The 116476-nt window shown below is 45.0% G+C and overlaps 20 protein-coding genes across 23 annotated transcripts; 7 read left to right on the forward strand and 13 right to left on the reverse strand.

Moving 5' to 3' along the window:
- Positions 1-3178: 3178 nt before the first annotated feature.
- Positions 3179-6111, reverse strand: LOC131294323 (uncharacterized). Its single transcript, XM_058322370.1, has 2 exons — positions 6022-6111; positions 3179-3964 (listed from the first exon to the last, which is right to left on the reverse strand). The coding sequence occupies exons 1-2, from the start codon at positions 6109-6111 to the stop codon at positions 3179-3181; spliced, it is 876 nt and encodes a 291-aa protein (XP_058178353.1).
- Positions 6112-7808: 1697 nt separating this feature from the next.
- LOC131294986 (protein hu-li tai shao) lies at positions 7809-16266 on the reverse strand. 2 transcript variants are annotated; one of them, XM_058323044.1, is made up of 12 exons: positions 16193-16266; positions 14270-14850; positions 14012-14179; positions 13059-13372; positions 12777-12976; positions 12558-12681; positions 10968-11081; positions 10589-10874; positions 10342-10461; positions 10197-10268; positions 8833-8900; positions 7809-8744 (listed from the first exon to the last, which is right to left on the reverse strand). In XM_058323044.1, exons 2-12 carry the CDS (start codon positions 14847-14849, stop codon positions 8637-8639), a joined length of 2154 nt encoding a protein of 717 aa, XP_058179027.1. In that variant the 5' UTR covers position 14850; positions 16193-16266; the 3' UTR covers positions 7809-8636. The 2 variants fall into 2 exon arrangements, with proteins under 2 accessions (XP_058179027.1, XP_058179026.1); XM_058323043.1 differs by having other exon boundaries at positions 7809-8750.
- A 476-nt stretch (positions 16267-16742) lies between these two features.
- On the reverse strand, positions 16743-19593 carry LOC131293150 (ras-specific guanine nucleotide-releasing factor RalGPS1). Its single transcript, XM_058321232.1, has 7 exons — positions 19114-19593; positions 18672-19005; positions 18380-18605; positions 18080-18305; positions 17751-18002; positions 17298-17657; positions 16743-17230 (listed from the first exon to the last, which is right to left on the reverse strand). The coding sequence occupies exons 1-7, from the start codon at positions 19503-19505 to the stop codon at positions 16978-16980; spliced, it is 2043 nt and encodes a 680-aa protein (XP_058177215.1). The 5' UTR covers positions 19506-19593; the 3' UTR covers positions 16743-16977.
- A 2398-nt stretch (positions 19594-21991) lies between these two features.
- On the forward strand, positions 21992-29277 carry LOC131282223 (lysine-specific demethylase 5). Its single transcript, XM_058311633.1, has 4 exons — positions 21992-23257; positions 23551-25365; positions 25964-26854; positions 27635-29277. The coding sequence occupies exons 1-4, from the start codon at positions 22718-22720 to the stop codon at positions 29222-29224; spliced, it is 4836 nt and encodes a 1611-aa protein (XP_058167616.1). The 5' UTR covers positions 21992-22717; the 3' UTR covers positions 29225-29277.
- Positions 29278-32385: 3108 nt separating this feature from the next.
- On the forward strand, positions 32386-34605 carry LOC131293645 (serine protease grass-like). The gene is made up of 4 exons (XM_058321724.1): positions 32386-32591; positions 32738-33260; positions 33843-34042; positions 34112-34605. The coding sequence occupies exons 1-4, from the start codon at positions 32519-32521 to the stop codon at positions 34531-34533; spliced, it is 1218 nt and encodes a 405-aa protein (XP_058177707.1). The 5' UTR covers positions 32386-32518; the 3' UTR covers positions 34534-34605.
- Positions 34606-38949: 4344 nt separating this feature from the next.
- On the forward strand, positions 38950-41241 carry LOC131294324 (serine protease easter-like). Its single transcript, XM_058322371.1, has 5 exons — positions 38950-39013; positions 39096-39371; positions 39934-40159; positions 40552-40748; positions 40820-41241. The coding sequence occupies exons 1-5, from the start codon at positions 38950-38952 to the stop codon at positions 41239-41241; spliced, it is 1185 nt and encodes a 394-aa protein (XP_058178354.1).
- A 610-nt stretch (positions 41242-41851) lies between these two features.
- LOC131294849 (palmitoyltransferase ZDHHC16) lies at positions 41852-43600 on the forward strand. Its single transcript, XM_058322901.1, has 6 exons — positions 41852-41979; positions 42072-42219; positions 42289-42480; positions 42578-42695; positions 42769-42977; positions 43047-43600. The coding sequence occupies exons 1-6, from the start codon at positions 41933-41935 to the stop codon at positions 43473-43475; spliced, it is 1143 nt and encodes a 380-aa protein (XP_058178884.1). The 5' UTR covers positions 41852-41932; the 3' UTR covers positions 43476-43600.
- Positions 43601-43851: 251 nt separating this feature from the next.
- Positions 43852-47449, reverse strand: LOC131294325 (uncharacterized). The gene is made up of 8 exons (XM_058322372.1): positions 47278-47449; positions 46985-47189; positions 46225-46826; positions 45749-46151; positions 45541-45671; positions 45220-45335; positions 44242-45145; positions 43852-44171 (listed from the first exon to the last, which is right to left on the reverse strand). Exons 1-8 carry the CDS (start codon positions 47447-47449, stop codon positions 43852-43854), a joined length of 2853 nt encoding a protein of 950 aa, XP_058178355.1.
- A 1391-nt stretch (positions 47450-48840) lies between these two features.
- On the reverse strand, positions 48841-50079 carry LOC131294326 (serine protease snake-like). Its single transcript, XM_058322373.1, has 4 exons — positions 49963-50079; positions 49392-49886; positions 49124-49304; positions 48841-48860 (listed from the first exon to the last, which is right to left on the reverse strand). Exons 1-4 carry the CDS (start codon positions 50077-50079, stop codon positions 48841-48843), a joined length of 813 nt encoding a protein of 270 aa, XP_058178356.1.
- Positions 50080-51074: 995 nt separating this feature from the next.
- On the reverse strand, positions 51075-52445 carry LOC131281366 (beta-1,4-mannosyltransferase egh-like). Its single transcript, XM_058310692.1, has one exon. It carries the CDS (start codon positions 52443-52445, stop codon positions 51075-51077), a length of 1371 nt encoding a protein of 456 aa, XP_058166675.1.
- A 777-nt stretch (positions 52446-53222) lies between these two features.
- LOC131294327 (aminopeptidase N-like) lies at positions 53223-56280 on the reverse strand. The gene is made up of 5 exons (XM_058322374.1): positions 55778-56280; positions 55044-55695; positions 54727-54965; positions 53517-54656; positions 53223-53439 (listed from the first exon to the last, which is right to left on the reverse strand). The coding sequence occupies exons 1-5, from the start codon at positions 56278-56280 to the stop codon at positions 53223-53225; spliced, it is 2751 nt and encodes a 916-aa protein (XP_058178357.1).
- A 1513-nt stretch (positions 56281-57793) lies between these two features.
- On the reverse strand, positions 57794-64783 carry LOC131294330 (aminopeptidase N-like). Its single transcript, XM_058322375.1, has 12 exons — positions 64098-64783; positions 63102-63603; positions 62792-63030; positions 62056-62710; positions 61484-61983; positions 61336-61414; positions 61219-61238; positions 60317-60655; positions 59565-60210; positions 59254-59492; positions 58281-59173; positions 57794-57903 (listed from the first exon to the last, which is right to left on the reverse strand). The coding sequence occupies exons 1-12, from the start codon at positions 64781-64783 to the stop codon at positions 57794-57796; spliced, it is 4908 nt and encodes a 1635-aa protein (XP_058178358.1).
- Positions 64784-65294: 511 nt separating this feature from the next.
- On the reverse strand, positions 65295-69050 carry LOC131282356 (aminopeptidase N-like). Its single transcript, XM_058311793.1, has 5 exons — positions 68479-69050; positions 67954-68403; positions 67274-67614; positions 65868-67189; positions 65295-65753 (listed from the first exon to the last, which is right to left on the reverse strand). The coding sequence occupies exons 1-5, from the start codon at positions 69048-69050 to the stop codon at positions 65295-65297; spliced, it is 3144 nt and encodes a 1047-aa protein (XP_058167776.1).
- Positions 69051-70727: 1677 nt separating this feature from the next.
- On the reverse strand, positions 70728-71408 carry LOC131282357 (protein A16-like). The gene is made up of 3 exons (XM_058311795.1): positions 71285-71408; positions 70999-71205; positions 70728-70939 (listed from the first exon to the last, which is right to left on the reverse strand). The coding sequence occupies exons 1-3, from the start codon at positions 71406-71408 to the stop codon at positions 70728-70730; spliced, it is 543 nt and encodes a 180-aa protein (XP_058167778.1).
- Positions 71409-73044: 1636 nt separating this feature from the next.
- On the forward strand, positions 73045-73755 carry LOC131294331 (protein A16-like). The gene is made up of 3 exons (XM_058322376.1): positions 73045-73168; positions 73233-73409; positions 73496-73755. The coding sequence occupies exons 1-3, from the start codon at positions 73045-73047 to the stop codon at positions 73753-73755; spliced, it is 561 nt and encodes a 186-aa protein (XP_058178359.1).
- A 1960-nt stretch (positions 73756-75715) lies between these two features.
- LOC131282779 (85/88 kDa calcium-independent phospholipase A2) lies at positions 75716-81288 on the reverse strand. 3 transcript variants are annotated; one of them, XM_058312322.1, is made up of 11 exons: positions 79833-79895; positions 79414-79615; positions 79241-79331; positions 78984-79154; positions 78774-78908; positions 78527-78707; positions 77966-78141; positions 77273-77851; positions 76400-77182; positions 76199-76322; positions 75716-75999 (listed from the first exon to the last, which is right to left on the reverse strand). In XM_058312322.1, exons 1-11 carry the CDS (start codon positions 79876-79878, stop codon positions 75767-75769), a joined length of 2721 nt encoding a protein of 906 aa, XP_058168305.1. In that variant the 5' UTR covers positions 79879-79895; the 3' UTR covers positions 75716-75766. The 3 variants fall into 3 exon arrangements, with proteins under 3 accessions (XP_058168305.1, XP_058168304.1, XP_058168303.1); XM_058312321.1 differs by lacking the exon at positions 79833-79895 and adding an exon at positions 81190-81288 and having other exon boundaries at positions 76400-77851; XM_058312320.1 differs by having other exon boundaries at positions 76400-77851.
- A 7625-nt stretch (positions 81289-88913) lies between these two features.
- LOC131282080 (uncharacterized) lies at positions 88914-89168 on the forward strand. Its single transcript, XM_058311475.1, has 2 exons — positions 88914-88931; positions 88995-89168. Exons 1-2 carry the CDS (start codon positions 88914-88916, stop codon positions 89166-89168), a joined length of 192 nt encoding a protein of 63 aa, XP_058167458.1.
- Positions 89169-95363: 6195 nt separating this feature from the next.
- Positions 95364-96841, forward strand: LOC131282457 (uncharacterized). The gene is made up of 2 exons (XM_058311930.1): positions 95364-95381; positions 96668-96841. Exons 1-2 carry the CDS (start codon positions 95364-95366, stop codon positions 96839-96841), a joined length of 192 nt encoding a protein of 63 aa, XP_058167913.1.
- Positions 96842-104746: 7905 nt separating this feature from the next.
- Positions 104747-105528, reverse strand: LOC131294332 (phosphatidylinositol-glycan biosynthesis class F protein). Its single transcript, XM_058322377.1, has one exon. It carries the CDS (start codon positions 105488-105490, stop codon positions 104747-104749), a length of 744 nt encoding a protein of 247 aa, XP_058178360.1. The 5' UTR covers positions 105491-105528.
- A 939-nt stretch (positions 105529-106467) lies between these two features.
- LOC131282216 (protein lingerer) lies at positions 106468-115246 on the reverse strand. The gene is made up of 11 exons (XM_058311628.1): positions 113809-115246; positions 112393-113706; positions 112129-112307; positions 111500-111684; positions 111121-111258; positions 109953-110051; positions 109188-109291; positions 108670-109112; positions 108255-108518; positions 107993-108151; positions 106468-107914 (listed from the first exon to the last, which is right to left on the reverse strand). Exons 1-11 carry the CDS (start codon positions 115205-115207, stop codon positions 107813-107815), a joined length of 4386 nt encoding a protein of 1461 aa, XP_058167611.1. The 5' UTR covers positions 115208-115246; the 3' UTR covers positions 106468-107812.
- Between the last annotated feature and the right edge of the window lie 1230 nt (positions 115247-116476).

Below are 116476 nucleotides of genomic sequence, written 5' to 3' on the forward strand. Positions count from 1 at the left end.
TTCGATAATGGACTTAATTAAAAATAATGTTTCTTGGTAAAAATCAGTAGTAAATGGATCAATCTAATTAGGCAACTCGGTTATTGCTTTCAAACAAGTATCGAAAATTTTTCTAAAAATATTTGCCATCTCATTATTTACATTACAATAATACATATAATAATGCTTTTATACATTCTTTTAGTTGAAAAAATCCTTTCATCCCCATTAGTGGGAACATGAAAATCAACTTTTCAAAATCACATTTTTACTCGGAAAAACAACCAATTTCAAAACAAAGGAGAAACATTAAACTATTAAAATTAAAATACCCGAGTCACACTTCAAAAGTGCAACAGAAGATACAGTTTCATGTTTAATATTCCAAAGTCACATATGGACAACATAAATAATTGTTGGCATAACAATTAATTTGAATTACAAAAGTGGGCACACTTTGAATCATATAATTATTACATAGCAAATCGTTGAAGGGAACTATACAAATAAATAAAAATAAATTAAAGATACATGAGTAAATCATTGCAAAATCCTTTGTTTTAGCTAAAACATCGCCCAGGCGTGTTATAAGTTGCTACAAAAGTTTTTCTTGTTGGAACAACATTGTATTAGCAGACAGTTTAAATTTTTACTATCAATTATTCGACTTCTCAGATAAGGCACAGCTTCTCACTCTTGACATAGCTGTAATGTAAATTTTTCTTCTTAGTAATGTTACTGTAAATATGTAACACCGATGTTTCATTATTCAAAAATTTGGCAAAAACAAATGGTAGAACTTTCAATTTGATAAGCAGTTTGTTATACTGAAGCATAAAAAACGTGCAAACGTGTCTTAATTTCATCCACGTATGAATTTTTCCGATCGAGTTTTCAGGTGAGCAATGGGGGAGAAAAAAAAACTAATCTTCATTATCATAGCGTTTCCCGTTCAGCTCGACCGGCCTACATTCTTCTCGCCACGCGCTACCGAGCTAAGAAATGTTTATCTCAAACAGGTTTTCCACTCAATCCAAGCATCCCTAGCGAAGAGCATGCTGCTGCGGTTGCTGCTGGGGAGGAAAAATATGCTTGCGTAAGCAAAATCTCACACAAGAACGGCACACACGCATGATGCTTAGCAGAGAGTTGTGGAGGAAGAAACGGGAGGTGATCGCGAACAGGAGCCATCAAGGAGAGAGTTGCATGTGCTGCAGAGCCCACCATGGAGCCCGCCGCCGTTAGATGATGATAGCAACATATACTCTCTCAAGCTCCCCTAGATGCTGCTCCCCATCCAGCATTAGTAGGAGAGGGGGGTTTCTGGCCGGAACGCGTTTAATAGCGCAACATACTCAATCTAGCGGTAAACTGTCAATGACCGTCCAGTGTTTCCCTTGTACACCCCTGGTCAAGGTGTGCGCGCGACTTCTTTGCCGGATTTTGCTTTGCGGGCCACAACAACTGGCTAGGGCAAAAAAGGTGGAAAGTCGTCTATTACCGCTAGCACCACATCTACACCTTTCACACGTGTCTAACATGGTCACGACCGTACGGCGTGTGTCTTGTTTTTTTCGATTAATTCGCGTCTACAGTTTCCACATTTGTTCGACATCATTCTTTGTTCTGCCCGGTTCACACATAAATTGTTTCACTTTTTACCGAGGCTTAACGCCCATGGCAGACGCATCGTACGTTTAAAACGGAAATGGAAGTTTAAATCACTGACAATTATTCAATTTCGATTCGTTTCCTTTGTGCACCTCTTTTCACGGAACTTCTCAATCACCCAGCCGCAAACCAAAACTTCACCAAAATACACTTGAGAAATAAGGACGCGGCACACGTTTTGCCGACAAGTGCAGCGCCAAATGCACCGAAACCTGCGGCTTGCGGTTGGGCCCATTCAAAACCAGTGCAGCAGGAAGCACACGCATTCTTGCGTTTTCTCTCTTTTTTTCCCTTCTGCCTTTCTTCTCATCTTCATCTTGAAGCGCCACCGCCGCGATGTTGTATTCCGCGCACTCCAGTTTCATGTTTGTTTCGCTTTTAGACGCTTCACCCGCCGTTTCACCCCTTCGCCGTATTCGGCCACCACCTGTAATACAACATGCAGCACCTTCTCCGGGAACAACACACGCACACCACTGCAATCGGCAACATTTTAACGAAGTTTTTGGGCTTTACGATTAACCCGAACACAACCCAATTAAATGGTGGAATAATTTAAGACTTGCTTAGCATTGCCCTACGATAAATTCAAATTTCACTTTGTTATTTACCCAAAGCAGCAACAAAACATTCAAACAACTTAGGGAGAAATAGAAAAAACGCAAATATCCATTCACCGCTACACGAACACACCCACAAAACTGGATCAGGATTTCTACAGCATTCGCGTTGCCGTTTGTAAATGAGCTAAAATATCGTTGAAACTTACTTCGTTGTTCCTATCTATTGTCACTTCTTGTACCGCACACCAATGAGAACAATTTAGAACTGATTTCGAGTACCAGAAGTTAGAATTTCATTCAAATAAACTACGTTTAAAGGCTACACTACGCAAACTGAACTGCCTCGACGAACCGACGAACTGCAACTGTTTAGTGTTGGCAGAATCGGGATTCGCGAGACCCGAAGACTCGCTCCCTTGCCTGATTCAATCGGATTCGATCCCATTTCACGGATTCGAATCACATTTGATTCGTTTGGGACTCGATTTGATCTAAATCTAGTTGAAGTCGGTTTCAGTTTAGAGGGAACGAAAAACATGGACCAGTTTTTAATTGACTAACACATCAATTATAAGATGCTAAGAGTTGAGAAGGAATATCAATAGTTGTTACTTTGCAATGAATAGCCCGACTTAATTTACACGGTTCCCACTGTAACCTAGGTTTACGAGAAGCTTTTCAAACTAGTTTCAAATCAAATAACCGTTACAGAGATTTGCAATAGACCTTACAACCGCTGCTCAATTTTTCATAACCACAGCAATTGAAATGCAATTTTTATATACCATCTAGCGGTTTTTGGATCCATCGAAAATAAAATATCGAATCAAATATTGGAATATATGCTAATCAAATAATGAATTCATTTATTGGATTATCTCGCAAGTACGGTCAAGTTCTCTATTGAACGAAGATTATTATTCTTTCTTTCAGAAATTATTCTATCGCGTTTATCGAACATGCAGTTAGCACACACCCAGTACACAGGTTAGTAGATTCGACTCGAAATAAGTGCCGTCTGGGCATTGCAAGTGCTCGCCAACGAGATCGGTGTTGCAGCTGTAATAGTACCGACAATTGGAGGGATCCGCAAATAGTCCCGGACGTTGGCATTCGTACGGCACAATCGTGCCCGGTGGCATGTTGGACACGTCGCGCTGCACACACTGGCCATCCTGGAACACTTGATTAGCCGGACACCGGTACATACGCGGCCGGAATATGCGATTACCATTGATCGTGTCCGCGGCGCAGATATAGTAGATGTTGCTGTTTCCGGGCCACGCCGCCATCTGGCCGGCAAAGTTGCAGGTGAACTGCGGTGACAGACAAATAGTGTCGTTCGCTAGCAGCGAGCAGTCACCGGTCGTCGGAGAAAAGGCACCCGCACCGCAGTCCATGCTGATCGCTACCGGACTGTTACCGTTCATGAAGCACATATGGTACAGGCGGCAGTTATGCGGATCAGGAAACACGCCCGGTGTGTTGCACTCGAAGATTCCACTGCCACCGGGATTGCAGGAACCCGGGCTTGTGGAGCATCCGCCTTCGAACTCGTTGCAGAACAGTCCCTCGTCCGGATTACACTGTTCGACCCAGATCATCTCCCAAAGGGAGCCGACTTTCACACAGACGGCCACCGTGTTGCAGCTCGAACAAATCATGCCCGGGGCCTGACGATCGGCGCACGTTGAGGTCTGAAATTGGGTCACCGAAACCACCTGACTGGCAGCAGTGACGCTGACAAGGCACTGAAAAGGATCAGGAAAATCACACCAATTATTGAAATCACTAAGGAAAGCAAATGATGTGCTAGCTCAATCCAACAAGTGAATAAAAGAATATTTCGTTTTCTAAACTGCATCCCTTCGCCTTAGAGGACCCGAAACTTTCTAAATTTAGGTTAGTTTGCTTTACAAACTAAAAGTAGCACTCTCATTTGAACATACGCTTCTGATTGGTACTCTTTTCGATGAAAGAATGTTTTATCTTCCGCTCAGGTGTTGTTCCAATCGCAGATAGTGCTATGACCATGTCCCAAATCAAACGTTTAAATTTAACATTGCGCAAACTTCTAGGCAGCACTATGAGAGAATTCAGGGTTTCGGGTCCAGAAGAAGAATAATTTCTATCACAATTTTTCAAATGTACTGCGTACCGTCACTAACAACAACTCCAATATCTTCGGACTCCACATATTCTTGCGGTGGCTTATTGAGCGATGCCCTCAAAAACGTGGAAGTACACCCACCGATGCGTACCAGACGACTGAAACTCAAAATCAATCTATTCCGACGACCGTCTTTTATATCGAAAAACAACGAACAATTTTTGAGACTGATAAAAACTGTGCTTGTAGAGAACGTTTCGTAGGTATCACCCGAAGGAAACCGCGGTACACCGAGGAAGTCAATACTTATCGGAAATCATGATCGTGGAGGTAGACAACGGGAACTTGGACAAAAAAATGGCATCAACTCGTAGAGTATTTGATTTTTTTTAACACCGATTCAAAAAAGTTTGCGGGGAAATTTTGGAGTTTTCTGGGGATTTTACTTCGGGTGGAAACCCCATTCCAATTAGCCAGTTTTGGCGTGGTTTCGTGACCCCCACAAAGTTAAGTTCAAATAATGAAACCTTCCACAATCGTAATGGTTATTACTCCCACCACAGTAAACTTAAAAGTAACTGTAAAATAATTTACAGTATATACAATAATAAGGAAAAATTTTACCTATACCTTAAACTTGTGAAAACTTCCAAAATCTATCAAACAAAAGGTAAAAACCAACCGAATGGGTCAAACTTACCTAAAACGTTTACGACCATTGAAGAGTAATAGAAACTGTTTGAACGCTAGTGTTAACAGCAAATTTCCGGCGAGCGGAAACTTTCGTTTTGCTATCAGCTTGTTTGAGATCTAGATCAAGTTCTGCACAATGAGGACAGTCACTTATCGTTAGTTTGTTTTGTATCCGTTATCGATTAGAAGGAGGTACACAATGGAATATATTTAGTATAGGTACACAGCATCGGAAATGTGTTACTTACCTCCAAAATTTTTAATGTAAACGATGCGCTACCACAGCCCGATCCGAAGTAGAAAAGCCGAAGTTTTTATTCACTTAAAGGTAAGGATTTATTTATTCATCCGGTTGCAGTTTTTTTTTATTTGCTTCACTAACGGCTAAATTTGTGCCAGCAATGGATTACAACAAACGAAAGGAAAATAATCTTTAAAGTAGGGGTCGAAAAAAAACACCTCGAACGGTTGGGAGCGAAATTTAACACATTTGCTGCGAGTGAAAGAGCGTGTGGGGTGTTTTCTATTTCTCGTTTAATTGATTCATTATTAGCAAAATTTTAATTTTGATTTTGATTCTTCCGTCCTTTCCTACCACCTTCAGCCCGCACGTGCTCACCCGCGATCCTCCTAGAAATCTCCCGTTCCCTCCCTCTTCATTAACATCCAAAATCTGTCGTAACACTAGGATAATAAATATATATGCTGGCCAATTCGCACGATTTTTTGTTTTGCTGTCCACACGTTGATCGAACCGAACGATCGAATTTCTTACGAATCTCTCTCACGAAATGAAAATGCATAATGTAAAGGGTTCCCTTCTGTTTTCTTCTGCCTCTCCTATCCAATGTATATCCTTCTGCCGGTCGGGATGTGGTATTATTCAATAAAAAGCGTACGGAAGATGAATATATGTATATATTCTCGCTTACAAAAAAGCAGTCATTATTTTTTGTTTTCTTTTTTATCTTCTTTTAAATACACACGCACACACCGCACACGTACACACTCATCATAGTATTTGCCCTTGTTGTGCCCGATTTGCTCGGTTTGCTCGTTTCTTCTAATACGATCGATCACCGGGGGCGTTATCATAACGTAAAGGAGCTAGGCGCGCGCGCGCAACACAAATGCCCACGCGGAAACAAATGCTTTCTTCAAGTCTGTTACGAGTTTTCTTTCGGTTGTAAATATCCCTTTGATACTGGTGTGTATTCGTACGAAAAGCGCAACGGAAAGGCGCATTATGAACGTAGCCGGCGCTGGCATTGCTTTTCGTTGAGAAGTAATTAACTGTTACACTAAACTGACCAACCATTCACATTCGGTACTGTTCGCTACTCGCTTGGCGTTTTCCTTTGCTTAAGGCTCGCTTTTCACCAGCGTGTCTATATTTTATCCCACGAATTATATCTTTTCCTTCTCGCGCTACCGGATTTAATCCGTTTTGTCTTGCTACATAAAAGAACAAACAGAAAAGTTACAGTATTGGGTCAAGCGATCCGTAACGAGCTGGAGAGGAAACACTCATGCATCCAAAAGAAAAGGAACAATGGCGCAAATTGCAGCGATTTCAAGGATCGACCTACGGATGGAGGCGCACGAAACGAACCCTCCCGATCACTGTCCCCGACGTTTGTTTTGAGAGGGAAAAAGATTTCCTTCGACATCGAGCACACCCGCACGAACGTGGCAAGATAATTCGAGATCGAGACAGCACTCCGGGGAGGGTACGCGTACGACTGTGAGCATACTATATTATTTATATATTATCGCATCCCTACATAATGATAATAGCACGCAATAAGGATACCTTTAACATGTACGAACAAAGAAAGGAAAGGCCATTAATCGTCAGCAGTAAAAAGCCACTTTATATGCAATATTTAATGCTTGTATGCAACGCCGATATATTCACCACACCAGATCCCTTCCTGGTAATCATTTTTTCTCAACAACACGCAGTTTAAATGTGTTGGGTTTCTTCCTTTTTAAATCTTTCTTTTTTTTCTAGTACAGAATACCTCGCATCTCCTCCATATCACTGCACTACTATCCGCTATCATCTTTTTTTTTCATTATCTTTCACAACGTTGGGCAATGTGTGGTCACGCGACTTTCGCAAAAGTTTAGGAGGCAAACAGTAAAGAGAAGCAAATAGGTAGGTTCATAGTAAAAGCTTAGGGTGTGTGCTCTGCGGGGGTGGGGCATTCGGTCCCGTAATTTCGGGGTTCCCTTCTGCTCGCCTTCCCGCATGATTTGTCAGTTTTCTCCACGACGGATCGTTCATCTAATCCTTATCAGTTATATTTACGCGCGTGTGTGGCCTGTGTATCTCGTCTTCCCCTGTTTGCACGAATAAAACCAGCCCGCAGTGTGTAGCTTTGAGTTTTTCTCTCTTCCATTTGATGCTGGTTGGGGGGTTCGTTGATTTTGCCATACTGTATTAAACTCTTCGTTCTACCTCATCATCATCATTATCATTTTCATCTTCTCTCGCATACATTCTCTCTATCCGATCTTCACAAAATATCATTGGATTCGTTTTGTCAGCTTCAGTCGTAAGCTGTGTAAAGTGATTACATTTCGTATCTGGTTTTTCCTTCTTTTTCCTAGTATAATATAATCGTTTTTTTAAATAAAAAATAGAAAGCAAAAAATAAAACATCATATCATTTAGCGATTGCTTTTCCGCGTTTACATTTACGACAATCTGGGCCGGCAGCGGCGGTGGTCGATCGGAAGCATTTAAAGGCAGTACAACAACAGACAGGCAGTACAACAACAGGTGGTGTGAGTGCACATCATAAATCGATGATGGACCGAGTTGGCATCGCTGCCTGTTGTGCAGCGAGCACTGTGTCCTCCTATCTTCCTATGCTCATCATATGGTGATGCTGAAATTTGCCTGCCCACCGCGCCAAACCGCGAAAAACGTAATTATTCTTCCTCTTCATTTATAAATAGCATACATGCGTTCTGCCTCCATTTCATAAACCGTAGCCTGAGGTGTGGCTTTCGTGTCTTCCTAGCATTTGTCTCTCGCACAAACATGCGCTACGGCTTTGCGTTATATTGTAAAATGGTCTCTTATCGATGCACTACCGCGGGGATCGTCGATGTGATCTGTCTTCGCGGAGGACGATACGATCGCGATTTGTGATTGAAGAGAAGAGTCGCGACGTTAACAAAGAGAAAAATAATAATAAACTGAACATTTTAAAAGAAAATAACGAACAAAAGAAAACAAGATATCAGTTGTTCTCTCTGGACAAACTTATAGAACTACATGGGTTTTTTTTAATGATGTCGTCGATGAACGCGGGGTGCTATGCGCGCGCGTTTTGTTTCGTTCTTTTCGTTGCTCTTATCCAGCTGTCGTCCACTTTACTCGCTCTTGCCTTACGGTGAATGATCGTTGATCCCTCCCCATCCATTCGCGGTTATCCACCGTCATTACACGCGCTCAACACCCCAACATTCCACCGACACACATCGTGTCAATGCTCTATTAGATCGGAGCCCAAACGCCAAAGCGTTCCAAACTAGGTGGCTTGAAACGACCATGGCACCCACGGCTACGATTGGCTGCTTCTGCTAGGGTTAGGCGTTTACGCAGCTTAGGATTCGACGCGCTTCTTGTCCTTTCGTTTCTTCAGGAACGACGGCGTTCGCAGGCCCTTCTTTTTCTTCTTGTCCTTCTTCGGCGATCCGTCGGTCGAAATGTCCTGCAGCTCGGGGGGAAGAAAGAAAGCGGAAATTATCATCAGAATTAATCGTCGGCTCTGTAGGGTGTACCCCTTTAGCGCCGCTTACCTCTTTGCTGCTGTGTGAAAATGTGCTCATGTGTGCATCGGATTGTTCGCCATTTTGTACTTGCTCGCCTGAGATTCACGCATAAAGAGTAGAAAAAGAAGGGAAACGAAGCAAATGGGGGTGGAAGAAAAATGCAGGAAGAAAATTTTGGGGTAGGGGGTAGGCGGGAAGCGGGATTATATGCAGTTCGAATTAATTCTGTTTTATTTCTATAGTTATCAAAAAACAAATGAGGAAAAATTAAAGTTTTAGCACAAAGGACAATATTATAATCCATCTGAAAAGTCGCTATTGAATCCCTCGCTAGTCATAATCTCATTTCGGTCGCATAAATTTCCAACGATCGACGACAACGAGTCGAACAGTTCGTTCATATCATGTTCCATCAAGGAAAACACCGTGTACATTCTGCCCATGAGATTGTCGTACACTTTGTCGGCGACACAACCGTTGCCGTTATTGTTTTCATCGACCCAAACACGACCGTCGAACGTTTGATTGTCGGTCAGGAAAAACGCAATATCAGACATTTGATGCGACGGTGGGGAGGGACGATGGTAGAGTAGCTTCCCGCTACCGTAGGCTTTTGCCGCAGCCGGTGCTAAAAACAAACCCCGATGACGCATGCGCCAATCGAAGGCACCACCGCCGTCGGCGAGCCTCCAAATCGGCACCGAAAGTGCATGAGACTGAAGGGACCAAAAGTCGCTGGTTTCGTTGATGCAGTGGAAATGGCGAACGTCCTCCACCGTGGTGGTGGTGGCCACGCGGAATCCATTGTAATTGCTCGTTCGATACGTCGGGTAAGCAGCGCCGTAATCTACCGTGTAGAGGAGAGGGAAGTAAAAGGTGTGCATCGTGTTTTGCAGTCAAACAGATGGCGGCACCCGTTATTAGGAGAAAAGTAAGATGTTATTTATACATATATGGTATCAGTTAAACACATATGTACCATACGCAATGTATAGTCGCTATGAAAAATAATAGTTTACATTGTCAACAGCTGACAGTGCTATCCGGACAATTTAAAATATGGACACAAGATGATCAACACCCGCCGACCCAAGAGGTGACTTCAATTGAAGCGGTCGATCCACACATGATCGACACCTCTGGGAATCGGGGTTGATCAGCTAAAACTAACCTCTGAGCTGTACTCACTCTGTGCATGGGAAGACGCTTTCTTTGGCGATTGCTAAATTCCTGAAACTAAACCAATCTGGCAACATTCGATTCTTTTCGTAACCAAGTTCAAGTTACAACATAAAAAACACATATACACAAAACACAGATATGTTCGTCCGATGCGGCAATAAAATGCTTCGCCGGCATCAAACAGTAGGCATTGATCGAGCCGAACTTACCGTCACTTAGCACAACCTCTGGCTGGCTTGGTTTAGGCGCTTGCTTAGTTTCTATTCTTAGGACGTGATGTTCTAAAAAAAAAAAAAATGAAGAGAAAAGTGCGTCAGAAGAAAAGGGCACAGAGCGTGTTGAAATTCAAATTACCTGCTCCGGCGTCTTCCTGTTCCGATTGGCTGGGCGGGCTTACGAGCGAAGCGCCCTTGGGTGGGCCGCTGATCTGAAGCGAGCTCAGTGCTTCCGATTCGGAGAAATCTGTGTCAGTGCCTGCAATAGAGGATAGAAAGCATTCCTTTAATTCTCTTCCCCATTTTTGGGATTTAGGACTTTCGGTGGGTCACAGTGAAAATCGAACGGTGGTGATATTCATTCACACACACACAAACACACTTACCATCGCCATGTCGCTTCTTCTCCACCGTCTTTTTGTACTCGTTCAACTCGTCGTCGGTGACGGAATCGAACGGGTTCTTGGCGTACGGGGCCTTGTAGACGGTGGCGTTGTGCTGGTAGCCACGCTGGATGATGCCCTTCGAGGCGGCACCCATCAGTACCACGTGGTCGCCTGCCGCCGATACGTTGGCGTCCTTCATGCGATTTGCCTCGTCCCACGATACGCCCTCGAGGATGTGCGATTGCGGCCCGGCGGAAATTTTATCCGCACGACGATTATCTTTAATCTAACGCGAACGCATTTAAACCAACCGAGAAAATTCACAGATCAGTCAAGGCAATCAAACCTTGGGATGGGGCATACCGGACTTCCCACCTACCTGTTGCTGAATTCGTTTGAATTCCCTCGGATTGGTGTTGGTCGGGACAAACTGATGAGCATGTTCAATCTTCACTGGCGTCGACGAGTGCGTTGGAGACGGTTCGGCGACCCACTGTTCGAAAGGAGGATCAGTAAGATGAGAAGAGTGAGATGATAAATGTGCAGGAAGGGCAGCACCTTAACCTGTTATATATATATTTTTTCATTTCAAAAACTACGCTACACTACCCAAGGACAACGTCACTATATCCTGAACCACGGATCGATAAATTTGAAATAATTGCCTGTTACCGACGGCACGGAAAACAACCTCCCTGGCGAAAGAAATGTGTGCTGGTTAATGTGCAAAAGAAGGAGAAAATCATGGCCACCATCCATTCGAAAAGCAAAGGGCAAAACGGAAACAGTTCAAACACAAAACACCAACTCTAGTTTAAGATAAACCCACCGGCAAATGATTCACTGTGGCTAGTGGCTTCTGTTTATTATTAATATAATTGTTAATACGCTTGCATAGTAAAACTAACAACGCATTAGTATTCTCTGTTGGTTCTGTGTCCCATATGTTATCGTCTAATTTTTGATCGATTTACTTCTACGGTACTTGTGCTTTGCTAACAACAATTCGTGCTAAATAGAATGCGCTCGCAAAAGGGAGATTAAAATATATAATATGTTTCCTGCTCCTCGCTTTGTTTTCTACGTGTTCGACCTTCTGCTGGAGTCGATTTTCACTGTCTCTGCCCGTTATTGGAATTAGCCATAAAGCAATTTTCTAAGCTGCGCACACCAACACACACACACACCAAAACGTTAGAATTCTGTTAAAAAAAATACTTTAACCGATCGTCCAAAAAATCTAGACATTCTTTGCTCCTCTTTTTTCGTTGGAATGTAAATTATAACAAAATTAGCTGCTGTTAAATATTTAAATTGGATTTGGATAAACCAGGAATGGAGTAATTTGGTCTAGAAAAGTATTTCATCGATATCGATATGATCAATAAATAAAACAAATATCATTGGCAAATGACTAGAAACGCATGAAATCTCGTCCTTACCAATAAAGAACCAACTTATTCATTTCTTACAAAAAGAGAAATGCAATGATAACTAAAACGAACGTGTTTTGCGTCATTTTTGTACAAAATGATCGTTGATTTTTAAAAACTTAGATTTAACAATTTCAGGACAATAATCTTTTCTGTCCAATAAAATAAAAACTGGTGTTAGTAGTGATATGTGCAAATGATTAAAAACCAAAACAGGATTGTTACATTCAAGCCACTGACTGGTAAAAGCACGCCCAACTACAGAAACTGCTGGTGGTTAGTTCTCACGTTGCTCATAAGGATTTCACGCGAGGACGAAAGAGGAGTAAAGAAAGACCGATCATAGAGGAAGATCGAGTGGCCCTTGCAAAAGTCCTTTCTTCCGTTGCCTACTGCGTAAAGCTATCGCCTGCTATGATGGCGTAGTAGTGGGTGGAGGAATTGCAAAGGAAATTATGTCTCGCGTAGTATTTTTTTTATATAGTGATTGATTAGCTGCATTAGTTTAGATTTCCTTCAATAGTGACAATCTCTACCTTTGTAATCTTCTTCGGATCGGGTGTGCCTGTTTCGAGCACCTCCACCTTTTGGTACACGTTCGGCGAGTTCAGCCAACGGGTACGATCGCCAACCTTGCGTGGATCTCCCTTGCGCCAGATGCTAAAATTAAACGAAAAAACGAAACGAATGAATCACCAATTAATAACACATTCCATTTGCCTCGGTTTCGTCGCGTTCCGACTTCCGATACGTACCCTTGTTTGAACAATTCTTCCTCCTCAATTAGATAGCCTAGTGACGAAACAGCTGGTGGTACCTCGATGTCGTTGCGTGGCTTTGGAATGTCGCCCTTGATCAACGGATTGCGGAAGATGTAACCGGTGCGGAACCCGGCGTTGTCCAGCATGCGCATAAGGGCTTCAAATTCGGAACCACCGACACGCCATTTCGGAGCCTTTGGAGAAAAACATAAACATACAGGATTGTTAAAAGGACAGTAAAAGCGCAAAACAAAAATAGCCCAAACGTGAACGTACTTTAGAAACATGACCGCCTTCCTTATTATCTGCGGTTTGAGCTGTGGCCGCCTCCTGGGCCTCTCCGGACGGTTTGCGTGCCGCATCGTAGATCGCTTTGCGGGTTTCCTCCGGAATCAAGATCAAGTTCTCAAGCCCAACGGGCAGCAGCTTCAGCTGTGCCTCACAGGCATTTACCATGTTACTAACGTTGTAGAACGCTTCCTCGATGGTTTCACCGCAGCACAGTGCTCCGTGGTTAGACAGCAGCAACACCTTCGACACGGGACCCAAGCTACGCAACAGTTTATCCTTCTCCTCCGGTTCGTTCAATGCTGGCGACGAAAAATAGAATTAATTTAATATGATGCATTTTTCTATTTAAAATCAAAATATTTGTTCACATTTAATTGAATTCAGCCTAGTATTGTAAAATGGAGATTCAATTACTTTTAATATTTTTTTCAAAGAACAGTATTTTGTCCAGCAAGTTAGGAGGAACGATTCGAATGGGTAGGCTGCTCAAGTCATGCAAATACTACCAACCAATCGGCCCAACCCGTAAAGCATGTAGAATATCCCAAAAGACAGAGAAGCCACCACGTCAGCCCTAATTTTAGACGGCATTGACGAAGCCGGCTGTAACGTTGGAAGGAATATGACGAATTGGCCCAGGTTAGATCTGAGGGGAACAGAATTTAAAAAATTACACAATGCTAGTCCACATATTGGAGTACCAAAATAAAATCATTTCACTCTAAGAAAAATCACCACCGATTAGATAAGATTTTTCCCCCGATTACGTGTTATCAAAGTTGCTTCATAGGACTTTCAACGAAGAGACGAAAAAAAGAGCGCCATTGTTTAATGAGACTTGAAAGAAATACAAGACACTACATACGATGAAAAGGGTCGATAAAGTTCCCTCGACTGCCTGAAATTCATTCAAAATCATTATCAATCTACTTTCTTACCTCCAGCATACGTGTGGAACGCTATTTCTCCCAGGAGAGCGGCGTGCTTCGTAAGCGGCTGCAGTCCCTGCTTCAGTGCCGAGACGGCCATTACGGCGTTGTAGGCCACAAATATTGCACAACGGATATCCGGTCTGGCGGCGTGAATTACGGAGTGGAGGGTGAACTCTGAAAGAGGGAAAGAATGTGTGCATGTGTGTTTGGGCGTTGTTGGGATAAGCGTATTGTGTACAAGCAAAGAAAAGCTCGATCACTTACGACTAGTGTTGATGCCATAGTTGGTCGTGCCCTGCTCAACGATCTGTCCCTGCATGTTCACCTTGTTCAGCGAGGAGGCGGTTACCTCGTGGAACAGCATACCGTTCGGGTTCACGAGGAACAGCTCCTGGTCGGCGTTGAGTCGGGCCGTTATCTGGCACGCGATGCCCTGCGCCCAGCCGAACAGATCCATCAGCCGGAAGGAGGCGGCCAGCTTGCAGCGCAGGATCTTCTCGCCCTTCTCGTAGCTCATCGACTCCACGCCCCGGATGTCGTTGATAGGTACGACGCAGTTCGAGCTCTTGAACACGCTGCCGATGCGGGCCGCCGGCATGCCCATGATGTCCGACAGGTGCTGCAGGATGGTGGAGGAACCCTCTCGCATCTGCCCGTCCACGATCCGCTCCAGCTCCTCGCGGAACAGGCGCGAGTTCATGATCGCCTCCACCCGCTTACGCCGTTCCATTTCGCGCATGTCGGCCTCGATGTCGGCCGGGCGCGGTTTGGTGCCCTCCTCCTCGGACACCGTTTCCAGGCCGCCATTTGTGTGAATTGCTGCTGTCTCGGTTTCGGTAGCCATCCTGCAATGAGGCAATGTGTGTTTTCTTTTCAATATCTACATGCGATAACATTTTGTTAGCTAGAAATTGACTTCAATTATCTTTTTTTCTATATATTTTTCTATATATCTTTTTTTCTATGTATCGTGTGATTAAATATTGACATTTGCGATCGCCTACTTGATTGAAACCAGCACTTGAAACCTGTGATGTGTGTTTTGTGGCCCTGCCCTTTAAATAAATAAAATTGTGCACTGTCCGCTTGCTTTAAACTTTTAGTTTTTTTCTTCTTTTTGGTTGGTTTTTTAGTTACTGATCAGATATGATTATCTCACTCGAAGCCGCACTCGGTCACAATTTCAACCATCCCGTAGAGCCCGACACGCTCAATGGAGTGTCCCAATCTTTTGCCTCCGAACAGAACGAACAACAAGTGCAAGCGACGAACGAATACCACACCATCAACAGCGCGTCCGTGCAGTCACGGCTCCAACGCTAAACTTGGTAAATATATAGAAATGATGTCATCTCTATCAATCTATGAGTTCTTCAGGTCATATTATGCTCCCGCGCGTTCCCCCCTTTCCCCTTCTCTGTTTGTTGCTGCATCTTTTTTTATGTTCCATTCAATCTCGTCACTGCCACCGCCTTAACGGGCGGCACACACATACACACTTCCGCTCGCACACATGCACGCGTGCACTCACACATATACACACACTCCACAGCACATTATGACCGCATTCGCTTTATGTGCAACGCGCCTGGTACTCTTATCGAGAGAAGTATGTATAGCGTGTGACATATATATTGTGCATACATAAATCTATACGCCCGCCATGCTTGCGTATGCGTGCGCAATAGGGAATTTGGGAGTCCATCATACAATGCACACACAACTGCAAACGCACGCACATCGCACGGTACAGTTGCATCTGTTCCGAGTGCTCCTTTGAAATTTGGTTTTGGAGCGCTTTTTTCAACCAAAAATGAATGGTTTTAAGCGTTTTTCCCTAATAATCATCTTTTTTGTAATTGCCGCACACAGAACATTCATGCACAAACATACACACACAGTCATACATGCCGATCTCACATGTCCATGTCCAATTTCAAATCTTGATATCGCACACGTCCGTAGGACTACCGGGCACGGCACGCCCATCTCGACCGCGCGAGGGTCCGAGGCAATCGTCCGACGATTTCGATTAACTTGCCCGACCTGAGGGCGCCCCCTCTGTTTGACCCAGCAGCAAACGCAATTTTTCGGCAATTTTGCGTGCCCCACACTCGCCACACACGCCAACTGCGTCGTGAAAGCAGTTCCCTGCGGTAGGGGCTTTCTCTTTGTGCGCCTATTCACCTGTATGCTAGATGTCCGTTTCCCAAATTTCGTTCAATTTCGCTTCGGCGTCTAGCACGGCACTGTCGAAAATTTTTCACACCGACAAAGTGACGAAAATGAAGGAACTGTTCAACTCAAAAATGATGCGCACTGAAGACCGCCGCCCAGTTTACAAGCGTCGGTTCACTTCTACCCACTTTCCCAACATGTCAGAGAAATTCATCACAAACGGTTTGCGTTTGAAGTGTCCGTTGAGCATCTGACGAGTGATGCTTGGAAAGACGAAAAAACTGAAATGTTTTCATTCTGTGAACGAGCAGAATATATTTTAATTATTTTTTTGGGTATTGCATTTTCAATATTTCATCAATTTATTAAGAAATATGACCGTTCTGGTGTAGAAGCGTCGATTGAACAAACGAATAAATTAAACTCACGCAATTGTATCATCACTGGCATTCCTGCATGATTGTTTTATTAACACCGTTATTGTTACTTTTAAGCATGTGTTGCCCCACGACTTCGCATCACGCTCAAGGACACACGATTTCGTTGACACTGTTTACGATCTCCGGTAGACGACGATCATGCTTTTGCATTATTATTATAAACGAGGAAAGCGCACTATAAAATGCCACAAAGCAGAGCAAAACAATACAACATCTATTTATGCCCCACCCCGTATTTGTACACTACGGAGAGTGCATAGATAATTTTGTTTTTAGTGGAGCTTTCTACTATAGCCATGGTTGAATGTCACTGCCTTCATCAAACTAATCGTTGGATGTGAAGAAAAATAAAGCCTATTCAAATGAAATCAGATTCAAGGAGATCGACAAGGGTTCGGCTGGTTTTGGTGTGGTGACTTGTTTCAGCGCCGCAAGCCATCGGTTGGCGGAAGCGTTCGAGCCGGACTTAAAACGATACGCGTGGCCATGGTTGTAGTTCACCAGCTGGAAGAACTCGTCCTGAAGCGGCAGATCGGACTCCTCGGCCGTCCATCCTTCCAGAGGAAAAATTTTCGATGGTTCTTTTTTGAAATTGCTTCGTTCGTTGCTAAAATAATACAATACAAACGGTAGTAATGGTTCAAGGTCCGCCAAGCACCAAAATAAATATATACCCCTTGAAAGTTTTTGGAGGAAAGTAGATCATCTTGTTGGACCAAATCAGTACCCAGTATCGCTGCCAGGATGCCACGGTCGGTTTGCGGCCGTACTTGAGAACCGTTTTGCGCTTGAGGTAACCTTCGACGAGGTTGCCGCTTGTTATCGGTTCTAGCTCTACTAACTGCAGGGGCATGTGACTTTCATGCTCGTGGTCGCTCCCGTGCTCCCCGGGGGCACCTATACTATGGGCCCGCCGTGCCTCCACATAAGAATCGTCCAACAAGTGACGCATTTTACTGGACCCTTCACCGGCGTTTGCATGCCGTGTTCCTGGCGTCGAAGTTGACGGTTCGGAAGCCCTAGGATAAAATATGCTACAAGAAAAGAACAAGAAACGCATGTAAATTATACATCTGTGGTGTGGTGTACGGTAAAGGGCATCTAATAAGGTGGCATCCCGAACGTACTTTGTCCCTAGACTGTAGCATTTCCTATGCCCGGGTATAAACTGTCTCCCCCTCGACAAATGTTGAGTTGGATGACTGGTGCAATGCACCGAATCCATTGAATCTCCCCCTTCCGTCACGGTCGAGGTCACGGTGGCACTTCGACGTGCAATATCATTATGGTCGGTTTTTGGTTTTTGCAGTCGCAGGGTGCATACTGACGCCGCCGCTGAGGCAGATGCATTACCGGCAGGCTCGAGGTTTAGAGATTTCCTGTAAAAGAAAAGAACGGCAGTTACTCACCAGATTATTTATACATTCTCGCGATGGGGGTCGGCCCCATTGCTTACTTGTATTGATCTTCTTCAAATATATTTTGCAACTCGTCGATGTACCGGCGAGACTGCAGGTAGCGTAGCGTAGGAGGTACCGGACTAATGAACGAGTAGTTCGAACTTTGGTAGCTAGACAACACACGCAGGACGTTGTTCATTTTGGTTTCGCGTGCATGACACTCTTCCCCTGATTTGCTAGGATGCAGTAGGTCGATGTAGATAATATCGGTAAGAAATATGCCTGCAATTACAAGACGCAAATGTAAGCGGTTGCGTAGAATGACTAATGTGTATCACGCAACGCAAAGTGCATACCTAGATATGGTATACCAGGAAGCTTGAATTGATTTATACATTTTCGCAGGGCCGCCCAGTTATCGCTCTCGTCAAACAGTTGACTCAGCCGATCCAGCTGCTGTTGATCTTTTCGGGACACTAGAAGCCAGCTTTCCTTCAGTCGATGCACGCTGGCACTCTTGAGGGCCGAAATGACGGCAAACAGCGAATGGAGGTTGTTGATATCGTGCAACTTTTTGGCCACCTGTAAACATTATTTGCCATTAATGTGTAAACAGATAACCCAGGCCCTAAGAAAACCATTACCTACCTTAATAAAATGGCCAATGATCTCGGCACGATCCTTCGGACTGACACCGTTGAGTATTTCCTGAACAGTCCAAAACGTCGTGTGATTGAAACGTTTCGTAAACGCCACCACGTTCGGTGCGAGAGTATGTTTGTTTTTCTTTGTCCAGCCACAGCTGGTCAGCTCCTCCGGCTGTATTGCGTTGAAGATGGGGAAGTCTAGCAGCGTTATCTGACTGGCCAGTTCGACCGGCGACACTTGCTGGCAGCTGAACACGATCGAGCCGACATCGCTTATCGTTGTGTTGGGCGGTAGACTGTATGATTTCTTGGAATAGCTATAGCTATGCCACGGTCTGTCGAAGAAGAAGATATGGGGATGAGACGGAGGAAGGTTTCACTCGCGACCATGCATCGCGGTGATCGTTTGAGGTCATGGTTCAACGCGCACTCGTTATGATTACCTAAATGACGACGTCGCCGTGCATCCATCGTTGAGACTTTCGATCGAGCCAGAAGTGGTCGCTTTATGGCACAAGTGTTTCTCATCCAACAGGTGACGATCCCGCTGCTGTCGATCCGCCCCCCTACCGCCGCGTCTACCGTCGTCGATCAGTGGCGCATCGATGCCACCGTCCAGCGCTTTATCCGCGAGCGGTAGAGGTTGCCGATCTGCTGCTGTGCCATTGGAGCTGGAGAAACGGCCGTAGCCGTCACCATCTTCGTCGCCATCGTACGATTCGTTGTGGCCGCCAGCTGACGGCGGTTTGCGAGCTGGCTTGCCTTCTCTACCTACCTTGCCCTTGCACGTATGTCGTTCGTTTAGATCACGCGGAATTTCGGAATAGCGCATCATTCGGCACCGTACCCGTAACACTCAGAATATTGCATCGTACACACCACCGAGGGTTTACTACGAGCTACAATTTTTCTTTTGATGTTCACCTGGGGGGCAACGAGAAGTGGATGTGTGTTGTTGTTTTTCGACACTGGCAATGAAATGTCATTCACGATCGAATCTGACTTGAATCCATCGGCATACGATGCATCTAGTGTATTTCCATTAACCACATTTACTCCAAAGCAAAGGCGTTGCATGTGATGGAAGCTTGTGCACCATATATGCAAGATGAGATTGTTAAACAAACTATCGTAGAGCATATTTGATCCCGTAATATTTCGAACTATTTCCCAAGGATCTTTCAAACCTGATATTCTAAACGATATCCACCAACCCAAGGTAGCTATAGGCAGTTTGTAATCAATTTCAACTACTCATCAATTTCTCGTGGTCATTTTTTCTTGCACTACAATTTTAATGGAAGTGATCTACTAGCGGGGTGATAATGTTTTATGAAATGAATTCAATTGATCCCAAAGAGAACACTCCACGACACATCGCAAATATGCCAACCTTGGGAAGCGAACAAATTTTCTTCTTTATGTTGGCAGAACCGTATCGATTCCCGGTTGGGATTCCAATCTTTCGATTCAAATTTATTTGGAGATCTGGATCTCCGAGTCCGAATCCCAATCCGTCATATCATACATGCACATCTAACTTGCCAATATGATTTGTTTAATTCATTCAGGCTAACTGATCTACCCGAGTATTCCGAGAAGAGTGGCATTCATTTTGTTTCAAGAACAAATATGACAGCGTTATCATCCAAATTGAATCCGTCGTGGGTCCTGAAACAGTGAAGCAAGTCCTGTTGATGTTTTTTGCGCACTTCCCTGGCAGGGGCTTTATCGCGTAACGAATATGTTTGATGGTATGATAGCATTTTTTAAAAAAAGCGCCTCGCACTTATGGCTATGATGGCTGAAATAATGTATTGTATCTTACGAATTTGAGCCATTCCTAAAGCCCACTGAGCCATGACCCCATGAGAGCTGTTTTATTCACAGGTTCAGGTTTGCATGACCCGCCACTAGCTCGTCCTTTTCGCCGCTCGTTTTTGGCGAATTCTCTCCCAAAATCCGGGCGAAATATGCTCTTTCCCCGACGTGACCTTGGCGCTTGGCTTTATGACCTTTCAGCGTCTGAACCGGTAAACTGAACCGGGAAAGCACATGTCTGTATACGGATGCGCATGTGTTGGTGCGCAAAATGTAAATGGGTTCGTGACCCGGTTCGTTCTCGCGGAGAGGAAATTGTCCTCTCTTCGCTTGGCGAGAGCTGGTAGAAAAACTAGAAAAGATGGTCAAAATGTAATATGCTACTTGAGACAAAGTTACGTGTCTTGAAAACAACTTTCGTTTGAGGGGTCATTTGTGAAAATCTGTCAAGGAAATAAAAAGTTATGCGAGAATTGGCTTTTGTAACCTAAATTGGAAATCAACCTGATTCACCTTTTCGCCCCCTCGGGCGAACACGTTCGCACCTGTGGTTTTTAACAAAAACAAGAAAAACCTTTTGCAGCACTAAGTTGTGTGTCCCAAAAATACTTTTCTTTTGAGGGGTCACATGTTCAAATCGGTTAAGCGATCATGAAATTATCAACAAATTTATTATTTCAGCAGAAATACCGACCAAGGTATCTGTATCTAAATCCCATTCAAATGTTTATTTCATAAACTAAGAATCGAGATAGAACATCTGTTGTACCAAGTTATTTGCCTTCAAAAAAACCTTTCGTTTGAGGGGTCTGTTGCTGAAATTGACTGAGGCACTATAAAGTTATTAACAAATTAGCTAGTTCAGTCATTATTTCAAGCTGTGACAAAGGTTTTTGAAGCTTGTTAGCGTGCTGCTGCTTCGTTCTAGTGGTGGGTACATAGCATCCCCAAATCCGAATCCAAACCCATCAAACAGTCGCGAGACGATGTAACCAATCAATCAATGCTGGTCTGGAAATCGTTTATTCTAATTTCGATTATTTTCGAACCTAAGTTAAATCATACAAAAACCTTTATCTATGTCCTATCCATTCTAACCAGCGCCCGAGTCGAGTAAACTGAAATCAATCACATTGTCTCTAGATCAACTCGTTACGTGACTAATTCGGTTCACCTCGTGTGCGGATCGAGTAACATCAAATTTAAATAGATTGGGATCAATTCAGAACTGAATAAAATCGAGCCCCAACAAATCAAATCTGATTCCAATCCCAATCTAATAAATTTTTTTTGATTCCGTCAGATGGGATTCGAATCTTTGGAATCAATCCGATGGGATTCAAATCTTTGGAATCCGTCTAGGGATCGAATCTTCAAGTCTTCAAAATCCCGATTCTGCCAACACTAATGTCGTCGCTTCCTCCTCATCAGCTCTGTGAGTAATAACTCTCCCTTTGGCAAAATAATTTTCTTCTTGCAATCAAACCGTGCAGTGTGTTCTCAGTGCAAAGCGGTACCCTACCAGGCGAGAATTCTCCCTTGCGTATGCTGCCGAAAAACGTACCACCAAGCTCTACACCATCGGTTCGGCCGCACGTACGCCACATATTGGACGAGAAAAAACACGCTCAGCAACACTGACCGAGAATAGTCGGTCGGTTCGTGCCCGAGAAGAAGTGCTTTACCCACACGGGGCCATTCGGTGCAAGACTTTTTCAGACTGGCCGAAAAAGGGTTCTTCAGTGAAAATTTTCGTTCCGTAAGGGTGGAGAAAAAGTGCGACGAGGATCTAGAGGCGATCTGTTATCACGAATGCATTCGCTCGCCGTTGTTCAAAGTGTGTCCAATCAGGCATCGCTGTGATACGACGAATTACGCCAAAGTGCAAACAAATGGTCAGCAAAGCAACCACCAGCCGACGGCCCGTCTGCTAGAGTTGTCGCCATCCCGAAAACTACCCTCAAATATGTTACCTATGTGTACAGTTTGCTTGTGAAGTGGTTTTACTGCGAGGAACACTTTGTGAGTGAATCAGTGGCAAACATTTAGAATTGGTGCGTATGCTGTGTCCTTGGGTGCACCAAAAAAAGGGCAAAATCCCTTAAGCTTGCATCAGCCCATCTGTGAGGCCAATTAATTGCATTATCCATCAACTTTCCGTCGTCCTAGCGCTCGTACGGCGAAAAAAGGGAAGGAAAAAATGCGATGGTAACAAGCGTATGAACAATGAAAAGCAAATCTAGAACTTCTTTAACGAACGGCAGTGGTAGTAGTAGTGGCAGTGGCAGCGATAATTACACCAACGGTAGCAACTATGCGACCGTGGCGACCGCAGGATCATCGAGCACAACAGTGGCCGGATCCGGTGGTGGGACCATGAACGGTGGAACGGGCAAATCTCAAACCGGAAGCCCCGGTTCGGGAGGGGCGTTGAATCATGGCAGTATGCAGAGCAGCTCACCTGGCGGTCTGTCGGAAGTAGCGCCGGACAGTATGGATCCGCTACAGCCGAATAACCACCATCACAGTAATCATCTGCACAATCGCAACCATCTGTATCAGCAGCAGCAGCAATACCATCAGAAACAAAGTGGAATCAAACCGCATATCTCGCTGGACAAGTGCGATGAGTTTCAGTTCAAAGTTCCACCGGAGGCCCCGGTGTTCGAGCCGTCGGAGGAGGATTTCAAAAACCCCCTCGTGTACATCAACAAAATACGACCGATGGCAGAAAAGTATGGCATCTGCAAGATTCGACCGCCGAGCGTGAGTGTCTCTGATTATGAAACTTCGTTTAGTACCGTTTGTTTTATTCTCTTTGCCCCATTGTTTCGTTGTTTGTTTAATCTATAAAAATGTATCGCACGCCTATATCCATATCCCTTATCCGCGTGTGGAAAAGGATAATGTTAGCCTACTGATTGACTTTCCGAGTGGTTGCTACGCGACGCTACTCGGGATAGCTAATGGGGGAAAGAAAATGTTGGAAAAATGCCTGTAACAATAATAAACTCTTTTTTTGTTTCTGTGTTTCTCGATTCGGGTTTTTCTAAAAACAGTCCTGGCAGCCCCCATTCACTGTGAACGTCGAGAAGCTTACTTTCACCCCGCGCATCCAGCGGCTGAACGAGCTGGAAGCGGAAACGCGCATTAAGTTGAACTTTCTCGACCAGATCGCCAAGTTCTGCGAGCTGCAGGGTACGAGCCTCAAGATCCCGATGGTGGAACGGAAACCGCTCGATCTCTACACACTACACAAGATAGTGAACCAGGAGGGTGGCCTGGAGGTGGTTACGAAGGAGCGCAAATGGTCGAAGGTGGCCTGTCGGATGGGTTATCAGCAGGGGAAAAGTGTTGGCTCGAACCTGCGCTCTCACTACGATCGGCTGCTGTATCCGTTCGATGTGTACCGCTCGGGAAAGGTGGTCGATTTGGCGAGCATCGATCCGGAACCGAACGAAGATTGCGAGTACGAACCGCACTGCATTGAGTCGCGCCAGCAGGTGCAACCCCCGATGACAACGGCTCGTCGTTCGCAGCGTTTTGCCCAGCAGCAGAGCAACAGCAAACAGTCGACCTCCGGTGGCAGCAGTGCCGGGGGAAGCATTCGCGGTTCGTCGGAGGAAATGTCGCCCGGGAAGAAGGAACTGCGCCACCGGAGTATGCTGGAGTTTGCCAGCAAATTGGCGGCCGCCGCTCGGGAACAGGCGGCAACGAACGGAGCGAAGGATGAGAAGGCGGCTGGCCCTGGTGGGGCCGGCCCCAGCAACTACGACCCGATGGCCAAGTACATCTGTCACATGTGTAACCGTGGCGACGTGGAAGAATCGATGCTGCTGTGCGATGGTTGTGACGCATCGTACCATACGTTTTGTCTGATGCCACCGTTGCAGGACATTCCGAAGGGCGACTGGCGCTGCCCGAAGTGTATCGTGGAGGAGAACTCGAAGCCAGTGGAAGCGTTCGGCTTCGAGCAGGCACAGCGTGAGTACACACTGCAGCAGTTTGGCGAGATGGCCGATCAATTCAAGCTGAACTACTTCAACATGCCCGTGCACCTCGTACCGACCGAGCTGGTGGAGAAGGAGTTCTGGCGCATCGTGTCGTCGATCGATGAGGATGTCACGGTGGAGTATGGGGCCGATCTGCACACGATGGATCATGGCAGCGGGTTCCCGACGAAGTCGCTACCCTACCTGACGCAGAGCGATCAAGAGTACGCCGAGTCGAGCTGGAACTTGAACAATCTGCCCGTGCTGGATGAGTCGATATTGGGGCACATCAATGCAGACATCAGCGGCATGAAGGTACCCTGGATGTACGTCGGTATGTGCTTCGCGACGTTTTGCTGGCACAACGAGGACCACTGGAGCTACTCGATCAACTACCTGCACTGGGGCGAGCCGAAGACGTGGTACGGTGTACCGGGCAGCAGAGCGGAAGAATTCGAGCTGGCCATGAAATCGGCCGCCCCGGAGCTCTTCCAATCGCAGCCCGATCTGCTCCACCAGCTGGTGACGATAATGAACCCGAACATTCTCATGAACGCCAACGTGCCCGTCTACCGGACGGATCAGCATGCCGGCGAATTCGTTGTGACATTCCCACGGGCGTACCATGCCGGTTTCAACCAGGGGTACAACTTTGCCGAGGCGGTCAACTTTGCGCCGGCCGACTGGATGAAGATGGGCCGGGAGTGTGTCAATCACTACTCGAAGCTGCGCCGGTACTGTGTGTTTTCGCACGACGAGCTCGTGTGCAAAATGGCGCTCGAGCCGGATCGGTTGAATCTTGGAATTGCGACCGCGTGTTACATCGACATGGCAGAGATGGTGGACACGGAGAAAAAGCTGCGCAAAAATCTGCTGGAATGGGTAGGAATGAAACCTATTTTAAGATTCATTTGAAAGGCAATTAGATTTCACTTTAAGTGTACATAAATTTACAGCTAGTGGATCTGATTTGCCACAAACTGCTTATTAAAAATGCGCTTGAAAGTGTCTTTTTTATCAAACCCGTTGGTACAAAAATTAACAAGACAAAATGTATCAGAATTACTTTTAAGCGGACAAAAAGGAGGTTTCTTGAATGGCATTTTCTCTATTAACACGTTAAGCGCTACGTGGGCCCCATGGGGCCGACAGTGTCCTTCCCCGTAAGCCGGCGTCGGTCTGTTCGAACCGACAGAGCCCGTTGGGTAGGCCGGCGTTTCTACGAATCGCTGGCAGAACGGAAAGCAGTGCAATTTGGGCATAGCGCTTAACGTGTTAATACGTAATATTTCGTGTTCGTTTAAGAATAAGAAATGATTAATTGATTACGAAGTCTCAACCATAAAGTGTTTTGTTAATTGTTTAAATTTTTTAAATTTGAAAATGCTAGGAAGTATTTAGGAGGACGAAAAGTTGCTTTTTTGGTGTATGTTTATGTTTGCATTGCGTGTTCATCGTTCTTGATACTTCTCGTCCGCAGGGTGTATCAAATGCTGAGCGGGAGGCATTCGAACTGCTCGCCGACGACGCTAGGCAGTGCGAAATCTGTAAAACGACCTGCTTCCTGTCCGCGGTTAACTGCAAGTGCAGCAAGAACCTTGCCTGCCTGCGCCACTTTGCCGAGCTGTGCGAGTGTCCACCCGACAACCACACACTTAAGTATCGCTACACGCTCGACGAGCTGCCACTGATGGTACAGAAGCTGAAGGTGAAGGCCGAATCGTTCGAAAAGTGGCTGTTTCGGGTGCGCGACGTGCTCGATCCGTCGGTCGCGAGCAGTATCACGCTGGAGGAACTGCAAAGTATCGCCCACGAGGCGGAATGCCAGAAGTTCCCGAACAGTGTCATCCTGGAGCGGCTGAACCTGTCGATACTGGAGGCTCAGAAGTGTATCACGGTCATCCAGCAGCTGGACATCAACAAGATTCGCACGCGCACCCGTAACTCGCTCGAGTGTGCCAAGTACAAGCTAACGATGGACGAGCTGGAGCTGTTCATCAACGAGATCAACAATCTGCGCTGTGTCATCCGCGAGGGTGACAGCGTGCGGGAACTGCAGCGGATCGGTCTCGAGTGGTTGCGGCAGGCGGACAAGGTGTTGAAGCTACGCTTCAAGGACACGAACGTGCAGCAACTGAATCAGCTGATCGAGGAAGGCAACGCGCTGTGCATCGAGCTGCCGCAGATCGCGGAACTCAAGGATCGGCTAACGCAGTACAAGTGGTACCGGCAGGTGCGCACGCTCCGGGAGAATACGATCGACCGGCTGTCACTGGAGGAGATCAAGAAGCTCGTCAACGAGGGGATGCGAATACTACCGCATACAGTATTAGAGAAGGAGTTGTCTCAGTTGCACGGCATCATGCTACAGGTAGGTGCTAATTACTTCTACACCAGATTTCCAACTGGTGCCGTATCATTGGTTAAGCTAACACCACGTTAATATGTAGTTTTTGCTCGGGAGAAATGAAACGTGTACATTTGTACATTAACAATGACAGGTTTCGGTTGTGAAAGCGTAGGCTAGCAGTAGATCGTGAGCCTACGATTGAATAGTTTATTTAAATGCACGTGATACGGGTTCCGAAACCCTTAAGCATAAGAAAGTGAACTTTTTCAGATTACAGGACAAATAGGCTTGCGCTTTTGAAGAGAGATCATATTCACCCTCTCACAATCTGGGCTTTTGCAGAAAATGTATCAAAATATGGTCATAATATTTTATTTGATTTTTCTGATGTTAATGTTCTAAAACATATGAAAAACAATGTTTACTAAACATATTCTCTATTTGAAACCAGAATGGCCAAAACGTGAAAAAATCAGTGCCAGTTTGAGCCATTTTTATTTTAAAGCTACTTTCAATATGCATGAAAGATTACCTTGCAAATACCAAATTTAACTTGTGCCGCTGTATCGGTGAACATTCAGTGCCGCTGTAAGTATTTAGCTGTCAGTGTGCAAGCGGGCTTTTATTGTTGAGAAAAGTATTCGATCTGAAATTTGAAAAAGTATTCGAATTATTGTTTGCACCTGTTTTCCTTGCCATGGGTAAGAATTTTTTTTTACAATTCTGCTCTGTACACACTTTGCTGAATTTTTAAGCTAGAGCGGTTATTAAGATTCTTGTTTACTCATCCCTTCCGTACAGGTTGTCGATTGGGAGCAGTCCGCCAATCAGTGCTTCAAGACGGAAACGCAACACAAGATCAGTGAAATTGACAGCCTGCTCGAGCGGGCACACAATATCGAAGCATTTCTTCCCCTGGCCAGTCAGCTGAAGGACGCACTGCACAAGTCCAAGGAGTGGCTGCACGCGATTGAAACGCTCGAGAGCAGCAAAAACTACAACTTTTTCCACACCCTGCAAAACCTGGCGAACCGCGCGAAGCTGCTACCATTGGAGATGGAAAGCAAACTGCTGTGTGAGACGATTCTCGGCACGACAACCGCGGGCGGCGGCTGCTACAATCGGAACGGGGGTCAGCTGTTGCTGTTCAACTCGAAGGGTTTCATCGGCCCGAGTGGTGAAGATCGGCGAACAAAGTCACCCACGTCATCATCCGTCGCGGTTCCGTCTTCGTCCTCGTCGTCGGCCTCCAAGAGGAAGCGTTACGGTTCGATCTCGAACCTGGACGATCCCCCACTAGCGGACAGCATGGAGACGATTATGAAAAAGATCAAAGAAGAAAGTAACATCGGCGAGCACGATAAGCGTTTGCTGAGGGCTCAGTTGCTTCGGAATTGGAGCGATTCGGTGGGCACCCCTAATGGGGTTCTAATGCCGGGAAGTTTTGATGGTTCTGCGCAGATCCGGGACCATTCCCGTCAACCTGCGAGCAACGGTGTGATCTACCATTGCGCCAAATGCCACGAGATGGTGGCGAAGGCGAACGTTCTACGGAAGTACCATCATCACCGGCAGCACCACCACCACTGTCGTCACCATGAGCGGCACCACCGAACGACGACTGCCCGGCAAGGACAACGGTCGCAGGAGCAGAATGGAGGTGAAAGTACTGTCGGTAGTCTCGATCAGCTGCTCGCGATCAAAACGCTAAGTGAAGAGGATTTCCATTCCGATGTACGAGCCGCCGGTGGTAGTACGGCCGTGGGAAGCAGTTTCGACGATTTCGTGCTGAAGCATGGCGACCAGTTCGAGGAAGAGATGGACGATGAGGAGGAAGCGGACGTAGCCGATGAGGTGAAGGCAGAAGAGGATGATGATGACGATGACGATGATGACGACGACGATGGCGACGATAACGTTGACAATGCTCGCGGGGGCGCTGCCGGTAATAAGCTTTCTGGGCAGAATGGATGCCACAGTTGCAAACCACCGGACGACGATAAGCCTGGGAGTGAGTTGCGCAAGTCCTTACTAAACGCCGCCGGTCCTTACGAGGGTAAAATTAAGACGGAACCTATCGACGGGGACGAGGTCACTGTAAAGGTGGAGGATGATCCGATGTGCGACGTACGTACGGTGAAGGAGAAAGAGGAGGCTAAATCGCGGAACGGTTCGCGAGCATCAACACTTCAGTGTCCCGAGAGTACTAGTCAATCGTTTGAAAATGTGCCCTCTAGCGGCAGCAGGAATACTAATAGTAATAGTAGTAGTAGTGGTAGCGGTAATAGTAGTAGTAGTAGCAACAACAGCAACAGCAATGCGAACCGTCAACCGAACGATCGAGTAAAGCAGGAGCCCCAACCGAACCAGCATCATTCGACGGACTTATGATGGAACAAACGTCGGCTTGTCGATGGCAACAACTGAGACTGCCGGCTGGCTGTGTATGTTAGTATGAGCATCCGGTGAAGAAGGGGAAGAAGGGAAGAGGGCAAAGCTGGACCCAGCAACGGTAAACTTTCGGTGTAAATGGTCTCCGGTAGAAGACATGGCCCACCTTATACCTTATCCATCTCTTTCGCAAGGAGTAGAACAAAAAAGGCAGAAAGGCGGGATAGTGGAGAAAACATTTTCGGTTAAATTATTAGATCATAGGATTTTTTTTGCGTTAGTCAATAAGTTTTTGAACAAGTCAATCCGTGGACCTCCGGCTAGAATGTTGGTGGTAGAACGGCAGAATCAAGCAAGACCCAGCGCAAACGTGCAGCAGGGGCTAACATTGTTGGCACCGATGTATTTGTTTGCGTGTGTGAATGTGTGCGTGTGTGTTTGTTTGTGTTTGTGTTGCTCCCCATTAGGACACGCCATGCTCGGAGGGTAGCAGCGAACCGTAGTGCTAGACAGGAAGTACATAGTATTTGAACACCGGTAGCTTCGTTCGTTTAGCTATCAGAAGAGATATTTTCATACTCTAAGAAGGTCGCATGAAGCTGCCCCAAAGGAAGGAGTACAGCCAGAAAAGGAGCAATTTGGTCAGCTTTTATGATGTATGATGTTTTTTTTCCACTTGCAAGATATAATGACGCGGCTACTGCTGCAGTGCTCTAGTGCTCCCAGCCTATCTTCTGCTTCCTCGCCGTGCATGGAAGAATTTTATGTGATTATGCGTGTTTCCAATAGAACCATTTCGATGCCCCAATATACACGACATTTGTATTAGTGTGCGAAAGTAGTGAGTGAGTGTTTCTAAGTGTGGCTGTATGTGCGTATGCGCGTTCAGTTAGTAAAACGAGCGAGGGCTGCTGAGGTTTTGCTCGATTTGTATACAGCAGAAGGTAAGGGAGAAAAAAAAAAGATTTGTAATTTAAAAGAAGAAAAAAAAACACAAGAAATCATCGATCGATCGATTCTCCGTTGAGAAGGATAGACACTCGATGCTCGTTAACATTTTGCCCCTTACACTTGCGCATACGCACTTAGTACACCGCGACTCCGTGTCCGCTCGAGTACACCCACGCGCACCGCTGTGCACATTTGGACCAGATGTGAGAGTTTAGAATATTTTGTGAACGACGACGACAGCAACTACGAGCAGCAAAATTCTATTGCTCTGTTTCGTTCTAGTAATAAAACAGATACATAAAAAAATTAGTATTCGAATCGTGTATACTTTTTATTTGAATTATTTCTAATATTTTAATTTAACTCGAGAGTATTAGTTTGGTAAACGTAGATTCTAGGTGTCTGATGACCTATTCCTTATTAAATATAGGTTCTTCAAACACGCAAAACGGATACATATTTTTTTTTTAATTTATACACTTTACCAGAGCCTCTTGTTTGGAAATAAAACATTCAATTCTCTGGGGGTATCTGAATGTGCATTCACAAACTGCCTTCCACTTCCTGAGAGAGATCTAAACATAAAGATTGCAGTTGGCTAGAGCTTCAGGTATTGTCATTTGGCCGGAAACTAAAGCTGAAATACATCGTTAAAAAACGGATGATTATTGACCCAACATTGACCGGATACCTAACATTGAGCTTTGAATCTAGCAAGCATAAAAAATATGGAAATTTATTCGTTTTTCCATTAACTTTTTATCCGTTGAGGGCAAAAAAAGCCGACACGGAATGTTAACGAAATGCATAAAATTCCAAACTTACGATTTCTCAGTTTTCTTTTTCTTTTTTTTTGGCGAACCGGATTTTTCTGAGAGGCTTGAAACTCTTCGCATTATTTTTAGCAAATTCTCTTCGAAAGGATGATGTGTTTCTTCCATTAACCCCGTGGGATCCAAAGTGTGGTTCATTATCATAAAGTGAAAGGTCGCATCACCAATCCAAAACGAAAGTGTCCTGGAAAAACACTTTAGAACATTCTGAGGTGCACTGAATAAATGTAAGCTAATGAAGATGATCCCCTTTTATCCAACATTGCGTGCTGTAGCTTTTATCGTACCCTCCGTTGCACTTATGAACGTTTAATTGGAACTTTGTTCTCGGTACGCGTGCATCTCAGTTTCCTAAAAGACTGGTGTATCGAAATATTAAAGAGAAATAGGATTTTCCTTATTAATTGTGTTCTAAACAGCATCGCTCTTCTGCCCACGATGCGCACCACTGGCGGCAGGACCGGTTCTGATTAAAACCAATGTTATGGCTTGTGTGCCGTCCGATGTCTTACATTATTACGTAGGAACGGAAGAGCCCAATGGGAATTCCCCTCGAAGCAAAAAATCCCTGATAATATTGCACACGATCTTCAGCGTGGCATTGGGTAGATCTGTGGTTGTGCCATCGACCGGTCGTAGGACCGATCTTCCATCATCACAGCGATGGCCAACCGGTTTCGTGAATCTTTGTGTGCTCGAAAGCTTGACTTCCCAGTTCAAGTTTGAAGAGGTCATCTATGGACGCGCCTTGATAATTGATAGGCCGCTGGGATCGAGCGGCAAGGAAATCCAAGCCGACCGTGGCTCAGAGATTGTAATCAAGTTTTTGTTGTTGCACTATGGACTGCATCATATGATTGATATTTGGTACGGTGCAAAATAACAAAAATAATATTTAATTTTTTCCACGTATTTTATTTTCTTCGAAGCGTGAGAGATTTGCTTTTTAAACTGCAAAAGAAAATTTGTTGATCATTTTAATTAAATCCAAGTCTTCCAAGTAAATCCAAGTCGAACTCGGTTGAATCTGATTGGAATGATTAATGAAAACTGTAGGTACGTTAATACGCTATTTAAATTATAGAGATTTGCCTGTGGGTTTTGTAAAACGCGGATAAAAATCAATTTGCCGGCTATAATCAATGAAAATTTAAAAAAAGTACGCTAATCATAAAATCGACGTTAAATTTATCTCGGTTATTTAAGAAAAAAGCAAACTGTTTCTGATAAATGAAACATTTTTAATTGTGAAATCTCACTGTGCCACTCCACGTGTATGTGTGTAAGAAGCCACAGGAGGCATCTTCCCATGAAACACGATCGAGTGGATCGAGGCGGCCGTAGCTGCCTCGATCTGATCAGTCGGTGTCTGGGCATTGCGCAAGTGGGAACCCTTGGAGCCATTGTTCAAGCTACTCCGGTGTCAAGGTTGGGCCGGGTCAAGTTGTAAAAGTGTTGAAAGTGGGGCTCACGTATTGACGGAAGTGTACTGGAGGTATTTTTCAGTGACATGAGAAAAATGCGTCTACGGCCAGCGCTAGCAGCGCTATTGATAGTCACAAATGCTTGGAGTGTATTCGCACGTGAGTGTTCTCGGAGAAGATCCCCTGTTTTTGGGGAGTAACCAACTGATTTTGTTTTCGGAAACCAATTGAACTTTTCAGATTACACAAATTCAAGTGTATTTGTGAACCCGGTTCAAATCGCTAATCGATGCACACTTTTACAGAGTTAGATCCGGCGTGCACAACACCAGCCAACAAAAATGGCTTCTGCGTGGCGATCGAGCGCTGCCGGAACATTTACAACCTGCTCAACGGTGGCAATCCAACCCGCGGTCACCTGAACTACATAAAAAGAGCTGCCTGTACGCTACCGAACGTAGAGCGCAGTATTTGCTGCCAGCCAGAAGAAGTAAACCAATTGGTAACCACCACCACCACCACCACCACGACGGCTGCCCCTCCCGGCACAATGCTTTCACTGAATACCCCACCTATCAAGAGCGTCCCTTTGGCCGCTGACGACACGGTGGTCAACTGGGACCTGTTCCAGATGGACCTGTGTGGCCTCAGTACGTACGACCGGATAGCGCATGGGAATAAGACACGTCCTTTCGAGTTTCCGTGGATGGTGGTGCTGCGGTACCAAACAAGCAATGGACTTGAAGACAAGTGTGGCGGTTCGCTGATCAACAACCGTTACGTGCTGACCGCGGCCCATTGCGTCAGGACTCCAAGCAGCTCCAAACTGTAAGTAATGTTGTACTCTTTTTTGCGAAGTGCTCGTATGATTTAGGAATCCGATCAAATTAAACATTTGCGAATAGACACCCTGGCTGTTGGACATTGATTCGTCTATTTTTGCTAACTATCTTCCTGGGTTATGTATGCACATAACGGATGTACGTACTCAAGTACACGGGTTGCTTGAGGAATGTGTAGATCAACTCTACCTTTCTAATTGGGCCTTGCTAAGAGTCGAACAATTTTCTTTCACTTAGAAGTTGAAAAATTTTTTTTTAAATAAAAATATGTTCCATTCCTTTCCGTTATTGAGTCAATATAGTTTACGCAGAATATATAGCACTCATTCATTTCTAAGTGCAAACAATAAAATAATATCAATATATGCGATCAGTGATCACATGCCTTGAACATACAGTTTGAAAAGGAGCAAGGATTTATAGCAAATGCATAGTCAACTGATGGAAGCTTTGAAATAAACGTCTTACATATCCAAATCAATCAAACCTGACCATATCTCCAACATAAATTTACATTTGATCGAATTCGTGTGAATATTAACACTGTTTGTTTTGTCTTTTCAAACAGAGTTAAAGTGCGTTTGGGTGAACACGATAAAACTGCACCCGAAGATTGCATCACGTATCAAGACGGTGAGGTTGAATGTGCTCCACCAGCTTATGACGTCGACATCGAGGAGATGATTATTCCTAAAGATTACAACCGTCCGATTAGGTTCCGGCACGATATAGCACTGATCAGGATGGCTGAACAAATTACGTACTCCGGTAAGAATATTGTCAAAAAGATATAAACAAAACTCATCATTTCAATATTCGTTATTTTCTTTTTTTTAGACTCGGTCAAACCGATTTGCTTGCCGGTGGACGAAGGTGTGCAAAAACAGCTACCACCTAAGTACATCATCACCGGCTGGGGTACGACGGAGGAACAAGCCGTTTCCCAGCTGCTACTGCAAGCTTTCGTACACCATGTAGCAATACCCGAGTGCCAGCAGAAGATGAACGATAACTTCCTTGCCGTCACACTGGCAGACCCGTGGCAACTGTGTGCAAGAGGGGGAAATTTGACCGACTCTTGCCAAGGTGACTCGGGGGGTCCGCTTGCGTTTACCGTGTCCATTGGAGGGAGTGCGAAAATGGTGCAATTCGGAGTTGTTTCCGCCGGAGTTCGATCTTGCGGCAAGGAAAGCGTGCCCGGAATTTACACGAGCGTGCCCGCCTACATGAAATGGATAGTGGCAAACATGAGACCTTGAGGGAAGTCAACGAATGACGATCGAATGAATATGACGTACTGACGAACGATGATAAGAATAAAGATAAGTATTTTCAACTTAACTCTAAGTAGTTTGCTTTCATTTCGGCAGGGGCATTTACAGAAGATGCCTGTAGCTTTTGCATTTTAATCAGAGGGTAAGTTTTGGGAGAGATTATTTATTTTGTATTCTATGTAATAACGTCCAATGGAACAAGTTTGTTGGTGCTCAAATGTATGACAGATTTGTCTATTTATGCGGAAGTTTACAAGCGTAAAAGTAGGGCACCTTCGTACCACTAACTATACCAAAAAATCTGCAGATTTAATGAGTATTCAAGGGAGCTCCAATGTTATCAGAGAGATTTGTTGGTTTGGCGATGGAGGCGCCCGGTCGGCGACAAACAGTAAATCCGCGAAACATACTTTTCTGCAACATGAGTTTTTGCGTTTACTAACAGCAGTTCTATTAAGCAAGATTTCATAAAATATTATAATTTAACTAAATTAGTACAAGACTAAAGCTAAATGAACGAATTTTATCGTTAGGATTAAATCGTAAAAAAACAATACATACATTATTGATACGAACAAAGTAGGTCGAGGTTGGTTTTAATTTTTTTTTGTATAATTATTTGCCTATGAATTTTACTGCTGGTAATGGCATAGGACTTCGAGAGATTAAATGTAATCGCAGCACTGGTATTAATAACATTAATTGAATGAGAGGAATTTGGGACATTTTTTCTTTAATAATTCTCTTCCATTGGAATTTCAATTGTAAGAGAGCTAAACCCTAAAAGCAGTACTTATCTCTCATTTTCGTTGGCATGGATCGTTGTAGGAAGCACGATCGTGTGGTTTAAATCAACTGAAATAATTACTATCTGATCAGTCATTGTACGAACTTTGCAAAAAAAGAACTCAGTCAATTTACATTATTAGTGTAGATTTAAGTCTAGTTCAAGTTGTAAATTTGCCATTGAAATGATGGGTCTGCGTGATGCTGCGCGTGCGACTAGTACTTGTACGTACTGGCAGCTTTGATGCTGATAACAAACGGTTGCAGTGTTTTAGTAAGTGAGTACTTTAATCGCAGACCTAATGCGGTATAGGTGATTTATGATGTTATTTATTGTTTTGTTTCTTCTTGGCGTAACGACCACTTGGTCATGCCTGCCCGTAAAGGGCTTACGAGACTATTTACCCAATGTTTACGTGGATAGTCAGTCCTCTCGTACAGGGGTCCGGTCTCGGTTGGGATTCGAACCCACGCCGTCGAGGTGGTGAGGAGCCTCGGCGCTCATGGGTCGATTTTCTAACCGGCGCTACCGCTCGGCTGTCGCGGACCCCCCCTTGATTTTACATACAATGAATGTTCCGGAGAACGAAGGGCATATAACTAATTCTAAAAAATTTCAACAGATTCAAAACAAACCCTTTTTCTTCGCACAACCACTAGCGTGCCTAAACTGAACAAACGGCCAATCGTGAACGGTTCCGAGCCTGTTCAGGACGCATAGCTCATCTGGAACCTTTCGCCGACGGAGAGTTGTGGTCAGATTGCAAACAACCGAACAGTTGCTGGAAATAAGACGCATCCTTTTGAGTTTCCGTGGATGGTTCTGCTTCGGTATCAAACAAACGATGGATTAATCGATGGATGTAGCGGTTCACTGATCAACAACCGTTACGTGCTGACTGCGGCACAATGCGTTAAGACCTGGAGTGGTGGCATACTGTGAGTAAAGTACACTGTGTGGTAGATGGCGGAGGTGGTGAACTTGATGCGTCGCGGACTTTAAACGTTTAGAACTTTTTCGCGCACATGAGTCGCGGGCGGACTCTGCTGACTGGACAGCATGGAAACACTTAAGGTGTTTCCCAAATACACGGTACGGCACGTTGGGAAGCGTCGGGCCTTACCTCGGGTAGGGGGACTTCGACGTTCCGGGAGAAATCAATAAATAGACACGAGGTTTAATTTATCATTATCTCCGATGAACTGGCCCCTTTGTCCAACAATCGGTTCTTTATTTATACCAACTTTTTGAACGATTTTACACGGTTTTTAGGAAAGTGTTTTTGACGGTTGCCGAAATAGCTGACTCGGCTAGATGATGTCAACTTGTGTTATAGTTGGTCAAAGTGGTAAAGGGTGGCTTTCCGGTGCGAGCTAGTACATAGCCTACGCTGCACTTTGAGTGCGTTTACCTCTTCTTTACCAGCTAGCTTGTTGGTAAACCCTTCGTATGCTAACCAATTGGTTAGCCCCTGTTGTTTATGCAATAATATGTATAGGTGGAGTGATTCTATCACAACTGCATTCAAATAGTCTTCTTCTTCTTGGCGTAACGACCTCTGGGTCATGCCTGGCCGTTAAGGGCTTACGAGACTTGTTTCCCTGTTGTACGTGGATAGTCAGTCCTCTCGTACAGGGGAGGGTCCGATCTCGGTTGGGATTCGAACCCACGCCGTCGAGGTGGTGAGCCCCGGCGCTCATGGGCCGATTTTCAAACCGGCGCTACGCATTCAAATAGTACCTTGAGTAATTTAACCGTAAATGCTCTCAATGCAAAGTTGATCAATGATACTTCACCGCTGTTAAAATGACCTACGCTGTTAGTTTTACAATCGCCAAATTGTCTGGTCAAGGCAGATCAGATCTCAAGCCAATTACGCTCGGCTCCTCTAAATGGTCGTTTTTTGACAACCGGTATGTTACACTATTAAAAAACATCTCATCGATATTTTTTGCCATTGTTTGCATGGAAATAAAAGAAATTAGCGTACTTTTCATCATACTTTGCACCGAAGGTTACCACCTACTAGGCGCCTCCACCATGCAACGTGCACATGCAATGTGGTCAGCTCACTAAAATAAACAAAAAGATAGAGTTACTGTAGTGAAAGTGTGCAGGTTTGTTTAGTAGTCTTCTAGTGGAGCACTTCTTTTACATCCTGATATACAAATATAAATTTATTTAAATGTATGCGGACACTGTTCGCGCAAATCATGCAACAACCTTTTTATTCGAGCTGGTTAATGAACAGAAGATCAGGTATTAGAGAATATGTAAATAGAAACATTTATCTTCCTTATTTTTCTTAGGTTTGCAGTGCGCCTGGGGAAGCACGATACAAGTTCAACCGAGGATTGTATTCCCTATCCTGATGGTGAGAAGGAATGTGCCGGAGAAAATATCGACATGTCAATGTGATCGAAGAAATGATCCTTCACCAGGGTTTTATCGATCCACTGAATAGATTTTTTCATGATATAGCTCTGACAAGAATGGCTAAACTTGTCGAGTGCTCCAGTAAGGACCCTACTGCACGTTGCAAAGAACTGAAATATTATAGTTATTTTTCCTACAGATTCAATCCATCCGATCTGTTTGCCAATGGATTACAACGAGCGACAGCAAGAGCCTTTTAGATATACAACTACCGGATGGAGCAATTCGGAGGATTTGAAAGAAAACAGTTAACCATGTATCGCTTATTCATTGCCAGCGGACGATGAATGCGTTCTATCTTCGTGTAAAACTGATACCTCAGACGCATATTTGTGCAATTGGGGAAGATTTGCAAAGTTTCTGCACTGCGGAGTCCGGCGGTCTCCTAGGGGCCAGCATTATCGTTGATGGCAGAATGAAATACGTGCAGTTAGGAGTTTATTCCTCCGGTTCGGCAACATGTCGTATGCAATATTTACCTGGAGTTTACATGCGCGTGTCCGTTTATATGGACTGGATAGTAGCAAACATGAAAGCTTAACAGAAGCCAACCGTCGTGAATAGAGTAAGTTAACACACAACTTAACGATGTCACGCGTTACTTGTTCATAGAAAAAATATTAACGGAAAGAGGATTTGATTAAATACCTATTTCGTAAAATATGTGCATTCTGCAATCCTATAATTTCACGGACCACAAACAGGATTTTTCTATCTAACTATTTCCGAGACCATTCATGAACACTTTGCTGGGGTTCATTAAACGGATTGTTTTAAAAAAAATTAATTTCCTTATTTTTGAAGCCGATTGTATTGTTTTTTCGCATAAAATTTTGAAGTTTAGATCAACGCTACAAAAATACCTTTTTTAATTCAGTTCCTCTTTATTGAAATTGTGATTCTGTTAAAATATATTCACTCCCAATGGTGCACATAGACCCAGTTTGCCCTATCAGTGTATGACGAAAGACAGCAGCATCTTTCCATGAGCCAAATTTTGGTTCAAAGAGACCGAAATTGCTTCTGCTTATTAGTAGGATTCTAAACGTTGTGCGAATCGGAAGCAAGCGAAGCACAGATTATCAGTGTCAAGGTTCATTCAGTTAACTTATGAAGTAATTAGAAAACAAGTGCAGCAGCAGTGTTTTCTTCCAAAAGGTCTCTAACACCATTAGATAATGGGCGTCCGACAAGTGCTCACGGCATTGCTATCGATAACGTATGGATGTGCGGTAATATCACGTGAGTGAGTTTAATTGGTTACTTCGGAAAGATTTCTTCTGTTTTTCACGTTTTTATTACTTATACTGCCATACTTTCATAGAATTAGATCCAACATGTCTAACACCGGCCATGGAAAATGGCTTTTGCGTGCCGATCGAGCGCTGTCGGAATATTTACAACGCTTTAAATGGTGGAAATCTAACCCGCAGTAACTGGGTTTACATAACTAAAGCTACCTGCAAATATTTGAGCACTAAGCGCAGCGTTTGCTGCCAACCGGTAGAAATCCTTCCTAGTTTCACCACTAGTGCTACAACTACCACTACGACCACTACTACCACCACCAAGCCAACAACTGAAGCTCTCAGGATCGACCGTAAGTATTTCCTAGAGGGCCGTGTTTTGGTGAATTTGAAGAAAAAATGGTTCGGTAGAACGGAGATAAGACTTTCCACCAGAATTGTAAAAACCCACATGTGTTGGCATGATCGAAGGCGACCGTTCTGCCAAAGCCGATTGTATAGAATGAATAGTAAACTGTGGAACTGTATGGGTATCTTGAACTGCGAAAAGATAATGAATGGTATCAAATGATATAAAGTTGTATCATAAGTTCATGTTTACTTTCCGTACTGCACATGTCAGGATGCAATTTCAATATATCGAATCTTTATTTTGTCGCAATTTTACAGAGTTTGATCCAGTATGTACAACACCAACGAATAAAACTGGCTTCTGCGTGGTGATCTGGCGCTGTCGAAATATTCACCACATTGATTATATGTCCATGGAAGTTGTACGACCTTCCATACGAAACTATATAAAACAAGCAGCTTGCACTCTGCCCGATGATTGGCGCAGCGTTTGCTGTCAACCAGAAGAAGTCCTTCCGCGTCCCATCGACCACAGACTCACAGTTGGGAACGACTCCACTTCAGACGCTGCGCTCAACCGGAAGTTATTCCCAGCGGATATCTGTGGTACGGTTTCGTTTGATAAAATACACAACGGTCATGCGACGAGTCCTTTCGAGTTTCCGTGGATGGTGGTGTTGCGGTACAAAACCGATGCTGGACTTGTCGACCAGTGTGGTGGAACCCTTATCAACGACCGTTATATCCTGACCGCGGCACACTGTGTAAACACCAAGCATAAGTATGAATTGTAAGTAAACTTATATTTAGCTAAATACCACGTTGAAAATTATTATTATTATTATTAAGTTTTAGTTTGCACGGCCAGGCCGTATTAATGCTTCTTCGGCATTCTTGCTTGTCTTGCTCGGTTTGTCAGTGCCTGATACTTGGCCTGGCAACCGCCCTACCGATCAAGACGTATAACATTTACTACATATACTAATTGCGTTGAAAACTATTCTGTTATACGAAATTCTCCTGAATTTTATAAAAGAATTGTGGTAGCGAAACATTTCTATTGATTTCGTTTTCAGGGTGTTCCTGCTTAAGTATTACCAAACTTAGAACAAGATAAATGAATACTTTATCTCTGTAGGCATGTACATTTTTTAAACTATGATTGATTTTTTTTTTCTGCAGATCAAAAGTGCGCCTAGGTGAACATAATAAAACTACAGCCACAGATTGCATCGTTTATATCAGTGGTGAGACGCTATGCGCAGAAGCTTTTGATGTTGACATCGAGAAAATGATCATACATAAAGATTATAATCGACCGACCAAGTTCCTACACGACATTGCACTTATAAGAATGGCTGAAAAGATCAATTTCACTGGTATTATCAAAACTATTTTAAATGTTCTTTCAAGTTACCATCCTAATCTTCATGTCTCATCTTGTTTTCAGATTCAATCAAACCAATTTGCTTGCCAGTGGATGAAAGTGTGAGGCAAGCTCATGTGCCTAAATATGAAATCGCCGGTTGGGGCACGACGGAGGCAAATTACGCTTCCCAAGTGCTGTTAAAGGCCACTGTTGAACCCGAGCCAACCGAAACGTGTGTAATGAAAATGGAACAGATATACAAAACGAATGTTCAAATAAGTGATAGTTGGCAAATGTGTGCGCTTGGCAACAATACTGACTCGTGCGCTGGTGATTCAGGAGGTCCCCTCGGGAGCATCGTTTCTGTTAATGACGCACCGAAATTTGTTCAGTTCGGTATAATTTCTGCCGGATTGAATGTATGCGGCCACGTAAGTTCACCTGGAATTTACACGCGTGTTACTTCGTATATGGACTGGATCCTAGCAAACGTGGAACCGTAAAAGGAGCATATCGACAATGTTGATGATGATATGTATACAAATAGACAAACAACATTTATTTACTGATTTGTACCATTTATTTAAGGCACCGAACCTATGACACGATATGTATGATTTTTTTTATATGTATGATTGAGCGCACACCACTTCGACGGCGTGCTTCGCACTTCTATAATAAACGGCAGAAAGAAGAGTGATTTTACTCGTTTCAGCATTTTCTCGCTTAGTTCCAAAATCAGTTTCCGATAATAATATTAATCCAGCGAATCAATAAAGTAAAGAGTTGAATTTTTATAGTACATTATAAGAAAACTATATAGATAAATTGAAAGTGCCTGCTGCTTCCGAATGTGTAGTCGTTAGCTTCAACATAGCACCGATCGATGGACTTCTGGATAGGATTTCCAATTAAATTTGAAGTTATGTGCAGTATGAGTAGCTCATCCCACGCCCAAATGGGAATTGAAGAGATTAACTCTCTGCAGGGATCTGACCAATCCATAAGATCCAGCTCCATCCTTACAACTCTAGCATAAGCAAAATATTTGTATTAAATGTCAAAATGACAGCTGCGTTCGTCAATAATATCAACAATCCTTATTCTCGTCGAAAAGCGTACTTATTCTAGACAATTTTTCGCATTTATATCCTAGTTTGTAATGTTTTTGCTTCCAAAACTTGGTTTTCCAGCATGAGTCGTATTCAGTGGCGTTTACGCGAGCTTCCTAAAACGATCAGGTATGTGTTGGTCGCCAGTTTCATTCATCATTTTCCTTTGGTGATGTATACCGGTCGTTCGGTATGCATTTAATAATTCTTTCGTCTTTCAGTCAAACCATACGGTTTCGCTGGCAATATGGGAAACAGTGCATTCGGTCGCTCACCTACAATCACCACATGAACCAATCGTATGCATCCGATGTGTGCATGGAGCCGATATTTTGGTTCGTTGACAATTTCACCCATCTCCTAGGGCCGGTAAACGATAAATCTATCTTCTTTTATAACAAAATAAGAACTAACTTGTAATTCACTTCATCGTCACAGTTCTTTGTATTTGCCGTCATTTGCCTGACGACTGCCGTGGTTGTGATATGCTACTGGATCGGACTACCGTATTGGTGGAACAGGAATCGCTACATGACCGTTTTCCTCATGACGGTGGGACACTGGCTGCTACTGAACGTGGCATACAATTTTTATATGGCAGCTTCCACTTCACCGGGATATCCGCCAGAGGTACAGTTAAAGGGCTACGTTACAGTATGAACATTCATGTTAACAAAAATCTCCTCATTCCTGTTTCATACGAATGTGCTTGATTTCGGAATGGTAGAAGGAACTGATCGCAGAAGCTGTTAGCATATGTAAGAAATGCATTTCTCCAAAACCTCCACGAACGCACCATTGCTCGGTGTGCAATCGCTGCGTGCTTAAAATGGACCACCATTGTCGTAAGGCATCGAACACCAATGGATTTAATTTCCTGTTCATCACGACCGTAATTCGCTATCCATTTATTTACAGCATGGCTGAACAACTGTGTTGGGTACAACAATCACCGATATTTTTTCCTCTACATGCTGTACACGTCGATCGGAACGCTCTTCATCATAGCCTTCGGGTTCGAGCTAGGTTATGGTGTATTGTTCCTCGACGAAGGTGGTTGGAAGGAGGTGGAACCATTGCAGGGTCATCCGGTGCGGTTCAATCTCTCGGGGCACATCATTCCAGTGGTGAGTAGAGAATGGGTTTTATAAAAATGCTCCATCGCTGTCATTGATACTGAACACATTTCCATCTAGACTGAAATGAACGACTACGAAAATGATGGCATGGCACCGGCCAAACACGACCTGCCGGTGCCGCAGGCGCACCCTCGTCCAGAAACCCTTCGCGGTGTCATACTGTTTATGGCGCTCATCAACGTAGCGACACTGTTTGCCCTCGGTGCGCTGACGTCATGGCACAGCACGCTGATAACGCGCGGCGAAACCAGCATCGAGGCGCACATCAACAAGTCCGAAACGAAGCGTCTGGCCGCGTTGGACAAAGTGTACCGAAACCCGTACGATTTCGGACCACGCCAGAACTGGCAGCTATTCCTTGGGCTGACCCGTAAGCGAACCTGGTGGCGTCACGTGCTACTGCCATCGTCGCACAAACCGGAGGGGAACGGACTGACATGGTTCACCTATGAACAGACGGTCGACGCAGGTGACGAGTGGCCGTAATGTGGCAGCTGTTTCGAAACGACCGACGAACTAGTCATTTTCAATCGAAATGAAATGCTCAGTACTCAAAGTAAGTAGCTGCATTATTTTATTTCAATAAACCTCATTACTACATTCCGTCAACTTAATAACTGGTGTTGGGTTTTTGTATACTTTAGTATCTTGTGTGAACATATCGCCAAGTCGGTCCCATAGGATCGCTTTTATACGAAATCAAAAGAAAACAAATTAGTTATGTCATGTGTTAGAAAACATGTCTTAGTTGCAGCGAGGGATTTTAAAAATATTCATTTTTAAGCGATCCTTTCTACGCAACGTCAATGTCTGTTACAAACTGTTAAGAGCAGAAAATGTATTTGCTTCGAACCATTGTTAGTTATCGTTCGACAACCCCCTTAATCCATGTTAAATGTTCGGCCAGACGGGACAGCACCGTTACCGTTTGTGGTACCGGTGATGAGGTGGCGGGGCAGCCAACAGTGTAGGACGTTAAGCCGACCACTAACGGAATGCGTGTGCCATTGTGCTCGATCACACCCTCGACCGGATTCCCTGGCACGTCCGGGCAAACCGTGTCGGTCGCATAGTAGTTCTCTACGCAAACGTTTTCCGCGTCCCTAATCGTTCCTCGCACGTTCGGTAGACTGCGACAATCGGCGTTATACATGGCACTGCGTGGATAGACGATGATTTGTCCTACGGGTGGCGATAGTGGATATGGTGGAGTTTTATGTACGTTTTTGAAAGAGGGGTATATGAGACTTACCTTGTTGAGTGCTGCTGCTTCCTAGTGAGTACAGCTTCAAGGGAACCATGTCGGATTTTACCCACAGGCAGGCGGGGATGATGGTGCTAGAAAACTGCACTCGCCGGTCCAAACGCGTCAGAAGGAGATCGTAAGGATCTCCCTGTCTACCGCTGTACGATGGATAGTTGATGATTTCGGACACACCGTAGACGGTGGCGGAGTTTTGTCCCAACCGTACCGAACGCATGCCACGTATCGATAGCAGGCAACTGGCGGCGCTTATCACGTACAGGTCACTCACCAACACGCCCGTGCATGGCCACAAGTTTTTCTGCACGTTGCCGATGGCAACGATATGCGGATACTCGTCCGCTCCCGCCGGTCGCCCTTCCGAGGGAATGTACTCATACTCTTCCGTAGGCACTCGGCGATACTGTCTCCAGTATGACACGCAGCTGTTCAACGTGTATCCGGTATTGGGACGGTTGGGTCCCATTGTTTGCGCCATGGATCCTGACAGACGTGTCGGTCGGGTCAGTGTGTTTGGGGTTGGGCAGCAAACGATCGGTTCGGTACTGTGCCGGCAGATTGAAACCACTGGCCCCATTAGCTGCTTGGAACAACTGCTGTACGGTATGCAAACGCCTCTTCTTGCATCCGGTAGCTCACACGATTGCTGCTGCACGACATCATCTTCTTCCGACTGTGGGAACCAAATTTGTCGACGCGACCTACTCTGCGCCCTTTGGTTACGTTCGCCCAGAACTATTCCCTCGATCCAGTCGATATGGGACGCTATCTTGACGTAGTACGCTTCCGACCCGAAGCCACAGTCGTCGCCGGCAACGGTCAAGCCAAACACGTACGAAAAGTAACGATCGTGATGCCAGATTTCCCGCTCCAGAGGGCCGCCGTGTTCGATCTAGAAATTGGATTGGTCTCTTCGTGAGCAATGAAACGAAAAAGGCACAAACCTCACCGCGATAAGTAACTTACCCGACACGTTCCCGGAACAAGGGACTGATTGTTTCTGGTGCACATGACCTTGTTACTACTTTGTAGCTCACAGGAACTGCTATCGGCTCGCATTCGCGTCAAGACCAAGGTGTTGTCTGTGGTAAACATATTCCAAGATCGTTTATGAAAGGATTGGTGAAGTGAAAATGACGATTTGATGACGATGAAATAGTTTTAAATTGTACAGGATAATTGGTTATACCTGTCACTAAACAGGTTGATTTTGTTAGTAGTCTAAAAGGTTCCTTTTTTTTTTGTAAAAAATATTACGTAGTCTATCAGTTAGTTTGATCTACTTACTGCTGGAATTCGGTGCATCTTCCATGACAAAGTTGTTCATATTATAAGGACCCAGTCCGGCCATTTCATAGAACGGTAGCTCCACCGATTCCGTGTTCATAATACAGGCTGGCAATGCGTTTGGTTGAATACTGGGAGTAGAAAAAGAAAATAACGGAATTAGACTGGGTCACTTAATGGCCGATCGGTAGAATGTTTTTCTACTTACTTAACGTTCGTCTGCAACTTCACAAGTGCAATGTCGTTCTCTACCACGGCATCGTTTCGGTAGTTCGGGTGTTTGATAAACCGTTCAATTTTGATAACCTGCGCATGCGGATGATCCTGAAAGATGTCCAAATCGCCTACCTTGACGTAGTCTGGCGTTTTGTTCAGAACGAAACGATCGCAGTGCGCCACCGTGAGCACGTAGTTTTCGTTGATCAGCACCCCGCCGCAGTTCCACTGTATCCGCCCGTTAGCGGTGCTGTAGCCCAGGTAGACGCGATGCTTCGCCACCGTTTCCAGGTCCATGTAGCTTTTCTCCGGCTCGACGAACAGCTTGTCACCGAGGCGGTTCGCGATCATTGCCGTCTCGATCTCGCGCTGGTTGAGGTGGCGTGCAGAACAGGCTGTTTGTTTTTCGAGTACAATCGTCAGTGGCAGTTAGCTACATAGTTACCAGCTCGCATCAAGTTCACTCACCTCTGGAGTCGTACGAGTTGCCCGTTTCCGTTTGTATCCAGCTAATGTAGGACGATACCCGAGTGTAGACGGCCGGCGTACCGGTGCCACAGAATCGCCCGAACGAGGTAACGCCCACGATGAACGGCACCAGTCGGTTGTTGGCCATCAGCTTGATCTGGAGTGGCCCACCGGAATCGCCGTAGCACGTGTCCATCCTGGGATCCGATGCACACATCTGCTGCTCGATTAGTCCCTGGCGACGACGGCGGGCGGCTGGGTAGAATTGAGTGCACGCGGCGTTAGTGACCGGCGAGAGCTCTACCTTCAAGAGGATCGGTGTACGTTCACCGGCGAATCGGGTTAAGCCGAACCCAGCCGCTTCCATCCGACGGAACGGTATACGCGACCCGGTCCAGAGGCAGCCGGGTAGTACGGCACTGGTTAGTGTGGCGGCGCGGTCGAGCGTAACGAGCGCTATGTCGTGGTATTCGGCACGGAACTCGTGCTCCGGATGGCGCTTGAAGCTCTCGATACCGAACTCTTGCGCAAACTGGTTTTCTGGATCGTACAGTCTAGCCGTAATGTCAATCACTCCTAAACGAACGATGGTTGGCGGTATGCTGCAAGTTGAAGGACATATACGATAATAATAGAATCTCAGAAATGATAATACGCCATCGCAGGTTAAACCGGGTACGTCACTCTGTGACATTTATGCAATTTCCTTCCGTATTTTTCGTGGCTTGCTAGGGTTCATGGGCTTAAACGCATCACTTACCCGTCGTCATTAACCGCACAATGGGCAGCGGTAAGGACGTGGCGTGGAGTGATTAGGGATCCACCGCAATCGAAGCTAATCGAGCCATTGGCCAGCGGCCAACCGATCGCGGCCATATGTGCGAATTCACCCTGTCTGACCGGAACGCCGTAGATCGGATACACGAGATAGTAATCACCATACTTGTGGTAGCGCAGGTGACAATCTGGAACAGCAGGCGGTGAGCGATAAATCCCTCTAATTAGATAGACCCAGACGCGCTCCGATCGATAGAACGACGACTACAAACTCACCATTCAGTGTCTGGCGTACCGTCGGCATAAACGCTTTGTTGATATCCGTCGGGAATATCTGTTCCGCCGGTTGAATCCGACAATGGGCAACGTGAAGGAAACCGAATAGCACAGCCAGCAACAACCTGCGATTGCTTTCCGGCTTGCGGATGGATTTATTAATCCCCGCCATCACTACTGCGCCTGACAGAAGCACCGTCTTCTAAGGAAGCGACCGGTCGTGCTCACAGTTAGCTCGATACTGGATCCGTCCAAAACGGTTTCCCCCCGTCGAGAGTATAAACATCCGCATCTCTACACGCACACAATAACTTTACCCGGACGACGAAGATCAACACCTTCTCGCGGGGCGACGATCGACGATTTGATCGTGATGCATTTTTATGTCGGTCGTTTCAGGGAACTTTTTGGACCGAATGATGACCGAGGGGTAGTGGTGGTGGTATTGTTGACTAGTTTTTAAATTTTTTCTGAATGATAGCCATTGATTCACACAGAAACCCATGTGTAATTAGTGTGGCGACGTTGTGTGAAACCACATTAGCCGAGACATCTTGCTCCAAAGACTGGTAATTAACTTCAAACCGATGTGTGTAGGGAATTACATTCACGCTGCAAAATATTATATTGTTTTTTTGTGATTTCATGTGATTTTTTCTTTTATGTGATAGAAAAACAATTAAAATTTAAATTATTCTAATGGAGTGTGCTGATGTAATAACAAAAAGCCCTCGGATACCAAATAGAAAACATGAACCCGATGAAACCGAACAATCAAATTATTACCTCATCTTTTCATGCATATTGTGAAAACAATAAAGCATAGCCAACTAATCCTAATTATTATTCGTTTCGCAAATTTTATGCATATCTATTTTTTGATCTAACTATTTTTAATTTTCGGGCAATTTTAAACTCACAGCCCGAGTAAGCTGATGCGTTGAAAATATGATAAAATTGAACTGTGAATGTGGAGTTGTTAGCTCTCTACTTGTATGGTCTGTCCCACTTAAGAAATAAAATGATGATAGAAATTCAGCGAGCTAAGAAGTAGGCCGGGGATTTCCAACTACGACAACGAACTGACATCATTTCAGCTGGAAATCAAACATCTTTATTTGCTTAAATTTTGAATCGTCGCAAAAGCTTCGAAAAACATCGTTCAATTTCAATGATGACAGCTTATTACATTCTTTATTAAGTACATTGAAGCCAGAAATTCGGTTTTATCATTTATTTTAAGTATTTAAATCAATCACCGATCCAAAAATCATACATTTAGTTGTGATCTTGTCTTAATATTTAAATCAAATCCTCTGTCATGTTAATAAACATTTCCGAATCATGTAAAACGTGTGAGGTTAACCTTGAGCTGCCACCGAACATTCGCCACTGCCCTCTGGGTGGTTTCATATTAGGCAAAACCATCTAACTGGTTTTTGGTCGGGAAGAACGAACGAATACTCTGGGAATTTTGGTCGTTTCCACGTGCTCACGATCAGTGACGTCGGTTCCGCGGTGGGAAGGTTCAACGCAATTGATCTTGCTCGACGTCTTCTCCAGTTAGTAGCGGCTAAAACAACCTGTAAAATGAAAGGACATAAAAATGCGAGCAACAGGAAAACACATCCATGTGTGTTTAACACGTTAAGCGCTACGCGCAAATTGTACTACTTCCCGTTCTGCCAGCGATTCGTAGAAACGCCGGCCTAATCAACGGGCTCTGTCGGCCTGAGCAGACCGACGCCGGCTTACGGGGAAGAACACTGTCGGCCCCACGGGGCCGACGTAGCGCTTAACGTGTTAACGAATGGTCGTAAAACGGATTCGTTTTATTTTGGCTTACCAGCAGCATCTAGCGGAAGATTGGTGACCGTTTCCAGCCACTCGTAGTAGGAACCGTAGCGTGTGTAAACGGCCGGACTTTTGACACCACACGCCTTCCCAATCGATCGGTGGCCAATCAGGAAGGGTACTCTTTTCCCGTTTTGCGTGACCGTGTACTGCAGCGGTGAGCTGTGCAGGGTCTAAATAAAGATGCAAATCATCTCATGTGGTTAGCAGACAAGCGGGAAGGAAGAAACTTGCTAAATAACACCAATTGCTACACTTACCGAGCATTCCTTCGTGTTTGGGTTCATCGCACAGAAACAACATAGCAGCACGCCAAAGCGTAGCTTCGGAATGGGATTGTAGTATTCGTGGCACTTGTCGGATGCCACCACGTCCAGGTCCGTCGTTTGCAGTGATAGCCCGCGACCATTCGAACCATCCCCTACCAGCTGCACCGTGCCCCGCTGGATGTGCGGTCGTAGAACGCAAGCCGGTTTGAACGTGCCGGGATTGACGCTGTCGGGGTTTCTATCCAGGAAAAAGATGGCCATATTGTGGTACTCGAACTGCGGTTTGTAGCGATAGTGCAGCGTGTGGTTGGCGATGCGAAGGTTCAGGGCGTTGTTTGTGCCCGCCCCGAAGCGTGCCGTGTCGAGCGGTGGTTGATTCTTTCCCGTGGCACAGTGTGCCCCGGCCACCACGATGTTCCGGCCGAGGTACGACCCACCGCATCGGAACTCGCGCGTTCCATCTGCACGGGTAGAACCAAGAAGCACCTGCGTTCATACCGATATCATAATTTTAAAAGGGGTTTTGAATGTTTGCCCTCTTGACTTGATTTTATGAACTTACAATGTGCGACGTTTCGTCGTTGCTTTGAGATGCCGCTCTTTGACCAACAGTGGCCTGAGGATGTAATGTGAGAAACACGTAAAGCAACGAAAACAGCAACAACGCGAACGACCTCATCTTGCCACCACGATCGAAACACGAAGACTGCGTGCAACGGACGCGACAGAACGTACCTGGAACCTGTCGGATCTGGTTGTTCAGAGGTATTGGTGATGGGACATCCCCCGCCGGGGGTTGGTTCAACACTCGTGCATAGTATCATGTGTTGCTGAACCGGAATTGTCAGCCAGACTAGTTTACTACGTTCAATCCGTGCCAAGTAAATGGGATGGGGTCAAATGGTTTACAAGATTGGCAACCATTCTGAGATAAGTACCGCGAAAAAAGAGAAGCATTGTTCACATCCTCAATGAATGAGAAATTTGTGCTTGCGAAAAGCGGTTCTAGCGTCAACATTATAATATAAAAAATCAAATTAATGCATAAATCCAAGTGCAGAGCTTTATTGTTTTTAGTGCGATTTATAAAGATGTACGGAAAAACCAAAGCGTTTGTTTCGTTTTTAATTAGTTCGAATTACGTTAATTTGAGAGTTTATTATATTTATTTTAAAGTAGCCATAAATAGAAACTCGAAATTCATCAATATGTTGAGATAATTTATGCCTTCTTTTATGAATTTATGAAACACCACACCACAGGTGTGGGATCGAATCTCGAGTCTGGCACCCTCCAGTATTACGAACGGCTGACCACCGATCTATAATATACCGTCTTTCGGTCACACAAACTCTCTTCGGAGGGAGGCCTTGTCCCACTAGGGGATGTCGTGCCACTTAAATAAAAAAAAATAAACAAATAAAATTTGTTCGTATGTTTTTATAATTTTTACCATTTGTTCAATAAATATGTTTTGGGCCATAGGATATTTTTATGTTTTGCTTAATGCAACATCAATTAAAGCTAGTGTTTAACAAATTCATTCATTCATAACAAGTTAAGTATATAACGGAAATTAAATATTGCATAGGTTATACTTTTTATAAGTATTCAAGTAAAACTCCGAAAATCCATTGACATTTTATTTTCATTGATAATTATAATTACGGTTCTTTAAACGGTAATAAGTGTAGGAATATCCTTTTGAACTACATAGAATGTTCGTTTCTCTCCAAGAAGACCCCAGATTACTGCAATATTCTCGATCACAAAATTGACCGGAATGGTGCAGATTACACCTACTGCACATAGTAGAAAGTATCGTAGCTTAAACCGTAACAGTGAGAACGACTTGATCATACCGAATAAGTACATGTAAATTGTAACGCTGGTGATAAACGCACAAACCATATCGAGCAGTTTGGAAGATGGTATGGGGTAGATGGTAGCAAGCACTAAGTTTAACGACGACAGGGGCAGCGTGATCCAGGAGCACAGGTTGATGCCGAGCAGGAACTTGTTGTACAGCGGGATCGCCGATGAACAGACCACGAGCAGAATGCCCTGAAGCCAGCGTTTCCTCTGCCGGAGCAAATCTTGCAGGGTGAAAGGGGACTTTTCGTGCATTTCTCCTTCGATGAAGTTAAAAGTGTAGCCGCGGGCGAAGGCTCGCATCGCGAAATAGCAATCCTCCGCTACGGATCCCTCAGGACCGTGATCGAATGAGACATCCTTTTCGGCAACCAGCTGCGTCACCACGTACGATCCTTTCCAGCCGAACAACGGCCTATGGAACAGCTTGAACTGCAACCGCAGCTTCCCCATATCATCCGACACTCGGTAGCTATCCGCTAGCGTTGTCAGCCAGTTGACTATGGGTTCGTTTGCGTAGGTAATCATCCCCTGCCCAAACGGGTGCTTCCCGTCCAGCACAAAGTTTATAATGCCCCGCACGCTATCCTTCGTCAGCAGGGTTTCTTCGTCCAGGTGCACTACCCAGTGTTCGTCATGTAACACATTGACTTCATCCTCGAGGCAGTACTGCAGTGCACGCGCTTTGAACAACGCACCAGTTTTCGTGTGATAACGAGGTGGCACTATGATCTCGCGAATCCATCGATCGCGCCCGAGCCCAATCGGCCTGTCGGTGATGACTTCGATGTGGAACTTTTCCAGACCCGTTTCGAGACAAGTGTTCAAGTTCCGAAGGACGTTTCTCCTTACCAGGTTCGGATAATCACCGCGCGTCACGACTCGCACACAGATCGGCGGGCAATACAATGGAGAACCGTTGAGGATAACCTGATCCGGAAAAGCATTATAAAGCACCAGCCCGAATAAATTGAACAGCGTCTGCGGCAGGGCTAGGATGATTGGTAGTCGCAGAAGATATAGTATCCACGTGCCCAACACTCCGTAGCTAACCCATGGATCAAAGGAGTCAAAAGTGCTGTCGTCCTTACTTCCGGAATACAGCATAAACATCACAACTATCGAAAATAGCAGCAGACAATGTAGGACATGCTTCATGATGGAATTCAACATGTTGCAACAGCATTCTGTCCGGTTTCGATCATCCTCACACAGATACTTCTCTTCTTCAATCTTTCTTTTTTCGTAGGGTTCGTCTCTTGTTTGACTTTTGCTACATTTGAACGTTCTGTTGATTTTTAGATTTGAGTAACTTTGAAAAAATATTATGGTTGCTTTGATGTAACTGATGCATAGCGAGGCGTACGTAGATAATATTGTAAAAATGATTTAAAAAGGAGGCACATAACTCCGCAAAGGGTCCCAAAGGTCTACAAACTGTTGGGTTCCGAATTGAAGTAATCTGCCTGTGACCCGTTACAATGCTTGTAAGTAGGTCGAAATTTGAGATAAATCATTTTATCTTGCATTGTTTTGCTAACCTATAACTTGTTATCAATAGCTAATGCCCTGCACTATCATTAAACTTATGCTATATAACAAAAGATATGTTCGATTCAATTTGTGATAAGCTTACGATTGCATGAATGTCCAGATATAGCTCTATCACAAGATAAGCCAAAAAGTGAAGATCATCTCAACAAGCTATTTGTCTGATAAGAACAATAAGTGCAACTTAGGCGTGTGGGAGCTTAACGATTCGTTCGATTGTCATTTTTATTGACAAGTTTTTTAATCTTATCGCTACAAAATAACCCTAGCCCTGGGGGAATGTAAGCTATTTTGATCATTTGTTTGGTTTTCAGAAGGACTGACTTTATTTTCTTTTTCTTCCGTAATAACCTCGTCCATCAGATTAAGGTAGTGAACTTTGGGCAATCATTGCTTGCGTCAGACGGCGACGATTTGGCTCAGTGCATCAGTAAGTGGTTGGACGTTCCTCTCAATCCACCGTTGGTTGGCCATCAGCTGGTAATCGATCTCCGATGCAGCTGATGGAGCGAACTGTGATACTGCCGACGACAGCAGACTAATGTCGGACGGGTCCGTTACGTAATGGGATACCTCCAGGAGGAATTTGGAAATCGTAGTGGGATTTAAATTGGAGCTGGAAAAGAGAAGAAATTGGGATTGAACATAAGATAATTTTGGTTCGATTCATCTCGAGTCTAACGAGTAACTTACCTCTGACGTCGGGAGAGGTCCGAGGTGAGTGATTGAATCAAATCCCCAGGAGCAACCTTGGATCCCACGATCAAACGGTACAGAGCGTTTGTACGTTCTGCTTCGTCGAGATCAAACAGGTATCGGACACCTTGAACATTTTTACCCGTGCAGTCTACCGTTTCCCGAATGTATTTCCTCGCGAACGGATCATCTGCTTGGCTTTCCATCTCATAAGACATTTGTTCCGCAAACTCTTTTCGTTCGTCGGCTCTGGCCAAGCGGAGTCCACTGCACACCAAGGCACGATCGTTGGCGTTGTAGAAGTTTTCGACACTTCTTGCTTTAACATTGACACTGGCCATGGCGGCGCTCTTGCAGGATTCGCTAGCACTGCAAGCCAGCTCGATCGCAATCGATCTGAGCTCTTCATCGTTGGCCGACTCGTGTGATCGTTTGGCAAAGCTGTACTTTTCGAGCAGTGGTGCAGCCAGTTGTTCGGCGAAAGTCTCCAACATCTCCGAAGCCTTTGCATTGCCGCGCAGCATTGTCTTTAGATACCGCAGGTTCTCGTACGCCACCATCCATGGGACGTAATCGGTTTCGTCGCGGAGATAGCTCATCAGCTTCAAGGCTGCACTATAGTCTCCTCCATCACGATATGCGATGTTCAACGTGTCGTCGATCAGGCGAGCACGAGCCGCCGGTTGTATTGAACCATGATCGGTAGTCAAACGCTGGATGAGCTCGTCCAGCAGTGGTTCTTCGTACGAGATGCGGTAGTAACCGGTCGAGTGAGGATTGAATGTCACAGTTTCTCCCTCGGCAAGTGGGATACTGTACGAAACCTCCGAGATGTGCGGTGGCATCCAGAATGCGGGCAACTTCTCGTACGCCGTGTTGGATTGCGTCGAGAAGGAGATCGGAATCCACCAGGAGCTATTAAGGGGATCCTCCTGAGGTTCAGCATAGTAGCGCGACTGTGTGAAGAAGAACTCGTCTCCATCACGACGGACGGACACAATCGGGACGCCGGCCTGATTGGACCAGGAACCGAAAATTTCATGCATGGAGAAAGTCACTGGCAGCACCGCATCTTCTTTAGCGGCTTGATCGAGACTATCGAAAAGATTAGACTCTTCAACAACGCCACGGGCCTTACTGTTAATAAATTGAAAAAAATGGATGAGCTAAAGTGTGAACTACGCGTGAAGGTTATATTTTCACTTACTTTTGCTGCACATAGTAGCGTAATCCCTTCTGGAACGTACCCTCTCCGAGGGCGTAGCTCATCATGCGCAGAACGCTGGCCGATTTATCGTAGGCAATTCGGTCGAAAAGACGCGAAATTCCAGCCCGTGTGTCAATGTAGTACGTCATCGGACGAATGGTCGGCGTTCCATCGGAAGAGAAGGCATTCTGCATGGGGCCCGTAATAAACCGCTCGCGTAGTCCGTGCTCCGGGTGGCTCTACAAAAATAAGCCGCAAGAACGTAGAGAACTAGGTCAAATAAAAAATGAATGAAAATGCTATGGCATGTGACTTACAATAGATCCAACGTAGTACTGATAGAGCCGCGCAAACCCTTCGTTCAGCCAAAGATAGCTCCACCATTTCGGTGCCAGCAGGTTACCGAAGAACTGGTGCGTAAACTCATGACCTACAATCGTTACCACTCCGATCTGCTGTGATTGGGTTTGCGTTTCCGGGTTGAAGAATATGGACGACTCCCGGTAGGTAACGAGGCCCCAGTTCTCCATGGCGCCAGCCGCGTAGTCACCGTCCTTGATGGCAACATTGTCGATTTTCGACATGGTGTACTGTTCGCCAAAGTATTCCTCCATGGCGCGCATGAACTTAACGGAGGCCTCAACCGAGTAGGTGAGCACATTCGCCGACGTTGGCTTGGCCCAGGTTGCGACAGCAAGCTGGGGCTGCTTTAACACTTCGCGCTCGGAAATAAAGTCGGACACCAACCAGGCCACCAGATAGGTTTGCATGCGGGGGGTCGTAGCGAAAGTGGAAAGCTTTTTGCCCCCGGAGAGCAGTCTAATGCCAAGCATTGGGGCATTCGAGCGTGCATGATAGGAGTTTCCGCAGGTGATACTGATGTCGTAGGTCGTTTTTATTCCGGGCTCATCGTAGCACGGGAACGAAGTTCTGGCATCGACCGACTCGAACTGAGTCAAACCATGATACCTGCGGCAGATGGGCATGTTAACAATTTGTGTACTGTTTTCCCCAACGTTAGTTCTAGAATAGAAAAGCGACTTATCCTTACCGAGTGACACCTTGTTCGTCTACATAGGACGATCGGTAGAAGCCTGCCTGATCGTTGCGGTCGATACTGTTGGTAAAATCGATGTCCAGGGTATGGGTTCCACTGCTAGGGTACAACACTGTGCCCAAGTTGATCACCAAGAACTCTTTCTCCTCGTCAAACTCGTACCCCTTGACTGGGACTTCCAACTGAGCACTGTTTCGCACATGCAAACTGGTGATCACATTGCGCAAACTGTGCAGCACAATCTGATCGGTCGTCTCGAGCACATTGATGCGGATCTGCACCTTACCGGTGTACTCGAAAATGCCTTGGTCAATGTCCGTATCCAAGTGCAGCGTGTAGTGTGTTGGCACGGTACTGTTTGGCAGACGGAACGAATCGAAAGCACGAGCAGATGGGGCGGCACGTCCCTGCACGGCATTCGGCACGGCGGCAAACAGCGCCAACAGCAGCAGCAGCGCCGGTGCGCCACGGCTACCTTTGCTTGTAGAAAGTTTCATCCTTTCACTCAACACAACCCTAGCGGTTGTAAGGAGGTGAGTACACTAAACGACTATATCACGGGTTCGAGCTCTACCCTCGCAGGAGGGAGTATTTATATAGTCCGGCCACTTCGGGTGTATGACAATAGGCGTTTGCGTATCTTATCAGCAAGGGGAAACAGATGTGGGCTTACAGATGATACTGGGTTTTGGGACAAACCGCTACCTGAAAACTGTATCGACAGTTGGAATTCGAAACATGCTACCTGAGAGAGGGACCATTACATTACATTTTTATGACCGGTGCCAGAGGGAAAGGCACACATCTATCAAAGCCACCCCAAAGTGTGGCACTTAAGTAGCTAATCCACAATGACAATGGAGTATAGTATTTCTTGTTATCATTGGGATTGTACGTTATGGCGCTTATTATTTTTCTTTTTTTGAATGCTCATTCAGTATTTTCAGTTATCGATTCCGGATTACTATCAGTTGTGATCAAATAAAATTTTGATAAGCCAGATGCAGTAGTAAACAGCTACTACTAACAAGAAAATGGTCATTTAAAAGTTAAAACTCAATACTTTTCACTTTGTTTCTAATCAAAATTAAATTGATTTATACATTGATTTCGACACAGGATTTTACAGTCCCGTTCATTGAAGAGGATCATGTTTACAATTTTCAAAACACTTGAACATTTCCACAACACTTGAACTTTAGAAACTGGATATTTCACACTAGGGAGTAACTTGCGCAGGAATGAAATCTTATCTGAAAAGCTTTATAATCTAGTGCTACTAGCAGAACCACAGAAGTTTGAATTATTTTTATCATGCTATAAATGCGTTCACATGATTGAAAAAAAGAAATCACAATGGCATTTCGACACACGGGTGCACTAGATAGTAATATGACGTATTGCTATCTACTTTACCCGTTAGCATAATGGCAAAGTGTGCTACATTCTTATCTATTAGGATGCTGCATTCATATATAAACTTGTGAAATAGCCGACTGTTAAAGCATTATGGAGTTTCATGGAGGATATGCCAACCTTCTATCGGGGAACCTGAAACATTTTTGAATCTACTTGCTCAGAAAGGTTTTATATCGTTTTTCGTGAGAAATTTCATTCATTTGGCATATTAATTACATTTGAACTGTATAGTTTTAGCGGTTTTGGGCCTTGTAGTAATATGTTGCACTAAATGTTCTATTTATTTGTTGTGATTGGCTTTGAATGTGTGAGTTCTGAAAATAACGAAAATCTATTATATGCAGTAATTTTTAACCTTTTATTTGAATATAGAATATTGATAAATAGAAATGATATAAATATGCATAAACAAGTGTGAGAGAAACCTGTAGCGACAGTAAAAAAGGCTGGAACATGCGTACGTTGTATTCAATACGTGCATGATGCGCCGATTCTTGCACCAGAAGCAAAAAAGCACTGACCAGAGCACGTTCTTATATGTGATTGAATTGGTTTCAATACATAAAAAACTTCTTGTTTGAATCTTCTTATTCACTGGGCCAAGATTTGACTTAATGCAGCGGTTAAGGGTTTCACGTTCCTGTCAATCCATTTGCGGTTGGCTTGCAGCTTGTAATCGATCGCCGAGACAACGGATGGGGCTGTGTTTGATACAGCAGAGCGGAATAGATCAATTTCAGACGGGTCCGTTACGTAATGGGATAGCTCCAGTAGGAATTGGGCGATCGTAGCAGGTTTGAAGTCACTGGTAGGATGAAAATAAACGTGTTATGAAATTTTGTAATAACATTTGAATACATATCATACCTCTGCCGCTGAGAGATTTCCGCGTGGAGTGTGTGTATGACACTGCTAGGAGTAACTTTCATTCCCACGATCAAATGATACAAACTTTTGCTACGCACAGATTCTTCAAGTTCAAAAAGGTATTGGACACCCTGAACATTATGTCCCGTGCAGTCTACAACTTCCTCGATGTATGTTCTCGCCGAAAGATCATTTGACTGGCTTTCCATACCACGAGACATTTTTTCTGCAATCTCGTTTCGTTCGTCGGCTCTGGCCAAGCGGAGTCCACTGCACACCAAGGCACGATCGTTGGCGTTGTAAAAGTTTTCGGCGCTCTTGCAGGATTCGCTAGCACTGCAAGCCAGCTCGATCGCAATCGATCTGAGCTCTTCATCGTTGGCCGACTCGTGTGATCGTTTGGCAAAGCTGTACTTTTCGAGCAGTGGTGCAGCCAGTTGTTCGGTGAAAGTCTGCAGCATCTCCGAAGCCTTTGCATCGCCGCGCAGCATTGTCTTAAGATACCGCAGGTTCTCGTACGCCACCACCCATGGGACGTAGTCGGTTTCGTCGCGGAGATAGCTCATCAGCTTCAGGGCCGCACTATAGTCTCCTCCATCACGATATGCGATGTTCAACGTGTCGTCGATCAGGCGAGCACGAGCTGCCGGTTGTATTGAACCATGATCGGTAGTCAAACGCTGGATGAGCTCGTCCAGCAGTGGTTCTTCGTATGAGATGCGGTAGTAACCGGTCGAGTGAGGATTGAATGTCACCGTTTCTCCCTCAGCAAGTGGAATACTGTACGAAACCTCCGAGATGTGCGGTGGCATCCAGAATGCGGGCAACTTCTCGTACGCCGTGTTGGATTGCGTCGAGAAGGAGATCGGAATCCACCAGGAGCTATTAAGGGGATCCTCCTGAGGTTCAGCATAGTAGCGCGTCTGTGTGAAGTAGAACTCACTTCGATTACGTCGTACCGACACAATCGGAACGCCGGCCTGATTAGACCAGGAACCGAAAATTTCATGCATGGACAGGTTCGCTGGCAGTGCTTTGTCTTCTTTAGCGGCTTGATCTAGACTATCGAAAAGATTAGACTCTTCAACAACCCCGCGGGGCTTGCTGTTCATGAAGGAAGAGAACAACAGACATGGAATTAAAAAAATAGAAACAAAATTATTGTAGTGAAATTGTGCACTTACTTTTGCTGCAAATAGTAGCGTAATCCCTTCTGGAAGGTACGCTCTCCGAGGGCGTAGTGCATCATGCGCAGAACGCTGGCCGCTTTGTCATAAACAACATTATTAAAGCGATGCTTAATTCCGTGGCGCGTTTCATCGTAATGTGTCATCGGAATAACATTTGGCCATTTGTCTACGTTGAAGGCTTTTTGCATGGTGTCCGCAACAAATAGTTCTCGATGGATGAGGTCTGGATGGCTCTAGATAGTTTAAGGTTAGATGAGATTCGTTAGAAAAATCATGCAGGGAAGTAAGCCCAACTTGCGTCGTACCAAAGATCCTATGTAACATTCATAAAAGCGAGCTAAGCCTTCATTCAACCACAAGAAGCTCCACCATTTCGGTGCCAGCAGGTTGCCAAAGAACTGATGTATGTACTCATGAGCAATTGTCTCCACCACGACTACCTGCCGGCTAAACCCATGCTTTAGTGGATCAAAGAGAACCATTGATTCCCTGTAGGTTACTAGGCCCCAGTTTTCCATGGCCCCATTTGCGTAGTCACTGTCCGGGATGGCAACATTGTCGATTTTGGACAGAGAATACCGCTCGTTGAAGTAGCGCTCCATTACAGGGATAAACCGCTTCGAAGCATTGACAGAGAACGTAAGAAGGTTTGCCGACTGAGGCTTAGCCCAGGTCGCTACCGTTAGCATTGTTTGTGGTAATGTTGCTTCTTCACCCACGAAATCGGATACGAGCCAGGCAACCAGGTAAGTCTGCATAGGGGGAGTTTTTTCGAACTTAAATATCTTACGGTCGCCATCAACCGTTGACTTGCCCGGTGTGTTCGAGCGCACGTGATACTCCAGGCCGCACGTGACGACGATTTCGAAGGTTGCTTTTATTCCTGGTTCATCGTAGCACGGGAATGCAGTTCTTGCATCAATGGGTTCGAACTGCGTCAACCCTAGGTGGCTAGTAATTAAATTTGATTGTGGAGTAATAAATGGGTTATTCTGTTAGTATCAACAATAATAAGTACTCAACACTAGAAAAACTTAAAACATTCAAAATAACTCACCGTGTAGTACCATTAGCGCTGACATAAGATGAACGGTAAAACCCTGCTCGATCGTATCGGTCGATAGTGTTGGTGAACGCGATGTCAAGCATGTAGGTTCCGCTGGTCGGTTGTACCACCTCTCCCACATTAATTACCAGAAACTCCTTCTCCTTGTCGAACACGTATCCTTTGATCGGTATTTGATTTTGTACACTATTAAGTAACTTCAGACTTTTGATCACACTGCGCACACTGTGCAGCACAATCTGATCAGTTGGTTTGACTACTTTGATTTCAATCTGTAACGTTCCGGTGTACTCGAAAATGCCCCGGTCAATATAGGTTTCTAGCTGAAGACTGTAGTGTATAGGGACGGTGTTGTTTGGAAGGCGGAAACTGAAAAAACCACGCCGTGGTCTAGAGTTCTGTCCTCTTACATTGTTGCTTCCGAGCAAAACGAAGGCTACTACCAACAGTGTTCGACAGTTCATCTTTCCAGAAGAGACACCAAACTACGAGTACCTTAAACCACTTCCAGCAAACGGGTATTTATTTGAAATGGACTATTCGTTTTTCCATCTGCAACGAAGTGTGGTAAATTGTAAACGACGTTGGTTCGTGAACCTATTAGTTTTCATATCTGCGTCTCGTGGTAAAATCTAGCCAAGGACACTGGGAGGGAAAGCTGGCATTGTAAAGCTGCAGCATAAGCAAAGATAATAAAACTTTATTGGCAGTTATTTGACCTTTCATTTCATCAACGTTGCAAGCATGCATAACTCAAAAGAATAACTGTTAAAAACTGTTACCGAGTAGTTTATTTGTGATAATTTAAAATACAATATTTGTTCCGTACACTCATATATATGTTATTTGTTTGAACTGGTTTAGCTGCAGTGGTTGTAATACTCTGCTAAAACAGTTTCAGAAGTTGGATCAACTGCAAATAAGAAACAATAATCATCAAATAAAATATTAAAAATCACTCCATTAACAAAATCGAGATTCAAGTGAACTAATTCGTTGGTTGTACGTACCTCATAGTATCGGCCAATATTATCCGCTCGTCGCTCGATATCGGCAAGGATATCCAAAAACGCTGGTTCGCTTGCAATGCTGTAATCCGAAGTTAAAGTCAAATGAAATCAATTGACCGATACGTTCTATAGGACTTCCGAGACATACCTTTGTAATATATCGAGGAAATTGCGAGACAACCAGTGATCGACCGCATCATAGCCGATGGCCGACTGCTGGTATACAGCCGTTAAAACCATCTCCCATTCCCCAGAGAGATACATCGTCGGCCGTTCCAGGATGGACAAGAGCAACGCGTCCAGAAATGTAGCATCCTCTGCACAGGCCAGCGTGTCGATGATGAACGCTCGCTCCCGATAATCGGTGACCGTCTCTAATCGCAGCCATAGGGCCTCGAGTTGCTCTAGACTGGCGATCGTAGCGCCACCACAGTATACACTTCTCTTCAGATAGGCCGGTATAGAAACGGCACCGGTAAAGTCATCCAGCATCCTGGATAGGGCTACCGTGCGACAAGCAGCTAGTCCCATGCGGCAACTCCACTCGATCACGGTACTACGTAGTTGTTGAAGTTCGTGTGCATCATCGGGCCCTGCGTCGAAGCGCACCAGGTTGAAGACATTCGTAATTTGTGCTGCAACGAAGGTCTATATGATGGGAATGTTTAGTGACGCGTGATCTCCAATTAAGAATCCTAGTTAAATGATCATAGCACATACCGCAAATGCTTCGTACGCAGAACGATCAGGGATTAGTGCGCCTTGTAAAACTCCCAGATTGTCTGCAGCCAGTGCCACGGTCCACGGTATGGCGTCGACTTCCTGACCTATGTACTGTAGCAAGCTGAACAGTATCGTGGCATCGTTACGCTCTGTTTGGAAAAGCTTGAAGCAATCGTCGAGCAGTTGGCCCCGGGAAGCCGGTGGAATGCTCGTTGGATCCGAAATAAGATGCCGTATCAAACGCTCCCAGAGATTCACATCGTAGTTCACCCGATAGTAGGCGATCTGGTGTGGATTCAATAGAATTAGCGTATTCTCAGTGACAGCTGGTTCCGGCCACGTAACCTGGGAAGTGCCTTGTGGTATCCACAATTGTTTTCGCTGAGTGGTGCCCGCCGTCAACAGGTCGTAGGCGATAGGAATCCACCACGTACGGTCGGAGGAAGTAGTTATATCGGCGTTAAGATAGTGCTCTTGCCGGAAGACAAGCTCGTCACCGTGCAGTTCTACCGTGACCAGGGGATAGCCGGACTGGTAGATCCAGGGACGCATGAGGCTTGCGACGTCATATGACACCGGAAGCACAGCATCTTCCTGGGCGGCACTTTGGAGGCTTGCGAATAGATCATCCGGCGTAACAGATTTGTCTTTGCTGGAAAATATTGTACACGCAAAAGGAGATGTTTATGAAATCGAACAAATTTTCCAAAAACATTTCATCAGTATGCATTACTTTGTGTTTATGTATCTTCGCATGCCCTTCTGGAACGTTCTTTCGCCGAGTGCGTGATGGAACATGCGAAGAACACTGCCCGCCTTTTGGTACGAAATGATATCAAACATACGCTCGACATCACGCCGTGTATCCACCTCGTACGAAATTGGCCTAATGTTGATGTTACTGTCCACCAGCAAGGCCGTTTGAAGCGCCTCGATGGTAAAAGTTTCCCTAAATCGAATGCTTGGCTCGAGCTGTAGAAGGTGTAAAGGGGTTTGATAAATGTAAAAACAACAAACCTCATTATGTGACTCATTTACCGTACCTCGCTGGTAAGATAGTACTCATAAAGCGTGGCGAATCCCTCGCTCAGGAACAGATCGGACCACCAGTGCGGTGTGAGCAGGTTGCCCAAAAGCTGATGCACAAACTCGTGCACGATGGTGGCGATGACATTCTCCTTATCGCGGTTCGTACCGGTCGCTTCGTCGTACAGAAGGTACGGCTCGGCGTAGATGACTAAGCCCCAGTTTTCCATTGCGCCAAAGTACAGGGCCGGCACGGCAAGCTGGTCGAGCTTCGGAAGATCGTACGTTTGATTGAAGTACTGCTCGACTGCCCGAATGGCGGCGGCCCCTGAAGTAAGACCGTATGCTTGCGCACTGGCGGTCGTTCCCGGTGGCGCTAGAACCTCCATGTTGATGGTGGATGGGGGAGACCTCAAGGTGGTTCGCGTACTAAGAAACCCATCGGTTATCGCAAACGCGACCAGGTACGTCGGCATTCGTGGGGTCGTTTGGAAGCGCGTCTGTTTAATACCGTTGCCACTAATGATAAATAAATTGATGATCGATAATTATCAACAGGAACGAGGCGCAAAGCATTAGTCATCCATTTATCAAAGACCTAAGCAAACCATCAATTCAATAAATACCACTCATAAAACGATAAAGATGATATTTCGCAACATTGTACACTATTTCCCAAATCATGCATAAAAAAGAGGGGGATTTTGGTCAAATTAAAAAAAAAACTTCCATAAAACCATTTGTCTAATAAAAGAAGGAATGCTGGAGCTTAAAAAGTAAGGATACATAATGCCTAACATTGGAACCAAGAATGACATTTTTCAATCTTTAGAACGACATCACAGAAAGGAGGTACACAATCTAATTTGTACGAATTTCAGTTATAATCGATCAATGTTAGTAGTCTTTACTATAAAATGTTGGAAATATATCTACGCTTGTAACTCCGGCAAATGGACATTACTACACCACCATCGCATAGCATTCGCAAATCAAACAAAAGGTATACTTACATTATCTTCACCGAAGCTACTGGCATATTGGAGTGAACTTTCATATCAACGCCACTGTTGATGATGATTGTAAACGTTGCCCGAATGCCCGGTTCGTCGTAGCACGGGAACGCGGTACGAGCGTCGACCGGCTGGAACTGGGTGATTGCGGCAAAACGCTCCACACCCTCCGCGTAGTACGAGGCCCGGAAGAACCCGGACACGTCGTCACGGAGGACATTCTCGAAGCGAATCGTCAGCTGTAACCGAGCGCCCTGGGCGAACTCGACGTTGGTTCGAATCGTCAGCAGTTCCCGTTCGGGATCGACGTCGATGGCTTCGATGGGAACCACGTTCTGGTTGGCATTGTGTACCGATACACTCACGATGCCAACTCCGCGGGAATTCAGGACGATCGATCGAGTTGCCTGTAGCACGAGAATCTGCACCGTCACCGTTCCGGTGTAGGTGAAATCCCGCTGGTGTATGTTGGAGTGCAACTCCAGAACGTAACTCTCCGGTGTGGTCTCGTTCGGCAGACGGTACTGTGACGAAACCCTCGGAACTCGCACTTCCTTGAGCCCTGAGTACTCCTCCTGCAGGTTCAGTTTGCTACGATCTAGGCGTCTTGGGTGCGAAAGTCCTTCGAGAGATACCGCAAAGGTGCACAGTACCAACAGCGCCAGGCTGCTCCGTCCGAACAGCATCGTGTCGGATCCTTAAACCAGTGCTCTGAAGCAAATGAAGTGTTAGCTTGCAATCGCGCGGATGGAACTAAATTGCTCCCGGCTAGTGGAGGGACTTTTTATTCCCAGCCAATTCAAACAATACTTATCGATGATCTAATCTTAGTCGGCTCTGGGAACGAAATTTGGATTTACTGATGGATTACCAGGAAGTTCTTCGACCGAGGAACACAATGCCAGGAGATGGTCGGGAATGAATCATTCCACCCTATCAAACATGATTGCGAAAGAGATCGTTACGCAGCAAGTCTGCTGTTGGATAATTGCTCGTGGACAATTGAAAAGTCGGGGTGTGATGTAAGGATCGTAGACGCAATTCTCGTTTATTTAAGATACTGTATCGTTTATCTTACTCTAATCATCGCTATGACGTTACACTGTATTTCCTGGTGATGGTTGGGAACAATGGCCTTGTCATACGCGAACCATCTTATCATCATCGACATCGTCATGACAATCTTCGTCGTCGTTATTATCCTAGTAGCTGTACTGTGACCACAACCAGGAGCGCGGCCAATGAGACACTGATTGTAGCAGCACCACCGTCATCATCGTCCTCGGTCGTCGTCTCTACCGTCGTAGTGGTCACGGTTGTGACTGGCGCGACGGTAGTGGTCACGGTTGTAGCTGGTGCGACGGTAGTGGTCACTTCTGGAACGGTGGTCGTCGTGGTCACCCCCGGAGCAGCGGTCGTCGTGGTCACCCCCGGAGCGGTCGTCGTAACTACTGTTGTCGTAGCAGCTGTCGTAGTGGTCGTGGGAGCCTCCGTCGTGGTGGTCTCCAACTCGACCAGGAACTCGGTCAAGAAGCTGGTCAACATCAGACCCTCGAATCCTTCCGTCCAGGCGATGTTAGTTTGAACCGAGTTGCGCAGGTTGGTCGCCGTCTGTGCGGTAACCCTGTCACCGAGTGCCGTGATAAGCGTGTTGAGCTGTAAATGGGATGGGAAAATAAAAATCTCTGTTAGACCTGGTCCTCGAATGTTACTCTGGTTCTCATGAATATCGATCTATCGGACGGTAGAGGCTGAACGCGCCATTATTACCTTGTTCAGTTCCTCTACATTGTTGGAACGGGACGCGATGCCGGACAGTGCCGAGGTGAGCGTTGACGAACCAAGCTGGCTGACAAAATCGTTGGTGTACGTGCCCTCCATGAGGAACTCGATCAATGCGTCTACGCCGACACGGCTTCCCGAGTAGACGGCCTGCACGACACGGCGACGTTCCGTGAGGCTATAGTTAATCTCGTTGCCATTACCCAGAGCGGTCAGGAGGAACGCCTGTAGGTATTCCTTGTTGGAGGAGCAACCCAACGAGTCGATCAGTGCCGTACGCTCGGCCAAGTTCTTCGAGTTCATCATCTTGCGGTACATGTACTGGTACACGGCTTCGTCGGCATTGCGCATACCGTAGCAGTACGTGACGGTTGAAATGTCCGCCGGGACTGCCGGTCCTGTACCAAGTGCTTCCCTGTTAAGGAGCGCACCGGTCCGTGTCAGACAGTCAGTGTAGCCGATCGTGCACGCCCAGGTGGAGATCGTCTGCTTGAGATACTTGTGCAGTAGTGTTTCGTCGGCTGCGACAGCGTCGATCGTTAGCGTACTATAGACGTTCTCGATCAGCGCATCCACGAACTGCAAGAAATCGTGGTATTGGGCCGTGCCTCGCAGGCGGCTGTTGAAGTACGACAACACCACATTGGCTGCCGTCCACGGGGCGTACTCTTGCTCGTTCCGCAGGTAGGTCAACAGGCGCAGGGTGATGCGCATATCGAGCCGACCGGACCGAGCGAGCCAATACGCGTCATCGATCAGCTGCGCCCTGTTCAGTCGGTGCACGCTGGCCCAGTTCGCGATCAGCGCGTTGGTGATCAACTCCCAGTTACGTTCGTCATAGTTCACCCGGTAGTAGCCAACCTGTTGCTTGTTGAAAATGATCCACTCGGTCGCGGGCACGGTCGTCTGGATACGGGCGGCCTTACTGGCCAACCACTGGAAGTCATCGAACTCGTTAAAGTCTGCCCGAGCCTGGTTCACCATGTTGTACGGGATCATCCAGATGTTCTCGTTCGGCACCTTGCGGTCGGAGTAGAAACGCTCCTGCGAGATAATGACATCGCCCGTATCGTACGATCGGCGCACGTTCAGCACCGGATAGCCGGCCTCCGTCGTCCAGGTACGCATGATCTGCGCCACAGTCACTCCAGCGGGCAGTACATTCTTGCCTTCGATGGCATCCTGCAGACCACTGTATAGCTGTTCATCATTCGCTTCCTTTAACGCACGGGCTTCGAGGTAGATCTTCAAACCGGCCCGCCAGTTGTCATCACCCAAAACGACACGCATCATGTTCAGTACGCTTCCCGCTGGAAAGGTAAAGGAAAACAGTCATACATCTGCGGACACCCCCTTCCTTCGCCACCACATGCAATTTCTCTTCCACAACTTACACTTCGGGTAGGCAACGCGATCAAACAGGGCCGAAATTTCGCCCGGAGTCGCCGCATTCCAGTTCATCGGTCGGGTAGATGCCTGACCGTCGGGGACCATGGCGGCCTGAATGACCTGCGTGTTGAACAGCTCCCAGTACTCCTCACCCGGGTAGGCGAGATCCGTCGCATAGTACTCGTACAGCGTGGCAAAGCCTTCATTCAACCAGATGTACTCCCACCATTCAGGACTGACCAAGTCGCCGAACCACTGGTGCGCATACTCGTGCGCAATGGTGGTCGCGATGCCGGTTTTGGTGCGATAAGTGCTCACGGCTGGGTTGAACAATAATAATTGTTCTCTGCCATAAACCGAAGAAGAAAACAACAGTACACAGAACAATGTTAATGGGAATCCAATCGGTTTCGATAAGAGCGCGGTTTGCGATAGTGATCGTACTATATTGCTCTCGTCTTCTTCGCATTTTTTCCCATTCCGATCGAAGACAATCTAGTCCCCGAATGGCTTATCGAGCGGTCTCTCATGATTTTACGATCGATATGCCCCAGCGGTACCGATATTTGAAGATTTATATGACGTATGGTTAATGAGGAAGGGAGGACGGGGGAAAAAAAAGGAGAGGGTACTATAAACGCACAATCATCGACACCTGCCCGGGGACGGCCCCACCCTTTTTTACCTGTACGTCACCAAGCCCCAGTTCTCCATGGCACCTGCCGCAAAGTCGGGCACGGCGATTTGGTCCATCTTCGGCATAACGCTGGCGTACTCGATGCCAAGGTAGTCGTCCAGAGCTTTCAGGATTTTGACACCCGCCTCCAGGGCGAAGGGGATCTCGTTGAATACATTCGGACGAGCGTAGACGCGCTGCGTTCCGGACTGGCGGTACAGGAAGTCGGACACAACGAATGCCAGCAGGTAGCTGGACATGGCGGGCGTCGGATTGAACTGGGTGGTTCGCATATCCGTCTCTACGTCGGTGGTGGTAGCGACCGGCATGTTCGAGATGGCGAAGTAAGTCCGGGAGTGGGTGATCGACACGGTGAATGTGGCCTTTAGTGCCGGTTCGTCGTAGCACGGGAACGCCATGCGGGCACTGGTCGACTCGAACTGTGTAGTCGCCAGATATCTGTGCAGGGGGTGACGGAAATCGAGAATGTGACGTGACAAGAACCACCATGAATGTCAATCGATCGCTGCTTACCTGCGCTCACCAGCGTCGTTCACGTACGATGACACATAGAACCCGTCATCGTTGGTGGTTAGGCGTCCCTCGAACGTAACCTCCAGCAGATAGAACCCGGTCTGCAGGATAGTCGGGCTGGTAAACGTCAGATGTTCCACACGCGTATCCAGGCTGAAGGTGGCGTCTCCGATCAGCGTGGGCGCTCCTTCGACACCGTTCGGTAGGGACGAAACCTTGGCCGTCAAGATGCTAAGGCCGCGGTTGTGCAACACCAGCTTATCGGTAGTCTCCAACACCTGCAGCTTGATAGCGACGGATCCCGTGAACGTTCGCTCGTTGCGGTGAATGTCCGTGCGCAGATGCAAGTCATAGTGCAGCGGGACTGAGGTCTTCGGTAGGCGGTAGGTTTCGTCCACAGCCTGAACCGGGGCCACACCGGTGATCACTTCACTGGCCGCGTCTAGATCCACCGGCTGCCCTAGCAGCTCATCGTCCCCATTTATTCCAACGTTCCTGAATGGAGGCCGCTCGGCTCCGGCCAGCAGCAGCCAGCACAAGCCTATCGAAACTACGCTCAACGTACGCACCATTGCTTACTCTCGGTACCGGGTTTTCCGGTGTACCCTTCTTCTGGCAGCCTTTGCGGTGCACTGGTAGGTCCAGTTCGCACACGGTAACCTTTAATAGCCGGTGTCACATCTAACATCTAACAATCGATTCCCCGGCTAAGCCGAAACAGCAAGGGCTGACGTCTATTGACACCGGTTAGATCGGTCTATCAGCGGCTTACGATAAGATAATCGGACTATAGCCATCACGGCCATTTTATTGAGGTGCAGATATGTTTGTTGTTGGCCCTCTATATGACAGGACACCATCTATTGATAGCAGTTGCCTGTTAACTATCTTACCTCAAACCCGTTTCCCCATATTACAGCGAATGAATTACATGGGCTTCCCAAAAAAAAACATGATTTATGATTGTTCTATTCAGTAGCTTCTTTTGAATCGCATGATGATAAGATAGAATTCATCTTCTTTTAGATTTGACTAGAAGAACTCACCTGCATATTGTTGCGTTAGCAAGGTTCTTGCTATACTAAAGAATTTTTCAAATCTAATCACTATTACAAAAAAATTTGCTGTTTCCTAACAAAATAAAACCTTTATTTATAAAGACAAATTCGTTGAAGTTTGTTTTGGGTAGGATTCAAATCGGTTCTTGAATGTTTTCTTGTAAAATGACTTTACTTAAAGTTAGATAGTTTACAAAAAAAACTCTCAGAATAGACTAAACAATTAGACACCTGTGTACAAAAAATCTCTAGGTGCTATTTTTATATGTATAACAATGCAATACAATGCTAAATTTAATGTTTATCTTTATTCTCTTTAATATCCTACCGATCGAACTAATTCAATACCAATTCAAAATGGACAAACAAACAATAATCATAAGGAATACTGTATGAGTCTGCTAATTTGACCCTTGCTAACTCATTCATTCATTCCAACTTCTACACAACTTTTCTCGCTAGCGTCATCTTGATCATAAAATGGCGTTTGGATCGCTCGAGGTACGGGTTAGATAAGCATTATCGGTCTTATCTAATCCCTAAGGCACGTGATAATCGCAATAGGTGGCATTCAATTGTATAGTTGTAATTTGCCCAGTACTTATAATATGCAATTTCCGGACAGTTTGTTGGTATTGGCTGAACTTGTTAGTCGTTGTATTGCAAAATGGAGTTAAATTTCCGCTTCATATCAACAAGCGAAAAGGCCACAATGGTAAATGTGTTAAGGTAACAAAAATTTTCATCTCCGAAAAGCGAATACATGCTGTTTAACATTGCGTAAGTGAAAAGAAACTTTTTAGGCATAGTGGTACGATGTATGGTGAATTTTTAGATCCTGAACCGAAATTTAGGTCAACATGTTAGATAGGACCACATTTTTGAAACACGGATATTACAAGACCAAAAACCAAATGTTTGTAATAAAAAAGGTTGAGAACTTTCATTAAAATTAAAATTTCAATTAAAGTGCTTTTATGAGGACTATTTATAATTCGGCATATTTTATATTCCCCATGAAAAAGCAACTGAACATGGCATGGTTCTGATATTTTATTTATCAATACCATAATCATAAGCATTTGATAAAATACTCCTCGGAGTGATATTCTTCAATTTTAAAATGTATTTATAAAATAAAACTAAACTCCATTAGCTCCATTGCGTCGAATTTAAATCATTCTAAGGACATTAAAAGTATTCCTCACACAGATACGGCAGCACTATCGATGTGTTGTAGCAATCATTGTTCTTCCACACACCGTCGGGATCAACGCTAATACACGTGGCTTCGATTTGTTCGAAGTAGCTGGGTGCTGTCTTTACGATCAAATCTGTTGTGATCCAAGTGAGCTCAGGAACCGGTGAACCAATATTCGTCGCTGCAATCCAGTACTCGGAGTCTTGTCGGGCTGCGAAAAGTTCCCCGTAGCAAGCAAGTCAATGCGTTAACGATCTCGACTGTCAAAAAATTTGCCATAGCACTTACCGACCAACCGTTCGATCGCTCGTTGTTCTTCCTCCGAATCGGTAGTTGCCAGCGATTTGTCCTCGTCGATGCAGTTGCGCCAGGCGCGGAAGAATGTCCCGATGCCGCCGGTACCGATGGTGAACTTCTTCTTGCGCACGCCATAGTTGGCCGGCTCCAGGAAGCGAGCCTGCGGTGCCGCTGCTGTAATCAAAGTAACCAATGGTCAGCGATGATGCAGAAGGTGTAGGTTCACCATCCTTCACTAGGCACAGCTTACCATTCGAAACAGTTTCCTTTACATGTACCGCCTGTTCCTCCCGGACAACGTTTATCGCTAGCGCTAAACCGATGCACGCCAGCATCAGGACTACCGCCAGAACACTTCCATTCTTGATGAACATCTTATCCGCTTTAGTTGATGCCGTGTGGTGTTTGCTGGCAGCGAGTGCAGCGACTGTCAACTGCAACCGCTGGCGCACCTCCTTATATAAGCAAGCAATTTCTGGTCGAATTCGGCAAATTGAAACCAGTTATTTTATGTTGCATTTTCGTTCTCGATATGAGTGTACTGCACTCTCGTGTGCTTGACCTGCACTGGCTGTGGAAGAGGGATGCTGGAGGAACAATGATAAATATACTACCTACGAACCGCGAAGATCTGAAAGCAAATCGCATAATTGTTAATTCGTTTGATTTAAACTTCAAACATGCTATTAATATGCTACACATGATATGTGCTATTTCTTTTAACTTTCAGTTTAATCATTTGGTTTAATATTTGTTTGTTATTCGTAGAACTTTAATTGTTTTCAAAAGTTTTATACTTTTCCTATTCATTATTTCTTTTTTTCTGTGTGAGATACCTTTACAAAATTCAGTAATTTTCCACTGGAATTGTAGAAAATAGGTGAACTTGTTTGATTTGCTGAATGAAAATTGGTAAATAAATGTAAAGCCATCTACAAGAACTTCAAAGTATCCAAATGATTTTTGGAGGCTGGCACCTTTTCGAAAAAAAAATGAAAATCAATAGATTGTGCACTATTTTCAGGGCGACTGTGACCTGTTTACATTTTTATACGTTTTCATTATTTTATAGAAGAACAATTTAATTTAAATATTGGTAGAACATTTAAAACAGAGCAGATTTTTTTAAATTCAGCGACTAACGAGCTGGGCGGTTACCTTGTTCCCAATATATTATGGTATTTGTTAGAATATGTGTGACTAGTGAAAGCGATATATTGATTTTTTAAGTGTTTAGTGGTCACACCTTTTACAATCTTCTGGTATGGCCAAATGTCCAACTGAAATTCAAAATGGAATCAGCCTTAGCTTACAGTTGAACTATTTTAAATTTAGTTGATTACTGTATCTTTTGGTTGGTTTGAATGTTTCTGTTGCCAAAAAAAAACAAAATTTATATCGACGAATTCAACATAACGGTTGTTGGTTTCAACCACATGTCAAGAAACTCCAGCAGAATAAAATATAATAAATAAAAATCAATGAAACCAGTTTACGTTACCCAGATTCAGGGTCAACGTTCCTTTTGCATTTGTGATTATTCTTAGGTTGCACAACCGTCTTCTTTGTCCACCCATCCTGATGCGTTTTCTTTTCGCCAAATTTGAATACTTTGGCGAATAACTGCAGTTTCTGCATTTCCGCATGCGAGAACTCGTTTCGCGAAATCAAGTTTAAGCAGAGAAAACAAGGGACCAAAAAAAGCTGTCCGTACAGTGAACCGCCCAAAATCCCTTGGCGGAGACTTACCACCGGGTCCTTGTTGCTCGTTTTTCGTTCCGATGTTATTTTTTATTTTACATTTCTGTTGTTTGGAGCCCGTTCACCGGTCGGAAAAGGTTATCAAATTGTGCTGGGAGAAAAAAAGAAGAAAAAGAAATACTATAAAAAATGCGGACGACGCATTCCCGGTTCCATTTCTGGCCAACCGTCTGCAACGAAAGATCGTTCCGTTTTTCGACGCTTAGGGTGGATATAGTGGAAACGATTGCATTCAAACGATCTGTCAGGATGAGATCTCTTCAGGTTTACGTACTTCCGATCGTGGGAATGCTCGCCGTTTGCTCCCTGGTGGCCAGTGTCCCATCGAGTAGTAGCGACAAAAAGGCTTACGCTCCGGAAGCTGCAGACACTGGTAAGAAGTGCAAACAGTGCAACGCCAATCAAATCGGTTAAACTTAGGCTCATCCACTTCACAGCTCACCGATCTTTTCCCGTCAATCAGTTGCCGCCGTTGACGTACAGCAGCAAGAACTACACGGCCTACCTGGAAGTGGCAAACTTTTTCCAAGCCTGGCAGCTGTGCAGAGATAAGGGCCAGCGTTTGGCCACGGTCGAAAACTACCAAGACCATAAAGCCGTCCGTGAGGCAATTTGTAAGTGATCGCCTTCGTTACAACCGTCCATTACATGGCGTTGGAATATGTTCTTATTTCAATCTGTTTGTCTTCCGGCGCCTTAGTGCCGGTTGCTGGGTTCGAGGCAGCGTTCTGGATCGCCGGTACCAATGTTGGGGCGAAGCCGGCCGAAACCGGCACGTACTACTGGATCACCAACGACCGTCCGGTCGGCTATCTGAGTGGATTCGAGAACTGGCTCACTGGTGAAACAATTACCGATCCGGACCAATGTATTGCGCTCTACCTTGGCAGTGCCATGTGGATTGCTGGAACGTGCGATTCGGATGCTTTCTTCGTATGCGAGGAATCGCAGGACGTCTGATGCCGCTTTCAACTTCCACACCACGCGATTATGTTAGCTCTATTTAGTTCAATAATGCCCATCCCGAAACTGTGCTGTAAGATTCAAGTAAATAAATCGGAAGGCCCGCTGGAGAAAGCCAAGAATAATACGTCAGTGTTAGGCATTTTTTGTCTTGATAGTTTTATAGTTTTAAAGGAGAGTATTACCACCTGTTAAATCACCCTTCCCGATTTACTGTTTCATTGTATTGTGAATTTTCAAAAACCGAAAAACAGATGATATTAAACCGAAATTACGATAAGCTTCATTTTGATCGGTTAACAGTTTTGAATGAAAGTAAATGTGAAAACAAGAATACTACTAGGTATAAAACCAATTTTTTTATTTCACAAAGCCACGCTTTATTTAACACAATTCGTACTGAATGGTTACAATAATATTTTGCCATGTCATATATATTTTCTGACCATTAAGATCCGTTTGTTACTTTCCATTACCGGGTCGTCATCTGCAATTCCAGAGAGGTTTAAAAAAAGTAATATGTACAAAATCGGTGCATTTGATTAATGTATTTTCTTAATTTTTCTTCTAACATATTGTTCCAAAATATATTGTACCCATTGCAATACTGGAAGTAATGATTAAATGTGACTCTTTATTCGAATTCTTTCACCCAATTTTGTAATTTGTTATTCGACATACTTTATCCATCGTGAACATTAGGGAAGATTTATAAAATGTGTCCTCAACGATGCCAATTAAGCTTTTACCTTGAGGTTTTTTCTTCTGAGGTCTACAACACATTTATTTAACCGGAGTACGTTTGTCACAGCAAAAAACAAAAACATAAGCAACCAACGTAGTTAATCGAGTTTCTTGAAATGCACAGACCAATTATTTAACCATTTTCTGCCTATTACGCTTATAACTTTCAACTATGTTGAAAGAACAATTATTCAGAGAACGAACCACCGTCAATAATTAACTAATTATAGGTGCGAGCGGGGCAAAAGTTTAACTTCTTTATTGCCGCTAGATAAATAAATCACAACAATTGTTATTTGGTGAATGAAAAATATTTGTTTCCTGTGCCACTGTCCAAAACAGGATGTTTATAAAAGTGTACCATTTGTGGTCAATTAACGAAACGGTCTAGACCCGGATGATTGAATCCATATAGTTTTTTGTACTGCTCTCTCTGTCTCTCTTTTGCTTTGCCTCATTGACCACAAAATCTCCAACACACTGGCCATTTGTTGTCTATTCAAAGCTGATCCTTCAAATTTTACATCAAACACTCATGACTCACGGTATAACGATAGGAAAAAGCCGTCTACGGTATCGGTCTACCAATATCTTACATGCTAATGACAACAAGACAACGAAACGACAACTCCCTCCACTGGAACTAAGACGGCGGCCGAAAGACGGTATTCATTGGAACACTTTGTCGCTGGACCACGTTCAACTATACTATACTCAATCGAATGTTTTACCGATCAAAGGTATTTGTGGTTCATGTTTCATGACATACTTCTCAGGATCCTTTCCTGCTTTCCGCGATGGCACAGGCTCAGCTAAAATATTAAATAAACCCCCTTCCTGCGTATAGCCGGACTGCGCAGCTAGCCTCATTCCATCATTCCGTGCAAACCCGAACGATGGCTGTACCTAGACGCCATAGGTTCCGTTCCTTCGCTACCAACGATTAATTTCGCGCGTTTTCTAAGGATATTGTCAATGACGTCAGTACTCATCGGTTTGTAGCCTCAACCGTATGTATGCTACGAAAATTCGTACTCGAACTCGCATTGCGTTCGCTGAAAACTAGTTCTATCGACTCACAGAAAAAAGGAGGTAAGTAGCATTGTTTCCAACTTTCTAATTCGCATTCTAATGCTCCTCGGGTGTGGGTGGGTTCGCGTGTTCTATGTGGTGGGTGGGTGGGTGGTTGGGTGGTGGGTGGTACGGATAGCTATAGCGCTGTGGTTTACTGTAAGATTTACTACGGTACTGCCAGCCCTTACTGCTATTTGAGCAGATTGATCAACTCGATGACCTGCTTTCGATTGCTGTGCATGTACGCTTTCACCTCCCAGAGCATGTTGATCAGCGGCTCGTCGATCTTCTCGTCCATCGCAATATCTACCGATAGCTGTGGATTGAACCGGAAATACGGTACGCCAATCATGCTGCACCACGCCCGGGCACGATCGATCACGCGTCCATCGGATGCCGTTGCCTGGTCGACAAGCAGTGTAGCTGCGGGGAAAGAGAGAAATAAAATATTTCAATCATGCCGATAACAAGCATGTCTAAACCGGCAGGCACACATTTGCGTTAAAACAATCAAGCCTGGACAACGTACTTCTGTGAAGCTCTTCAGAATTATTACACTAAGATAAATAAAATTCTCTTTCAAATAAGAAACAAACACTGAATGAAGCAGTTTTATACTTACTGATGGTAGAAATACCATAGGCCAGTTTGGCCGTGTCCCATATACCACCAGGACGGAACACATCGATTTCCTTCAAATCCACCACCGGGGCTAGACCGGTACCGAGCGAAACTACCACCGATACCTGCAAGTAAAAGATGTCATCAACATCTCCCGATCAGAATAGTCATATCTCAGCTAAGCCAGATCGCCGCAACCTACCGGAACTACCTCGGCCGATCGGCCAGTATAGTGAAGGGCGGCATTCAGCTCATGAATTTCCGTCATGGCGTCCAGGGTGGGATTGTTGGCGATTAGCCCACCGTCCAGGAAGCGTCCGTAGGCGCGGAAATAGGAAGGAGCGGCACCGGTAGCCCGTGCCGCCCGCCACACAAGCTGTTCGCAGGGTGGTGGTGGCGGCTCCCGCCGATTACTCGAGGGTGTCACGATGCCCATGATGTCGCTCGCACACTCATAGTTGCGGAAGAGATGCAAATCGACCGGTTTCCGATCGGCCATCACACCCGTTACCATCAGCCGCGGGTGCTTGATGTCCGTCATCACGGTAAACTCGCCTAGCTGATCCTTCAGCACCGACTCGAGCAGATCGCTCGGGTACGGCCGCATGCCGACGAACGCCTGGTCCTTCATGCGTAAGTACAAGCACATGCACTGTTTCATCGTTTTGCCGACACCCAACGCGAGTGCCAGTATGCCGCCGGTGCTGGTGCCTGCGACCCAATCGAACAGATGCACGATGGGCGTCCCGGAGAGGTTCTCTATCTCGAGCAGCATCTGTGCCAGCACGAGCCCACGAATGCCTCCACCGTCGAGGCACAGAAGTCGTCCCCGGCCGGCGTAAGTGTGCTGTCCTGCACCAATCGAACCGGCATCGCTCGACGAGCGTTGCTGTTGATGGTGGTGTTTGCTCGATTCAGCGCCGTCTGGCGTTTTAGCCGGTTCGCCAGCAACACTGGAAGCGCTTGCATCGTCCGTCAGCATCGGCTCGTCACCGATATCGAAGTCGCCCAGCAAGTTCGCCACGCCACCTTTCAGCGATGAGTACGATGCACTAGGTGATGTCGGCTTCGAGACAGCTTCCACTTTGTTCGTGAACATTGACAGCAGCGCATCCATCATGCTCGCCCCCTTCCGCTCCTGGCTGACGTCGACCGTTTTCGGCTGGCTACGCTCTCGCTCCTCTGGGATGGAAGCTCGGATCGTGTTCGAGATCAGGCTGGGCACGCTGTTACGGTGCGACTTGCTGTTGCTCGTGCATGCCAGTACCTGCTGGATGTGTTCGCGCTGTTCACTCGTTTCCGGCTGGGCCGGCGGTATACCGTTATACGAGCCGTTGGCCGCGCAACCTGGTGGACACCTGCCGCTACCACTGCCCTTTTCCGGACATCGTTTCGCACCGACCGAGTGCAGAATGTACAGTATCATCGCCTCCTTCGATCCGTTGTCGTCCTTGCCGACCATGTGGCGGGGCGTTTTCCCGTCCTTGTTCGGCTTGTTGAGGTCCGCTCCGAACACCACCAGACACTGCACAATCGGGATGAGTTTCTTCTCGACGGCGATGTGCAGCGGAGTGTTGCCGGAATTGTCCACCACGTCTATCTCCGCCTCGTGAGCGAGCAGTGCAACAACGCATTCCAAACGGTCTCTGGCCACCTGTAATTATAAACCAATTGGCATTATTATTTTAGTTTCAACTACACAACGGGCAACAGATTTTCTCGCAACATGAGTGAAAACTTAAGCAAAAACGTTGAACCTCCAACTCACCATCACATGAAGTGGTGTTTGGCCATTAAAATTCACCAAATTCACGTCGCATCCACGCTCGATCAAAGAATTCAGTACCTCCCGACTGGAGCTCCAGTGCAACGGTGTGCCACCGTGCTTCATGTCCTGTGTGAACAATTTGTTCGGATTGCTAACGAGAAAGTCGGCCACATTACCTGTAGAAGAAGGTTCTAATGTTGATTATACCGGTCGGGATGGAACAACCACGGGGAAGGGTCGGGAAGGCAGCGAGTTGTCAGTATTTAAGCACCCCGATTTTGGCAACGGAACGGGGGTAAATTGAAAAGAAAAGAATATTGAAGCAAAAAATAAAAAGAACACGAAAGTACTGTAAGTAACGATTGAATTATTAAAGCATGTGTTTGCTATTAAGAATAAACAAATAAATTCGTTAGTTCCACAAACTTGCCATCAGTGCAGGCTTCAGAAAGGAAGGAAAAAAATTAAAGCGAAACATTATAAAACAACGGAAGCAAATGACGAAAAGAAATCGAATATTGTTTAGCCACATTCATAAGGTCCATTCGTTGGTGTACGTACTTGTTGGTATCGCTTTGTTGTAGGCGTTACCGGCGCTACGGGCCATTTTGTTAGTGTCTGCCCCGGCCAGCAGCAACGCCTTCACGCAGTCCGGTTTATCGGCCAAACAGGCCAGATGAAGTGGCGTGTAGCCATCGGTGTTGCAATGGTTTAAGTTGGAGATACTTTTGGCGGTCAGAAGCTAGAAGCAAACAAAAGGCAATTAAAATTAGCGCACTAGAACCGATGAGGTTTCACATTCGCATACATTGATCATTTCTTTGGTTGTGCTAGCCGCATAGTGGAACACGGAGTTGCTATTCTTATCCAAGTGATCCAGGTTGCAGTAGTTGGATACCACCAACGCTTTAGCGAATTCAATATTATTCGCCTTCACCGCCACCTTTGAAAAGAATAAAAATCGAACATAAGGTTTTCATTTCTGAAAAAGTGAACCGCAATTCGCATGGATTCTTACCTGCAGTGGCGTCAACATGTCGGAGTATTCTGCATAGTCGAGAAAATCAATTATACTAGGATTCGAAATGTAGTCGGTAAGATTGTAAAAAGCCACCACGTGCGCCAGCGACCAGGAAGGATTTTCGATCAGCGTATCGCACAGCTTCTGCAAGCCATTAATGTTGTACATCTGCACAAGGAAACGGGTGTATAAAAGGGAAAACAATCAATTAATAAATAGCTCGTACTCTCGGATAAAATCTGCTCTTGAGTTACCTCTCGAACGATTTTCACCAACTCCGGCAGACGCTGGTGGAATGCTTCGAACTTTTCTTCCGCTGCCGCCTGCGTCGGTGCGCGATACAAGCTGTCCAAGAGTAGACACGGAAGAGTCAAGATTAGTTCGAAGGCTCGCGTTCCCAATCTTTCCAAACAACACAACCAACTACCTGTAGGACGTGTTCAACGTTTCCGAGTGCGGTCGCTCGAGGATGATTTCATACACCGGCTTCTTATCGGCTGCATTCGGATTCGGCGCGAACAGGCGCATCGTTTCGTTCCGCTGCAGTACCGGCAGGTTGACGTAGGACTCATTTTTCACCTCCTGTACTTTGTTCGGCGGCGCATCACCTCCCAGGAACCGCTGGAGCGCTGTACGGTTGCCGTTTTGGGGGAGGGGCGGGTGGTTTGGTTGCAACATGGATGCATTGCGGCATGCCGTTTTGAGAGAGAGGTGTGTTTTGTGTGTGGCGCGCGTGTACCAAGCGGAAACGTAAAATAAATTCAAATAAGGGAATGAGAACAAAGTTTTGAAATTTTGTTAGGTCTAGCTGCTGTCGATCGTACGGGTGTATTGAGCATGTTGTACCTAAACCAGATGCCAGCGCACCGATACCAAGCCAAGCCATTTCCATTGGGAGCTATTACGAAGGTTCTACCGCTTCGATGAGTGTAGGCAACACGTGTAACAACGTTTAATACTGGGTATGGTTTAAGACGTCCTAATTAAGTACTAGGTACGGGAAGAGGAGAAGACATTCTGTTTGCGTGATATGAGGTAGATGATTAACCGTCGAACTCGAGCTCGTGGATGGGTTTGAGGATTGTTTCAAGCAAAGTCATGAAATGATCTAAAATGTAGCGAGAATTCAAATTCTGAGCGTAGGCTTCGATGGGGGAACTGAAAAGATTCCAAATGACAGTGGAAATATGGCAATATCCATGATGAGAATATACAGTCAAACTAGCACAGTGTGTACATCAAACAAAGTGAAAAACAAACGGAAAAGCGCTACAAGAGATAACCAACCAAGCGACCCGAAATAGGACCGGGTATCTATGATCACCAGGTTCAGGATGAAACCGTATCCGCAAGCATGTGCACCAGATCAACCGTGACGCGTGGTGTCGCACCTGAGTAGGCCGACGTTTTTAGCGAACAGGATTCGTTAGCAACGAGCAACTTTCGGGGCCCGCAAAGAATGTCGAGTGTCGTTTTACAGTTTTGATGACTGCACATGACATTGAGTGTTGCCCTTCAAAATGCTATTTGCAAAAGCAAAATTCCTACTTAAATACGACTGGCACAGCAAGGAGGGGGAGAAGAAAAGACTTCGAGACAAATATGTACCTTGCATAAAATCTCTTTCGACTATTGGAGGGTTTTTCCACAGCCCTGGAGAAAAAGAAGGGTAACCATGGAAGTATGTAATACACTGTGCCATTAATCCCAGCCAGTTGGAGGCGAAAAACACCCCCAACTTTCTTTGGCGGAATATTAGTTGAGTCATATCGATTTAATGTTGGGCGAGGGAACGAGATAAAGAAAACTTCCAGCATACGACCGGGGGAGCTGCTCGTGCGCTTGTGTTGTTACTGCTTGAGTGCTACTTTTTTTATTTATTTTTCCCCATTTACTTTTCGCCCAATTAAGCAAATCGCCACGGGAAATTCATCATGCTGCAGACTGAGCAGGCCGGAGCTGTTTACCTAGAACTATGATTTCGTACAAGAAAGGCTTAAAGTAGCGCTGGTGACTCATTTGTTTGCAATCCGACACGGGATTGAATCATTCGCTGTCCGCAAACGAAATCGTAAACATGCTGAACTCTGTACACAACAAACATTTTTTGTTCATATTACGTACACTTTTTAGAAGGTCTAATCTAGGGGCATAATTTGATATTGATAGTAGCCTTTATCCACGTTTTCTGTTACGCACTCACCGTTCAACATGTTTCTCTGCTTGCAAATTTGCCCGGATGTGTTTTCCTATGCTTTGCTTTAGGTGCTGATAAGAAGTGCAGTGCACAGTTGCATTAGTTTGTCTTTTCGCACGGCAACACTTTTCACTGTTTTGATTACGTTGTACCACTGGTGGAGACGTATACGATCCGGACCGAAAAACGGTCACCTTCTGCACTATTTCAGCGAGTAGCACTATAGAACTGTTTTATTTAACACTGAATCTACTACTAGGTCAATCGCTTACAAACTCCGACGTTTCAACGGGGAAAATGGTACTGTCAACACAGGAACAAGGTTCTTGCAACAAAATGTTTCCACTTGTGGCACTTCCAAAAATAGCCAATTCTTGGATAACTTTTCAGTTGCTTGACCGATTTTCACAAATGATCCCTGAAATGATTGGTCTTTTCAAGATGCGCAACTGTGTAAAAGGTAAAATTTTACCATCGTGTCTCGTGATTGAGAACGGGAGGGATGAAGAAAGGTAAAGCAACCTTGATTTGCATTTTTGGTTTAAAAAATCTATTTTGAAAATAACTTTTTAGCAACTTAACCAATTTTACCCCTCAAACGAATGGTCTATTCAAGACATAATAAAACATTTATAGAATAGTAAAAGAATCAAATTATCGGTTTGATTTGCTAACGAATAAATAATAGCGAACGGAAAATAATCGTTTCAAATAACATCGCCGAATGTTTTGACAGTCACAGCACAGTGCTAGAGATGTGCGCTTTGAGAGTGATTCAAATATGTCAAATGCTCCATTTGAACGATTCCTTTTTAAGTTGCTAGTTAACACGTGGGGCTTTTCTAAAAAAAATGTAAAAAAAGTTTACATATGCTTATTGAGTACACATATTTTCATGTTTCGTCAACTAAAATGTGCATGTTTCATCGAGCAGTATGCATAAATCCTTTTCAATTCATTTGATAGGTTTTAATGTTATAAATTAGAGATTTTTGAGTTTCAAAATGGGCATACTCAACAACGGAGCGCTCTCTACATATATTTTTGACCTTAACAATATTGGCAGGTTTGAGGTACTTAACCTGTACACTTATCACAGAGCAAATAAAAACGAGATACAATGTGACCTACATCATGACCCGGGGGAACAGGTCGTGCCGGGATAGAGAAACATCGAATAAAGATACGTAATTATTTCGAACCTTTCGCCTGCTGCTTCCAGGATCTCACGAAAACTTACCAAAAAGAGGTTGCTAAGGGACGATTCGGGGGAAAACCATGAAGAAATTCAGTGACCTTGAGATCCTGACCGCCTGGGATGACGATAAGAACCGCTTTCGCGGGTTTCTCTTATGCAACCGGTTATGCGCAGGTTTTGTAATGTTCCAACAGCACGTACAATCTGTAAAAGTTGATCCAGGTCAATGTACTTTTTCATTTTTTAAGTGTGGGAAAGGCAGCAAGCTACAAAAATGAATCAGCAGTAGATGAGCATACAATTATTTCCCTAGCATCTGAGTCGTTCAATGCGTTTAGAAAATTGTTTCCTCGTTACATACGTTCTGAGTCACGACAGAATTGACTAAGATGTGAATACATGTCGGATATAACTTTAGTGCATGATCTTAACGGTGCTCCACGTGCGACGTGCACGCACCGGCTCACGCAACTATTTTCACAGCTCCAGACGCAAGTGCAGAGGGGGATGTTTTTGATGGCGCCGGATTTAATTGTGATTTGAATTCAGTTGTGACCGCTTGACACGGGTGTACGTTGCCACTGCGACCCCACCGTAGTGTGATTGGTGTCACGTTGTTTTCTGCTGAAGTTTAACTGCACCGTGTGCCACTTTGCTCAAGTGAGGCTTTTGCGAACGAAGAAACCAGAATGCTCTAATTTTGTAATCATTTTCGTTACGACCAAGTGAATTTGAAATGCATATGAATGTGTTAAAATTCAACAACAAACCTATTCCCCACTAGGGCGAGGTATTTATTTGTGAGGGAGACAAATGATGTTTCGTGTGAAAATTTGTATCTTTTACTGCGGCTCGTAAACTTTGCTTCTTTTACTGGAATCAACATTTTTGTAACAAAAAAAAAACTTGTTTTATAACGATTACATTTTAAAATTTTGTAACATAGCTTTCTAGTTATAAATAGCATCGCATTTTATTTTATGACATATCACCATAACGCATACCACACTCGCATTGCCTAAGAGCGCAGATAAGTAATGCGTTCTCCGGATCGCATGCTGGCGTTGCACCGTGAAGCAACCAGGCGTTGGGCAAGGAATAATCCACAGACCTACGGAACTGACAATATTCGCTCCTCGCTGGCTGACTAATAGTGGACATAATTTTCGGACGCAACCCTATCGAAATCGATATCCGCACCGGCCCAACCTTTAAACTCCTACTCCTCTCACACACGCGGGCCCTACATGCATCACGTGGGGTCTCACTGTTCCGAGCGTTTTGTCGAATATCGAGATGACGAAATCGCACGCCAACATCGTGACCACCCTTCCTGGTTTCACATACACAATCCACGCTGTGGCCACGCTTTCTGAAGCTGCGCGTTCAGCGCCGAAATCGCGCATCATTCACAAATATTTACTCTATACCGAATTCATTGAAGACTGGAACCGGGTGCGTCAAACACTATCGTGCTCCTCGTGCACACGTACATCCTTACACATACCAATGCCAAATCGTTAGTGCCATTCGCATAGCTACCACTACATTCCGAAGCGAACCGAACGGTGACTATCCAGATGTAGAGTGAGGCGGGGTGAAATGGAGTTGGCAGTTGAGATCTACATGTTTAATACATATGTGTACTTAGCATAGGCATAGGTGTTGCGCTTAACGCTTTCTTTCGACTGGTGGCACTTCCACCGACGAAAGCACTATGCTGCGAGTTGTCGTTTTAGTAGAATACTGCCTTTATTCAACTCTACGATGCGCTTATATACCTAAATTCTTACGACTATGCTTAACGCTTTTAACCTAGTCAGCATGCCGGCACGGCGGCGTTTTTATCATCATGGATGGTGCAACGCAGCCAAACCGTTCCGATCGTACGATCGGCGGTTGGCTGCGATGACCTATTAAGCCGTTTCGCGTCGTCAGCGACATAGGCTTTGAACATATTTGTTAGATTGTGATAATTAATAGAAAGCATTATGAGTTAAATTTCATCGAAACTCAGCAATACGGATTTTCGATAATTATTCAAGCTTAAAAATGGAAAATAATGAAATTAAAACTTAAACATCCCATTCCAATTTTACCAGTCATATTTTACATTACATGATCAAATTTAATTCTTCTATTTCTTAAAATTTAGATTGTATGAGTGATTTTTGGAAACAAATTAACACATTTTACTTAGTTACTAATCAGTATACATGATGATGAAGTCAACATGGTAAGCGCTAGCAGTGTATTTGCCCTACCTTCCACTATGCATCTTTATCACACCTTTGGAGCGAACCACCTGTGGTACTCCTGCCGGGTCGTGATCACCCCGAGTCATCCGTGGACGATGCTGGAAGTGCTTCAGCAACCCAGCAGCAGTGAATGTTTCCCTTCGTTGCGTGAGTTTGGTGGACCCAGAAAGAGAGGTAAAGAAAGGTAAGATAAGGTACGAAGGAAAAAAAACACCCTGATGGAAAAAACGTTTAATATTTACTTTACCACTTATAGCTACGATTACCTAACCGGGCTGAGAGGAACCAATACATCACCGAATAAAGCAAAACGTGCTTGGTGGGAATCGGGATAATCGAGTGTATCAGCCAAAATTGGGAATCTCGTTAAGTGATGTAGGTGTAGTCAGTCGTTAGTCGAGAAGCAATGAAGATATAGGATATCCAATGTCATGTAAATGATACCCTTAAACTATCTGATACATATTTGCATTAACAACTAGGGCTTGACCAACGCTAGTCCAATAAAATTATTCATATGCTGAACATAATTTTTTTACCAGCACTATTTCCTTCTAGAAATTTTCGAAGGTTGACGGAAATAACTTCACAAATTTTCTTCTTCCTTTTAACCAATCAGCTATCTCAAGACGAACTATGATTCCTGGATCATTAAACAACTTCCCATGAAAAGAAGTGCAGCGTGCCCCACAACAAAAGGGTGAAATTTTTCAGCCTTGAACCGCCCCACCCCGGGTGAAGTCGCTTAACCGCCGGCCAAGAAGAGACCAACCTCGGCATCAGTGGCAAAACAGGTCTGACCAGCTACTAGCTAGCAGCATAACAATCAATGCGAAAAGCACAAGTGTACAATTATAATTGTCCTTCGTGTTTCCAGTACTTTCGAAGTAGTTTTGAGATGAGACAACTGAAGAGCTTCACATAGGACATGTAATCTCTGCAGGTCTAAAGATGCCCACCTATTTCAGCTCACAAGTCGTTGATCCCGGAAATGGTAGCTCGCGGGAGAAAACTCTTTCCCCAAGAATTCTTCGCAGTGAACAAGTTACAGTCTGAATGTTGTCTAGACCAGGATGTAAAACTGATCGACAAACAATACCAAAAACTGGTAGAACCCGTTTCTGAAAGTCGCCTTTCATTGGAACAGTTAAGACGCCATTTCTACTTCTTTTCATCGCTCTTCGCATTTTTTTTAAATATGGTACGACTTACAGAAGCAGGTTGCGATGAGCGAAAGATGCTTGATGGAAAGGGATTCAGGAACATATTTTTTAATGTATTTTCAACGTTGACTCTAAATATAGGTTATATGAATTTAGACCAAGGGAATCCTATCTTAAGACTTGATCTTCAGTCGATTAAAAAATGATTGGAATGCATAAAGTTGGTTGATTGAGTCAAATAATGTTTTGGATTATGCATGGCCTTTGTTAATTTTATTTTTAAGGTAAAACAACTTTTTTCAAAGATTTTAAAATGAGCAAAGCAAAAATCAATTCATTCCCTTAATTCTGGCTGGAATATCCAACTTCCAATCCTTTAATGTATTCCGCAAACTCGCTCGGCTGAAATGAAAATATATTAGCTCTTTATTTGGCGACAAACAAACCCATTTTGTCGATTTGCATTGATTTAATGGCGAGAAAACGTCACACGCCTTGACTGCTGAAGGACGTTGAACCAATCAATCAACTGAAGCAGATTAGGCTCAACGGTGCCGAAACCATATTCACCCACTAATACCGTCTTCTTGAAAATCGCAAGCCAACCCCCAACTGGCACCCACTTCCACCCTCTCGCGCACCTATTCACGAAGGCTATTCGGCCCCATATTTTAACGAATGGCTCATCAAAACAGGAAGTGTCCAATTGGCCACGACGCAAACGAATGCGATCATTAAAATATTTTAATTTCGTTGATCAGTGGTAATGTATTCTGGTTCATTGTCGGTATTTGAAAATTAAGCTTAAAATATATCAATTTTAAAACCGTCGTAGTTTTGAAGGAGAGTGATTAGTAGTATTAAAATAATTTTATAGGAAACCAAAACAAACAGAAGTTCAATTTAGGAAGTTAAAAAATAATAAAAAAGGAGATGAAAGGATAGAAAAATATATGAAAAAGCTAAGAAATTTACAAAAGGAAAAAGAGCGAAAAAGAAATAAATAATATTAACAACAACATAACATAACACTCCAATAATTTATTTCCCTTAAACCGAAAACATAAAACAAGAGCATATAATCAATCGAATTTTCTAAACAATGATCTTCATTTGTTATGAAGTGATTGCAGAACAATTTCTCCTGATTTGATGCTCCCTTATGGGTTTGAATATATTTGATATGCCTTGTAAAGTATCATAATTTAAACGAAACAGATTTAAAGTGGATACAGAACAGAACGTTTAGAAGTCTCTCCCAACTGTATCTATAAAGGATGGCAACAGTTTATGGTTGTGGTCAAGTGAAACACAAACCGTCTCTCAACATAAAACGTACGCTATTAATATCGATTTCGTTCTCGTTCGCTTCGGATCTTCATAGCATGGCGCCTTCCGTAGCAATAGATTTGACCGCAAGCGGTCACACATGCACTCGCATACTCCTTGGAGGACGTAAATGGTTTAGACAAACCTTCTTCGGCGTGTCATCTTTGCATTTGCCATCGTTTTCCCCATACCATTCCTCCTTGCACCTACCTGCAACGGTAGCGAGCTAAAGATGCAACGTGATATCTTTCGTGAAAAGAAAAGTAAACCACTCGCCCCGGGAAGGGACCGGGGGGAAGCGAGATTACAAATGGTTATGCTAGCATACGTAACGTAATCATTACAATCGAAATCGAAAACTGCACCGAAGCTGACTACGCCGGCTGAAATTGTTGGCTTTGGTGGTTGGGCCAATCGAAACTTTATCACGGACGCCATCCTTCATTGTTGGTTTGTTTGCCGAAGTACTTGAAAGAGAAACTTGACGAACTCGACAGCATCCGTCGTTCAAATGCATCGGTCGTCGCGATGAAAAACCTCTTGTAGTTGTAATTAATTTGAAGAACGTTAGAGAGGGTTTGAACAATTTTGTTTGCAGATTTTTTGTTTTTAATTTTGGTATAGCAAACAATATTTTAATCTTACGACAAGTGGAAGAATTGTGGGAGGGAATGTAGTGGTCCTTCAAAAAAATGAGGCTCTTGTGGTTGTAATGTTTCGTGTAAGGTTCCTTCACTATGAAGATTTTGTTCAGCTTTTATTTAATTAGCCTGATTTAATTCTTACGAGAAGTAGACATGATGTAAAAGAACAGAGACGGGTATCATCCAAATCGATTTCGCGATGCATAAACAAGATAGAAACTAATTACAAATGAAAGCAATTACATTTTTCGCTTCCCAAATGGTTAGGCGAATAACACGATTTTTTTTCAATTAGTTTTGTCCGCTAATAATTATAGTTTGTTTGAAAACAATTTCGTTCCGATTCCTAAGCAGCAATACGAAGAGTAAACCATCGTAACGTTTACGTTGATTTAGGAAAACGTAAAATTAGAAGTATTAAGTGTCCATTTCCTTGAGATAGGTTATTTGAAATAAATTTATTTTATTTGCAAAATGTATGATTAGACCTTAAAACAGATTTTCTTTTTTATTTGTTCCATAAAAACGTTGGAGTTTTATAAATTACTCTAAACATTCGATAAAAATGCCATTAAACGTTGTACATGCTAACACAAATAACATGATTTCTTGTCGGTTTTAGACCTCCCACAACGATAAGGAAGTTCTAGTGAACAATCGTTGAGCGTTTCTATTGCACCAAACAGTCTAAAAATAGACATGTGCGTGTGACATTCATCAAATCGATTCGTTCGCCAAAACAGGCTGCGTTTATGAGCTCCTTATCGACCGAAATAATGGCGACGGTGACCGAAACCCGGTGGGCACAGCTCGAGTGAACCGGCGAAGGGATGTACACGGCCGGGGTTACGGTTGACCGGGGCCGGGACCGTATTTTCGTAAGTTTTGTTTGCCCATAACATAACGTTCACATACAAGATGCCACACCGTCGGCGGCGGTGCTGTGATCAAACAATTTCGCTCTCACCACGCACGCACGACTCGTGCGATATAAAAGCCGGCGACAATTGACCGTACTCCATCATTCAAAGCTCGGTGTCACCGGACGACCATCTTCATCATCTCCAATAGACCACAGAGCTCGGGTAGTATCCTCCCACCGAAGCACTCAGCAAACTTCTAAACACACACCGCCAGGATGAAGCTTCTGTTCGTGGTACGTAATCGCGCAAACATTTGGAAGTGAATTCGTGTGCTAATTAAAACCCTATCATTGCAGTCCTTTGCCCTGATCGTCCTTGCCGTGGCGTTGGTGTCGGCACTACCTGCAGTCAACGACGAGTCCATCCTCGGCGGGGACGTGTACGAGGCGGAAGTCGACAGCTTCAACCCGCAGGATCCGCAGGCGTTCCTGAAGCTGAAGAAGCTGAAGAAGCTGCTGTTCCTTGGCTAAGTCCTGGTTCCGCGCAAGGAACCCCTTTCCCACCCAAAGAGTCCAGCACATCCATTCCACGTTACCATCTAACCATCTGAAATGTTATGCAAAAGTGGCAGTAGATCATCCATTTCCACCGATCCATACACTGGACGCTATATTATCAAGGAGTTTGCATAGCTGTAGAGCAACTCCTTACGCATATGAGTGTGTGACCGATGCAGCCTGAACCACCACAATGCAATATATATTTTAACTTTTTTTTTACGTATAAAGTAAATTCTTCATTAACCATTGTGTTTGTCTTCATTTCTATTGCGAGCCAGTTGTTATGTTATGGTATCTTATGTTCTCAAGATACTCTCTTCAATTTTTACCTAAAGAGTTGTGTGTTCATGTTCATGATAGATTTTTTAAATTTTATTTTCCTTTAGTTTTGACCTCAATAATTTCTTATTAAAGTTATTTTAGAACAATTTCATTCAATCATACCCGAAACGAGATACGTTTTTCCTATTCGCTTACCATTTTCGTTTAGAAGTGACCTTCATAAATTGAGTTTTATTTTAGATAATTTTAAAAAGATGGAGCAGGGCGCGACCCTTCATTCCATTGGATTTTATTCAGTCCATTAATAGTAGATCATTGTTTAAAGTAGCTCGGTTCTCATGAATGTTAATCCTTACGCACCCTAGCGAAGGTGGCATGGTACTTTATCGTCCATCCGGTTGACATCGGATGCGTTCGGAGCCCACTTTTATCGTTCCAATGCCAAAATGCTTTCCTAATCCAACCCATCCTCCTACTAACCGATCCGACCTGACCCGGGCTGGTGCCCTTTACGGGGCGTACGTACCGCATGGCGTGTAGGACTCGCGCAGGATTACGACAGATGGCTTTGTGGCCCAAACCGACCGAAGTGGTTGTCCCCTGTGGCGCGCACTTTCGATTTCGATTTACATAGGAAATTTGCATACTTCGCAGCTGCATGTAAATTGACGGACGGGTTCCTCGTCGGGGAAGCTGGTTGACTTTTGGAGGCCTAACGCCGAAAATGGCTGGCACGATGGACGCAACCCACCGCAAGGTCACTGCCAGCCGGTGTGGAAATTTGTAATTCTTCCGAAGGCTCATCCGACCATAAATGAGGGTTCGATAACACGGTTCGATAGAGGCCTATAACTGTCATCCGTAAATGCATACTGAACTCTCTGTTTTGGTTTGGTTAATTATTTTGCGTTCTTCGAAAGTGTGCGGAAAAGGAAAATCCATTCCATTTAATCCCCAACGCCATTTTATTAGCTTTAATGAAGCACCTTAGGCTATGTTTGAAGCTCCAGCTGACGGAGCAATCAAATAAACAAACCATCGATCAATGTCAACAAGCCAATCACATCTCCATCTGTTCGGTCATTTCTTTCCCTGTGGTTTGCAAGCATTCTACTCTTTGGATATAAGTGTTAATTTAGTACAGTTTTATCGCCTCGCTCACAAAAGGCACAAATGGAGGCCCACTTAAGGCAGCAAACTACTAACGTAATCGGTACTACGCACGATCGATGGAGGATCAACAGATAGCGATCTGATTTTCAATCTGTTCCAATTGTGTGCATTGTCAGTGCTGGAAACACGCACGATTAAAACGCGTTTTGAATTGACAAATGACGCGTGTAAACTCTTTCGGTCACGTTAATAGAGTTGCAAACCTATCAGGTTTAATTACTTCTTGTGTAACTACCTGTTTGATCATTCGTTTCCATTTCATCCATCGTTCAAACGCATTTCATATCAAAGTAATGTGTGTAAATATCTCCTCGTAGAGTTATTTTCATGTGAAACACAAAATATTACAGTTGGGTTGATTGTAAAGTACCGTTACTTATCGTTTTCCATTTTAATTTTGCTATCAAAGTATTAATCATTCGAAAAGCACTACCTTTCGGTCCTTTAACATTTTTGCATAATTTTGTTTTGTGGTTTCCTAATGCTCGAAATCACCAATGCATTGAATAATTTATCGAATAGACGCAACTGGTTGGAAGAGGTCCGTCAATCGTGTGAGTTTCTCCACGTGAAGTCATCACACTCCTTGGCCGGTCCAGCCGCTTAACCTTGACAGAGAAATACGGCGTCGCTAACCGGCTATACTGAATTTCTTCACGGGTCAGATGAAAGCTGTAACATTGTCCGCCCGTAAGATGAAACCAAATTGGTTGGTGGGGAAACAAATTATGTCTTTTCATTTGTTTTTTTTCTTCTGTTTTGGATGAAACATTTTCAAGAACAGTAAAGTGTTTCAATAAATTACTTCATTCCGTTAATAAAATGTCCATCCCTTTACTTTTACATTTAAGTTCATCACTCCATTAGTCGGGCTCCCGAATGACGAAAACAAAAACCCATCCATTTACCGGTCGATACAATTACCGAGCAATCGCAAGGCCACTCCGAGTACCCGCTTCGTCCTAACAATCATGACACGGCATAAAGTAACCATGCATGAGTTGTTGGGTGTGAATTTCAAATGCTCATACTGTACGGAACTATCAGACGGAAGCATCCTCAAGCGGTCGGAAAGTTTTCGATGTTTCTTTTTTTGTTTTTTTTTTTTTACACCAAGCAGGAATCACTTTGGCACCATGGAAACTCCTTTACTGACATTTCTCATCCATCAACCTCGGCGCTTTGGGCAGAACCGCGGGGGACGTTCAACAATGTTCGCGCTTAGTCAGATGGTTAAGCACGCGGCCACCAGAAGGCACCATCGGCCAAGTGGATCCAGAAGAAGATGACGAGCGCCACGCTTACTTCCGAGTTCGTCGCTTTCCGGCATTGAAATCTTTTGTTTGCTCCGCACCGCACGCAGCCGACTGGGAAGCGAATAACGTTCAAACTCATCCATGCGACGTGGTTTCCGATGGAAAAAACGACGCTAAACATTTTTTTTCGTAAATAATATTTATTTACAACGGTTCATGGTTCAAAGCACGGTCACTCTTTTTACGGCCTGATCCTTGCGCAGGTTCGATTCGGATGATGAATGATAGTGTGAATTTATTCATCGGATACAATCTTGCAAAGAATCCACCTGTCGTTGGTGATACTGTTAAAAGATTCTACACACAGCACAATTCAGATTTTTTTCGATGTTTTATAAAATAGCGTAACACCTAAAGGCTCGCGGGTTCTACCATATACATTGAACGTAACAAAACTATACAAATTGAAAAAAATTTAAAACACCGTGTAATGGTTTTTAAAATAGGTTGGCATGTTTGAAAACAAGCAAATTGATTAAAATGTAATTACAGGTTTGGGTAATTATAGGTTTGAATGGAAAACATCAGAATCCTATTTTAAATGACATCACCAATCAATAGTAAATAATAAAATATCAATTAGATTGAATTGGATCATCAATATAAAACGCAATGCCCAAGCTGCAATGCAATACTAATTCCAAAATGTTCGGAATAATGCATGAACTATTGAAGTTCTATTCAATCAAAGTGCTAATAGACATACAATTATCATCGCATTTCAGTACAGTTTATTGGATGTTATGAACCGAAAAGGCAAGAATTTGGTATATAAATAAAACTATAAACAAAAATCATTGCTTTAGACGCTCTGTGGATTTTACCAAGTACAGTTGGTCCCCGCAGTACGCGATACTCGATATACGCGAATTCGCAATACGCGATTTTTTAAAACTGACAGCTCATAGCGTTGCTCGAGTTCTGATTAGTCAATTTTACTTTGTTTTGGTAGAATGAAGTTTTTAATATGCATTTTTTAACAGAGATATAACTATGCAATATAAAAAATGGAACACTTATTAGTTATTTGGATAAAAGATATGTTAAATAAGCGGTTCCCTCTCAGTGTTAACTCTTCAATATGAGGTATAAACGATATGGCAGAGGAAATCCGCAATACGCGAAAATTCGATATACGCTATTGCGTTCGGTCCCAAACATTCGCGTACTGCGGGGACCAACTGTATCTTTTTCCTTTTCAATTTTCAAACGTCATCACTACCGTCACTTACGCAAACAAATATTTTCAAATCCATTGCCATACCCTGGCCAAACTCATCCCGTTCGGCTCTGCTCAGCGAGATTGATGTTGTGAAATTCTATAAAGTACTGCAAACAGTAACCTTTCTGGAGGCATATTTTCTTTCGCAGAACAAGATGATTAGCATTTTTCGCTTCGCCAGCGAACAGCGGGAGGTTGTTTGCGAAAGCCCATTCCCGTTCGTTTCGGCCCCGGTGTTTGTTGATAAATATTGGCAGCGAACAAATCTCGTTAGCGACGAAATGGACGGCCGGTCCAAAATTGCGTTCAAATCAAAGCTCCGAAGTCGATACCAGTCGGTGTGGTTTGCATCCAGAAAAATAGGAATTTGTATTCCACCGTTGGGCTGCTGCTACTAAATGAAATGCGTAGACGGAATGGGGATTATTATTTGAATGTGCCAAACGTCACCCATCCCGGAAGAGATGGGCCTGAAAAGGACACGTTTTCTTCGTCACGCCGAGCTGTAGTTCTTTTGCCTTCCGGGTTCTCTGTATGTCGAGATGAGAGCTTCCAAGCACGCCTCACCTTAGCGCACCTGTGATCTGCTTTCGTATGCAGAAAAGGACTCTCGTTCGCGATCGCACGAACTTCGACATAAATTCCCCACTTGAAGACCCGGGTGTGAGGTCGCTTTACATAAAATGGCTACGATGGCGCAACGGCGACAGCATCACAACGGCTTGCCATCATCATCGATCACCGAAATGCGCAAGGATGATAAATTTGCCTTTTCTGGCTGAGTTTGGAGTAGGGGGATTCTCTCAGTATGAGTTTGTATATACATGGGAGCATCTTGTTAAGTCAGTTAACCTGTCCAGCGTTGGGAAAGCGTAAGGTTGAAGGCCCTTCAAACCGGCTGCTGGGTGCTAAGGTCAACCCCGGAATGGTCACGCACGACGATCCCGGTAGCATGCAATCTCAGCTTCTCCGGGGGAGGCCGAAGATATGACAACGAAGCGGTTTTCCAAACACCGCATTTTCTTATTGTTTTTATTATCCAGAAACACTTTTTCAACCTACATTACAACCTTTCTCAAATATAAATTATTTATGTTCTTTCACTTATTTTAGTACATTGTGACTTTACCATTTATTTGTCGTTGCGATGGTTTATGCAATAAAATAATTTAGTAAATTTCTTCAAAGTATTGTCGTTGAAGTCTATGATAAAAAAATTATTGTTTGTGGTGCTGTAAAATTAATTGGTGGACTGTAAAATTAAACAAAGACGTGGAAAGTATATAATCAGTAGACTACAATTACGTGTTATAAAGCATCTGTACTGTAAAGTAATCTTGTCTACTATTTATTTGATATTTTATTAACTCGGTTTATCTGTTTAAATTTGTTTGCTTCTTTGTTATATTTCCTGAATGCATAAGTAAAGTAGGATAGAAATTAGCGATAATACGTCCTTCTTTTCCCGAATACTTGTTAATCTTTCATCTCTCCCTTGGTGCGAACAGACGCCGATCGAGTGAAACGGTGGTAAAAAAAAAAGAAGAGTAGAAACTTTCAGGCGCGTCGGTTATCAGTTACCTCACACGGAAACCCTTGGCATTGGGCATGGCGTTGCTTTCGGAGAGGCTGCGGCCACGCATCCTGCCACATCTTTGGCCGGCCATCGAGAGTGGAACCACACCCGAGCCCCAACACGGCTCAAGATGGGGGGCCCACCTGCGAGCTCTCGCGTTTGAAGGACGTTTCGGCAGCATAAGGGATCGGCCGTCCAAGGCGAGGTTCCGTGGGACGGAGGGGAAAAGAGACAAGATATCCACTATCGGTATGGCCCGGGACGTGTGCGCAAAGGAGACAACCCGATCGCAGGCGGAACCACGCCGGTTTCGCAGCAATTGACAACAAGGCACGTTGTTGCGCTTCTTGTTTCGCGGGCTTTCAGGAGGGTGGGAGGAAAGGGTGAAGGGGGAGGAAACAACAAAAGACAAACAGCATATTCGCCGCGGGCTCGCGATCGGTGGTGGCCGAATCGGCGCGTATAAAAGCGGAAGACACGGTGACGATCGGCATCAAGTTGCGCTCCACTCGCCGACCAGTAGACAGTTCTTCTGCCGCGGATTCGTCCCTATTTGGAAAGTGTCGAAAAACCAACCCAAAACCCCAACCGCCAAAATGAAATTCTTGATCATGGTACGTTGATAATTGTGCTTTTTGTTTGCTCCCCCCGGTAAATAGTGTAACGAAGTGTGCTGTGCGATAGGAAAGCTCTTGTTGATAGTGTTAATGTGACGAGTTGCACTGGAATTTGGGATTCCCAGCGGCTTGCACTCAAACCCAGCAGGATACCAGTGTCATCCTTGGACACTTCCTCGATGATCTGTTCACGGCAAAGTGTCTCAAGTGCAGGGGATTTTTGTTTCGACGCAGTTAACCTTCCGTCAACGCCAGTTAAACATCCGTGTTTAGCAAAAGTGCTAAAACCGTCGTTCGGATCATTAACGACGAACAGCTAGGAGTGCGAGAAGAAAACGTGTTGAAAGCAACGTGTTCTCAATGGAAAGAAGAATGCTGATTTATTTCTTTGGTGGATCATTGAGTCGTTTCGGGGAAAAATATTTATATTCGAGCTGATTTTATTTCGCCTCGGTGGAAATATGAACAATCAGCTCATTGATCCTCTTCACCTGCTAATGCCATCCAAACGGATTACTCAATACCCTGGGAGCTTTGGTTAGCAGGCTTGAAGCTCTCAGCAATTAATCATTTTAAAACCGTGCCTTTTCGAGCATGAAATCCTTCAGCTGGCTGTTTCAAGGAGAGAGACACTGGAGTAGTGAAATGGAAAACAAATAAATGTAATGCCCACATAAAAGCAAATTTTTGGAAATATTCCAAAATTGTTGTGGTTAGAAGATATTTGGGAGATATTACAATACAATTTTAATCCTTGTATTACTTCTTCCTTTTGTATATTTATTTCGTAAATTTTCCAACGAATCAATAATTTCGTTTTTCAGTTGTATATTTTCTGTTCGATTCCGAACATTCAAATGTTTGAAGATGTTAACTTGTTTGCTCTTCAACTCTTACTAGAAGTTAGGGGATTAAATTAAGAGGAGGTATTGAACACCATCACTGTGTTAAAAACAAAGTTGATTGATTCTCTTTTTAATTACACTTGCTTTCATTATTTAAAATTGTATTAAATATAAGGGTTTTTTTGGCACGGTTAGAATGGAAAAAGAGAGAGAATCGTCACTTAGAATTATGCTCAGCTTAGTTGAATTAGGTTCTGTTTCTTTTCTTCGACTTTTAAAAACAGAACAAACACATCAAAAACGGGTTTTTTGCATTTATCGAGGTACCGGCTGTTGTTCCCAAATTGCACCTAACGAGCACTTAAAACACATCATAAATCCCTGCTTAATCATTCCAACCAGAACCGGAATAACGATCGCTTCCTTTCCCTCTCACAGACCATCTGCCTGTTCGTGCTGGCCTTCGCCCTGGTGGCGGCCGTCCCGGCGGTGCATGACGAGGGCATCTTCGGTGCTGACGGAGCTGCGGACGAAACCCTGAACCCCCAGGACCCGCAGGCCTTCCTGCTGAAGAAGCTGCTGCTCAAGAAGAAATTGCTGCTGCTCGGCTAAGCGACTCGACGCATAAGAAAGCTGTCTTTTTTATATAAAATTATTTTGTTTGCAATAATCGAATAAGGAAAAAAAGAACACAAACGGAACACAATGCTCACGGAAGAGGTGCTCTTGCTCTCAGAACAACCCACCACCACCACTACCCCTTTCCCGTTCCTTCCACCAACGCTCCCGTCCCACCATCCAACAGGAATGGCCGAAGTTCGTGGTCAGGCGCTTACAAATTGGCAGACAACGATTAAATCCTTTCACGCCTAATCAGTCAGTCTCGACCTCGTTCCCGGTTTGTTCCGATGCGGGCCCGGTGGGATGCGAGTGAAGACATCCCTATTTTAAGGTGCAATACGTAGGAACTACGCTGCTATGAGTATTAGAGTGACAGGAGATTTTTTTTACACAAAGAAATGAGGAAAACTTTTATATGCAACAGAGAACTACTCTGTGCAAAGGTGCTGAAACATACGCTCTTGCCCACGTTAGTGCCAGGCGCAGGTCACAACAACATCCGACCGACAGTGAAAATGCTCTGGCACCGAAACGCCGCTGATGTTGAAAAGTCTACTTCAAACAAATAAAAAAAAAACATCTACAACACCCTAACATGAGAGTTCCTTCTTACTTCCCTCACGGCGCGAAGGGGAAGTTCTAGCCAACCATCAGAATCTTGGAGAAGCCGAACCGAACCCTCTTGGGTTTATGGTACATTTTATCCGAGACGGTAATTTATTACTCACGAGTTCATCGATAATGGCACACATTCGACACATGGTTGTCAACGACGTCGGCATCTATACATTGGACTTCAAAAACAAAAAAAAACCCTTGACACAAACCGACGATTCAACGTTGGGGGGCAAAGATAACATGAAGCGTTCTGAATAAATAATTCCATCTCTCAGCTGAGCAATCCCACGGTCCGAACGGCGGTTACGCCAGCAACATAAACCGCATCTCGCATAAATTAACCCCCCCCCTCCCCCCCCCCCCCCGCCCCCCCCCTTCGGCGATGGTGCAACGTGGACGGGCGATGCGTTCGGCGGATTCCCCAAGCCGCAATCACAACTCACCACAACAACAACGCTTTCCGAGGTTTTAATGGCATTGCTCACTGACGGTGCAGTTTGCGAGTGGAATTTGAGCTAATGAACGAAATTGGTGGATCCATTTTTCTCACCCGTTTTGGCTGATAGCGGCTCATTATTTGACCAATTGGTTTGTTTGGCCGCGTTTTGAAGAATTTGGCTACAAAAGTAGACCGCGGAGTTGTATTGAATTCGAATCCAAGTTCCGATTACATCACCGACGAACGATAGCGGAGAATTCCAAACATAAAATTAGTAATCCATAAATCATTTCCAACGAAAACTGGAGCCTATTGCTGAGGCGTAATTGAAGTACAAAAATGGCTTTTGCATGTTTCTAAATATAACAGTTCAAAATATATCAAACCCGAAATCCTCTCTCACGATGAATATGTTCCACATTGTATTTTAGTTTCTATTAACCGTATAGCTGGTGATACGATTTGAACTATGCATTATGAAACCAAAGAATTGTAACACATTATTAAATTCAACAATTCCCGTAACATTAATAAGTGTTAAGCTTTAACTTACTGAAACGAGGTACCGGTTTAATGTGTTTGCATTGTACTGAAAAATCTAGGTGCGACATCAAGTGTGACCAGCTGGAAAGGCTACTAGTGGGATCGTCTTTGTGCGGATGGCACGAGTTTGGCGGACGTACAATTATGTGAATGGATGATTTTGCAACGGCATTTCCGATAGGATTCGGTATGAGAGGAAGGGATTTTTAAGAAACCAGTTGAAGCCGGTTATTGAGTGTCCTCCACATCGAATTTTTATTTCAAGGACAGCAGTAGTAGCAGCTTGACGAAATTGCTCTTTAGAGTTATTTTCAGGAGTCACATAAAGATTCCATAATTTTATCACCACAAAATGTTATCTTTAAACATTTGGTTTAAAGTTATTTTATTACAACAATGTAAATGAATGTTAACTATTCGAACTTTTGTTACATATCCTACGCCGCAATGTATGCAATTGTCGCTACACTGAACATGGTAACTTTAAATTCTATTGGTTTACCATGGCAACGGGATTTTCCATTGCAATGATGCAATGATCATGTAGTAGATCAGGGGTCGGCAAAGTTCGGCCCTCCAGCTGGTTCTGTCTGGCCCCTAAGAAAGTTATTGAACAACATACAAAACAAAAAAAAAAGAATTCGTATCGGATTTGAAAAAGTACAAAATTTAACGAAAATGAATAACAAAACCAATGGTAAAATGTTAAAGTTTAAAATATTTTATCATATCTTAATGTTACTTTTCGGATCATATAATTGATACTCCACTTGAAAATGGGTTAGTTTCTCTTTTAAAGCATTAGTACGTCGTTTGTGGTACCTGGCCCGCAGTTTCTGGGTCTTTTTCATCATATGGCCCTTTTCAAGAAACATTTGCCGACCCCTGATGTACTAGATAATGATAGTAATATTTGTTAACGTCCATTTCAAGGCCAATGTAGTATAGTTGCTAGATTGCTGAATTAGCAAAATACAAAGGGCTTCTCTTCCTGTAGACCATCCTTATTACGTCATCATCGGGTACACCACAGAATAGTATATTTTCAATTTTGGCTTTTTAAATAGGGTTTTTGAAAACCCTTAAAATACTACACGGCTCTGATCTTCAAACAACAGAAAACAAATTGAACCAGTTTTAGTAAAATTATGGGATTATATGTATTTGTCAGTTTTTGTGTTTTATCCTGTTTATAACATAATAGCATGGCCATCGGTGAAAATGGTTGTTCACAAACGGTTGCCAAACGGTACGCCCGTGCCAAGGCGTCTTACATGCGATAAAATTTGGCTCATTTTTGGACTGCAGCTTGCGCGCAAACGCCATCCGGTAACCACCGGTGACGCCTCATCCCAGGAAGAGCAGCTTCTTTATCTGGCGCCACTTGAGGAACGCCTGCGGATCCTGCGGGTTGAACATGTCCGCCTCCTGCACGCCCTCGGCCTGCCCGAACAGCGACTCATCCTGTGACGCCGGTAAACTCAGCACGGCCGCCACCGACAGCAGCACCGCAAACACGATCATCTGTGGGGTTTTTTTTCGGATTGGGATGTGAATCAGTAACGCCAACGCCGGGTTGCTCGAACGCACCAGCACGGTGTCATAACTCGGCGAACTTTATGTGGAGCACACAACACTTACCATGAGGCGCGCGTTCATCGTGATAAAACACTTAGGATATCTGCCTGGAACTGTCTCGAGCGTTCGGGATTCGACTGCTTAGCTTATAGTGGCCTGCTGGTGATGTTCACTGATGGCTGGTGCACTACTGATTCCCTCCGTACGAGTCCTGGCACTTTTTATACATAGTGTCACAGTGTCGCGATCACAATGAGAAGCAGGAGGAAAGCAACGTAACGCCAAAGAAAGCGATCCAGCGTGGAAGGGATAAATCAGGTACACTAAGCAAGTGCACTGAACCATAATAGTGAGTAACCTTAGAGCTGCGGGCGGGGTGGGATCGCGCCGCTAGGGAGGGTTTCGTCTTTCTCCCTTTGCTGATAGAATCCGATGGCGCTCCGGCTCGCTGTCTCCCATCTGAAGGGTTTCGTCTGCGCTCCTGCGGTCCTGCGGTGGTTTCGTCATGCCGATCGAAGAGCTCGATTATGCATGGTGTCCATGAGACGTGCACGGCTACCATGTATCATTAGAAGCGCAGCTCAAGTTGGTCAAATTGTGATTTAATTAACGCTAGTTTCACGCCTCCAAACATTCAAAACAACGAATAGTAAAGGGAAAAGAAATTTCTAGCTCTCTGAGTAGCATCAGATTTATACATTCAACATATGACAGGAAGTTTTTTTATGAAAAAAGTGTGTTTGATAGGAAATGAGGTTTGAACAAACCCTATTTTTAAATTCTTTGGTTGGTTTTTTGCGATTTAATAATGGGGGCTTTTTTTACCGAGCTATATTTTACAGTAAAAAATGAAAAGTGAATAAAATCTATAATAACTAATGAAGATAGAAAGGTTTCAAGACATTTATATTTAAACTTATAAGTTCCTTCTTATGTCAGTGGTAAAATATTCAAATATGTTCTTACATTATAAGTACCTAAATGTTATCGAAGGCGAAGGGCTATAAAATAGAGGAGCTATTTATGAATTTTGGAAATACGGTTTGAAAATTTGTCATTTATGATATCATTTACCTAAATGTTGTACAAATAGTTTTTTAAAGTAAAGTAGTGATGTGGAAATGGTCATTTTTTGTGGGCCAAAACGTTGCAAATTATGTCTTTCCATGTCGCAAAAAGAGTCGTTTTTAAATTCTAGTGTCGTAGGCTGCAGATAATGTAAAGCGTCACCGTCAGTGGGATGCGCAAAACGATACAAAAACCGACCGAAGTTTTGTTTGCATCATCTTCAGAATCACATGCTTTCGCATCTTCATTCATCATTCCGAACGCGTGCGCCTTGTACGAGACGCCGGCGAAGATATGCGCAGAGTACTACCAGATGTTAGAGCGCAAGCGAAGCAGACGGAGACTCTGTAAACAAACGGCTAGTAAACAGTCACAGGTTGTCTACGAATACTGCCGGTTGCCATAGGCTGGCATGTTGCCAAACACATTTCTCCGCAAACATCGCGGCTCAACGGCAGCACCATCACTGCTTACGTATATGCAGCTGATACCCGATTGGGACGCGTTTCGATCGAGAACGAAAGTGAACGTGTTGGGGATCTTGCAGGTTGTTACAGCCAGACTTATGGTGAAGCGGCGGAGACGAGCCTCGCGTGACATCGGGAACAGGACGCTCGTTATGGTCAGACGTGGACTGATCGATGCTACTCTAACTTTTTCTTCCTTTCCTCAACTTTTTCAATCCCGATGGTTCTATCGCTGCAGGGCGAAACTTTCTACGTTGTTTCAATGTTTCGTTTTCAACTCAACATTTTGTTACCCAAAACATTTCTAAAATATCAATTTGGTGTATAAAATGGGGCCTATTATAATCATAAAAAATTTAGGTAATGTTACACCCAACTATGCTTGAATGTCAAACTTTCAGAGATTCGAGGCATTTTGCTTGGCAATCCCAAAAATTTTGCAATCCCAACACAATGTTGTTTGAGTATCTTGTAATGCTATCAAAACACAGAGACCTGGGTTGTTGCTTTTTTTTTAATTTATATTAAACAACGAAACTCACGTAGGATATATGGAGTATGTAATTTCAGTAATTTCTTTAAAACATAAATAACTTATTTATGACGTAATTTTGCTTAGGTATTTTAAAAAAAATGAAGAACTCCTCCACAAGTAACTTCCTGAAGATGCATAAAAAATAAAAGAATTATTTTTAAACCTTACATAAAACGAACTTCATATTTCAATATGGTAAATAAATTAAAGCTTAATACTATAAAATGGCCATGATGATAAAATGGCGTTTAATTCAACAGAATAGTACTTTACAACGTTATGAACGATTATCATTATGTTTTTGATTGTGCATACCATCTGCTTTCTTCTTTATCCGCGAGGATTCTCTTATAGCATTCGTCTCACTGCTACTACACATTGTCCTAAATCGGATTTTGTTAGTCAGCAGGTGCCGATGACATAAATACCGAATCTGGCAAATCACGAGTACGGCCAACGGTTTCACCCTGCGGCCGCCATTGTTCGCGGGCTGCGGACGATTGGCGCGAACCGACACCACGTGTTTCGGCATCCATTTGTCTTTGAGGAAGACGCAACCTTTACACAAAAAAAAAAAATAATAATAAATGTACGTCAAAACGTGAGACAAATGATCAGCGACCCCGGATCGGGGACCTTCGTTCCGCGCCTGCTTCACACATATTCTCTCCAACATGTGAAGCCCGTCTTGCATTTCCTCTTCACGGTGGTCAAGCCCTACAAGATCACCGGGGGGAGAGCACATAATGGGAACAGGCGACATCGTCGGTGAGGTAACCGCGCCACGCAATGTCCCGAAGAAAGAAGAAAGGCATGAAAGAAAGAAGGAAGGAAAGAAAGAAAGAACCGCCGTGCCCCCACCCCGCCCGGAATCTGATACCTTATCGGACCGCCCGCCGGTCACGGCGATCTGATGTGGCGGGGCACGCACGAACCCGACGTCACCGCGTGTGCGAGCAATTTTCATTAGGCCTCAGAAACACCCCGTTTTGGAACCTGGCGGCCAGTTGTCCCGCTTTTGTAGCCCTTCGATCCACCGAGGCTCCAGGGGCTCCGGATCCTGACCTGCCCCGAGGAACGACACCGATAAAAAGCTGCCCCACCCACCCCCTCCGTATTGGTGGGAGGGTGCGAGTGGCGAAGCCTTATGTAAGCATACCCGAACGGCCGCAGAAAAGGCAAATAAAGATAGAGATTTACGCGACAACCACGCCACACACTCACGCCCCGAGTCGGGGAAAGTGTCAAAAGGGTAATGGGTCGGTAAAGAGAGCAGCAGAGGCAAACAAGGCTCGACCACAAGCGTCACGCCGGAGGTGAATGAGTTCATGCCGCTGGCCCGCGGTGCCATGTGGGACAGCGGGGGCGAACCAGTATCGCAAGGGCAGAACGAGATCTTTCTGACTAGAAACTTGTGATTAATTTTATAAGAATTTTCCAGTGTTTAAATTTGGCTTTCAGCATGTTCGTCATTTAAGATTGTAGTAGGAATGGTTTTGATTGGAACTAAAACTCCAGATGTTTATAATAGAAACTGAACAAGCTAATTTCGCATAGCATATACATATTTATCATATGAAATTTTATTTTCAGAACTCGATATTTATCGAGGAAAGCAACCACAAGAAAATGTGTGTGATTTAATAAAAAAAAATGCAATTATGTTGGAGATAAGATAAGGCAAAAAACATTGTTTTGGATAAGAAAAAATAAATGAAAAAAGTATCCCTCTTTTATGATCAAATTGTGCTACAAATGATTCGCATTAAGATCGAAATTAATAGTACGAAACGATTCAAAATTATTTTATCCACACCCCGTTACCCTTGCTCGGACTCAAGGTTTGCCCACACTGACCCAGGTTGTGGCTGGGGAAAGTTAACCCACTTCCAGGGATGCGTATGGTTTCCCTGCAAAACAAAAAAGATATATGAATCCATTTACTCAACTCCTACTATGAATACGACCCGATCAGCAATGCACCATCGGTGGGGTCGTATGTCCAGCTCACGAAAGACGGAATGCATGGTCAGTGACGGACGTTAATGGCCACAATGCCGATGCCGCGGAAATTCCACTGATTATTCCCGGCATCTGCGCCAATGATTCAATAACCAGCCGGACGAAAGTTCATACAACCATGAATGAAACAACGTATCTGACCTTAAGGATCGGGCGATCGCTTGCAGAAATTGCCTAGTAAATTGGCTTGTACGGTTTCAATTTGGGTCGACATTTTGTAACGGTCAACGGTGCAATGCAAACGGGTGCAACAGGTGGGAGTTGAATGAAAACTGACCACTCGAGTGGGATGAAGATTGGGCAGGGTCAAGTGGTACAAAGAAGCAGACATGATTATATAACAAAGGGAATCAATAAGGATCAGCGTGAATTCAGCATGAATCATGCAAAAATCAATAAAAATATTGTGGTGTATAACTGAATTAAAAATGATACATCTATATCAACATACATGTAAATCTAATGATATGCACCAGGAGCATTGATTCGTCTTTAGTCATAATTGAATAATGAGTCTGTAGTAAAGACTTTTGGTTTTACGATTAAAACTATAGTTTATTGTTGTTTTTAGACTAGATTTGAGCGATTACTATAATTAAAAACTACATAGATCGTACAAACAATACCTAAAATTTTTTAGGCCGTTGGTTACGATACATACTGATGTACGCCGTGCTGAGTAGATTGAACACATTCATACCAAACAATCCGCCGATCGATCCGACTATGTTCGGGATTGGATACACCTGCCAAGGGCGATCCCAATCCAGCGGAGCCACCACGGAAGCACCCCAGGCTCCCAAAATCACCCCAATACAGTTATTTTTCAGCAGGTTAAGATAGCTATTCGCCAGGGGATTTTTCAGCTCAAGCGTTTCGGAAAGCAGCAGTTGATACGTCTGTGATTGACCGATGAGTAGCATTATGGGAAAGATGGTGATCGTCGTCAGTGTGAGGGCTAGCGATACCGTTTCTTCGCTCTGTTCCAACGGTGCTCCCAGCACAAGGCAGATGAACCCGTAGAAAAGCATCGCCAGGAAAAACAGTACGCCAAAGCCGAACCATTCTTTCCATCGTAACCGGCCGGCTTTCGCGTTTAGTGTGGCTCTACCGGTTGATGTGGATGTGCTGCCAATATGTCCGGGCTTCACGCTGCCATCTAGGTGGAAGCTTCGTTTGATGTAGTAGTGCTTCAATAATTCCGTCAGCGGTAGAATTAGCCACACGTACGACGAGCAGCATTTGCCAACCTCATACAGGCGATTACTGTACAGCAGGTAGCCAAAGAATGACCCGTTCAGCGCGATGGAAAGGATGCTTACGTTAATAAACATCCTCGACGCTAACGCGCTTTGCAGGTGCACGTCCATTTTAAGCGCCCCTGTGCGGATACGTGCGAGGTGACGAAACGAACCTGAACGCAAAAAGTAAGAATGAATTTTAGTTAATGAACAAATAAACTTAAATGTTTCTCACATATAATACAGTTTCAATCACCAAAAATTCAGTTATTCTAGGTAGATTTTAACAACATCTTTTACTCACGTTTTGTTGTACTTTAATCTTCTTCTTCTTCTTCGTCTGCGAGGATTTACACCAGTACGGCTGTTGAATCCAGCTTCCTGGGCCTTCGCCAGCTACTCTGGTGATGTAGACCTCTGTGGATTAAGGACCGGCAACTAAGGCCATATGCCCCAACTGTACTTTAATATACATGTAAACATTGTTTGCAAAAAAAATAAAACATTCGACCGTCAGGATGATGACGTTTTAGGCTGACATTTCGAATTTCGAAAACATGTTCGATTACCGGTGCGATGACTTTGAACGGAACGTTCCAAAGAGTAGTAGAAACCGATTAATACCTATAATTATAATATTTCGATCAAAAAAACAGAGATTCAGAGATCTTGAAAATGATTGATACAATCAAATTAGTACAAGTTCTCTATTAATGCGTGCTAAAATTGTTGCAAGGGGATATAATTGTTCAAGTTTAAATACCAAGGTGTGTACAAACGATTCAAAACCGTTAAATGGCTGAAAGCATTGATAAATGATTTTGCCAAGTTCTTTTACCTTCCATGCACCTAAACAATTGTAGACCCGAAAACATGCAGCGAACAAGGGTAGACAGCCTAGACAAGAAAACCCATTGTTTTGGGACTTGTTTTGGGAAAAATCAATTGTTGAGAATGTCCTCTATATTCGAGAACAGAACATTTTAAATGAAAACCATAGTAAAAGTTCTTGAACAAGTGAAAACGGAAATAAAAAGTGATCAACCACAATGTTTCGTATTTTTCATCGTTTCAGTCTGTATTGTAGCGCCAATTTCATAATTTGATTCGTTAGTATCTCTATCATTAGCTCCAGATAGTGGGACATTCCTTTCACCATCCGTGGGATCGTGTTCCATTCGAATCGATTCATTCCTTTTCCGTAAATTCCAAAACAGACAAAGAGAGAGAGAAACAGAGATCGGCATGCAGAGTGCAGAATCGTCCGCTGTTTGCATGGGTTGTGGATAAATATATTTGCTGAATCAATGTCCTATTAGCTCGCGCAGTCCGAGAATGCGAACGTGATCACAGAACATTACATCGAGCAACGGCGGTTTGTGTTTCGTATTTGTATTGAGTCTGAAAATGTGTATGCATGTGGATTGCGATGGAAATGGACCTGTTATATAAACTAAATCGAAACTCTAGTATACATCGATACTTATTCCATACAGCGAAGGATGATTTCTCTCTTAAAGCTCATTAGCACAAATCCGAATGAGCTAGAGTTTCTATGACGCAAGCGTATTTCAGTAAATGCGCACCATATATCTTTGAAACTGCGCAACAACCAAAATCTTTAGAAGCCTGCAAACAACAGAACACGATCATGCCTCGCCTATGTGGCTATAGAATCCTGCTAGGGAAATGGGAAAACGTAAATAAAATGTTACATCTTCCAGCCATTTTGAATCCCCTTTTAATTATCTCAAACCCTGCTAAACTTGATACTCGTGGTTGCCAAACGTTTCTCTATCTCGTCGTACCACTTGTCGTATGTATGAAAAATGTGTTTATTCTTTTATATAGGACACCGGATATCTCGGATTCATGTATTATGCATATGCGTATGGTATTTATGCGTGAGTTATAAACGTAAAATAGAATTCCATTCCGTCGGATAGAGATCACGAGGACACGGTCGAGCCGAAGAGACTAACTGCTAGCCCTTTGCCTGTGTCTCAAAGAATTTAAATATGTCTGAGTGTCTGTTCTGTCTGGCTGTGTGTGTGCCTGTCTGTATGTGTGATTTGCTCTCTTTGCCAATGTGTTTCACAATGCCTTTCCTTTCTCTCCATTTTCAATAACTGCACGTAAAAGTTTAGTTATATGTTTGTAACCTTCTAGTTCTTCTCCTTCTTTGTGTCCTTGTTTATGTGTGTAGTATTGTTTATTTAATGGAAAGAATCTATCGAATCACACTACCACGTGTTTATACAGTATTATACCGCTGGCTTTTGCTCTGCTGCTTATTCCTCCTTTGTTTTACGTACTCCTACTATATGCCATACTTCAAGCATTCCCTTCGCTTCGACCACACACCGCCTAATTTACTGCTTCATATTATTTTAACTTCCTTCTCCTCTGTGTGTCTCTCTAGCGCTCGCGCGCCCGCCGCCCTAGCGCTCTCTAGTTTTGTCCGGTCCAGTAAGTAGACGGAGAATAGCCTTGCTTATTTGCAGTCTTTCCCTGGTTGTTGGATTGCGGTCTTTGACCGCTGCTGTTGGAATCCTGCAGAAGAGAATGAGCAAAGAGGAGGTGTTCAGTGAGGCGACCATGTCCTTGTGCAGACGTCTCTTTTCCCTTTACCTGATGCATAGTTTGATGCATGTTCATGTTGTGATGCGTTGCCATCGTTGGTATGTAGAGATGCTGACCGTACGGTTGGCCCGACGTAGCACCGGCCGTCTGCGTTCCGGCGATGTTGTACGGTGGCGGAGTTCCCGATTGGAACGATTGTTTGTCATACTGCTGTAAAGGGCATGGAACGGTTTCAAAAATTAGGAAAACAATGCTCCAAAAACACACCCCTCACGATGAAAAGAAACATTCGCTTCGAGAGCGCCCTTACATTGACTTTGTTAATTGCGACATGGTTCTTGCCATACATTGACGGGGCCATGTCGGAGCCACTGCCAGTGCCGGACTGCGGATTGGCCACCGTTTGACCCTTGGACTGCTGCTGCCCGACGATCGACGCCTGGTACGCATTCTTGTTGTAGTCCTGTCCCGACTGTCCCAGCGTATCGTAGCCCGTGGCCGAACCGTATCCGCTGTTGTACGCCGGTTTCTGGAACTGGCCACCGGAAGTTGCAGCATTCGTCGGCAGTTGCTGCTACAGGGATGGGAAGGTTCGGCGTACAATTGATTGACGAATCGGTTGGTTGGATGGAATGATGCGAAATGAAAAAGAGAGCGAAAACGGTCAATACTTCATGCGCTGGTCAACGGTTTGCTACACGCTATCGGCTAGCTGCGTTACTAACAGGATAGATCGCTGGTGTGCCATACTGGAAGCCGCTGGCCGGCATCACGTTGGTGCCGTAAAAGTAAGCGTACGGCAGATTCAGCATCGGACCACCAGACCCTGTTTGCTGGGACAAGGAACTCTGGACGCTACTGACAGGCGACGAGTTGTTGTCGGTTCGCGTGAACCGACCGTCGGACATGGTCGAGTAGGCGACGGAACCGAGATTGCCGTCGCGCACACCGGCCGCACCGAGACTCGTGGGCGTCTGGTAGTTGAGGTCGTAGAAGTTAGGCACGTGCGGCATACGCTGCTGTATGAGCTGCAGATCTTCGTACGAGTAGAGGGCTGTTGCCTGCGGATAGAATCCCGGCATCCCGGTGGCCTGTATGTACGGGCTGACCATCGGGATGTTCGGGACCACGCCACCGCCAGCGGCGCTGCTGCTGCTGCTGCTCTTCGCTGTAACGAGAAGGAAAGACGTTAGCACTCGCCACAAATCTATGTCACAAACGGCGGCCTATGCGCGTAACTCACTTGTCGTGGATACCACGGAGCTGTTGGGCAGCGAGCTCGAGCTGGTCACGTTGTTATTGTTCGCATTGTTCGTGCTGCTATTCGAAACCGTACTGGATGCCACGCTACAAATAGACGAGAGCACCAAAATAAAAACCCAAGGTTAGAGGATTGACAGTTCGGACACAGGTTTTGGCAATCGGCAATTTTAAAAGGTCAACTATTACTAAAGCAACGAAGGGAGTTTGGCAACGATTTCCACTTGTGGAAAAGCTACAGCACAAGAGGAAAATCATGGACAAACAACTAACTCACATGCATATTCATCACCAAAAAACAAGAGTTAAAAATACGAGGAAATAAGGAACGATACTTGAACCGACATTTTAACGAAAAGTCAATGACGATTTGATGACAAAAACGAACGACAACCTACAACATACCATAAATCATAAACAGATGAACGAGGTAACATTAAAAGTGACACATTCTCTCCGAAACTAGGAAGTAGGCCGCGAAATTCGCTCTGCCAGAAAGCAAACAAACCAAATCGCAAAGAAACGGCAATGATAGAAACCAAATAGGGCGATAATACACTACACCAAGTCACAGCAAATAAGTCGCCCGAACTACCAACAGGCACCCTCCCCCCCTCTCCCCGCATTCGGTTCGATCCGTAATATGTAACTATGTGTGCCCATCTACGTATAATCACGAACTAAAAAACCAAAAACAAGACGCATTTACTACTGGACGATCAGGGGAGAGATGACAACAACAACCTACCTTTCGAAGGGCGTTGAAACCACCGGTGCATCCTTTAGTTTCGACGTACTAAAATTACTACCATACTGGCCGGATGAAGTGTTTGTGCTTCCAGAATACCTAAAGGATTCGGGATGGTGGTAGTGAAGGCGATGATTATGTGATTTGTTTTCCTGTATGGACATTTTGCAGTTTCTTTTACGCTTCCTGACACACTTCGAACGGGGAGTAGAGGAGGTCGGGGAAAGGGGGGAGTGGCATAGCAGCCGCCTGATTTGTTTTTGTGTTTTTCAAAATGGTCATATGATGGTATTATCGTAAAAACGTTAACAAAAAAAAAATTTCTCGGAGCGTATGTAGTAGATTTTACAATTTTTCAGTGTTAGGCAGTTCCCCACTTTATATGTGTCCTGATCAACGAATGTATATTGTAATAAACTAATATACAAAGAGAAAAATAAAGTTTAACCCACAGTGCATAAAGTGACACAACTGCATATTTGATCAGTCGGTGTCGTCGTTTGACCGTATACATTGACATTTGGCAGGAACTGTCCTTATATATGAGCCCATTTTTCTCATTATATCCCACAGATCTTCAGAACAATTAGCGCCACAGCTACCTCCATCGGGCAGGAAAGGTAAAAATGGTAGTAAAATCAAGATGTATAGATTATGTACGATAGTTTTTGTTGTGTAGTGGGTGGGCTTTCGTTTAACTTTCAGTTTCGAACAAAATATGTGTTGGTAACATCAACAGACATCACTTTTAAAAAGCTTAAACAATACCCTTTGCAAAAATATGAGCCTCACGTATGTAGAATATAGACTGGGGTGCTTTTACTAATAACACTGACTTTCGTGACGAGGCGAATGAACATGTAATTTGGCTTGTTCCTGACTGATGCGTGGCTAACAATCGGGATGACCACAATTGATGATGTGAAACAAACAAACATAAATGCACACACGCACACACACACATACACAAACATACGTAACAAACCACTCTGCGTTCCTGAACCCATTTGGAACTAGACGAACGCGAGAGGAAAATGTGTCGTCGCCCGTACATATACATTATATGGCGTATAATATCAACAAAAAAGAGGGGAAAACGAACGAAGCTAGTATGTCTCCTCAAGAGATCTCTCAAGGATCGAGAGGAGGAGGAGGAGGGAATACTTACCCTGTGTTGCTGTTCAGTCCCGTGTTGCCGTACACGTTCTGGGAGCTATTTTGATAGCTCTGCTGCGACGGGAAGGCAGACGACGTCTGGCTAACCGGATACTGACTGGACAGATAGCCGCCAGCATTGCTGTTCGAGCTGTTGATGCCGCCACAGACAAACATAGGTCCCACATTGACGGAAGTAGGGGGTTTTGTTTTTGGTTAACATCGGTCCAAACGAGATTCGGAGACATGTGTTGTCGCGAAAGGAGCACGCAGGAAGTAACGCAGGAGCACAAGAGGACATTGTAAGATTAGATACGGTCACGGATAATTGTTTGTATGCAGTTTGACATTAAAATTGAAATTGATGACAGAGAACGAGAAATAGACGTTACCTGCTGTTGTTCACGTTGTTGTTTACCGGTAGGTTCGGATTCGACTGGCCGCCGACCGAGCTGCCAGTGTTGCTGTTCGGGACAACGTTGCTGGCAACATTGCTGTTCGGTGGCTGGAACGTGTTCACGTTGCCCTGGTTGTACGAGCTATAGTTGTTCGTCGATGGTGGGTACGCGTTGGTTACCTATGAGCGGAAAATAAAGTAATTGTTATCCAAAAACACGCAAATGTTGGAGTTGGAAGGACATTTAACAAAATGTCTTGACGAGTATACTAGTTCCAAAATTTTTCGTTTTGATAACAATCTGAAAGCTTTAACGCTGCTTGAATATTTTTAAATAGTAGAAGAGATAATGGATCTGTGAAATCTTGTTGATTTTTTATGAAAGGATTGCGAGAAGTAAATGTTTTCCACTTAAGGGGGCGTATTTTGCCTCACCGCACCTTACTAAAAAGACTTTTGTTACCAAATACCGCAAAGCCATTGGCCATGTAACATTTTCATCTAAAAGCTTAAAGCAGGGCTGCAGTAAGAATTGATCCAACAGATCGATACACAATACAATACACTAACCCTCGGTTGAAGATTCGAAAGTGGAAAATTCCTAATCGATCACCTCAGACATACCTGGTTGTTGGAGTAGCTCATGTTGTTGTAGCCTTGCGGTGCACCGGACGGCGGATATGAGCCTGTTTTGTTGCTCTGACCCGACGAGTATGGCGCGTTCTGGTAGCCACCGGTCGCGGACGCATTCGTGCCCGCCGACTGCCCATACGGATCCGCTGATTTCGTCAACTGATCCAGTGCTGGGAGAGGGAAGGATGAAGGAAAAATTAATGAAAATTAGCACAATAAAAAGCAAGGAAGTTGTGGTCAGCGTATGACGCTTACCTGCTGCAGCGTTACTCATAGAATTCACGCCAGCACTAACCGACGACGACACGGACGCATTGGTGCGCTGCGAGTAGCTGTTCGCCAGGGTGTCGTTCTGAGTGGCCAGCCCATCGGGAGCGGCTCCCTGGCCGGGCAGGATCTGAGACGGCGCCACCAGGCCAGGCGCACCGGAGAGGTTTGGCTTTTGCTGCAAGTTGTTCGGCACAACGCCACCGGCCACGTTGGGGCCGCCGGGTCCGCCGACCTTCGCCGCCGCCGACTGATAGTCGCTTACGTCGGGCTGCTGCTGGACCACCACCGGCTGTTGCTGTTGCTGCGGCTGGCCAGGCGGTACAACCTGCTGCTGCTGCGTCGGCTGCTGTTGCTGCTGCTGGGGAATGGCCGGTGCGCTCACCTGCTGCGATTGCACTCCTCCAGCCCCGGGCGGCAGCTGCGCTTGCTGCGACGCAGCGACTTGCGGCGTTTGTACGACCGATTGGACTGCCTGCGAGCCGACCGTGGACTGCTGCTGCTGCTGCTGGCCAACGACGCTAGACGAAGGCTGCTGGTCGCTAGCGCCACCCGAGGTGTTAAACTTGTCCGCCACCACGTCGAACGTGTCGTCGGTGCCGAAATCGAGACCGCCAAACTGCACGTCCAGGTAGCCGATGTTGTTCATGCTGTCGCCCGGCATTTCCACGGCCGTGGACGGGATTTTCGAAGGTGGAGGCACACGGGCCCGCTGCCGCCGAACCGGTGGCTGCTGCGTTGCGGCAGCCGCGTAGCTCGTCGGAGCCGCTGCGACCACGTCGCCGGCGCCAGTGGTACCACCGTAGCCGGTGGCGTATTGCACGGAACTGGCTTGCGACGGCTGCTGCGATGGGGCGCCGGGACCAACGACCGGCTGCTGGGACACCATCTGCGCACCACCGCCCTGTGTCTGGCCAGGCTGCTGCTGCTGGTACGCACCGACGACGACGCCCGGCTGCTGGAGATTGGAATTCTGAGAGGAAAGAGTACTGAAATACTGAGTTTGCTCGGCGGACAGCGACGAGGACGCGGCCAGCGGGGCCATGTCGAGCGCCTGGCGCAGGTGCTGGGCAGCGGTTGCGCTGGACGGGGCGATCGTCGGTGCGCCCGCGTGCAGATCCGAATACTGAGCGGTAGTGGAGGCGGAAACGCCACCCGGGCCGGCGCCGGCAGCAACCGCAGCCGTGGCCGTGCTGGACACCACGGTCGTGCTGTACTGCTGCACCAGCTCCGTTTCCTTCTGCTGCGGCGGATTCAATACCTGCTGCTCCAGACCCGGTGGGGCCGCCAGCTCCGAGGAATCTAAAAGAGGCGAGGAGAAAAAAAAGAAATGTAATCAATTACAATCGCAGAAAGGAAGGGGGGGATTGTGATTTTGCTCCGACAAAAACATTCGCCACTCACTGGTCGCAGCCGACTGGGTTCCTCCTGCTGATGCTCCTGCCTGCTGCTGCGTTGTGGCGGCAACGGATGCCGTCGCCGGTGACGTGGTGCTAGCCGTAAAAACTTTGGTATCCGACAGCGAGCCCGTGTACTCCTCGTTGTCCCAGTCGCCCCAGGTGTCGGTGAAGGCCGAACTCTCCTCCGGTTTGAGATCGTTGGCGTTCGACGAGGTCGCGACCGGATCCCAGGCGTCGATCTCCTGATGATCGTTGTTCATCATCCGCGGGCCGCGATTCTGGTCGCGCGATCCTGGCCCTCTGGTGCCGAGCCGGGGGCCGCCTCCGCGACCACCGCGCGACCCATAGTTGCCACGACCGGGGCCTCCCGGACCGCCGCCGCCATCTCGCCCACCGCGCATCCGACCGCCGTCCCCGCCGGCGCGATTACGGTAGCTCTCGCCGCCCTTGTCGTAGCCGTTGCGATCGCGGTCGCGATCCCGATCGCCACCACCGTCGCGGTAGCCGCCGGCGCGTCCACCTCGTCCTGGACCGCCACCTCCCGAACGCTGGTTGCCGCCCCGGTTACCACCGCGGCGCTGCTGCTCCTTCAGGTCGACGTTGATGCCACCAAGCTGAACGCCACTGCCTCCACCGCTGTTGCTCGTCCCGACCATATCCCAGTCGCCGTCGTCGGCACCGTCCTTCGCCAACGCCTGAGATTTATTCTTCTTTTTCTTGGACGTCGTGGCGAACGCACCGACCGGTAGCGTCTCGAGCAGAAAGATGACCGCACGGTCCAAATCGCTGTCGCACTCCTGCAGCGCGCAGCACACCTCCTCCTCCGACCGCTGTGTCATCTCCATCAGGCTCTGGATCTTCTCCTGTATCTTCGGATCGTCCATGCTGCTCTTGATGTCTGTGATCTGGGCAATGCGAATCTGTTCGGCAGTCGGTTGCTTCGACTTGACCGCCGTGTGAGTGGCGTTCGCACCTCCGCCGCTGGCGCCACCAGAGGCTGCACCACCGGATGTGGACGACTTCTCGCCGCTGTTGCCGGCCGCCGACGTCGATCCACCGCCGCCGGACTCCTTCTGCTTCTCCTTCGCATCAACCACTCTCGGGCCGGCATTGTCTGTGCCTTTGCCGCCGGCGCTTCCCTTATGTTTCTGGTAATCGCCCCCCTTGCCGCCGCCGCCACCACCGGACGCTGTAGAGGCGCCACCATCGCCGCTGCCACTGGCGTTGTTGTTGGTGACCGCGGTATTCGAGGCTGAGCCACCCTTCGGGTACTGCTGTGGCAACTGGTGTGACTGTTGCTGTCCCTCGTCCTTGGCCAAGTTTTCCTTATTATCGTGCTGTTTGGCTTTGGACTTGTTACGGCCGCCGCCGCCGCCGCCTCCAGAACGCGTTTGTGTGCTCATCTCGCTATATATACAGTACGTATTTACAAAGTGGCTGCAAGATACAATCGAGAATACATATTAATAAAGATCGCTTATACCGAATGATCTGGCGAATACAACTGCAACAAGGATATTTCTTAATATTATGCATCACAAAGTCCCTGCTGTGCAGCCAAACGTTTTGTTGGAGCAAGTGTTATGGCATATACTTGTGGTTGTATAAAATAAAACACCCACAATGATTTCACAAAACAAACCACGCACACCCGATGAGTTTTTTAAATGGGTCAAAGCGAAACCCAACCTAAAAACTGTCAGCGACTGCGATGAGAGTAAAAAAAAAGAGATCAAATCACCGTCTGTGCACGCCGGAAGAAGCAACAAGACGTGTCGTCAACGGATCGATCCGTCCAGCACGCCTTTGTCTTCCGGTCGCACGTACGCGTCGGGCGTCGTCAAACGAAAAACAACCCCGACATACCTATACGGGTTTCATTTGTTGCAAGCTTGCAGTATGCAGCAATGTGCACTTGCATATATTGGTGAATGACGCGCGCTGCGAAATGTTGTTCCTCCACTATCGGGCATCTCTTTCGCTGCACATTATCAGCCCTTGCCTTGCGCTTGACCGCCCCCCTGTTTGCTCTTGAACGACTGCTCGCCGTCTGGCACTATTTCGTTTCGTTCGTTCGCAGAGTACATGCACGTAGTAACATGTACTTTCAGAAGCCCACCTCTTCTTCAACGGGAGGCCCGATCATTGCTAACTCAACCGTTGGTAGGCTGAGGGATTGTTGTACTGCTTCTCCTGAACAAAGAAATCATATTGAACCGTAATGAATTCCCTCTTGCGGAGAATTGGAATCGGTGATCTTCCCTTCGATGGGTAATTCTGTTTGGACCATGGCATAGTTGGCAGTCTGGGAAGGAAACCTCCGTAAAACGTATTTCTTTCCAGTACACACAGACCCCGGAATGCTGAGGTAGTCAGCACAACAAACAGGAGAGCAGTACGAGAGTATTCTCTCCAATCGACTGAGGGACTGAGTGATGCAAAAAGATTAAGAGTGAGATTACAAAGTGCTAGCCGTGGATTGAAGATGTTGAACCGAGCCTGTGGCGTGCTACGACTATGGCACAGGTTAAGCAGCATCATCTTCTTCATCCAAGGAAGCTCTTTGCTTCGAGAAATGGTACAGCGTCACATTGAGTCGATCGACATTGGAATGGAAGTGCCCGTTCAACCGGTTGCGGTGTTAGAATCGCCGTTTCCTTGGTTACAAATTG

The sequence above is a fragment of the Anopheles ziemanni genome, chromosome 2 (genome assembly GCF_943734765.1).
Source record: "Anopheles ziemanni chromosome 2, idAnoZiCoDA_A2_x.2, whole genome shotgun sequence".
Lineage (NCBI taxonomy): Eukaryota > Metazoa > Arthropoda > Insecta > Diptera > Culicidae > Anopheles > Anopheles ziemanni.

Bases quoted from the DNA above. Each gene is read 5' to 3' on its own strand.
- LOC131294326 (XM_058322373.1), bottom strand. From the start codon at position 50,079: ATGAGGTCGTTCGCGTTGTTGCTGTTTTCGTTGCTTTACGTGTTTCTC. The intron at 49,887-49,962 runs GTAAGTTCATAA...GTATGAACGCAG, and splicing joins ACGACGAAACGTCGCACATT to GTGCTTCTTGGTTCTACCCG. The intron at 49,305-49,391 runs GTAAGTGTAGCA...ATCTTTATTTAG, and splicing joins CAAACACGAAGGAATGCTCG to ACCCTGCACAGCTCACCGCT.
- LOC131294323 (XM_058322370.1), bottom strand. From the start codon at position 6,111: ATGATAACGCCCCCGGTGATCGATCGTATTAGAAGAAACGAGCAAACC. The intron at 3,965-6,021 runs GTACGTGTGCGG...GATCCTTTTCAG, and splicing joins GCAAATACTATGATGAGTGT to TGCCTTGTCAGCGTCACTGC.
- LOC131294325 (XM_058322372.1), bottom strand. From the start codon at position 47,449: ATGGCGGGGATTAATAAATCCATCCGCAAGCCGGAAAGCAATCGCAGG. The intron at 46,827-46,984 runs GTAAGTGATGCG...TTCAACTTGCAG, and splicing joins TGTGCGGTTAATGACGACGG to CATACCGCCAACCATCGTTC. The intron at 46,152-46,224 runs GTGAGTGAACTT...AAAAACAAACAG, and splicing joins CAACTCGTACGACTCCAGAG to CCTGTTCTGCACGCCACCTC.
- LOC131282223 (XM_058311633.1), top strand. From the start codon at position 22,718: ATGAAAAGCAAATCTAGAACTTCTTTAACGAACGGCAGTGGTAGTAGT. The intron at 23,258-23,550 runs GTGAGTGTCTCT...TTCTAAAAACAG, and splicing joins GCAAGATTCGACCGCCGAGC to TCCTGGCAGCCCCCATTCAC. The intron at 26,855-27,634 runs GTAGGTGCTAAT...CCTTCCGTACAG, and splicing joins TGCACGGCATCATGCTACAG to GTTGTCGATTGGGAGCAGTC.
- LOC131282779 (XM_058312320.1), bottom strand. From the start codon at position 79,878: ATGGAAATGGCTTGGCTTGGTATCGGTGCGCTGGCATCTGGTTTAG. The intron at 79,616-79,832 runs GTACAACATGCT...GCAACCGTACAG, and splicing joins TGCGCTGGCATCTGGTTTAG to CGCTCCAGCGGTTCCTGGGA. The intron at 76,323-76,399 runs GTAGGTTGCGGC...TTTTACTTGCAG, and splicing joins GATCGGCCGAGGTAGTTCCG to GTATCGGTGGTAGTTTCGCT.
- LOC131294324 (XM_058322371.1), top strand. From the start codon at position 38,950: ATGGGCGTCCGACAAGTGCTCACGGCATTGCTATCGATAACGTATGGA. The intron at 39,372-39,933 runs GTAAGTATTTCC...ACTCCACTTCAG, and splicing joins TGAAGCTCTCAGGATCGACC to ACGCTGCGCTCAACCGGAAG. The intron at 40,749-40,819 runs GTATTATCAAAA...TCTTGTTTTCAG, and splicing joins TGAAAAGATCAATTTCACTG to ATTCAATCAAACCAATTTGC.
- LOC131282216 (XM_058311628.1), bottom strand. From the start codon at position 115,207: ATGAGCACACAAACGCGTTCTGGAGGCGGCGGCGGCGGCGGCCGTAAC. The intron at 110,052-111,120 runs GTAAGTATTCCC...CGAATCCTTTAG, and splicing joins GGACTGAACAGCAACACAGG to GTATTCTGGAAGCACAAACA. The intron at 108,152-108,254 runs GTAAGGGCGCTC...CCTTTACAGCAG, and splicing joins TCGCAATTAACAAAGTCAAT to TATGACAAACAATCGTTCCA.
- LOC131281366 (XM_058310692.1), bottom strand. From the start codon at position 52,445: ATGTTGAATTCCATCATGAAGCATGTCCTACATTGTCTGCTGCTATTT.
- LOC131294849 (XM_058322901.1), top strand. From the start codon at position 41,933: ATGAGTCGTATTCAGTGGCGTTTACGCGAGCTTCCTAAAACGATCAG. The intron at 42,220-42,288 runs GTAAACGATAAA...TCATCGTCACAG, and splicing joins TCACCCATCTCCTAGGGCCG to TTCTTTGTATTTGCCGTCAT. The intron at 42,696-42,768 runs GTAAGGCATCGA...ATTTATTTACAG, and splicing joins TAAAATGGACCACCATTGTC to CATGGCTGAACAACTGTGTT.
- LOC131282357 (XM_058311795.1), bottom strand. From the start codon at position 71,408: ATGTTCATCAAGAATGGAAGTGTTCTGGCGGTAGTCCTGATGCTGGCG. The intron at 71,206-71,284 runs GTAAGCTGTGCC...TGATTACAGCAG, and splicing joins AAAGGAAACTGTTTCGAATG to CGGCACCGCAGGCTCGCTTC. The intron at 70,940-70,998 runs GTCGAGATCGTT...CAGCCCGACAAG, and splicing joins CTATGGCAAATTTTTTGACA to ACTCCGAGTACTGGATTGCA.
- LOC131293150 (XM_058321232.1), bottom strand. From the start codon at position 19,505: ATGATGCGCTATTCCGAAATTCCGCGTGATCTAAACGAACGACATACG. The intron at 17,658-17,750 runs GTACGTTCGGGA...CTTTTCTTGTAG, and splicing joins TGCTACAGTCTAGGGACAAA to CATATTTTATCCTAGGGCTT. The intron at 17,231-17,297 runs GTATATATTTAT...GTATTATTTTAG, and splicing joins CCTCCAAAAACTTTCAAGGG to CAACGAACGAAGCAATTTCA.
- LOC131294327 (XM_058322374.1), bottom strand. From the start codon at position 56,280: ATGAAACTTTCTACAAGCAAAGGTAGCCGTGGCGCACCGGCGCTGCTG. The intron at 54,966-55,043 runs GTAAGTCACATG...TTATTTTTGTAG, and splicing joins AGTACTACGTTGGATCTATT to AGCCACCCGGAGCACGGACT. The intron at 54,657-54,726 runs GTAAGTGAAAAT...ATTTATTAACAG, and splicing joins CGCTACTATGTGCAGCAAAA to TAAGGCCCGTGGCGTTGTTG.
- LOC131294332 (XM_058322377.1), bottom strand. From the start codon at position 105,490: ATGGACGTGCACCTGCAAAGCGCGTTAGCGTCGAGGATGTTTATTAAC.
- LOC131282356 (XM_058311793.1), bottom strand. From the start codon at position 69,050: ATGGTGCGTACGTTGAGCGTAGTTTCGATAGGCTTGTGCTGGCTGCTG. The intron at 68,404-68,478 runs GTAAGCAGCGAT...CCCCCTGCACAG, and splicing joins AACGACGCTGGTGAGCGCAG to ATATCTGGCGACTACACAGT. The intron at 65,754-65,867 runs GTAATAATGGCG...TCCCATTTACAG, and splicing joins ATGTAGAGGAACTGAACAAG to CTCAACACGCTTATCACGGC.
- LOC131293645 (XM_058321724.1), top strand. From the start codon at position 32,519: ATGAGAAAAATGCGTCTACGGCCAGCGCTAGCAGCGCTATTGATAGTC. The intron at 33,261-33,842 runs GTAAGTAATGTT...CTTTTCAAACAG, and splicing joins ACTCCAAGCAGCTCCAAACT to AGTTAAAGTGCGTTTGGGTG. The intron at 34,043-34,111 runs GTAAGAATATTG...TCTTTTTTTTAG, and splicing joins TGAACAAATTACGTACTCCG to ACTCGGTCAAACCGATTTGC.
- LOC131294986 (XM_058323043.1), bottom strand. From the start codon at position 14,849: ATGGCTACCGAAACCGAGACAGCAGCAATTCACACAAATGGCGGCCTG. The intron at 12,682-12,776 runs GTACGTATCGGA...GTTTAATTTTAG, and splicing joins GAAGAATTGTTCAAACAAGG to CATCTGGCGCAAGGGAGATC. The intron at 11,082-12,557 runs GTAGAGATTGTC...CCTTTCGAACAG, and splicing joins ATCCGAAGAAGATTACAAAG to TGGGTCGCCGAACCGTCTCC.
- LOC131294330 (XM_058322375.1), bottom strand. From the start codon at position 64,783: ATGCTGTTCGGACGGAGCAGCCTGGCGCTGTTGGTACTGTGCACCTTT. The intron at 61,984-62,055 runs GTATGTGCTATG...CCCATCATATAG, and splicing joins CTGCGTACGAAGCATTTGCG to ACCTTCGTTGCAGCACAAAT. The intron at 60,211-60,316 runs GTGAGTTATTTT...TTTAATTACTAG, and splicing joins AGCGCTAATGGTACTACACG to CCACCTAGGGTTGACGCAGT.
- LOC131294331 (XM_058322376.1), top strand. From the start codon at position 73,045: ATGAGATCTCTTCAGGTTTACGTACTTCCGATCGTGGGAATGCTCGCC. The intron at 73,169-73,232 runs GTAAGAAGTGCA...TCCACTTCACAG, and splicing joins TCCGGAAGCTGCAGACACTG to CTCACCGATCTTTTCCCGTC. The intron at 73,410-73,495 runs GTAAGTGATCGC...CCGGCGCCTTAG, and splicing joins AGCCGTCCGTGAGGCAATTT to TGCCGGTTGCTGGGTTCGAG.